The 117,748-nt window shown below is 31.4% G+C and overlaps 15 protein-coding genes and 1 pseudogene across 22 annotated transcripts; 6 read left to right on the top strand and 10 right to left on the bottom strand.

The window, feature by feature from the left end:
• Positions 1–8,019: 8,019 nt before the first annotated feature.
• Positions 8,020–9,826, bottom strand: LOC126654704 (EPIDERMAL PATTERNING FACTOR-like protein 1). The gene is made up of 2 exons (XM_050348650.2): positions 8,513–9,826; positions 8,020–8,423 (listed from the first exon to the last, which is right to left on the bottom strand). Exons 1-2 carry the CDS (start codon positions 8,639–8,641, stop codon positions 8,178–8,180), a joined length of 375 nt encoding a protein of 124 aa, XP_050204607.1. The 5' UTR covers positions 8,642–9,826; the 3' UTR covers positions 8,020–8,177.
• Positions 9,827–12,356: 2,530 nt separating this feature from the next.
• LOC126656171 (uncharacterized) lies at positions 12,357–20,613 on the bottom strand. 2 transcript variants are annotated; one of them, XR_008789453.1, is made up of 16 exons: positions 20,375–20,613; positions 20,237–20,302; positions 20,119–20,173; positions 19,890–20,035; positions 19,225–19,326; positions 18,845–18,916; positions 18,638–18,747; positions 18,459–18,540; positions 18,233–18,325; positions 17,736–17,800; positions 17,454–17,466; positions 17,291–17,371; positions 16,750–16,858; positions 16,516–16,665; positions 16,117–16,156; positions 12,357–12,679 (listed from the first exon to the last, which is right to left on the bottom strand). XR_008789453.1 is itself a non-coding variant. In XM_050350673.2 (15 exons), exons 1-14 carry the CDS (start codon positions 20,495–20,497, stop codon positions 16,547–16,549), a joined length of 1,236 nt encoding a protein of 411 aa, XP_050206630.1. In that variant the 5' UTR covers positions 20,498–20,612; the 3' UTR covers positions 12,357–12,679; positions 16,516–16,546. The 2 variants fall into 2 exon arrangements, 1 of the variants encoding a protein (XP_050206630.1); XM_050350673.2 differs by lacking the exon at positions 16,117–16,156 and having other exon boundaries at positions 20,375–20,612.
• A 2,338-nt stretch (positions 20,614–22,951) lies between these two features.
• On the top strand, positions 22,952–24,857 carry LOC126655997 (UDP-glycosyltransferase 87A1-like; annotated as a pseudogene).
• Positions 24,837–27,714, bottom strand: LOC126655998 (uncharacterized). The gene is made up of 3 exons (XM_050350428.2): positions 26,854–27,714; positions 25,828–25,938; positions 24,837–25,345 (listed from the first exon to the last, which is right to left on the bottom strand). Exons 1-3 carry the CDS (start codon positions 27,520–27,522, stop codon positions 25,151–25,153), a joined length of 975 nt encoding a protein of 324 aa, XP_050206385.1. The 5' UTR covers positions 27,523–27,714; the 3' UTR covers positions 24,837–25,150.
• A 1,734-nt stretch (positions 27,715–29,448) lies between these two features.
• Positions 29,449–35,198, bottom strand: LOC126656503 (polyadenylate-binding protein 2). Its single transcript, XM_050351084.2, has 6 exons — positions 35,028–35,198; positions 34,838–34,940; positions 34,170–34,240; positions 30,138–30,329; positions 29,886–30,016; positions 29,449–29,801 (listed from the first exon to the last, which is right to left on the bottom strand). Exons 1-6 carry the CDS (start codon positions 35,139–35,141, stop codon positions 29,753–29,755), a joined length of 660 nt encoding a protein of 219 aa, XP_050207041.1. The 5' UTR covers positions 35,142–35,198; the 3' UTR covers positions 29,449–29,752.
• A 2,762-nt stretch (positions 35,199–37,960) lies between these two features.
• LOC126656310 (ABC transporter G family member 1-like) lies at positions 37,961–43,374 on the bottom strand. The gene is made up of 8 exons (XM_050350846.2): positions 42,879–43,374; positions 41,979–42,058; positions 39,911–40,375; positions 39,722–39,808; positions 39,515–39,640; positions 38,947–39,141; positions 38,756–38,842; positions 37,961–38,680 (listed from the first exon to the last, which is right to left on the bottom strand). Exons 1-8 carry the CDS (start codon positions 43,321–43,323, stop codon positions 38,057–38,059), a joined length of 2,109 nt encoding a protein of 702 aa, XP_050206803.1. The 5' UTR covers positions 43,324–43,374; the 3' UTR covers positions 37,961–38,056.
• An 8,778-nt stretch (positions 43,375–52,152) lies between these two features.
• On the top strand, positions 52,153–54,126 carry LOC126657430 (ras-related protein Rab11D). The gene is made up of 2 exons (XM_050352114.2): positions 52,153–52,486; positions 53,487–54,126. The coding sequence occupies exons 1-2, from the start codon at positions 52,251–52,253 to the stop codon at positions 53,926–53,928; spliced, it is 678 nt and encodes a 225-aa protein (XP_050208071.1). The 5' UTR covers positions 52,153–52,250; the 3' UTR covers positions 53,929–54,126.
• A 6,911-nt stretch (positions 54,127–61,037) lies between these two features.
• LOC126655445 (uncharacterized) lies at positions 61,038–64,480 on the top strand. The gene is made up of 8 exons (XM_050349638.2): positions 61,038–61,403; positions 61,773–62,615; positions 62,834–63,217; positions 63,315–63,478; positions 63,560–63,617; positions 63,708–63,920; positions 64,022–64,159; positions 64,235–64,480. The coding sequence occupies exons 1-8, from the start codon at positions 61,038–61,040 to the stop codon at positions 64,478–64,480; spliced, it is 2,412 nt and encodes an 803-aa protein (XP_050205595.2).
• A 79-nt stretch (positions 64,481–64,559) lies between these two features.
• Positions 64,560–65,606, top strand: LOC126655446 (uncharacterized). Its single transcript, XM_050349640.2, has 3 exons — positions 64,560–64,678; positions 64,826–65,343; positions 65,422–65,606. Exons 1-3 carry the CDS (start codon positions 64,598–64,600, stop codon positions 65,588–65,590), a joined length of 768 nt encoding a protein of 255 aa, XP_050205597.2. The 5' UTR covers positions 64,560–64,597; the 3' UTR covers positions 65,591–65,606.
• Positions 65,607–66,068: 462 nt separating this feature from the next.
• LOC126655447 (uncharacterized) lies at positions 66,069–68,095 on the bottom strand. The gene is made up of 3 exons (XM_050349641.2): positions 67,504–68,095; positions 66,619–67,232; positions 66,069–66,497 (listed from the first exon to the last, which is right to left on the bottom strand). The coding sequence occupies exons 1-3, from the start codon at positions 67,928–67,930 to the stop codon at positions 66,069–66,071; spliced, it is 1,470 nt and encodes a 489-aa protein (XP_050205598.2). The 5' UTR covers positions 67,931–68,095.
• LOC130014778 (uncharacterized) lies at positions 67,975–70,429 on the bottom strand. Its single transcript, XM_056103589.1, has 3 exons — positions 70,285–70,429; positions 68,340–68,959; positions 67,975–68,028 (listed from the first exon to the last, which is right to left on the bottom strand). The coding sequence occupies exons 2-3, from the start codon at positions 68,955–68,957 to the stop codon at positions 67,975–67,977; spliced, it is 672 nt and encodes a 223-aa protein (XP_055959564.1). The 5' UTR covers positions 68,958–68,959; positions 70,285–70,429.
• A 3,680-nt stretch (positions 70,430–74,109) lies between these two features.
• On the bottom strand, positions 74,110–79,917 carry LOC126655466 (uncharacterized). Its single transcript, XM_050349669.2, has 15 exons — positions 79,554–79,917; positions 79,360–79,448; positions 78,519–78,585; positions 78,318–78,433; positions 78,038–78,104; positions 77,890–77,938; positions 77,712–77,797; positions 77,273–77,517; positions 77,092–77,147; positions 76,793–76,878; positions 76,605–76,697; positions 75,705–76,014; positions 74,974–75,545; positions 74,658–74,889; positions 74,110–74,564 (listed from the first exon to the last, which is right to left on the bottom strand). The coding sequence occupies exons 1-15, from the start codon at positions 79,746–79,748 to the stop codon at positions 74,311–74,313; spliced, it is 2,517 nt and encodes an 838-aa protein (XP_050205626.1). The 5' UTR covers positions 79,749–79,917; the 3' UTR covers positions 74,110–74,310.
• Positions 79,918–82,482: 2,565 nt separating this feature from the next.
• Positions 82,483–87,261, top strand: LOC126655840 (uncharacterized). 5 transcript variants are annotated; one of them, XM_050350164.2, is made up of 6 exons: positions 82,483–82,646; positions 82,751–83,576; positions 84,692–85,098; positions 85,477–85,546; positions 85,707–85,797; positions 86,665–87,261. In XM_050350164.2, exons 2-5 carry the CDS (start codon positions 82,798–82,800, stop codon positions 85,768–85,770), a joined length of 1,320 nt encoding a protein of 439 aa, XP_050206121.1. In that variant the 5' UTR covers positions 82,483–82,646; positions 82,751–82,797; the 3' UTR covers positions 85,771–85,797; positions 86,665–87,261. The 5 variants fall into 5 exon arrangements, with proteins under 5 accessions (XP_050206121.1, XP_050206123.1, XP_050206122.1 ...); XM_050350166.2 differs by having other exon boundaries at positions 86,727–87,261; XM_050350165.2 differs by having other exon boundaries at positions 82,767–83,576.
• A 552-nt stretch (positions 87,262–87,813) lies between these two features.
• Positions 87,814–94,648, bottom strand: LOC126655193 (DNA (cytosine-5)-methyltransferase 1-like). Its single transcript, XM_050349232.1, has 12 exons — positions 94,349–94,648; positions 92,435–93,926; positions 90,625–92,125; positions 90,301–90,465; positions 89,923–90,118; positions 89,733–89,844; positions 89,509–89,656; positions 89,226–89,423; positions 88,850–89,128; positions 88,579–88,740; positions 88,266–88,484; positions 87,814–88,174 (listed from the first exon to the last, which is right to left on the bottom strand). Exons 1-12 carry the CDS (start codon positions 94,419–94,421, stop codon positions 88,040–88,042), a joined length of 4,680 nt encoding a protein of 1,559 aa, XP_050205189.1. The 5' UTR covers positions 94,422–94,648; the 3' UTR covers positions 87,814–88,039.
• Positions 94,649–103,067: 8,419 nt separating this feature from the next.
• LOC126655215 (long chain base biosynthesis protein 1) lies at positions 103,068–112,848 on the top strand. 3 transcript variants are annotated; one of them, XM_050349273.2, is made up of 13 exons: positions 103,068–103,261; positions 103,956–104,165; positions 104,293–104,387; positions 104,927–105,018; positions 105,249–105,342; positions 105,434–105,506; positions 105,607–105,739; positions 106,256–106,430; positions 108,766–108,906; positions 108,985–109,080; positions 109,247–109,388; positions 112,114–112,241; positions 112,326–112,848. In XM_050349273.2, exons 2-13 carry the CDS (start codon positions 104,057–104,059, stop codon positions 112,500–112,502), a joined length of 1,455 nt encoding a protein of 484 aa, XP_050205230.1. In that variant the 5' UTR covers positions 103,068–103,261; positions 103,956–104,056; the 3' UTR covers positions 112,503–112,848. The 3 variants fall into 3 exon arrangements, with proteins under 3 accessions (XP_050205230.1, XP_050205231.1, XP_055962462.1); XM_050349274.2 differs by having other exon boundaries at positions 103,961–104,165; XM_056106487.1 differs by lacking the exon at positions 104,293–104,387 and having other exon boundaries at positions 103,961–104,165.
• A 200-nt stretch (positions 112,849–113,048) lies between these two features.
• Positions 113,049–114,469, bottom strand: LOC126655216 (probable carboxylesterase 18). The gene has a single exon (XM_050349276.2). It carries the CDS (start codon positions 114,313–114,315, stop codon positions 113,272–113,274), a length of 1,044 nt encoding a protein of 347 aa, XP_050205233.1. The 5' UTR covers positions 114,316–114,469; the 3' UTR covers positions 113,049–113,271.
• Positions 114,470–117,748: the final 3,279 nt, after the last annotated feature.

Genomic DNA, 117,748 nt, shown 5'->3' on the forward strand with positions numbered 1-117,748 from the left:
AACCCTAATCTTATTAATGTGTATTTAAGAAAAATCAGTCTTATTTGTTTGTGGAAAAGAAAACAAAAATATAAAAAAAAATAGTTGAGCCGTCACAGGTTTTCACCTAGGGTTTCAACATCAAATTTATTAGAACAATTATGAAAAATCATTGGCCTGAAATATACTGATAGAAAAAGAAAGGATAAGAATAAAGCTTCTAAAAGGTATTTTGTTCTTTTAAATTGATGTTATTATCTATTTATAAGTTTTATAATTAAATTATGTATTTTGAATTCACCAACCCAAATATGGAAATTTGCTTTTATTCTTTAGTATGAGTTGCCAAACATTTACCCATTTGTAATATGCTTATTAAAAAAAATGAAGAGATTTGACACTTTACATATAAGACAAATGATAAATTTTAGTTTCTAAAACTTTACTGCTGTTTACGTAAAACAATATCTATGGATAATATTTGTTGTATTTTTCATAGAATAAACTGTATATGTACCAGAAAAACCAAAAACCAAATTTAGTTGTTTTTATTTTTACTTTTCACACCTTTAGTTTGCAATCATAACTGAAAAGTTGGTTTAAGTTTAAATTAGTACTAGTGAGGTACTCTTACTTCGCTTCGGGGTTGGATCAGTTTAATTTAAAATATAAATTTAAATTCAAAAATATAGATTATATACATGCTAATTGTTTAAAAATATCATGGTCGTTTCGATATTTAAAATTGAATGTACGCACGTTTTAAGTTTATTTTAATATTAAAATTGATATTGACAGTATAAAAATTAAATTTTGTAAAATATATTAAGTGTCCACAAGTTTTGTAATTAAATAAATTAATAATATAAAAAAATTATTTAAAAGCCTTATGATGTTGTAGTAAAACATTTCAAATAATTAACAAAATATAAATGCGTTGTGCAATTCAATTATTTTTAGTTTTGTATTGTTATTAATTTTTAAACTGTAAATTTTAGATGTCTTACAGATTTAGGTTAACATAAACAAATTGATAATTAAAAAAATTAGCAAAAGATGTCAACTTGTTTTTAGCTAAATTCAATGATTCAAATTTTAAAGTTCATAAATTTGATACATTTTAAAAATTAACAATTTATTAAAAATTTGCATAGAAATTTTATTTGATGCATTATTTAAGAGGGTTTATTTTATTATAGAGATGGTCTTGACACTTTAAATTAAATCATTAATTATTATTTTTGTTTTTGTTTTTTCTATTCAAAATCTTAAATTTTGTTCAAATTATTCTTTGCATTGTTGTCAGCCGAATATCAATACCCTGTAATGTATTTCCTTTTCACCAACTGAACTAAATTAATAAGTCACATAAAAATTAAACATAACATGAGGATAAAAAAATAGTTCGTTCAATTCAATTAAGGTTGCAACTTGATGATTTTATACACGATCAATTTTATGTTTAAACATTTTACACACGATAAATTCAAAGCCAACGAACCCAAAACGTGATGAATGTTTAGAAATTCCAATCAACAAAATAACATTATTTAATTTGATATCTTGAGAAAGCATGTCGTTTTTTAGTTAAATTCACTCTATTCACCGATTTGTATCTCAAAATATTTTTATGTGCTTTTTAACCCTTTAACCTTCTTTTTATATATAGGGAAGGAGATGAGCAGCCTCCAAGCAATTTTCTTACACTGCTTCTTTAAAAAGTAAAAAAGAATTTAAATAATTTGGCATAAGAAAGAAATATTCCTTGGATGCTACATTGTTTCTTGGAAAAGTAAATTTTCTATTTAATTTAATTATGGTCAAAAATAAATTTTCCAGCTAATTTTTTAAAAAACATCTGGCACTAATTCAAGGAGTATGATGGGTCTACTGTAAATAAGAAGTCTAATATGGATTCTTTAAAATCAAGAAAAAAATATTTAACTATATAATACCCTCAAGTGTAACAACGAAAGAAAAGTTAATGATTTCCATGTGATGACATAAAATAGGAAAAAAATTCAAAATACAATGGCTTTATTGAAATTTAATAATAGAACATGGGTCTTTCTAACATTAACATGAGGAAGTTACTATAAGAGACAAAAAAATATACATTTGTTGTTAGTAATCTTGTAATAATAGGAAAGAGTTGTGTTTAAATAAAATTGAGCCTGGCTTAATATATTATTTAACCCCTGAATTTTACAACTTTATTTCATGTGACCTATAAACTAAATTTTTGTTTCATTGGACCTTTTAACTATTTTTTGTTCTATTTAACCCCTAAAATTTACCATTTTGTTCAATGCGACCTTTAAACTATTTTTTTGTTCCATTGGACCTCTTAACTATTTTTTTTCTATTTGACCCCTCAAACTATACTATTTGTTCTATTTAACCCCTCAACTAAATGTTTACCGTAATTAATATCTAAACTACTTTTTTACTCATTTAACCTCTCACACAATGTATTAATTTAAAAAAAAATATTTCCTACATTTAAACTAAAGAGCGATATATTTTATAATTTTTTTAAAAATCTATTTAAGGATTAATTGCTTTAAAATCATATATTTTAGCGTGTTTTACAATTTAAACACAAACTTAGAAGATTCGTAATTGATTTGAAAAGTTTGAAATTGCAAAAAATTAAAAGTTGGTATTAAAATTTCTAAAATTAGAAATTCAAGTTATATTTACGAATTACATTAAAATTTATAGTTCTTTTTAAACAATTAAATATTTATTTAATATTATCAAAGTATAATAAATTTGTGTATTTTATAAATATCGTTAAGCAAAAGACACAAACTCCTTTTATCATTGTTGAAATGTAAAAAAACATTTACATGTTCAAGAAGTAATATCATTTAATTATTTGATCAACTTTAATTTTTTTTATTTATTTCTACCATTTTCTTTTTAATTTATACTGTCGTAAACAATTTATGAAAATATTATTAAAATGATATATTTTTAAAAAAATCACATGTCATTGTATATAAATTAATTTATATGCTTTTAAGCATTTATTCTAAATATAATATGGTTGAAAAAGTTGTATTTTTAGGAGATTAAATGGGTAAAAATTAAAATTTAAATATGCAATAGGCAAAAAGAATAGTTAAGGGGTTAAATATAACAAAAAAATAGTTAAAAGGTCTAATGGAACACGAAATTAGTTCAAAGGTCATAAAGAACAAAATGGTAAAATTTAGGGGTTAAATAGAACAATGAAAATAGTTAAAAGGCTCAATAGAATAAAAAATTAGTTTAGAGGTCGTATGGAATAAAGTGGTAAAGTTTAGGGGTTAAATAATGTATTAAGCCCTTTATACTATGATTGTATATAAATTAATTTATATGCTTTTAAGCATTTATTCTAAATATGAAAAAGTTGTATTTTTAGGAGGTTAAATAGGTAAAAATTAAAAGTTTAAATGTGCAATAGGCAAAAAGAATAGTTAAGGGGTTAAATATAACAAATTTATATGCTTTTAAGTATTTATTCTAAATATAATATGGTTGGAAAAGTTGTATTTTTTAGGAGGTTAATTGGGTAGAAATTAAAAATTTAAATGTGCAATAGGCAAAAAGAATAGTAAGGGGTTAAATATAACCAAAAAATAGTTAAAAGGTTTAATGGAACACGAAATTAGTTTAAAGGTCATAAAGAACAAAATGGTAAAATTTAGAGGGTAAATAGAACAATGAAAATAGTTAATAGGTTCAATAGAATAAAAAATTAGTTTAGAAATCGTATGGAATAAAGTGATAAAGTTTAGGGATTAAATAATATATTAAGCCAAAAGGTTCACTTTTATACTAGATAAATAGATATTTTAATACAATACTATTTTCTTTTAGTTTAACATATTTTATTTAGTTTTCTCTTAGTAAGAAATTACACATTAAATAAGTAGTATCTTCATAATATAAAAGAAATATGAAATTGATGAGTATATAATAATATTTTAGGAGACACGCGGATAACGTAAATTGTCAAGTAGAATCCTCGAATAGTTAGTTTGTCAAGTAGAATCCTCGGATAACGTAGATTGTCAAATATAATAATATTGGTGTTTGATATATGATAAATTATATATTAGTTGATGCGTTGATTATATTTTTGCCGTATTTGTTTCGAGTGTAATATAATTGGATTGTGTGATGTTGAAATTGATGGATATTCTGGATACATGTTTGTCAGTATTTGGTTATGTTCGATGAGGCAGTTAGAGAATTAAATTTTGATATTAATTAAAGAAGTTGACAGTTGCTTACCTAGGACTGATTATATCCAATGGTTTAGAGATGCAACAATTAAATTGTGAAATGATGAGATAAAGGATGTGATCAAAGATTTGCTAGGCACTTCGGTGTCGGGATATTCTCGGAAGTATAGAATATCCTGTGCGTTTTGCTAGACACTGGGGTGGTGTCGGGATACTAATGTGTTTGGTATCTTGTGCGATATTTATTATTAATGTGATTGTGATGGTCGGCAAACCATTAGATATGATTCAGATAGGTTAAACAGGGGCCTAATTAAATAAATATAATGATTTACGATTTAATTGGTTGATTATATATGTGGGTTGTATATGAGAGTTAATGGATTTATGGTCGAATTAAATGATATTCTGTTATTTGTTTTGTTCGTTGTTGTCGTGTATATATAAATATAATTAGTTGTATTCTATTGAGTAGGCAGCTCACCCCTTGTCACCTATTTTTCAGGATATAGACTGCAGTGACTCATCCAGATTCGTGCAATCAATCAGTTCGTTCGGTTAGGTGGGCTCAACAATGTCGTCAAAGTTTAGATTTTATCTTAAATTTGAGTTTAAATTTTATACGAACAATTAAGTTTTATTTTTTTGAAATTAGCATTTAGCTTTCTGATTTTAAATTGACATTTGTAAATTTAATGAATTTGTATTATTTTGAGATCTTAAATAAATGATAAAATAAATATAATTTTTGATATTTTATTTTAATTTATGATTTTATGACTATTTTTCATATTTTTCGAGAAGGGGGCTACACTACATGTAAAATATAATTAGAGATTGTATAGGCTTTCAAGATAACCTAATAAAATCAATCAAATTTAGACATCTGGTTTTAAGTTTTGTGTATATAAGATTTCCAGACCATCCATATTTGACTATCTATTAGAAATCACCATGTTTAGATGAATGTATAGGAGTAATTTCCATTTGCCTCAAATGTTAGTCTAAATTGAGTCATATGCGAGTTTATGTGTTTACACGCTTTCAAACTTGTTTACATTTTCATTACTATACCATGTGTTCTACCATTGAATGTTAAGATGAGATAAACGAATATGTCCAGTAAATAAAACCAGTAACTGATAATCCAAGCACATGAGTATCGGGGAGGTCCACGAACCCAATCTTTTGGTACGATGCATGATAATCTTATTACCCATAAGCGAGTAAGGTTATCTAGTCGATATAAAAGGCATTTCCTAACTAAGTTAGGAGGCGAATTTATTTTTCAAAATCTTTTCAGATATGAAGTCAGCCATAAGTTTGAGCGAGCGACCCTGAACCCCACTCCGCTCACACAACTGTAAAAAATACAGCGACGTTGTGGTCGCAAATTTAAGAAAAAGAGAAGAATCACAAATCTGAGAAATAGAAAATAAAACAAAATTGAGAAGAGAGTTTGATAAAAAAATGAGAGAAAGGAAAGAAAGGCCTAATTAAGAAATATCATTTTTAAAATTAAATTAACAAACAAGGTATCGACGAAAATTATGAAAAGTTGGCTAAAATTATGGCAATTAAGTTTTAAAAGTAGAGTATTAAATAAATAGTCCCTCTAATAATAGATCAATTTTATTTTTGTTATAAATATTTATTTATTTACAAATAAATGATAGATTTATTATTAGATGACATAAAAATAGGGCATTTCAAATAACTACTTTTAAATTATGACAAAAAAATATTTTTTTATTTATCAAAATATTTTTAATAAAAAAGAAAATAAAAGAGAGGAAAATAAAATAAAAAAGAAATAAATTTTTTACTTATATTAGTATTATGAACCATGTCTCTTTAAAAATGTTCTATATTTGACAATAAATATTTTTGAATTTTATTTCAATTGGATATATACAATTGCCGTTAGAAAAATATTTTGACCTTTTTACACAAAATACTATAATTTATAAACTTAATCTCAAAACTACTGTGGTATGTTTCATTTTAGATAAATATATAAAAATGTTTTTGAGAATAACAAAAGTTATTTTTGGAAAAAAAAGTACAATTTTTTTTAAAACAAACTTTGACGTTGTATTTTTCAGAATATTTTAACTTTTTATAGGTACTTATATAAAGAGGCTAAATATTTTATAACTCATAGATATAATAATTTTTTTTATGTTTTAGCATAAAAAAGTAAATAATTTCATTGGATTATTTTTATATCTTTTAATACTATGACATAGTATATCGATATGGAAAAAAAAATTAATGTCCAAATATGAGACGTTTTAAAAAGAATGATTAAATTGAGAAAAACGTATAAATTTGGTGAATTTTTATGATAAATAATTGAAAAATAAAAAATGATTTATTTGTTAAAATTTATAAAATTAACAAACAAGAATATCCAAATTATTTTTACAAGAATATATTTCATAAAATTGTCAAAATTATGGATTTAAAAAATCATTTTACATACAAAATATTCAATTTAATCATTAAATTTATTTTTGACATAAGAATAAATTAAAATTATATTTTTTATAAGACTTAACAATTTAATGAATCCGAATTATATTTTTTTTACTTTCACTGATTTTCAGTTTTTTTTTTCATTTTAAAAATTGAATAAATAAATAAATACTTGAAGATAATAAAAGTATAAAAAATTAGATTGAGTTTATTAATTCATTAAATCTCTAAAAAAATTATGTATACTTAAATGAAAAATAAATTAAAGAACTAAATTAAAATTTAATTCTGTAAATTAAGTCATTTAACTTAGTTTACTAACATAAAAATGAATAGAATGATTAAATTGTTAACAACAATAAAAGTAAAAAACTATATTGTTTGATTTACAAACACGAAAAGAAAACTTATACATTATGGTGAACATCAAGTGTACATGAGTAATTTATTCTAGAATTAATCGAGTGTTTATCTCATGCATTGTTTGTGTCATATCATATTTACAACAAGTCAATAGGCATTTGCAATAGAAATTTTTTTTAATTTTATTATTAACTTTTTCATATAGCTAACATACCATTGATTTGTTGCATGAATAACATAGCGCAACGGTTGTATGAAATAATTTTTCGAATAAATCATATTAAATAACTAATCCTTACTCAAGTTGTTGAAGCTCCACTAACAATGTTATATCTAACACATATCTCGCATTACTTTGTGGTTAAATATTTTAATTAATTAATGTGAGCTGTCAAGAATCAATCTCTAAACCTTTCAATTATAAAGGCTCTAATAGCATGTTAAATAAACAATCCATTCAACCACTTAATGCTCTAATGGTAGTGTTATCTTAGCAAATCCAACATTGATTTTTGTTTTTGAGATAGATTCAATTTTTTTGTTTAAGTCATGAGTTGTTCTGAACGGGTTCCAACTATAAAACGACACCTTTAAACCTGCTATATTCAGACTAATTACCACTCGAACTGGATAGGTCCCTTGCGGGAGCTTGCATATATGCACACAGATCGAATCCGCGACTCCACTTAAGCTAGAAGAACATTTTTAATGAATTACATAAATTGCAAGGAATGAAAAGCTTAATTGTATTTAAATTTGAACCAAATCCATAATAGATTCAATATTATGTTAAACCAAATCCATACTACTAAGCAAAATTACTGCTTATAGAACACATTATGGCCGAATTACATAAATTGCAAGCGATGAAAAGCTTAATCGTATTTAAAATTGAACTTTGACTTATAAGAAATAAAAACAATGTTTGTCAAAGGAAAAAAAACAATGAGAAACAAGAAAATCACAGCAAAAACAAGCTAAAAGATGCAAGTCTATTATAATGTCTGTACAATGTGGAGTATGAAAGTCTAAAAGTGTACAATTATCACAAATTAAAAAGAATAGGTAATTTGTTAATCAAGAAAAAAAATACCCCAAGTGTTAATTTGTGATCATGAATTAAGGATTATAAAAAAGTCCAGCACAGTGGCACTTCCAACCCAATGGCTTATAATTAGAGTACCTATTATTATTTCCTGAAGAATGTGCGGTGCTTTGGGTTTGAACAAAAGCAGGTTGAAGCCGGGTGTGAGTCGGTATTGTAGGGAGCTGAACTGGCATGCATGGGTGGCAATTATTGCATTTATTGTGGCAACTTGGTGGTGTTGAACCTAATCTTGTTTTGTCTTCATCAAATAAAAAACCCTAAATCGAAAATAAAGAAACATCACCATTAAATAGAGAGTTAGCTAAGAAAAAAGAGAAAAGTGGAGAAGTTTGGGTGTAATTAATACCTGAGGCTGAGGGGAAGGTGTAGGAGGAAGAAGCGGGGGATTACTATTAGAGCAAGAAGCCAAGGAAGCAAGAAGAAGAAGAAGACATAATGTAATGACCAAGTTTACAAGGCAACATTTGTTAATCATTTTGGTAATATCATGTCACCATTAATTGGCAAGAAGAAGAAGAACCCACCAAGGAGAAGAGAGAGAGAGAGTGGTTGATAAGAGTAATGAGATAAGGGAGGTGGTTTTAGAGAGAGAGGAGATTGGCAGTGGGTGGCAGGCAAGTGAAAGCAACAAGACTATGGCGGAATACAAAGTGGGATAATCCACATCACCCTTTTCTCTGCTACAAATTACAATTATTCATAATATTGACGCAGGCAGCACATCTATTCATTATTAAACCCAACCCAACCCAACACTTTTGTTTCTTGGCTTCACTTTGACTACAAATTTATTAATTTCTCCATTCTCAATCTCTTACCTTCATTTCTCCTCTTCTAGTTCTATCTATATCACACAAACCTCAACATTCCATTCTTCAAAACGAAATTTATATATATATTTATGCAAAAATTATCCACCTTCCTACATTTCTAAGGAATTACTATAGTATAAATTAAAAAAACCAAAAGCAAATTCAATTCAATTGATTTAACTCATCATTTCATGATTATCATTAAATATCTTAAAATTTATTAATGATATAAACCTTATTTATTATATAAACAATTATTATTTTTTGTATCAGTTTTAAATGACCCAAATATTTTAAGACTGAAGGTCTGAAAAACTACCGACCTTTCAAATTTTTTTCAATAGCACTCTCACCTTGTAATTTTTTCAATAGCACCCTATTTTGCATTTTTGGCTTTCAATAACACTCTAAATTAAAAAAATTAGATGATTTGATTACTATAAGGATGAAAATTTTCAAAAAAACTAAATTTAAAGATGAAATCATACTTTTTTCTATTTGGACACTTTTAAACAAGTTCTTTAACTTAAAAAAAAATTCAAATAAGTCCTCGATAAATGAGTTTAATTTGATGATTTATGGTGCTATCGAAAGTCAAAAATACAAAATAGGATAAAATTGACTGTTTTACAAGGTCGGGGTGCTATTGAAAGCCAAAAATACGAAATAGGGTGCTATTGAAGAAATTACAAGGTGAGGGTGCAATTGAAATTTTTTTAAAAGGTCGGTAGTTTTTTAGACCTTAAACCATATTTTAAATCTAAATAAAATTATAGACATTTAAAACTGTATTTTCTATAATATTATACGTACAACTTAGTAATTAATAATAAAGAAGTTTGTTATAATTGATCATCATAAAATAATTCAAAATATTTTCTACATAATAATTTTTTTACATATGTTATAAACATAAAAAATTCAATTTCATGAATTCCAAGAAATACAATCTTAAGTAATACTGTTGAGATTTAAAATTTTAAACAGTTTTTAATTTTTATAAGGAAAATAGAAGTTTTATTAAAAATTATAAAGGAAACTTTTAAGTTGAATGTTTTTCAAAAAATTAATAATAATTTCAGATTTTAAACAGATCGTCAACACATGTATATTATACACGAGATGTTAAAATCTGGGATTTCAGATTTGTATTCCATGATAATATTCTTCTATAATTACAGAAATCGAATATGCTTATGTTATAATATGGGGTTTGTATTCCATAATAATATTCTATACTAATATACTTCTATAATACAAATTTCAAAAATAATAGACACCGAAGGTATCCAAACTAACACTACATTTTATTTTGGTGACCGAATTTTAATTTTTTTTGTTTTGGTTATTAAACTTTAAAATTATTTCAAAAGGCAAAAATCATGACATGCAAGCTGGATTTTATTTGACAATCATTTTTTTCATAAATAGGGTCATTTATGCATAATATCAGTTCAACGAGTTTTTTCGATTAAACTATGCAAACAGAAACAAAATTCGGCTGATAGTTAAAACTTGATAGAGTAGCTAAAAGATTTAGCTTGAAATTTAAGGGGCTGAGAAATTTTTCTGAATAAAATAGAGGGGCACATATTGTATTCGGCCAAATAGAAAAAATGTTTTTCTTTCTTTACATAACTATGATTCTGTCCTTCAGTTCTTTATTTTCAAATGAATTTCAGATTCAATTTGATCCATAGTCTAAAAAATAAAATTTATTGTTAATTTGATATGAATTTCGTAAAAAATCATGTATACGAAACACACCCTTGCATATTACAATACTGAACTGAACAAATACCCCAAAACAATAATTGAACTAGGGGTGTACAAAATTTACATAACCCACCCAAACCAACCATATGAAACCAACCCAAACCACTATATTCATTTTAATCATAAACCATTGGATTATTGAAATTTTATAACCCAACTAAAAGAGTTTCTTGGTTTATTTGGGTTTGTTTGGGTTATATATTATTTAAAGTGCATATACATTTGTTGATTGATTCACCAAGTTTTTTCAAAAAAATTATTTTTTAAATATTTTTTCTGGAAATAAATATTTTTGGAACAATATTTTAAAAAAAATCTGGGAAAATATTTTTTTCCTGGAAATAAATATTTTTTTTAAAAAAAAATTCTGAATTTTTTTTATCAAAATATATTTTTTCTGGAAAAAAAATTTTAAATTTTTTTTCTGATTTTTTTAATTATTATTTAAAAAAAAATCAGATTGAAATTTGGGTTTTAAATTTCTCATCTAAAGTGATTAAAAGCAAAAAAAAAGTAAATTAAATAACCCATATAACCCATGTTGGTTTTGAATAACTAAACTAATATAACCCAAATTATTTGGGTTATAACCCAAGATAATATTAGAAATTCAGTTTGGGTGGTTATAAGCTCATAACCCAACCAAACTGAATTTGAACACCCTTAAATTGAACCCAGCAGCAAATCTTATCGACCCAAACGGCCATCGTTTCTAAACTTTCAATAAAACTGTGCATGCAAGTCGATCCATCATCAACATGACTTGTGCTGATATCAAATCACTACATTTTATTTTACTAAGGGTGTGCACCGAAACAACCGTGCACACTAGAATCGATCGGTTTTCTGGGTGACAGAAAATCGAAGCCAAACAAAAAAAAAAGTCAGGTCGGTTCTGTCGGGTACACACACATATATATATGTTGAATTTGATTATGTAGAGAAGATGCCATCAGTCATGGTGCATCATACTATTTATTTTCATTTCTTTTAAAATAAAAAAGAAAAACAAGGAAATGCAAAGGTGTAAATTGAACCTCGCCCAAATCACAGATTAACTAACATGTTTACAACCTAAACAAATTAGAAGTCAATGACATCATAAGAAAATTGTAATATATAAATATATCTATTCAGCTATTTTGGTATTTCGGTTCTCAGACAAGAGAATCGGACCAAATAGAAATTACAACCGAATCAAATCAATTACATTGATTTGGTTGGGTTCAAAATTTAGGTTTGAATTGGTTCTTGCACACCCCTACATTTTACTCAACTTCTTCAACACATGCATTTACATTTGTGAGTAATAGAGTGATAGTAACACATTCAAGCGCACAAGTGCATTAATTTCACCATTCCATGGTAGATCATAGTCAATGCAACAAATTTTCTTATACTCCAAACAATGATATGCATTTAAAGTATTGAATTGAGGTTTGAGTATGTTGGTCAATAGAGACAGCACCATTGCTATTATGATGGTAACTAGAACCGTCTCTGCAGTCTGCAATGCTTAAATGCAAAAGACAGAAAAAAATGATAGTGTAGAGCTCAATCAACGTAAACTTTCTAATGACTACTTTAGTGAAAAATGCAGAATTAAAATCGCTGGTTTGAAAACAGCTATACTCCATTCCCCACCAAATGAAACTTATTAAGCAGTGACATTTGTTCAAAATTAGACATTACAACACGGAAAGAAGAAGAAAAATAAATGTAAAAGTGTATGCATGATAAATAAAACAGTCAGCCTGCGATAGTTTTGTGTTTACCTCTTTTTTTTTTTTATCGGAAGATGGTTTCATCTAAGATTAGAAATCGACTACGAGAGTCGATTTGTTCAGATAGAAGCATAGTCAAGCAGCTACACAGATTTGAAAGCGACACTGCATACACACAGACACACTCTCTTCTCTTTCAATCTGAAAAACCCAAAGAGAGAGACTGATTAGTAACCTTACGTAAAAGAGGTTGTAACAGAGAGAAAAGAAAAGTCTATACAGAAGTTGAACTCTTTTAGAGTTAGCTTAATCCTTTAGAGCTGCACTTAGAAAAAAGGTGCCAACTCTATAATCAGTGATCTCATGACCTACATACACACGTACAAACATCAGCCACAGCCTTTCCTTTTCTCTGCACCATCCATAACTCTCTCTTAACGTCAATTGTTATATTGGTATATATTATGTCTTATTAGTTGTAAATTAGTTCATCAAGACAATTCCAGGTTTAAATTGTTGATTTTTACACCACCAATTACTAATCCACAGCAATTGGATAAAAACATTACGTTCAAGAAGAAAAAAGATATTACAATAGTTTGATTCTTCTGGCTTATAAAGTGTTCATTGTATAGTCCTATTAGCAAAGTATTTGAAATAACAGTTACTCAATAACTGACGGAAAATCTCACCACAAGAAAAATATTTGAAAAAAATCGCTTGAAAAGCAAAACGTTGCAATAATAATTTCAAGAGCAAATGACTCTAAGGCCCCTCACGTTTGTCATAATTCACAGTTTGGTACCTCTTATTTGAAAATCAAACAATTTGGTACCTCGGTTTTGATTTTTTAAACTATAAGGCCCTTCTATTAGTTCTGTTAATAATTTGATATTTACTTTTAAACGATTTGGTACCTAAGTTTTAATTATGTAAACGATTTAGTACCTCAATTTTAATTATGTAAACAATTTGGTACCTCATTTTCAAACGATTTGATACCTCACGTTTCATTCCGTTAACGATTTGGTACCTATATTTAACAGAAAGACCTTATAGTTTATAAAATCAAAGTTAAGGTACCAAATCGTTTGATTTTCAAACAAGGGATACCAAAATGGGAATTATGACAAACGCGAGGGGTCTTAAAGTAATTTGCTCTAATTTCAATGTAGTATGGTATACTGAAAGGACCACAACAACATTTATCAGAAATAAGTAACAATTGCAGATTCAAAAGTAAATAGGATTAAAATGTAATTTGAATTGATGCCAAGAGTTGATAGTATGGTATAAATGCGCTCCTAAGAAACAGTTAAAAATGTCAAAAAAAAGGAGAAAGTACAAAGAGAGAAATCTTCAAAGAGATAATGTTTCGATACACCAAAATTGACAAGTGATGGACGACTCTACGGTGATGATGCAACTGGTAACTGCCGCAACCATCTGATAAAAAGTGGACCCCTCACCCTCATGTCCCTAATCATGTAGCTGCATGTACAAACGTCACATGCACAACAGATTGCTTAAATGTTGTCTGATGCTACTACAGTACTACTGTTACTAATTAATAGGCCTTCAAAAAAAAAATAGTCCTTTTCTTTACTGACAAATTATATCCTTATAAATTCACTTTCATTTTCTTTTTCTTTTCTTTTATAAAAAGGCAATATACATTACCAATAGACCAGTGTTTTTTTTTTTAGACAGGATACGTACCAAATGTTTTAAAAATGATAATTTATTAACTATATTTACACTATTATAATTTTTTTTATGTAATCAGGGGTATATCACAAATAAAGTTTTAAAATTGGTATTTTAAAAGCTTAAACTTTTACAAATATTTCTAAATGCTAAAGGCCAGTTTTAATTTTTTGGCCCCATCTAAACTGTAACATGTTCAATAATTCCAAACAAAATTTTTATTTTAGGACAAGGGAAAATAAATTCCGAACTAAATTTAACAATTGGGTTTTTTAAGGCCATTTCCAATCTCTCTATTTTAAAATAATTCTATATAAGCTTTTTTTTTTGGTAAATCTATCAAGAGCCTTATATTGTTTTTTGAATAACAAGCTATATTACAACAAAGCAGTAAAAACACTACTGCTAAAAAAAAGATAAAATTAGCTAAAACATTACATTAATTATTTGAATTAACACAATTTAAAAACAAAAATTATCTCGTAAATTGTCCATGTAATATTTTTATGTTATCGTCTTGTCAAATTATTTATTTAATATTTTTATGTTAATGTCTCGTAAAATTATTTATGCAATGCTTTATGTTATTGTTTCGTAAAATTCTTTATGTAATATTTTTATATTACCGTCTCGTAAAATTATTTATATAATATTATATTAATTTTAATATTTTATTATGAAAAATAAATGATTAATATATTTTTATATTATTGTGTGTAAAATTAGTTTATAATTATTTAATAATTAAATGGTAAACTATAAGTATTAAATTGTAATTTAATCAAGGCCTAATTACTTAAAAAAAAAACCCCACCTTATAACATTTTTTCGTTTATACCTTGACCTAGGAAAAAGTTCATTTGTACCCTTTTTTTGATTTTTCATTTTCGTCTCTAACCTAAACAGCTAATTTGACCTCTTTTCATTTGGAAAAATATTCAAAATGATCCTTTATATTTAGCTTATATTCTAATTAAACATTAATATTATTAATCATTTATAATATTTTCATCCTTTAATTAATTTAATTGTCAAATAATTTTAGGGTAGAGATGAAAACGAAAAATCAAAAAAAGAGTACAAATGAACTTTTTCCTAGGTGAGGGTATAAACGAAAAAATGTTACAATGTGGGGTTTTTTTTCCTAGGTGAGGGTATAAACGAAAAAAAAGTAATTAGGCCTTTAATCAAATAATATAATATTCATAAAGTGAAATGATGAAAGGGAAAACTCTTCACCATTTTTGATTTTGATGAGAGAGAGGAAGAGAGCTACTTAAATGCATTTAAGTGACTCTATTGGAGAAGGGGAGTCACCCATTCCCATTCAGGTGACTCTCATTGGAAATGGTCAAAAAGAGTGTTTATTTCATGCAATGTTGTGTCATGTCATATTATTTACAAGCCAGTGAACATTTTTTAATCATTAAAACTTCCACATTGCTAACGCACAATCGATTTGTTCCACGAATGACATGACGCAACGGTTGCATTAAATAATTTTTCCCGAAAAGAACATATTACTTTTTACACTACTACTATCATCAATACTACATCATTTTATTATTTTAATAACTTAACTCATATTTGAACTATTTTTACATGTTCATCCAAAAATTAAAAACAACTATTAATAATAAAATAATAAAAAATTAATTAAAATATATACTTTACTATATAACAATGGAAAATAACGAAATTTACTTAATCAAATCAAATAATTATTAATTTATAAAATATGCGGATTTTTACTATTCAATTTTATGTTAAGTTAAAGAAATATAATAATAAAACTATAAAATTATAGAATTACAACATTTGAATTTTTATTTTTATTTTGGTCAATAAACCAAAAAGAGACTATTTCATTGCTTGAAAAAGCTGAAAAAAACAAATTTAACAATGTTTATAAGCTTGACTTTTAACTTTACCATAATAAGCACCCTACACTGGATAGCAGACAGTCCCTATCTACAAGACCACATTAAACAAGAAAGATCATATTCCTGCACCGCATAATAATAGCTAATAGCCTGCTGACTTATAGTTACTTTCACATAAATAAAGATTAAGAAAATATAAGGTTTAAGGAGGGACTTTCTCAATTAGCCAAAATAAATATGAGAATTTGAGTTGGAAGACATTGGTTGGACTTCATACAACTAGCCGAATGGTTAAGGAGGGACGGACGTTAATGCTACAGAAGTTTTTTGGGAACTATGGCTCACAAGAAGCACTCCCATTATCTATTTTCTAATTCTGCAGAAAACTGTTTAATTCCTTAATTAAAGGTATGAAAAAACATGTCAGTAGTCAGGGGCCAACAGTACCTTTTTTTCCGGCAATCAGAATGCGCCTGTTTTAGCGGGAGGTATCCATAATTGAGTTAGAATTTAAACAACTCATTCGATGCAATTCTTCATTGACAATCACTGGCGGGATATTCCATGTTCCAAAAGGATGACCAGTGATCTTGCCACCTAACAATTAAGTTGAAAGCAAATAAGGCTGATGAAAAGTAAACTTCAAATCGTCATGCAAATTTGGATGTAAGAATATTTTACCTTCTTTAGTGGCTTCCTGGCATCTCTTCTGGTAATTTAAAGACAGTTGGGGATCTAAAGTTTTCAGCAATATGTCATACTTCTCCTCAGCCTCCGCAATACGCTTGGCCTGAATAGGAAAATATACACAAATTTATCTTTTGAAAAAAATGTCAGGTGATAGAAGGGTATCAACTCCTAAAATCAAGTCAGTTTTATGATTGAACTGATGATAGAGCATGTAAAAAGTTAGAAATGAGATGCCAAATATCCATCCTCTATCAGAGCCAGTCGATCAACAACTGATAGACATTTATGGGCCTACAACAGTTTAAAGCTTGACGCGAATAGAACACTTCTTTAGCTTTAACTCTCAAACTTGCACATGCACCCCCTCTGTTTCTATGATGCATATACAGTAAACACGCAGGAAGGCACAAACAAAGTGTAGGCAGAGGAAAGATACACCGCACGACTTGCCTAAACTTGCATATGCGGGAAATTTTTTATGTTCCAAAACAACGATACAAAATAAGTATGAGGAACTGCTTTGACTACTTACCAACATGATTGGGGCTGTTGATGGTCCATATATTCCAACAAACATGCGCAAAATATTGAAATTGTTCTCTATTACATCATCCTACAGAAGCCATTATAGTTTTAAGCAATAACATACGTAATTAATTTATTGGAACCAAGAAATTCATGATAAGTTCACTCACCTCATAGTCAAACCTACGAGCATTAGTGTCAAATTAGCATGTAGTGGAATTGATTGTGCTTGGAACATAACAAGACATTCAAAAGATAAAAGAATTTATTAGTGATTCTAAATAAACACCCGTGCTAGCTCAATTAGAGGGATGGTACATGACACTTGAGCAGAAAACGTTCAAGACTGCAATGGGATGCAATTAAAAAAACCTCATGCATTGTTGTCAAATGGTTATAGTTTCACTTGCGCACAGTTACTCTTGTTTAAAACATAAAACCAAAGCACTTACAGGTCATCAGATACTTCCACGAGAAATTCCGAGATTGATAGGAAGCCCATATGCAACTCATTCACCTTGAGAACAGCTTCAAATAAAGTCAGAAACACAATAATCATATTAACAAATATATTGACAAATCTGGAGTAAATCATAAGGAGTATTATATTGTGGATCAACTAGTATTTGGGTGGTTGTGTTTGAGCCATATGGGTATTCTTTAGAAGAACATTTGTAAACCAACAACGGAAAGGAATATTTCTATATCACGTATTCTATATTCTATACTCTATATATGGAAAGTTTATCACAAGAAATGGGGAAAATGGCTTTGATCAATGAGTAGAAAATAGACAGAAATAGCAACGCGTCATTTCTTTACTGAATATAGCATTAAAAGATGAGCAAAGGGGTTTCAAGTTGGATCTAATGAGAGCAGAAATAATTTACTTCATAAAAAGGCAAAAAATAAAATAGAAAAGAGGCTAGCATAACTATAGTCTGAATACCTTTTCTCCTCTCAACTGGTACATGAGAAGATTTAATATTCGATAATCAAAAGATTTGAGAGAAATTGCCCTCATTACATCTTCAATGGAGATCTGAGAAGCAAAATTATGATCAGCATAAGCAGAAAAAACCTAAGGAAGCCTATAGCTCACTGATAATCGAAGTAAAAATCTCGAAAGACTTCTGAGAAAATTTAGAAAAGTAGAACTTTGTGAGAACTAGTACCTCCTTGCGCCTAATGAGTGCAGTGCAAAGTTTTCTTTCCAAAGACCAGTACTCCTCTCCAAATCCGAGTTCTTCTAAAATCCTTAATCCGTCATTAAAAAATATTAGTAAAACGCATGAGACTTCAAATCGCCACCTAATCCCATAAGATGAAGGTGATAAATAATGGGAAATTATACCTCTCAGTCAGAAGGCCATGGCATTCAAGTTGAGCCACAAGTGGCCTGAATGGATCGGTTTTCAACATGTACATGCACTTCTTAATCCAGATCTCATTTCCTTCCCACATCTAGAATGGTATAATGCAGCCAAAAGAAAAATCAATAAACTCAATCATAAGATTTTTGCAGTCTGCTTAAAAGTTATCAGTATTAGAAATTTAGAACCTCATTTTCTCTTTCTACAACTCCATCTCTATTGGTTGACAAATTCACAATCTTTTCATTCAGGCTATCCATCTGCATTGAAGGGTACACTCAAGCATGAGGATATGCAATCAAATCATAAAACATTCATGACGCTTGATCTGCATCATAGTATTCCACTAAGTTACTAACATTTAGCCAAGCTTAAAATCTTCCGGAAAAAGTATAATTGATGTTTTCTTTGTGGGAGCATGTCAAAGTTCTTATAGAAGTCTCACTAAATTCAGCATACGTGTCTTTGAAGACACAACAGCAATTCAATTAACATCAATAAACAAGATGTTTTTGTATTTACAAATTAACAGAATCTGGAGAGGGGCCATAGGGCTCCTAGCAGTCACCTGATAGATATAGCTTTCTGTGAATGAAAGCACAGGTAAAAACTTGAATATTGCTTGCAGCGAGTTTATGTCCATTTTATGAAACATGAAATATGACCTGCACTGTAAATTTGACAAAACAATATCAGAATACTGCTCGTAAAATATGAAAGCGCTAAGCATATCAGACCAAAAAAAAGAGTCAAGGTCTAACATCATGTTATGATGAAATTATCAGAAATCCTGCCTTTTAGTGAGAATAAGTTTGTTATTTTTTAAAACAACAAGTTTAGGGGGGAGAACGGAAAGAATGACTGTTGCTTAAAACAATAACATGAGAGTTAATAATAAGGATCAACTGATAAGTTCCCACTCTTTCCTGCTCTTATTATTTGATAAATGCTATTCAAATCTTTTATGGGTTTGCATCATATAAACAAAAGGCAGAAAACATATACACTCAAGTGAAATTTATTATTTAGAAAGAAAAAAAATTAACATATAGATAAGGGAAGTCCACTGCATTAGCTAATTAAACTTCCAGAAAAGATTGGAGGGTGCATATGAGATTGTCCAATTAACCAAATATTATTAAGGTTGTTATTAAGAAGGATTAAATAAGAAGTATGAATGATGAAGCAATAATTGGCTTTTGTCTCAAAGTGACAAAATAGTTCATGACTTACAAAATCCTCCAATGTAGAATTAGCTCTTTGCATTGAATCCAAGCTAACGACAGCCATATCTTCGAAGTTACCAGACTCTAATTTGTTCTTACTTATTTTATTACTAAGACTTGATACAACATGTCCGCCACTAGTTTCTCCACAGCCTATGAGTTAGGGGGAAAAAAACATTACTTAAATAATTAGAATTATAAATCAAACCGCTGTATAATTAAGAAAGAAGAGGTACCAGAAAGAGTTGGATTAAATAGGAACGATGCTTCCTCAAGAAAAGAAACTGAAATCTGCAAATCAAAGAATCAAATTTATAGAAACTAAGTGAAATTAAAGCAAAACATGGACATAACCTTAGGCACGTGCTCTGTAATCAAAGTGTACTTCTCTGCAATGTCGAGATTGCCGCATGGATTTATCTGCAAGAAAAATAAATGAATGATGAAATCAATGTAAATAAAAAGAAATGGAGTGATGTTATGTGAATTAACCAAGAGAAGGACTAGAGAGGCAAGGAAGCGGTCAGAATGGGCATTGGAAGTGGAAACCACGCTCTTGGATTGCATCAACTCTAACATTCTCTCTACTTCTTCTAGCTTTCTCAGCTCTTCCATCTCTCCTTCAAACCAAATTCTTAACTTCGCATCCCCAATATTCACCTCCTTCCTACTTCCTACACCTGGGCCTCAGGGCCTGCCTCCTCTCCCGCCCACCTTGGACTCACTTCAATACTAATTGCTACTCCGTTAATCTTTTTTTGGTTAATTACTACTATCTCCCTAAATTTATATATGCACCCTTCAATTTAAATATATAATTTCCTCTAAAAAATAAAGGCTTATTCACCAAAAAATGTTGCGGCTTGAGTGAATTTTAGCCAAACCTTTAAAAAAAACACCATATTTAGCCAAACCCCGTATGTTGTGTTTCTTTTGCAGCCATTTTTGAATCAAACCGGATTTTGTGCCTACATGCAGTGACGGAACCAGGAGTGTAAATTAGGGGGGTCGGAATTTCACATTAAAATATAAAAGTACATTAAATAAAAATTTAATCAAACAAAAGTGTTAAATATGGAGTTGATAATAACAAATAACATAAAACAATTAAAATTACACTAAAAATTAGAAAGGGCAAGAGGTGGAAATAGAAAACAATTAAGTTAAAATAGAAAAAAAATTAGGTTAAAATAGAAGAAGAAAATTAGGTTAAAATAAAAAAAAAAGAAATAAGAAAGGAGGACCAGCTGCTGAAAGAATCAAACAAATTGTTTGATTCGTGTGAAATTGAAAAAGAAACAGACCTGCGGGCCATGTCTATTTCTATTTCAATTAAAAGTTCCAAACGACAAGTCAGTTTGGATGTGATCCAAACGACCTGCCGTTTGAAACAATAAAAATAAATTAAAAAAGGGGGGAATGACTCCCCTCAAGTCCAAAATTCCGTCCATTTCCCTCAAATCCACTTAGATGGATGACACGTAGCAAATGTTAATTTAATGCGATAATATTTTTATCATTTTATTTATGTGTCATCCATCTAAGTGGACTTGAGGAAAATGGAAGGCTTTTGGACTTGAGGGCATTTAAGAAAACCTAAAAAAAACAGTTGCGGCGCCGCGCTACAACTGGTTTTCATGGCAGGCAGCCCCCAGCAAATCTGTTGGGGGTCGACACAAAAAGGGACCGGTGATAGAGTAGCACCGGTCCCTTGTAATCTCTGACGAGGGAGGGTCGGCCGACCCTCTTCGACCCTCCCTCGTTCCGCCACTGCCTACATGTTATTCATGTCACTGCCAATTCAACAAAACTAGCTGACATGGCACATTTCAAATCACTAACTCAAACCTAACCAAACCAAAGATGAAATCAAATAAAACCAAATCCAACTAAATCAAATCAATTCAAAAATTATTTTTTAAAACTCATAAATATTTTAAAAAATTAATATTAACTTATTTCATTTAACAAAATGATAGGTATGTTTATAGTTTAATTTTTTTATTAAATAGATAAAAAATTGCAAAATTAAAATATTCAAAAATCACTAGCGACTTTTCCTCCAAATTTATTCCGAAATTTAATTAATATATTTTTTTTATTATAAGACGAACAAAATATATTTTTTTCCTAATATTTTCCTCAATCACCATTAATTTGCCGCCAACTCAAACTGACCGCCGAAATTTTTTTCCAGTGGTCGTCATCCGCTCCGGCCATCGCTGGAGTCTTCTCTAGCCATGGAGAAGATGAACAATTCATCTTATCTAGCCATGGAGAAGATGAAATGTTCATCTTCTCCACAGCTGGAGAAGACGCCAGCCATGGAGTCTGAAGAAAACTCCAGCCATGGCGATGGCCGAAGTGGATGGTGGCCGGAATGGGCGATGACCGGAGTAAGAGTGTTGGTAGCAGCAGCGGAAGTCGATGTCCATTTGGATAAATATTATTTTCGAGATAAATTGAAATTTAATTAAACTAAATAGAATTTTAAATTATTTTTCAAGATAAATTACGATATCTGTTGAATATTATAATTTTTATTTGTTTAGTAAAAATTTAAAATAAAATTATTAAATATGTATGAGTTTAAATAATTGATCCATTATTGATTTGAATAAGTTGGACTTGGTTTTATTTGGGTTACTACGTGGTTAATTGTGTGGTTTAATTAAATCGAGTTAGTGGTTTGAGATGTTGCCATGTCAGCTAAATTGTTGAGTTGGAATTGACATGGCTGACATGTGAGCAATAAATCCGGTTCGATTTAAAAATGGCCGAAAAAGAAGCGAAATATATAAAATTTGGTTAAATCTGGTGGTTTTGAAAGGTTTGACTATAACTGACCCAAGACGCAAAGGTTTAATATTTTTTGGTGAATAAGCCAAAAAAAGATTACGATTTTCTTCCTAATTTTAATCTTTTATATAATTTGAAGTCCCTTATTATAAGGAGTTTTAGTTAAAAAAAAATTAAAATGTGAAGAAAAAACAATAAATTTCTAAAATTTGTGAAGAACATAGTATTTTGAAAATTAAAAATATTATATATCGGAGGGAGTATTATTATTCCTGTCACCCTATCATGCGGTTCCTGTAAAAAAGAATAGACGCGATGAGACATCACTGATTCACTGGGTCTCCAAACGTACGAAGTTACTGTTATTTAGCAAGAACAAGATCAATCATATTCATAGCGATGGCAGAATCAAGAAAAGTTTCCCATCTGCTGGCTATGCCTTATCCGGGTAGAGGCCATATTAACCCCATGATGTATTTCTGCAAGCTATTAGTTTCAGCAAACTCTGGTATTCTCGTTACTTTTTTAATTACTGAAGAATGGCTTCATCATATTGGCTCCCATCCAAAACCTGCCGCCATTCGCTTCGCCACCATACCTAATGTTCTTCCGTCTGAGCATGAAAGGGGTCGTGATTTTCCTGGATTTTATGAAGCTGTTATGACAAAGATGGAAGCGCCTTTCGAGCAGGTTCTTGATCGTCTTCAACCTCCTGTCACTGCTATTATCGCTGACATTGAATTGCGGTTCGCGATCGATTTGGGCAATCGGAGAAATATTCCGGTGGCTGCTTTATGGACTATGCCGGCTACGTTCTTTTCTACTCTCTTTTATTTTCGGGTTTTTGCACAAAATCAGAATTTGCCCATCGAGTTACTAAGTAAGATTCTTTCACTACGTTGCTTTTTCAATTTAAATATCAATTTATCCCAAATTATGATGAATTAGTCCAAGTTCTTAGACAATTATCCTTTACAGTTGTTTTCCAAATTGGTGTATTTGGTATAATTAAAAAAATTAAAAAGTTAAAAGGGTCTAATTGACGAGAAAATAAATTTAGTGTTACTTGTCTTCTGTGCGCAAGTTAAGGGGACAAATCGATACTTATCATAATTTTTCTATTGGCATAATTTTCGTTCAAGTAGTACTGCAAAATAGCTATTCAATCATGTTATGTTGCTTCTGTTCAAAACAACAGAAGATATATCAGGAACTTCTTCATCAAATTTAGCAGAGCTTCGAGCAATCTTCCTCAAGACTGATTTACGGGTCTTGCAGCTTCTTCTGGAATGCATTTCAAAGGTCCATCAAGCACAATATCTTCTATTCACTTCTATATATGAGCTTGAAGCAAATGCGATTGACACTCTAAAAGAGACTTTCCTCTTTCCTGTTTATCCGATCGGACCTGCTATACCTTATTTAGAACTCATACCCAATTCGTCGGTAGCTGACAACAGTCCTGGCCATCAAAATTGGTTGGATTCTCAACCTGAAGAGTCTGTTTTGTACATTTCACTGGGAAGTTTCCTCTCTGCTTCCGCATCCCAGATGGATGAAATGGTTGCTGGCCTTCAAGATAGGTGTTCGGTATTTATGGGTGGCTCGTCGAGAAGCTACTCGGTTAAAGGAGATTTGCAGTGACAAAGGACTAGTATTGCCTTGGTGTGATCAATTGAAAGTGCTGTGCCATTCTTCTGTAGGTAGATTTCGGTCACATTGTGGGTGGAATTCAACTCTAGAAGCAGTTTTTGCTGGTGTTCCAATGCTTACTTTCCCTCTATTTTTGGATCAATACCAAAATAGCAACCAAATTGTGGAAGAATGGGGAATCGGTCGGAAGGTCCGGGGACAGATGGGAGAGGGAGAAGAAAATTTAGTGACCCGACAAGAAATCGCTCAACTAGTTCACAAATTTATGGATCTGGAAAGCAGTGAAAGGAAAGAAATGAGTAGAAGAGCTAAAGAAGTAAAAGATATATGCCATGTAGCTATTGCTAAAGGTGGATCATCTGTGGCAAATGTTGATGAATTGGTTAACAAGATTTTGCTAGGGCACAGCCGATAACTCGAACAAAACTCTAGCCTAGAAATATGTTGATTAGTATATACATTTCTGTTTGTGCATGCCTTTATGTATTTATAGCATTGAATGTATCATGAGAGTTTCTTTTAACTATTACCGAAAGAGAAACTCGAGAGCAAATTACAACCTCAACATTACAAACACATCTACTAACAATTAGTCTCAATGGTACATCGCAACACCTTTCTAATTTATTAGTCCTTTGTCGTTTTCATTTCACAAACATCAACGGCAGATCAGATCAAAAGCTGTATAATTTTACCTGGGGCTTGTACTGGTGCCGAAAAAGCCCACCTGTCGTGTGGAGAGAATAGTCGAGAAAATAGACCTTATGTGGTGGAAAAGAAAGAAGAATTCAAAGAATGTTCGAAACTTCAAAACTTTTAGGGTCTGTCATTGCCAGATCCCTTCCTTGCACCTGAAGCCTGATTTTCATGGGTTTCCAACTTTATAGCTCCCTTGGTCAAATCCGACGATTCAGTCATGTCTTGTTGTTGGCCATGTTCTTGCCTGCTTTCCCATAGCTTCCCATTCTTTGCTATCGCAAGAATCAGCTCCAGTTGTTTTTGTTGATGCTCCTACAAAGAACACTATATATAAGAAACAAACACACACAACATTTAAACTAACAAAAGACCAAAAGTTGTGAGAATCTTGTCCTGAAGTTCATGACTTATGCTAACTAAGTCAATCACAGTAGCATATACCTAATTTTATAAGTGATTTAACAAGTGGTTCTGTAGTCTATGCAAAGCATTATTTTGCATTTGCTTCTTTGGTAAAATACACTATTTATTTCTTTAATGCACCCTACCTAAACTAATTTCAGACGAACTTTCAGAATGGTTCAATTAGGAAGATACAGCCTAATCTACTACCTTTTGGACCCACTAATTAACATTGGTATCATCTTTAAACTGTAAGGCAATCTAACTGGCCTCCTACCCAGTATAGAGCAATCTCATCACTCGCTAACTATCAGACAGCAACAAGACTTTATCGGCATACAGACAAAGCAGGGAAAAACCCTGGCATGATTAAACTATTCACTTTAATTTACCTGCATCGCCAGCAAGACATTCTGAATTTCACGAAGCTCCTTTTCAAGGATATCTTCCTGCATTGCTAGTGCTCGAGTGGCTTCAGAGTTCTTTTGTGCCAAAGCTGCAGTCTTCATATAGATACAGAAAGATATTAACAAAAATTGAGAGCTTGCAAGTTGACTTGCCAAAAAGTTGCAGAAAATTCACCTACCAACTATAATTATAAAAAGAAAAACTCTATTTCCCACACAATAACCCTTTTAGGCTCTAGTCTATAATTAATAACGTTCCACGAGTTATGTTCCCAGGGATGTCAACTTATGTTCTATTGGTCAAGCATTTTATAAATAAACATCTAAACAAAAATTGAAGACTTATCTAGATTATGTTGCAATGACAACCAGTCAAAAGCTATTGCAGAGGATAAATGTGCTCTGCAGCATGCTCATTAAACTCACTTCAACTTGAAGCGGATAAATAAAGCACAAAAAAAGGTTAATTATGCACTACAAGAAAATAGTCGATGCAATAACTAGTGTCTAATAAGTAAGACTTCTAGTTTCATAGAGAAAAGATATTATACTGGTAATGACATCTAGTTAAAACAAAGAAGAAATGCAAGGACAATTAGAAAAACAAAGCTAACAAGAAACACCGATTTGGAGAGCAATCTGCTGATAAGAATGTATCCAGAACTAAATCTAGGTTTTCTTCTAGAGCAGATAAAAAATGCTACGCAATGCCAATGAACATAATATATTCCACTAAAAATCGAACAGCAATAGGAATCAAACCATAACCAAACAAATGTTCAGAGATATGATTGCCTTTTTTTTTGTTTCAAGTTAAATTTCTTAGACAAAGGAATTAATTTAAAACACGAGAATTCTATCATACAGATCGAATCCTACAATTGATTTGCACAGAATTGAGCTGAACTCTAGCTAAGGAATTATACTATGCAGTTGGCATTTCGCATACACTCGATCACTAGATTATACAAATACATAAATGCTTTAAAGAACATTAAGAAGTTAATATACCTCGGCAATGGGATCTTTTAAAGATTTCCTAGTGACCCGAAATCGTATTCCTAATTTCTCAAGCTGTCTAGACAAAACTCTAACAATAGCAACACAACTTTTCAAATCCTCCTCCAATTTCTCAATCCTCTCAATCAAATTAACACTCTCTCTACCTCCCCCAACCTTTACTTTACAAACCCTAGCCCATTGCCTTCTCCTAATCCACGCGCCTATCGCCATTCCACTCACTAACATCACTAATCCCCAAGCCACCGCTTTACTGTTACCTATCAGCGCTAACACAGTCAATTTTGAGCTCAAAACAGTACAGTTCACCGCGTAACTAACGGTAATAACCGCCGTCGATATAAAACACAGTAATTCAGTAATTGAGAGAAAATAATCGAGATTGATATCATTTTGCTGCTCTGCTTGCTGTATGTGTACTGCTTCGTCGGATGGATAGGCTTTGAGAGTGAAATTTTGGGGTCTTGGAGTGAAATTGAGAGAGTTTCGGGAGTTGCAGTGAAAATTACGAAAATGTGAAGGACTGCTAACGTGGCAAGAGATAACTGGACAGTGATGAAGTGGAGGAGGAGAGAAACTATGGGTTTTGAAGTAGCAGAAAGTGATGCGAGAAGGTGAAGCGGGGGCTGAGAAGAGATGTTGAGAGGGGAGGACTGACATTTTTCTGATTCTGGTGTTGTCGTTTTGATTAGGTTGTGGGGTGATTCGAGTCTGGACTGTTGTCGTTTTGCATGTATAGGAGGAGCATCATCGGCAGATGTAGAAGAAGAGCGATGAGTTCAATGGTTTCGTTGGCGCGCTTGGGCCTACCAGCGTATGTTATTTTAAAAACCTCTTTTTGGCTACAATGCACCACCACCAACTATAAAACACTCCTTCGGTCCTAATATAGTTGTTCGCTTGCATAATTTGTTTGTTCCAAAACTCTTATTTAATTCTAATTTAAAATAATTTTTAAATAGTTATTATTCTCGTCTAAAAATCACCCATCAGCTATATGATATTATCTGATGTTAGTATATATTGTTGTTGTTCATCAAATAAATATATATTAATAAAAATCGATCTAAATTTATAAACATCTATAATATTAATTATATTTTTTTAAATTGTGTAAAATAGTGAAAGTAAATAACTCCATTTGAACGGACGGAGTATTTAATTTTTTAGAAAAAAGATACAAACATTCTCCATTAATTTGACAGTGTCTCACATTTGACATAAATTTCGTAAGAACAAAAGATCAGCTCATCCTTTTAAGTTGGCATGAAGTATCAAAGACATCATTTATGGAAAAATTAATAAAAAAATATGAACTTTTGCATTTTCATATCATTTCCATCCATTTACAAAAAACAGTGGGTGGAAGACTTAGTAAAACCTAATTATCTTTAGTTAATCTTAATAACTGTAACTAAACCTAACTATATATAATCCACCGCAGTTGCCGCCTTACCATCTTTGTTCGTCTTCGTTTTCGTCTGTTGGCAAACGAACGTCTGCTCATCTTAGTCGAACCTAGTTAGGTTTGTTAGCTGAAGACAAGGACGAGTCTTCTACATGCACGTCAGTTTGTTGGTTCGTTGATGATGGAGAAGGTGGCAATTTGTCTCCATCTAATGTGGCGAGAAAGTGATAATTTCAAAGGTAGGTGATGAAGAAGAAAAACGATACATGTTCAAAGTTAAAAAAAGATTCTTAAAATTTTATACAAAATTTCATATTGATTTTTATTTTTTTTTAAATATAAAAAATAAATTAATATTTAAATATCATTAAGTGCCAGTTTGAGAAATGACATACTAAGGATCTTTTTAAGTTTTTTAATATACTAATTGGAGCCTGTATTTCACGTAATGGGGTGCAATTGATAGAGAGAGATTTGATTCATTTTGACAAAATTTCGGATTTGTTTAACCGATTTTACTATACATGATGTCTGATATTTCATGCCTACTTGATGGATGAATTAATCCTTTATTCAATTTTGTAGTTTGTTTATCGCGAATATTAATCTCAAAATCTATAAAATAGTGTTTTAGACATCTCGTTTAGCGGAAACAAAAACGTTGGGATGCTTATATAAATATCTCAATTAATTATTTTTGAAGACCTTAAAAACATTTTACAAAAGAAATAAAATACATGATCTATATTCTAATACAATAGTGGCTTACATAATTAAGGAAGTAAGTCTGTAATTATAGAATAAAACCATATGTCTTGGTTATCTAATATGTGTGCAATAAATTCATTATATATATTTAGGATATCATTAATAATACTTGATTTACAACGCCCTGTTTCCATCCCACAATTCAACATCTTCATGGATTAAAAAAATGGACATATTGAAATAATGAACTAAATTACCACCTGAATGCACCAATGAGAGCATTTTCCATAAACTCTTAATTAGGTCTTCAATCAAAGTTTCATGATCACATTTTTATCCCATAACAAACTAATGCTGTAATAGGATTCTTACCAGAGGTTGACGATGCATCACTCAGAATTTGAAGTGTCCATACTCGAATGTAAAATTGTCGACAGGGAGTTCATTTGTAAATTAATCAAAAGCTGAAATAGAAAATCTGAAGCTCTTCATTGTATATCCTACCTAGCCAACGGGCATAATCTATGAATATATATTTTGGTCTTCCATGTTATGTTATAAAATTACGAATGACAGCAACATAATGACGGAAACAAACCATCCGTTTATCCTCTCAACAGAGTAATTAAAAAAAATAAGGCTTATAGATGAAACCATCAGCCACATAAACAAAAATGTTTGGACTAATATATAAAATGCTAGAAAAAACTCATGTTAAATTGAAGTTTTGAATTGAATCATCCACCTCAAAAACTCCAAGTATTTAATCGTCGTCTAGTAATAGGGCATGTATCGCATTGCCCTTCTGAATCTAGGAGCTTTCCTGTATACATTTTCAAGGCAAGTCAAGATTTATAAAATTTATTATGAAGAGTCATTCCATATATAGAGTTGAGAAAAACATTACCCGTATCCATATGGGGAATAGAAATAAGGGGGTACATACGGCCTCCTAAACCGGTAAGTCCCCATGTATGAATTGAATCGTCTAGGACGATACTGCTTCATCCCAGGAACATTGGTTCTTTTGGGCAAAACCTAAAATGGTTACCATGAGAGAATGAAGTATTAGTCATAGCAAACAACCATCAAGATCTCACGACAATTTCATGCCAAGACATTTGACAAGCTTTTCCCTTCATAAAAGAACAAAAATAACCTTTAGTTGACGACCATGTAGTTCAGATTCATTTAAGTGCAAAGCCTCTTGCACCCCTTCTACCTCGAGGAATTCCACATAAGCAAAACCTTTCGGTTGGCCAAACTTGTCTGTTAGAATCGTAACCCTATTAACCGTACCACAGGATTGAAAGTGTTGCTGCACTTCTTCCGGTGTGCATGCATAATCAACCTGTATAATAAAAGTAACACATGTTTTGTTTAGCCAATTTGAATCACGAATACATATATTTACAATCTGTGAAGAGATTGTTGTAACAGAATAATTTAAATAAAAACAAAGATACATTGCAATAAACCCATTAAAACATGTCCACTGAATTGCTAATACTATGGTAATTAAGAAAAAAGATTTTTATACCAGAATTGTTATCCATAAACCCACACGCCAAATGAAATATGCTTATGCAAATAAAGGTAATGATATGGTTGGATCTTAAAATTAAAAAAAGTAGACATTTTGTGAATTATATACGCCCACGGAATTGCTGAAAATCCAAAAGCCCCCAAGTGTAACCTATCAGCGTATAGTCATACACATATCAAGATACATTTCCGCCTCAAGAAAACTTTAAGTCCCCACAAAATAACGGTCAAAATCTGCTTACCCGTGTTAATCTCTCAAAGCATCCAGAACATTTTCATTCCTAAAATCCCTCTTCCCTTCTCATCATGCATCTATGAGTTCTAACTGACATTTTCTAATTAGAGCAAATTATACATCTTCTGCACCGTATTTTTGGACAAGTTCATAATATCTACTTTTGGCTTTTATCCATCTACCAGTGAGAACATAGGCCACCTTCTGTCTTCTTTGTACACTTCTTCCCAATCCATAGACTTAACAGGCCAACTGCTGTTTAATTTGAATCTCCTTTGTACCAAAACAGCAATTGAACTACCTCGAATATGCTTTACAGATTCAGATTCTTACATTCACAAACATAACAAATCCTTAATTCAACCCATTAAAGGACCAGCTCTTCCACATAATCTGATCGTTGGTTACAGTTCTTTCCCCAAGTTGTTAAATTTTTTCATCCATTTAATATCAAATTCAAGCACTAGAGAATAGCTATGAGCTTATAGCATACAATACTAGACAACAAAGGAGTAAAGATAACATTAGTAAAATAATCTTAGCAAATACAAACACAAACTGATGTATGCGACCAAACACCCGTAACATATAACGTTTTGAAACTCTAAACTAAATGAGACTATCAGTCAGTACCTTCTCTTTTATATAATCATTCTTCTGACACAGCCCCAGTTAGAACAGGAATAGCTAGGACATATAATCTAGTTACTTGATAAATGGAACAATAGATAACAAGAAACTAATTGAGTGACTTGTGCAGAAAAATTTCCAGCCAATTTTAGAGAAAGTGCATGAACTGTTTTGACGCTTACATCTACTATGAAAAAATGCTGACCTAAACGAGTAGATGTAAAGAAGGTGGCATCTTATATTGGAAAGATTACTTCAAAAATATGTCCAGTCTTACTTTGTCCAAACTTCACAAATTTCAACATGCTTCTTTTCATAAGTTTAAATAACAAATCAGAGCATGTTTCAACCCCTAACAAGATGGGACACACTTTTAATGAGAAATCAAAAGTAATCAACAAAATGATCAAGTCAAAATGAAATGGCTACCAATTAAGTGACTTGGTGTATGTTCACTTGCAAATAATAACACTTAGTTTAGTCAAATATATCTGAAACTTTGGATAAAAATAACTTCAACAAATTATGACACTACAAAGAAGCAACAGGCTTACACCCTTCACCAGATACGCTAAATGGCCACATAATTCAGAGGCACCAACCACTACCAGCAGTGAAAATGCTCTGCAGTCTGCCGCGTATATTGCATGTCCTCGATTCACCTCTGCTCTTCCAATGGAACAACTTCTGCTGTCACAGTCATGGCTGAAGCATATCAATTTACACACTGCTCCAATCAATTCCAGCCGCCTCCAATAAGCCTTTTGCAGGCTCCCACTCGATTACAGATAAACTAAACTTTCCATTCTTCATATTGGCCTTTTTTTTTGTCGGAATTCATATTGGACTTCACTTCTACTTTTTATCTCTTCTCCATTTCTTTTTCAAATTCAAATTCTTTTTTTGTCTGAATATTCAGTTTTTTTCTATTATATTCTTTTCCTTTTTTCCCTTTTTTTTTCATTGACCCTTCCACATGTTCTTTATTTTCTTTTTTCTTTTCTTTTTTCTTATTGAAAAGCAACATATTCTTTCATTCATTATTCTTCACCATTCCTTTGTCAGGTATATGTCATTTTCTCTCATTTTCTTTCTACTACTTTCTTTTGATTTCTTTCTCACTTAAGATTCAAGACCTCTTTAATCTCTCTATACAAGAGGATTTAACACAAAAATGACATAGGCCCACCCCAAAACATAAAACAGCTATTCCATGCTAACTTACAGAGAACTTGAAGAATAAGAACCCTGCGATCATAGTGCGACATAAAGTCAAACCATGATTCTGAATCATTATTATTTCATCAACAGAAAAAAGAGACAAAAATGATGAAAGTAAAAAAAGAAAGTCTCACTGAAAAACCCAACAACTCAAAACCAAGTCCGCATCATGATGCATAAGTTGCACTATATAAATTACCAAAGTTCTGCAAGGGGTGGGGGAGAGTAGTTGGTTGGTTGTAAGGTTTCAGGGTTTAAAAAAAAAATTCAGACAACATTTCATACCTCTACATATCTTAGAACAGCTATATGTCCAGATCTCAAAGTAACAATTATTTCTTTATTGCGCCCATTTTCTATGAATAAATTTTGAAACTTCAATTTGCACGTCCATACACATACTTGGTAAATTTTCAATCGATTATTCACAAGATTTTCCAAAATAAATAAGAGAAGTTACAATATCTAATTTTGTACCTAGAGGGTGACTACCCTCTTAATTTCATTTCAAAATCTTATATTAAGATTTCATTTTCGGTCAAAAGAATATAATTATCCTTGTCTTGCAAAAGGGATTAATATTTAGTAAGATTTCAAAGTGATCAAATGGCCTTATGTAAGTTTGAACTATGTTAATATACAGACACATTAAAATTAACTAGCAAAGGCAGAATGGCACCATAGCACACTCGTCTCCATGTGAAATAGCCACTAACGGTTACCATAAATAGAAACAACATTTGGGTTATGACAGTTGCTTGATAAATGAACCAAATAGGCTTGTTATACAAAAGATTTACTCAAATCATCTTCAAAATTTACTAAACCATTTGATGCAACCACCAAAAGAAGTATCAAGTAGTTCGCAATTATGTGAGCTATCATTGATATTTTCCAGCTTTTCACATGGATTTCTAAAATCATACAGCCACATCACTCTAGAAAAGATAAAGCAGCAACATATTTGCCCTTATGAAAAAAATTCAGCATGGATAACATAATAATCAGTACACAAATCTATACTAGAGTGATAGATACCCAAATATATTTTTAAGATCAAAGTGCATCTAACCTTTGCATGTCTAGCAAAAGACAAGTAATTTATCTGTAAAATATAAATTGATGTTTTTCTGCTGCATGCAAGAGTATCTAATAAAAGAAAGAACATAATGTATGCACTAATGAGGTAAACTGATGGATGAAAGCACCAATTAACACATAATGAACAAAATTCTGAAGATAAGTGAAAAAAGGAGGGATTGGAGAGAAAATCACCCTATATGTATGATCATAAATTTACGAGGGCCTGAAGTCATGCATTAAAATGTGATATTGAATTCAAACAAAATAATTGCCTGAAAAATAAGGCTATTATTTTCCTGATGGGAAGCTATCTTGAAACAATTAAATGAACTCACAATATGATAAATAGAAACAAAGTTTGATTGATGGACAGAGAAAATTACACCATATTAAGCAATGTAAAGAGCACAGCCATGACAAAACGAGCTTGCTAGATAAAATGAATCTTATGATAAAGGACAAGGTTTTGTTTCTCACATTGCCAACAAACACGGAACGAGCATCTGTTTCCTCCTTATTTGCTTGGTTAGCAGCTGCACTTGCTGGATCTGTCAATAAAATATTACACCAAGCTAGTTAAAATCCTGAGTACAAAGATAAGATTGCTTCGTAAAGAAGAGGTATGAAAATGGAAAAATTACAAATGTTTGATAGGAAATGTATAGATAAAACAGAAGATGGGACAGGAAAAAAGGTATTTAGTCTTCTAGAACAAGATAGGAGTGTTCTGGATACAAAAGAAAATATAGTGTAGTAATTGTAAACACTAAACTTGGAAGAAAATAAAAGTGACAAGTACCCTGATTGACAACATTTACAGAACTTTCGAATCACTCAATTCAAAGGTTTAACAAATATGTATCTGCCACTAAAAATTAGAAACTTCCCCTTTATTTCATTTCAATTAACCCTACTTGATAAGGCCATTTTGTTTGAATGTGCTTAAATTAAAGGGAGTCTAAGTATTTATTCAGATACCATTGTTGCCAGACACTTTGAAACCCCTAATTAACACCATTAAAGTATCCTTGGAGCTTACTCACTCACTAAAACAAGCATTAAGAATGCATACAGCATGCATTAAACTAAAGCCAAGTGTCAATCGTTCACATTCTAATAAAATTCAAGAAAGAGTAACTAAAAACCTTGAACAGCGCCCATTTCCTTCTCAACTTTAGCTTGCATCTCGCGAAGAGCAGCAGCTTCTTCTTCCATCTCTTTTAACCTCTTTTTCATTTCATCAAGCTCCTGTCACCAATTATTAAACCGTCGATTAAGGGTTCTTTCAGTTTATCTAATGAGTACTAAACAGACTATTAAAAGAGAGCGAGAGACCTTAACGGCGTCGTCATCGGCGGCGGACATATCGATATCGGCGGCGTGAGAGTCAATGTCGCCTTCCACGTCAGGAATCTCTCCACCGTACACCTCATGCTCCTCTTCCTCCATCTCGAATGATCAGTAGGTGTTTCTAGAAGAACTAACTAAATATTCGTTTTAATACCTACTACAGAAACATCCCGTTTATATATATCAGCTAACACGCCGCGTTTTGGGCTATAAAGAACTGCTGCTAGACGTCGTCGCATAATGCGTCTTTTTTTTTGTTGCTCCTTTAGTCCTTTTTTTTTTTTTGAGAAACCTTTAGTCCTTTTCTAGATTTGGACTATTATCACTTCTCTTTAAAAAAAAGAGCAAACTACTATAAGGCTCTCATATTTAAAATAATTCACATTTTAGTTGTTTGAAAACTAAACTATTGGACCCTCGCTTTTGCTTCCGACAGTTTAGTCCCTCCATTTATTTTTAGTATTAGTGGGATAAATAAATTTTCAAACCTGAGTGACGAAATCGTTGACAAAAACAAAAATGAGGGGTGAAATCGTTGAGAAAAACAAAATTGGGGGACCATATAGTTTTGTTGACTTCGTTGGCTAACATCCAAAATGGACGGAATGACTAAATCGTTGATAAAAACAAAAATGAGGGGCTATATCATTCGATTTTTTTAAATAAGAGGGACTAAACTATAAATTATATTAAATTTGAAGGCTGTCATAGTAATTTGCTCTAAAAAATCTACTTTTGGACTATTATCTCTAATACAAAAATATTAAACATGATTTAACTAATTAATATAATAAATATATTATTAATTCTATCTGTTACTTTTTTTAATCTCAAATGAAGCTCTTCATTGTATATCCTACCCAGCCAACGGGCATAATCTATGAATATATATTTTGGTCTTCCATATTATGTTATAAAATTATGAATGACAACAACATAATTGGCATTGGAGTTATTCGGAAAAACGATCTTCATAAGGTGTCTTTTAAATTTTCAACTGTATTATTTTCAGCATGTTTGAGATCCGGGAATATTAAAACTGAAAAGCTATGAATTGAGCTCAATCAAATGGGTGTAAAAAAGTTTGTTTCAAAGGTAATGCTTTCCAAGTGTCTGCAACAATTATCACATAACTGTACTAATTGTTTGTGGCAGGGTATTTATGACGATATTTGGTATCTTCAACAATCCGTTGAATCAGTGGAATTCTGAGGCATCCCACGCAAACTCAATTTGGAGGCACACAACTAGACTAAACAAGTTTAATTAAAACTGAAGGATCATTAAGTAGACTTTTGAAATAAGGGTTACCAAACTATTAATTAATAGTATATATCAGCGACCTTAGCGTAATTTGCTCTTTATTTTTTATTTATCATGATTTATATCTGAGATTGTTGAACATGATTTTATATGTGTCTCATGATTTTATATTTAAGATCATTATATGTGATTTTCTTCTTTTATATTTATCGTCATAAAATGTATTAATCGTGTATGACCTTTTTATAAAATTTAAGCTATGTATGTTCGTGAACCTATTTATTATTATAATTTAAAATTATAGTATTTATTTATCTACTTCTATTTTAGATGTGATACATATGATTAATTAGTAAATTGAATAATAATGTGATCCGTTAATATATTATTTACAATAATAAATATTGAAAATATTAGAATTAGAAAAGGTTTTTTTAATAATTAAATTTTGTGGATAGGGTATTTGTTTGTTGGGAAATACTTACATATACCCGGTCTATGAAAAATTCATGGATCTATCCAATGAGGTGTTAGAGAAATGAGAAGAGAAAATAATTAGAAGAGAGAGAAAATTATGTTAAATTTTCTAACACCTCATTGGATAGGTGTATGGAAAATTTATGGACCGGGTCTAGATAAGAATTTCCCTTGTTCATGTATGGAAGCGTTTCCTCACTAACACATTTTTATATATATTATTGATTATAGATATATTGTAGATATCTATACTATATATAAAAGCACGGATGGGGGGGACATGCAAATTTACTAAATAATCCTTTTCAGTTTACTACTAAATAAAGGTTTTATAGTCATTAACTAATTAGTTATTTAATTAATCACTATTATAATTAAAGTCCTAATTAGAATAGGTAGCTAAATTATCTCCAATTTAATTTTTAGTATGTAAACAATAACTAAATTGTCTCCAAATTAGTAGGAATACTTATCTTTTAGTTTGATTGAACAACAAAATTAAAATACTGTATTTGATCAATATATTATTATTTAAATTTCTATTTTATATTTTTAAAGATATTATTGATAAAATTAAGTTAATTATCTAATTATGGGTATTATAAAACCAAAAGAAGAATAAATTCAGTAAAACATTTAATAACCGAATATATTATATTTACTTTTGCTATTAATTTTAAATAAAAAATTAATATAATTATAATAAATTTACTAATTTTAAATATATTATTAATAAAATTAAGTTAATTATTTAATTATGATTATTATAAAACCAAAAGAAGAATAAATTCAGTAAAACATTTAATAACTGAATATATTATATTTATTTTTACTATTAATTCTAAATAAAAAATTAATATAATTATAATAAATTTATTAATATATTCATTGAGAAATTACGTTACGAGCCACGTGCATAGCACGTAATGCGAAACTAGTATATATATATATATAGTAAATCTTTTTTGTTACATAAATTAAACGCATGTTATTTGATTGATTTAATACAACCAGGACACATTTTATTCTATTAATCATTTTTATACTTATATAGAATTTTAAAAAAAATATTACACATCAAAAAGTAATTATATTATTTATTCTTATTTTACATACTACAACTAAGATTTCACCAAACATATAATACATGTCCGTTATTAACTATCTACATAAACAACTAAATCAAACAAGCTCCTTTTATTCATCAAAAACAAAAAAGCTGTCGTCAACTGAAATTGACCCATTACTTATAAACCTATTCGATACCTTGCATCTCAAGGATGAACAGCCATGGCAGCATTGATAATAGGCTTAACCTTTTCAACAAGTTTTATAATACCCAAAAACATAATACGATATAGAACCACCATACCAAATAATATAGCAAGATCAATCCATTTAGAATAACCCATTTCCACTTGCCAAAAACTTTGTAAAATTTCTTCACCACTAATTCTACTTGGTCCTCCACTATTATTAGAAAATTCTAGTCCTTCAAATTCATTCTTGTAAAATCCTTGATTTGCATACTTATGGAATGCAATATAGTACATTGGATACCTCCAAAATGGCTTCGGAAGATCGTCCGGTAACCGGAAGAACCCTCCGTTTAACATCATCACTCCTTGTATTCCAGCGCCGGTTATAATACCCATTAAGAAATCGGGTACTAGACTTGCAACGATCATCATTAGGCTTTCGACGAGCATCATTGTGACAAAGAGTACTAGCGCGAAGTAGATGAAGTGTTCGAAGCTCTTTTGCAGGCCGACTAGGTAATAAGCGATTGCTCCAGGAAGGAGGGAAATTAGTAGTAGGTATGGTATGGAAGAAATCGTGTTTCCGATGACAAATGCAGCCACACCATAGTGCCCGTTTAGTCTTTCTCGTCCGAATATCTGATTTTATCATGGGTGGATAAGTTAGTATTAATTTCAGGCTCAATTTCAAACAATATGTAAAAATTAACCAACCTTCATATCTTCAACAAAAGAAGGAAATCCTCCAATAGCCATGAAAGTTAAGAATGCAGCCACGAACATGAGCATTGAACCTCTGGCCTGAAAATTTGCAAACGAGCAAACAATCGGTTTGATTGAAAAAAACCAATGGTTTGACTAAAACCTTAATCAAACTACTCAATTTTATAGTGTTATATACATACCTGAATAGATCCAAAGGTTAAGCCAATGTCATGAAAGATGGTGCCTACACATAAACATAATGCAATATAGATGGCAAGGCGAAGCCAGTAATAGCCCAAGTCACGATACATGTTCACAAACGATCTCTTCGTTAGCACGATACTCTGCGTTATGAAGCTTGCCTGGCTTCCTCTCTTCTCTAGATTGTCTCCCTTCTTCAAAACCAACAAGCCATATATAAAAATCTCCCTCTTCAATATAAGATACATTCATTAAGGAGAAAACTAACAATTTTGTGAGTTACAATCCTAAATAGTATACTTCAATTTGCTACAAGTAATACCAAAAAGTTAATTTTTATATCAAACAAATTGGTGAAATATACTACTACGTTAGTTGCCATCTTATGTAACACCATATATAGCAGTATATTCTAAGAATATGCTATACTGCCACTGAAAAATATTTTAATTGGAAGTAAAATTAAATTTTTGATGCTACTTTGACAGGAATTAAAATTTTGATATCAGATTGAAAAATAAGATAAAAGTTTGGATCCATCCATACTTGTAACCAAAGCAAGTATACCTTGTCACCAATATTAGCTACTTGCTTTTGAACATGCTGGCAAATCTCCGACGACTGGTAAGACTTGACAAGAAAATTGATAGCTTCCTCAGTTTTAACGGTACCTCCAAGCCCTTGTTCAATGTCCTGAAATAATCATGAAACAAAAAAGACATTAGTTCATTCTAAATCAAAGTTCTTATTTATTCCAAATGAAAAGTTATTTACCACATCAAAGTCCTTGTTTATGGTCCTGAGATAGTGATCAGATGGGTTCCTCAGAGTAGGGCAAGGGAAGCCATTTGAAGAAAAAAACTGAAACACAAATGAAAATTCCACATGTTAATGCTCTAACTTCTCAAAATATAAAATTGAAATTTAGGGCGAAGCTAATAACACTAATCCATGTGAAATCACCTGTTCTGCCATCGAAACAGGACCAAAATAAACGGTTCTGCCAGAAGAAAGCAAGCAAAGATTCTGAAACAACTGGAAAACCTCACTGCTAGGCTGATGAATGGATGCAACGACGGTCCGACCATCTTGCTTAGCCAACTTAGCAATTCGGTTCATAACATGAAAAGAAGCAGCACTGTCAATTCCGCTGGTAGGCTCGTCAAGAAACAAAAGCTTAGGCCGAGTTAGGATTTCAATGCAAATGCTAACTCGTCGTTTTTGTCCGCCGCTAAGGCCCTTTTTACTCCATCCTCCGATTCTTGTATTTGCACAATCTTGTAAACCCATTTCTTTAATTGTCTTCTCTGCTCTTTCTTTCTTTTGGGAGGCTGACATGGAGTCTGGAAGTTGAAGCATTGCTGAATAGCTTACAGCTTCACTTACTGTTAATGTTGTCATTAGGATGTCATCTTGAGTCACGTACGCCTATAAATTACAAATAAATTATTCTTTTTATTACAAAATTTACTCTTAATGATATTCAACTTTATCTCAACCAATAAAAAATTGCAAAATAATTCAGATTAATTTTAGCGACAATACGAATTTTAAAACTACCACCAACTTTCATGTTTTTGCAAATTGGAACACCGATCTTTTTTTCTTTCGTTGTAGGAATGTTGATGTGGCTGCCGGAACAATGTATATTATGATATCCACATCACCGTTTGTTCACCGGAAAATAGTTCGGTGTTTTCATTTGCCAAAATATAAAAGTTGTTGAATAGTTTTTCAAATTTTAAATTTTTTGTTGTAATTGCACTGCACTCAAGTTTGTGACTTAGTTTGCATTTAATCCTAAAAAATGATATTTATAATAAGATTTGATTTGAGATTTCCATAAATTCTCATAAAATCAAAATACTATCATTTATATTGTTCGTTAATTAGCTATAAGGAAAATAATTATTAATTTCAAAAAGCAGGTGAAATTTTCAAAATACATATTAATGATATTTAGAATATCTAAATAATTAAATTAACGGTGTAGCAAAAAGTTATCAAATATTAACAAATTTAACCACTATTTTTTTATGAACAAAGGATTAATTTCACCCCTAAAAAGTATCAAAAAAGTTCAAATCTGAAAAATAGGATCACTTATACTCTGAACTTGTGTATTTCGGCTCAAAAACACTCTTCCCCACTCTCAACTCAAAAAGTGAAGTACACTCTCTGGTTTTAGATAGTGGTTTTCTTTTCAAGTGGCTTTAACAAAATAAGAGATTAAAATGGTGTTTAAAATTTCCAATTTTTTTAAGTTAACATATAAAACTTTTAAATTAACATATAAAATTTTCAAATTAATTATTTAATTTAAAACTTTATTTATTTTATTAATAATATTTAAAATATAAGAACTTTATAGTATTGTTTACATTTTTTTTAAATTCATATTTAAAAAAAAATTGTTTTCCGTGCTCCCCAACTGAGAGACAGCCTCCTCGTTTTTTCGAGGAGCTTCTGCTCCTCATCAGAAAATTGGGGAGCTGCTGCTCCTCGGAAAAACGAGGAGCAGCACCTCCAAAAAATTAAAAAAATATTTTTTGGATAAAAATTCAAAAGGTCCCTCATTTATTTAATGGTAGATTATAATTAAATAGTGGTTAAATATGATTAATTAGTGTTAGATTATAATTAATTAGTGTAAAATATGATTAATTTAAATCTCACTCTTCAATTAAGGTGCCACGTTAGCAAAGGAGCCTTTTTGAGCCGGTTTACACAAGTTCAGGATATAAGTAATCTGATTTTCCGATTTTGGACTTTTTTGATACTTTGATGCAAGTTCGGAGGTGAAAGTGATCCTTTATTCATTTTTTTTTTATTGCTGTGCTGCAAACCAAGCTTTATTTATTTATGTAGGACAAATTAACTGACAAAGGGATTAATCGACTAAAACATAAATTAATGGACTAAACCGTAAAATTTAATTATGATATATATTTGTCAATTGAATTACGAAATCATTTTGCAATTTTAAATTGGGCAGATGTATAAATAATATTTCACTAATTTATGGACTTACTGATGTTCCGAAGGCAAGTGTTTCCTTGCGACCATTAATGAGGATTTGGCCAGTTTGCTGTGTATTCGAGCTTAATCTCCCTGCAATTTCACAACCTCTTGCTTATAACATTATTTAATTCTACACAGAAAACTCTTACTTACTATAATAACTTCTGACACTTAATTAACTTGATTTTTGCTACTGTTTATAAATACTTTTTCAAAAAGGAGATTTCTTCTAAAATACACGAGAACATATATTTGTACACGTTAATGTTACCTATATCACGTGAATATTGCCCGGTGAACATACCGTTTGAGTTATATTTTACTGGTACGCGAGTAACGGCGTATCCATCCCTTTAAACCGATCTTCAGCCGCTGAGGAGGCAAACACTCCCGAAATATTTCTTATTTTTTAAAAAATCATTATTAAATTTTTATATTTGTACAATTAGTCTTTCCACGAGCAATGATTACACTCTGATATGAAAACGATAAATCAAGATTGAAAACATAGAAAGAGATATACTCCCTCCATTCTGAAATAGTTGTCGCTTTAGGGAGTTTTTTTATTCCATAATACTTCTCACTTTAGAATATCAAGAAAGCATTTATTGTTATTTTTCCACATATATCCCTCATTAATTCATTGAAAAAAAATACAAAAATACAAATAAAGAGTCATACTAATTAATGTTAACAAGTTTTAAGAAGGGCTAATTTAGTAAAAATACTTATAATTTTAGACATATTTATTGATTTCTTAATTTGTGTGAAAATAGCTAAAACGACAATTATTTCAAAATGGAGGGAGAGGCAAGTAAGTGGACATTTAAATATGTGGTCACCTAACTATTGTATTTTATTCATTAATTCAATTTTTAATACTGAAATACATGCAAGTAGTAATGATTACCTGCTAATGCGTCTAAAAGAGTCGACTTCCCACATCCTGAAGGACCCATAATTGCAAGCATTTTCCCTGGCTCAGCGTACCCATTTAACCCTTCCAAGATCGGCCGGCGGCCGCCATTTTTTCTGTCCGGCACTGTAACCCACAAGTCTTTCCATGTCAAGAAAATACCATCACAGGTGTTGTTGTTACCTTCATCGTCATCTTTCTCCGGAAACTGATCATTCTTGAGTACTGGGGCTTGCATTTCAATGTTCTTAAAAAGAAATGGCGGATGATCAGCGCCGCCGGTAGCTGAAAATCCAGAGCTAAATGGAAATATTGTGGATATTGATTTGTCATCTTCCTCGTGCGAAGCTATGCTTTGGTTCTCTATTTCTTCTTGCTGGAGTGGTCTGCTTGGGCTTGGATTGGGTGACCATCTCGGGACATTGATGGTAGAATCCATGGTTTAGCATACGAGGAAGTTGGTTAATTTTATGATGAAATGAGTACTAGGTTTTTGGCCCTTAAATAAACTAACAATCGATTTGACTTTTGAGCAAATTTTCAAATTAGTACACAAACTCTGTCCGCTTGTGTCATTCCAAGAAACATCCATACACGCCGAATGAATTAAAATTGATTACTCTCAAAATTATAGATAAAGAGATAGATAGGACTATAATTTATACTAAAGACTAAAATTATTGGCTACATAAAAGACTAACTTATCATTTTTCGATGCATATATCTATATGATTAAAATACTAAAATTTAGTTATTTAATTATAAAAAAAATTGCTAATATATCATTTTATCCGGATAAATTATATTCCTTTATCGCTACTCTACTTTTAACTAGATGAAATTTCAGCTTATTTTAAAAAATTATTTTTAATATAAAAATAAACTATATTTTTATAGAGCTATAGCTTAATGAATAATACAACTTATATTTATATTTATATTTATATTGATTTAGATTTTTTACATTTTAAAATTTTAAAAATGCTAAAAAAACTTATTTTGAAAAAAAAAACATAAAAGAATATATTAAAATAAATTCATATGAAATCATAAATCCCATTAAAGTATAATTTTAATCTTTACTTCTATTAAAAAAAATTAAAGACTAAAATAAAATTTAATTTTATAATTTAAGTCATTTATTTTAATCAACTAATAACATTGAAAATGAACAAAAATATTAAAATATTAACAAAAATGTAAATAAAGGACCACATTGGTTGAATTTAAATAAAGTGGAAAAAATTGTAAATTATAGAGAATATTAAAGACGTCAGAGTAATTTATTTTGTATTAAAGCGAGTAGAATCGGAATGCTTTCCAAAGATATTAGATCTTATTTTACACGAATATGAAACTAATAGACAAGAGGATATTTGTAAAAAGACCTAATTATTTAAAAATCACCCACATTAATACTTTTTTTTTGTTCATATCCAAACGTAAGAAAAAAAAATGTTTTTATGTTTTTTTGAATTTTCGTGTCTCGCCCCAAATAGTTAAATAGACTTCTTTTTATTTGGAAAAAAGGTTTAAAACAATCTTTTATTTTTTGCCTATAGTCTAATTAAACATCAATGTTATTAATTTTAAAAGACACCTTCTTCTTCAAAATAATTCAATAAAAAATAATTTTTTATTTAATTTGTATTAATTATCAAATATATTTTAAAATCAAGAACCATAAAAATATTTTTTTAAATAATTAACAGATCCGTCAACGTCGTCCTCCTCCAATTATCAAAAACAAAAAACATCCTTATTCATTTTTTTACTGACCAAATACGCCTATATTGTACATGATCTTTTTCTTCCCTTTCATTTCTAGCTAATTTTCAGCTTTAAAGTTTTACAACTTTTTTTATTATTTTAACTTTAATCTTTAAATTTTATTATTTTAAAACGGTATTAAAAAGTTAAAAAATTTACAAATAATGATTGTGCTACGCTATTTGAATAATTGATTGTCAAGTTGTTTATAGTATTAATATATTTAATAATTAAAAATATCGTAATTTCAGAATTTACAATATTAAAATATTTAATTTTTTACTCCGAAACCCTACATACATTATAATTCATAATTTGATATCATTTATTTGAAAATTCTATTTAATTACTCATCGTTTTCAATTGCATTAACAATCACAAGTTTTTATTGATTCCATTAATAATTTGGTGTTCATTTTTAAATGATTCGCTATTTTAATTTTAATTCTATTAATAATTTGGTACAAATAAAAACATCAAATTATTTATAAGATTAAAAGTAAAGGATCATTAAATAAAATTTTCAAAAATATATATATTAAATGTGAAATCTGAGGCGTTATATATTTAGCTCTTAATAATACTGCCGTCTAGCCTGTTAAGCGTCAATGCGCCGCATTATTAATTCTCTTGTTTCCTACTAACTGTCCTTCTTCTTCTTCTTTTTTTTAAAAAGAAAAACAGAATAAGGGTCAACTTCCTCCTAAGCTTGTATCAACAGGTTAAATTGATAGTTTTAGACTTTTTATGTATACATCCACAACTTGTATATTGAAAAGTCAATTATGTCAAGACAAATTTTGATGATATTTGCATTTCAAAGTCATACAATTAGAAACTAATATTTAATTTAATTTCTTTGAAACTAGGTGTTATTCTCTTTATTTTGATAGATGATACTATTGTCAAACAGAATTTATTTAACAAAATTATCTCTATTATTAATAAAAAAATATACAGACTAAAAAAGGATAATTTTAATAAAATAAATATACTACAATTATAAATTATTGCTCTAACAGTAACATTATCCTATTTTAGTTATATATTCATTACTATCTTCTAGATAATTCCTATGCCGAATCTATCGCTATTAGTTTATTTTCATACTATATAAAAGCGACATAAGTTGCTACTTATTCTTAACCGGACTCTTTTCATCTATGATAGAACCGACGATAAAACAATTGTATCTATTAATTACTATAACTAAAATAATAAAAAGGAATTTTGACAGTTTGATCTATCAACTTTATAAATACTAATAATTATATCCAAAAATAAAAAATAAAAGAATATAATGACTCTGCTTTATAACAATAAAATACAATTCAGTATCTTATATTATTTTATAATAATTTAGTCTATATTCTAAAAAAAGTTATAATTTTTATATCATTTTTTTTAATATATAGTAGCATATTAATCTTCATAAAAATAGATATATGATTTTATGATTTTTGTTTCTTCACTTGTGGACTACATAATATATAAAATTAAATTAAATTAGTAAAATCTATTTTATTTTATCAATTAAATCGTTAATTTATTTAATTTAATATTTAAATATAATCATTCGAACTCACAAAATTCATAAAATAAAATTATCAATATTATTTTTAATAATGTTCTATCATAATTATTAATAAATAAAACTATTTTACAAAATACAATCAACAGTTAAATTTCAAGAGTTAAACATTGTTGTTTGTCAAACTATACTAATTTTCATCCATGATGAAAATTAATAGCGAATAGACAATACCAAAGTAATAAAAAAAAGAGTAGTAGTTGTTAACACATTTTCTAACCGGAATTAAAAGATAAAAAAACATGAACAAAAATCAATTTTATCGAGTTACTAAAAAAGAATACAATCTCTATGAGAATAATTTTGCACATGTAAAAATTAAGTAATTGAACATTTTAAAAATTATTATAAATCAAGGAGTTATGAAACTTGTTTTAAAATCCGTTACAAAATCTCACTCGATCCAGTGAAAAGGATAGTGGATTTTTCAACGATGATGAACATGGCGTATGAAGATTCGTATTTTAAAATTAAATTTAGCGTAATCATTTGAAGAGAATTGTATGAAGCTTCTTTGTTGCCTTTTATTTTCATTGTTCTGACGACTTAAAATTTTATTTTTGAGGTGAAGACACTCTTATTTATAGCAATATAAAAAAAATGCATTTATTGACATATTTTTATATATTTGTAAACATTATTCTCTTCCTATTCATAAAAAAATAAATTAATCTCCTCCTATTTAATATAAAATATACTCATCAAAATGGTTTATTTAATATTACTCCGGAAAATGGTTTATAAAAATGTACTCATCAAAATGGAGTATTTAAATTTAATTTAGTGATTAATTTTGATTTAATTTATTTAATATTTCAATAATAGAAATTAAATTTCTCACCTTTTCAAAACCTTTTTCTAAGAAATTGTAATTTTTACTTTTAGCAAGGAATTTTTGGATACTTTTACTTTTGAGGATTTATCCAACTCTCTTTTAAGAATAATGAATAGTATACCTTTATAAATAGAGAGCTCTAATGTACTTTTTATATATTTTGTTTTCAACTGAACTCCATATGTCTGTTTGGTTCAGCTGTTTCTTATAGCTGGTAGCTGGTAGCTGTTGCTAATAGCTGTTAGATGTTGGCTGATAGCTGATAGACCATATGTGTTTGGTGAGATTTGATTAATTGTTGCTGTTTATTTGTAAAATGACCGTAAAGGGCATAATTTTTGTTTTTATTTATTAAACCATAAATATATTACTTTATATAATATTTAATAAAAATACTAATAATTATTTTTATATAAAAAGCCAATATTTAGTTTAATTTAGATTTTTTTTGATAAATTTATGATTTATTTAAAAAGAATATTAAATCATAGTTGTTTTAATATAAATAAAATAATTTTATATAATTTATAAATGATTAGAGTATTTAAAAATAATTTAAATAATTTTATGTATTAAAAAATGGTATATTATAATGGGGGTAATTTTGTCAAAATAATTAAAAATGTTGAAACAGCTATCAGCTGTTGGCAAAAAGTTCCAAAACGGAGTTTTTCAAACAGCAGCTGTTAGAGGTTCAAAAAGCTCCAAAATACTCTTAAGAAAATCTCACCAAACACTTTTATGGAGCTTTCGGAAAAGTAAAAGCTAAAAGCTCCACCGAAAAGGTGAACCAAACACCTACTAAACTAGGCCTAATATCTTAAAAGAATTTCGACCATTTCCTTTTCGATTCTACCCTAACATTGAAAAAATATTAATTTTATCATATTTCGTATTTTTTATGTATAAATTGTACTCTGAAATATCAAATTGACGTCTTTTTCAATTGAAAAAGATTCAAGAACGTTCTCCATGTCTAGAATATATCAATTATATGTTTCAAAATTTATTTAGATTTAGTTAAATTAATTAAAAAATTTAATTAATTTTAATTTAATTATAATTTTTAGTTAGTTTTTAGAAATAAAAGGGCAGAAGGTACAAAAAAACCCTCGACTTTTTTTCAAAAGTACAAATCAGCCCTTTTATTTTTTTTGGGCACAATTAAACCCTCGTGTTTTTAAAATTGAATAATTAAACCTTTATTGTTTTAAAATCGAACAAATAAACCCTTTTAGTTTATTTTTGGGTCACTTACCCCCTCAAATATTCGGTAAATATTTTAAACGTTAAAATTATTTTTGAACTTTTTTCCTATATGATTATGAGAGACATGTCAGCCATTAACGAGTGTTTCTAATGATGCTGGATGAAAGGGGTTTTTTGTTCGATTTGAAAACAAAGAGGGCTTAATTATACCCTAAAAGAGTAAAAGGGCTGATTTGTACTTTTGTGAAAACTACGAGGGCTTTTTTGTACCTTTGGCCAAATAAAAGATTTATTTGAACTTTTTTGAATGGAAATGAATTTTATTTTATTTTTAAACTTAATTAATTGAATGATTTCATCATTTCAATAAAAAATGATAAAAATTAAAAAATTAAGATACAATTAAAATGATATAGTACAAAATAGAATAAAATTGGCCAATTTTTAACGTTAAAATAGGATTGAAAAGGGCTTAAAAGGTCGGAATTTTTTTAAGACATTAGGCGTATTAAAATATTAGGAGCATTACAAAAGCTATTTCTCTATTGTAATTATATATGCATGACCTTTAGGGCCGTTTGGTTCAAGGTTGGGAATGAAAATCGGAATGGGAATCGGAATGAGAAGGAATGGAAATGAGAATGATTGTTTTCATTTTTTGTTTGGTTCAAAATTAGTATGAGAATGGGAATGAGAAAAGTTTAATAAAAAAATTATTTATTATTTATTAAAAATACTTTTTTTTTTATTTTTTAAATATTTTTTATATAAAAAATAAAATTTTAACAAAAAGATTTTAATTTTTTTTTAAAAAAGTTAAAAAAATATTTTTAAAAAATAAATAAAATTTAAAAATATTTTAAAAAATTAAAATATTATTTTAAAAAGATTAAAAAAATTATTTTGGAAAAATTAAAAAATTAATTTTTATAAAAAAAAATTAAAGATTTAAAAAATTATTTAAAAAAAATAAAAAAAAAGTTTAAATATTTAAAAAATAATTATTATTTTAAGTATGTTTTTTAAAATAAATATTTAAAAATAGTTTTTTTAATAATTATATATTATTATTTATTATTAAAATATTTTGTCAAATTTTGACTCTCAAAACTCTATTCTTATGGGATAAGGAGGGAATGGGTTATTTCCATTGAAGGGGTAATCACATTTGCATTTTCTAGTATAATTTAACAAAATAAACACAAATAATGGGATTAATTTCCATTTTCATTTTTTTTTTTGGCAAACTAAACGGTTCCTTAGTATGTGATGCGCCTTGAATTTGATCGAGCAATTAATTAAGTTTGATTTTGTAGATAAGTCTTGAATAATGCCATCTAGATTTGACCATTTTATTTTCAAATTGAAGCCTATTTCATGCAAGCACACAAATTCCATGCTTTGGAAATTGTATGCTTTGAAAATAACTCAGTGGCTTCATAGTTCTTATCTGCATTGTTACCACAATACTAAAGTTAATATGCTTTGAAATCCTGGCCCCTTCTATTTTCGTACTAGATTTGTATTAATTGTTCCTCACGTAATTTCGTAATATAGTTTGTCAATTTATATATTATTTTTTTTTTAATAAATAATAGATATATTAGCTCACCCATAAAAAAATAGAAGACAAAAAAAGCTACAAAATCGGGATTATCGGAAAAAATAATAATGCTTATTTTTCAACATTTTACTTTATTATTTATTTTTTATTTTTTTACCATTATATTCCTGCACTTAACATATATGACATATTTAAATTTTAAATTTTAATTTTTTTTATTCGTTGACTTTATTTGAATTTTAACTTATTTAGTTGTTGATGTTTTTCGCCAGTTTTAATATCAACACAAAATAAACAACATTTAATAAATGAACTAATTTAAAATTTTAATTTTTTTTACACTTATTTTAATTTTTTATTATTATTTCAATTTAATTTTAATTTTTTTATTTTATTTCACGTACAATGTAGTCTTTTTCGTTAATGCTAAAATCACCTAAATATCAATATAACATCAGCACATAATCAACATTATAGCATGAATAATTATACAACATAACCATTACGCCATGTTATTCGTGCAACAAACGCGTTAGCCACGTGGGAAATTGAATGATAAAAAAAATTAAAAGATTCTCTATCGCAAATGCTCATTGACTTGATGTAAAAATGATGTGGCGCAACAGTTGCATGGGATAAACATTATTATAATATTATAATAATTTAACATCATTATTATATTTTTTATTAATACTAAAATAAACAAACTATCAACCAAAAATCAACACAATATTAACACTGTAACATTACAATAATTTAACATGATTATTTGTCTTCTTCCTCAATGCTAACATATCATTATTCAGTCTCAGTTTAATTTTTACTTTTTTAGTTTATTTCACGAACAATAATATTTTAATTGTTAATGTTTAAAATCAAAAAAATATCAACTGATTATCAACACAATATCAATATAAAATCAACATAAAATCAACAACACTATAATATTACAATAATTCATCAATCTACTATCATCAAAAAATCGTGCTGCTGAACAAAAAAATACAAAAATACAACCAAATACAGTAAAAATGCAGAAATAACAGATTTTTATTTCATAAAATCATAATATTATTTTATATAATATGAAAAGATAATGTTTATACATGTTTAATGATGAAAAATTATTGTTATATAAAAAAATTACAGATCTAAAATGAAAAAACGAAACGATGAACTTCGAATCTGATGAAATCAAAATAGAAAACGGCGACAATGACAACGAGCGAAGAAAATGACTTTGACGGCAAGCCAAAGGTGGAACGGCGGAGGCGGAGCGCGGAGAACAGAAATGAAGATGCCGCCTATTGGATTGAATGTAAAGGGCTGATATTGGAGAAGAAGAATAAAAAGTTATGTGAAAGGTGAATTGTGAGAAAGAGGAAAGAGAAATATAAAGAGAGAGAACAATTGAAATTATGAGGATTTGTTTGAAATGAGGGTATATATAGTACTATATAAAAGAAAAAAATATTCGTGTACTGTATTTTAGAGATACAAAATTAATAGCGGTGTAAAAGTAAAAAAATTAAAAAAGTTGGTTAGTTGGATAAAAAGCCTAAAAAAAATGCAATTGAATAAAAAGTTTTAGTTCAAATTAGTTAATTAAAATACAAATTGAATATTTTAATTGATGCTATTTAACTGCAGTTAAAAAGTGAGCTGATATTTTTAACTTATAAACTTCTTTCGAACTTACTTGTCTTCAGTAGGGGTGAGCATCGGTCGGTTCGGTTCGATTCGGTTGGAATTTTTATCGGTTTTTCGGTTTGGAAAATTCTCAAACCGAACCGAACCGAACTTTTAGTTTGGAGGTGAAAAAACCGAACTGAACCAAACCGAAAATTTTGGTTCGGTACGGTTTGGTTCGGTTAAAACCGAATTTCACTATTTTTTATTTTTCAAAAAAAATTTATATTAAAATTAATAGAAATATTAAATACTTAGAGTATAATAAACTTTCGGTCTGTTCGGTTTTCAAAAAACCAAAACAAACCGAACACCAAACTTTACCTACAGTAGAAACCGAACCAAACCGTTTTCACCAAAAAACCAAACCAAACATCAAAATTCGGTTCGGTTTTTCAATTTGGTTCGGTTCTTACTCACAACTAGTCTTCAGTAACAAACAACAGTAAGCAGACAGCTCACCCGAGACACCAGGGCTTCTCCATTTTTTCTTTTTGAAATAAGTCAACCCACCAGCCAATCACTACTCGCCACATCATCAAAAGCAAACGTGGCAACCCCACAACACCTTCTCTTTCCTCATCACACAAACGACGTCGGAGCTTCATAATTGATCGATTAAATCTCGGGATTTGGCTTGCAGTTCACACTTGACTTCACACAGGGAAGAGAGAAGACGATCAAACGACGAGTAGTTTAGAATCGGAAATGGCGAGTGGCGGAGGAGGATACGGAGATGCGAACCAGAAGATAGATTATGTGTTTAAAGTGGTGCTGATTGGAGACTCAGCAGTTGGAAAATCGCAAATACTGGCAAGATTTGCAAGAAATGAGTTCAGTTTGGATTCAAAGGCTACTATAGGAGTTGAGTTTCAGACTCGGACTCTGCTTATCGAGCATAAGAGTGTCAAAGCTCAGATCTGGGATACTGCTGGACAAGAACGGTACTCTCTACTTACTTCTACTCTTTTTAGTTTATTGTTAATCTCTGGTTTTAGTATTAATTTGAAGTAACTTACAGGATTGATTAATTTCATGCAATTCAGTTGTATTTGGAAATATTTTTAATGCTCCAGTGCAGTTTTTTAAGTTAATAGTTAATGATTCTCTTATTCATTTTGTAATTAAGCTTTTAGGTTCGTTTTAGTTTAACTAGAGGTCTCGATTTTGAATACTGACGAGTTTTAACTATGGAGAAGTTTGCCGCTGATGTGATTCTGCTAATCTGCACTGTTATGCAGATCTGATATCCGATGGTTAAATTAAACAGAGGGAATTAAAGTAGGAAACAATCACCTTAATTATTTTTTAAGATTGTGCTTTTTGTCATTTGATTAAGATCCAAATCGAGCGATTTGGAAATTAAATGTATGATCGCTGTTTTCCAGTTTCAAATTTACTACTGGTGACATTGTTGTTGCGGCAATTAAGCATTTTAAGATTTGTAATGGACTTGTCTAGCAATTTTTAATTTTGTGAAACAAGTAGAGAGATTTATAATAAGTAAAAAGTTATTGGTCTTCTATAATTACTGTTTTTTTAACCGTGTTTTGTCCTTCTGTTTGTTTTATTTCTTCAACAATTATTAGACTTGTTGAAGAAATTTAATGGGAAATATCTTTTGTTTGTTAACCGAAATAAACAGCATATCTTTTATGGTTGTTACATGTTTTTTTATTATGATTATGACATCTTTTGTTTGCATCGCCATATATCTGTCAACATAGCTAGGTATCATCAATATCATTGACCCCCATTTTGGGACCAGAAAGAATTAATTCTGTCTACTCGAGAATCTGTATAGGAGAAACGAGAATGACTGCGTCTTTATATTTGAATTTTGTTTCTTAAATCACGAGAATTATATATTTTTCCTTATTTTTCCTTACGTATGTTCATGGAGATGGTATGAATTATTAAGTGCACTTGTGGTTTGATGAGCAGATATAGAGCAGTTACAAGCGCATATTATAGAGGTGCCGTTGGAGCAATGCTGGTGTATGACATCACCAAACGCCAAACTTTTGATCACATACCGCGTTGGCTGGAAGAGCTGCGTAGCCACGCTGATAAAAACATAGTTATCATTCTGATTGGTAACAAAAGCGATCTTGAGAACCAGCGCGTAGTCCCAACTGAGGATGCCAAAGAATTTGCTCAAAAGGAAGGGTTGTTCTTCTTAGAGACTTCCGCGTTGGAATCTACTAATGTTGAGTCGGCATTCATGACTGTGTTGACAGAGATCTTTCACATTGTTAACAGGAAGACCCTGGCTGCTGGTGAAAATCAAAACGGACAACCTGCTTCCTTGGCAGGCAAGAAAATTATCGTTCCGGGCCCTGCACAAGTGATTCCAGAGAAAAGCAAGTGTTGTAGCTCTTTGTAAGTTCATTAGACCACGGGCTCCATAAATGTGTGTTCTTCTCTTTTGGCGTTATACTAGCTGCAATTTTTTGAAGGTGTGATGTGTTTTATTGTAAATTTTCCATTGGCTTAGTTTAGTTTGCAAAGGCAGATAATTCATGAATCTGAATTGCTTATCAAACTCGTTCATTATTATATTGAAAGGTAGAAGTTTCGAACCCCTTCTTGTATCAAATACAACGAGCATTTTTTAGCAAAGTTTTACTGCGTAATTAGGCTTTGGAAACTTGTTACTTTGCATGCTTGTTTTGAGAATTGAGATGGCAATATCAAATCGAATGACCAACCAAACTGATTTATACATACATTATTAAATAAGAATTAGAAGATTCAGTTTAATACTTTCTTGGTTTCAATATAATTGTCAACTTTACCATTTTTACACAATTTAAGAGAATACAATTAATATATAAATAATTTTATCTTTTTATTAAATTTATTATACTTTTTTCAGATATCATGTTTAATTCACTTTTTTCATAGTGGATTTTAAATATAGATAATATAAAAAAGAATGATTTACTAAAAATTAGCAAATATTTTAGGAAAAAAAAAACAGGAAAGTGCACATCATATTGGAATGGAGTATAAAACAGTTCTAGTCAATTTAATCTATACTATCTATCTATATCTATATCTATCTATACTATATATAAAAGCACGGATGGGGGGGGGAAGGCAAATTTACGGAATAGTCCTTTTTAACCTATTACTAAATAAAGGCATTATGGTCATTAGTTAATTGATTATTTAATTAATTAATAAAAATATATTATAAGTAGAGTCCTAATTAAAACACAATTATTTGATATATTGGCTAATACAAATCTCTCTTCCTAAAATATTTGCTGAGACTGATTTTTTTTAAGGAAAGAACAAAAACTAAACACTTACCTATTTAAGTATTGGAGTTGGACTAGAATAGGAAATTGATTTGGATAAATATTGGAAACCGATTTTCGCACTCCAAAATTGATGCCTGCACTCCATAATTTCTTAAGATAGACCATAATATCCTTAAATTCTTATTCCTTTTCTCTCCATTTGATGTACTCTCCCGATATATTCATTGCAATTGATTTGGTACAATTTGACAAAATATATATTTTACCTCTTGTACTTAATTTATTTTGGGTAAATACCTCTTGTACTTAATTACTTTCAATTTTAGAACATATATATATAAAAAAGTAAATCTCTTCATAAAATAGATATCGATTATATTTTAAAATATTTACACTAAATGCCTATAGTTTTAATATATATACATCTACATCCTTTTATTTTATTTATGATCAAATAAATTTTTTATCTAATTTTTTTTTATTAGTATTATCTTAAATATTGTTGAATTAATTTTGACTAGCTTCATTTTCAAAATAAAATATTTGGTCCAACAATAATTATAATTTATTTTATATGTTCATATTTTTTATGAAATCAGTGTAAAATTTATTTTAAAACTAAAATTTATATATATATATATATATATATATATATATACATATATATATATATATATATACATATATATATATATATATATACATATATATATATATATATATATATATATATATATATAAACAATAAAATTTACCATATATTATTATAGTTAAAAACATAAACATATTATTAAAAAACATATATCTACAAATTAAATAAGGTTAATTATTTAAAATTTGTAATTTTTTAAAACGAAATCAATGTAATTGAAGTTTTACCACACTAAAATTGTATTTCAACATTTTTGTTTTATACGTTATTATCAATATGTTATTAATATCATATTAATAAATTTCATTATTGAATGAGTGATATATATTATAATAAAATAATTATATGAATAATATTAAAATTAATTGAATTCATTTTGAAAGCCATGATTTAAATAAATCAAATAGGGAGACTTACTTTTGGTAAAATAAGTTACAATTGTTCCTTCTTTGTATTATAAGAGTTTTAAAAAATTTAAAAAATGAAGTTTATTCGCATTAATTAGGCGTTTATTTTTTGTTATAGAACTTACTTTTTGCGGAAATAAAATTGTAGAGATAACTTTCAATATCTTTTAATTAAACTCACCGAATAGCCAAACAAACTCAATTGTTTAAAGAATGGACAATTAACTTCAACAATTATGGTAAAAAAAATATTTTAGTATTAGTACTTAAATTTCAATTTCTCCAAATTTTGTAGAAAAAAATGAGAATTTTCCGTAATAATTCTGATTAACATAAGATACTAATAAAGATCTTATGATATATTAAAAGAAGTGGAGTAGAAAGAAGATGATACAAATTGAAATAGAAAGAAATGGAGCAGAAGAGAGGGAGAAGAAATATGAGGGTGGAAAATATTTAGTATACATCTACCGGAAAAAATAGTGAATATGAAGCTTCATGGGCATTATGGACGGGTTAAGAAATTTTGGAATGTAGAAATTAATTTGTGGAGTGCAAAAATCGCTACCCTAAATATTTAAAGACCAATGGAAACCCTGACAATTTAAAAACTAATTGAAAAGAGTTTTAGCCATTCAGAATGTTTTTCGCATTTTTATTCAACAAAACAATACTTTGACTTTTAGATTAATTATAGTAGAGTAAATAACATGGATTAAGGGGAAAAGAGTTTTAAAGACAATTGTATCAAAAAATAATAATTTGACGAAAATAAATAATTACTTTATTGATATATTTGTTTTGAATGTATAAAATTAGTTAAAATAATAGTTTATAACCATACGATCTAAATTATAAAGAGATGATTTTAAAGTCAATTCAATTGCCTAATTTTTCAATTATTATATATATTCTGCTTAGTAGAGTTTTTTTTTCTTTTTAAATTTAATGTTAAGAAATGTAAAATAATAACAAAGAAAACATAAAAGAATGCAATAGTGCACATATAATTCAAATTCAAGTAAAAATTAATTATGATAAATGTTTAATAAATAAATTTAAAGATATTAGTTGTAATATGATAAAAGTAATAATAAATTAATATTATTTTATTTTTTCAAATAAAATATTTTTTATCTTAAAAGTAAATTAAAAATGATATTAATAATAATATTATATGGTGATTATCAAATACTTTTTTTAATCACTAATTACTAGAAATTATATTATTATTGTCATATCACATTACGAGCCACGTGCATAGCACGTAAAGCAATACTAGTTTTATAATAAAAAAATCATTTCATGTTTGTATAAAATGAACCAACTCAAATCAAATTAACTAAATCTAATTGAACTATTTTAGATCTTAATAAATTAAATTTGATTTGATTAAATTTTGTAATCGGCATGTACTTTATCTGTTTACTCTGCCTGTTATTTTCACCGAATAAAATCCAGAAAATGTCATAGAATCCCCCAAAATCTAAAAAATTTATGTTAGTGACTCATAATTTTTTTTAAGCAGAAATCTCCCTTTATTAAAAACAACTTTCTCTCTCTACCCTTTTTTAATTAACCTTTTCATTTTGACCTTGTGGTGTATTTTAGCTATTGTGTTTCTATTACACTTAATTATCTTCCCCCAATTACTCTTCTTTTCCTTAGCTGTACAACCGGTTTCAATCGTGGATCTTCATCTGTCAAGATAGCAGTGAGCAGGACAGAGAAAATGGGATGGACACGCTCTACACAGTGGCGCCGGTGACATAGAATTCAATTTGCCGTCAGAGAGTCGCCTTCCTCGCAATGTTGTTCTACCCAGTGAATCAACACAGATTTTCAATTCATTGGCATCATATGATCTTCTTACCCTAAACCAAAGCTAATTCCTCCTTTTCTTTGTTTGACCAGTGATTGATTGCTAGTTGCAATTAGTGGCAATATAAGTGTAAAAACATCAATTGAGAATTATTGAACAGTAGTCAATTGAGAATTATGTTAAATTTTATTATAGTAGTGTGTTAGTCAATTGATTTGTTTCAGAAAATAGTTTATATGTAATAAATATTTATATTAATATGGAATTGATGAATTTAGTGGGTTGTTAGTTTGATGTTATACCAATTGCTATTGGCCATGGTGTAGGTGAATGTCACGACCCGAATTCCACCCTAATCCAAGTCACGACCGGCGCTAGGGAATGGGAATGGTTGTTCCGAAACCCGTAGCAAGCCTAGAACCTCTAGAAATTTTTCGCAAATATTATTAAAAGATCGCACCTCGCGTGCGATCCGTTTTCAGAAAATATTGTTAAAACTTTTCCGTTTAACGCAAACACATTTCTGAAATTATACATATAAGCGAAATCTGGTTTTCAGAAGTACTAGTTGGATAACCTCGTTATCTCAATCCTCGCTTCCTTCTGAAAACCTGGCGTATAAGCATTGGAAAACCAGGGACTTATCTTTCGCTTGCCTTAACACATAGGCAGCCCGTTCCCAACCACACGCCACTTGTTAATATGTTTAATAAAATAATGCGGACACCTCTGCGTCTCGCAACGGTGGTATTAAACAGATTAAAATACACAGCGGACCGGTTACACGTAGCCGGCGTATATAAAACATACTGTTTTTGACCCCCACAAAAACACACGAGGCCGACTCGGTTACTAGACACAATATGCCACTAAGCAGCCACCCAAAAGGTATACACACGTGCACTAGATCCTATCAGAGTATCTACAAACAGAGGACTAGTGGCACAGCTGCTGACATATTACACTTATACTATTGCAGCATACTATGAGTACAAAATTCTATGTATATTACCAAAGAAGAGCTTTCCTGAAGAAGGGATGTGGAAGCTCGACTGACCTCAAACCTCGTTTCCTGAAAATGGGGAAACAACAATGGGGTCAGAAATATAAATATTTCTGAGTGAGTAAACAGTTTACAGATAAATACCAAAATTGCATTATATATATAAAACAGTTATATATATAAAATATTACCAATGCGTCGATCCATATGAAACCCTAGTCCACAATTGTCCTAATAGACACACTCTTAACACAAGCTTATAGACAACAGAATAAAGACCGTGACCCGAGTCACTGCCGTCCAATTCTGTATCTCTGGTACCTGGACCGTAATCATGAAACTGCCATCGCGGTTTTACCCGCGACCGTAACTGTATTACTGTCGTCTCAGGATTTACCCGTGAAGTCAGGGCATCTACTTTCCCAATGACTTACACGACAGACATACCTCTATAACTCGACAGAATTACATCTAGAAATCGGTGTTGGTGATCACGCAACCCTATTGCCGCCCAATAGGTAGCTCGTTTCAATGGACCTCTCTTGGCTAGTTTATACTACTGCGATTTATGGATTTAAAATAATTGAATACTGATATTCAAAAGTAAACACGTAAACTCACAGTACTGCTAAGTAACTACTTAGCCCTGCCGTATGTGTGACAGACTCCCTGGAGTCATGGTCTGACTGCTGGACAGCTAGTCGGATCAAACATACAAAACACACAAGACAACACATCAATACTTGTTTCCAATATAAATATCTAGGTTCCGAAACCTAGGTTTAGGCTAACATGTAACACTTAACACATATGGTCTCGTTCTTTTTTTAAAATTATTTAAACTGTTTTCATCTCAAGAAAACATTTAAACTTTACTCTAGAAGTCATTTTAGGTATAACAATACCTAATTAAAATCATTTAATAGTATAGACTTGATTGCCAAAACAATTCATAGTCGTATACGAATTATTTAGCAACATCGTTTGCTAAATCTTTTAAACTGGTTAAACGTCGACTTTAACTCTTTTAAAGTCTTTTTTAAACGTTTAACTTTACTTTTAAAATCTCATTTTAAAAGTCTTTAGACTTAGGTTTAAAAATATTTATTTAAATATTTTAGTTTCGGTCAGACAACACATCGAGTTACTAGGCGAAAACATTTCAGAATCGCCCCTCGAAAGTCCGCCGAAAAAGTCCGGAAAAGTCCCTACGCACACGTCCCGCTAAGTCACTGTGCGTCCGCACGTGACTGGCTGTGCGTTCGCACAGTTGACTAGCTGTGCGTTCGCACAGCTAGTGCTGTGCGGGCGCACATCCACTGCTGTGCGTTCGCACAGCAGGCCAGCCCCGGGAAAAATCGATCCCCGGGCCATTCCGACGTGCTATTGAATTTCAAAACGCTGAAAAAACGCTATTTTAACATCCTAGTTCATATGTACACAATCCAATCACAATTTGAACGTATATTTCAATCGTTCGATACGGTAACCGTTTATAAACGAATATATATTCGAAATATATCGAAATATATTAAAATAAATATTTAATACGGATTTAGTACCTCGATTACTTGAGTAATCGTCGAAGAAACGGAGTTAGAATCGAGAAACGGACGAAACGGATCGAAACTCAATTTCGCCGTCGCCACTGTGAGCAAGCTGCTCATTTCTTTTCTTTCACTTGAAAGAATGGGCTCTGATGCCCTAATTTACATATGAAATGTTATATATATAATGTTGGCTAAAATATTCTTGAGGAATTTGCACAAAATACTCCCTTTATGTATTTATTTGTTTGAAATACCTCAATTTTGAATCTTTATGTTTTTACCCCTATTCTGTATTGTTTTTGTGCCTACCTCAATTAAGGCTTTTTTTTATTTGTGAAAATACTCCAATTTGAAATATTTGGCACACTTTCTCTCTTTCCCTCTTTTTTCTCTCTTTCCTTTTCTGATTTCTTTCTCTCTCTTGCGGTTTCTTCTCCAATTTGAAAATATTCGCGACGGTTTCCTTTCTCCCACTCTCTCACAGTTCCTTTCTCCCACTCCGTGACGGTTTCTTCTTCCCTATCCATTCCTTGACGGTTTTCTGCGATCGTTCCTATAAATTGCTCGTTATTTCAACCATCCATTGCTACTGCCATTAATTCTAGGTATTTTCTTATTTTTTCTATTTTTGTTTGCATGTTGTGTATTCTATTTCGGTTTCATGTATTCTTGTTTTTGATTTTGATTTTATATTGTTTTATGTATTATGTTCTTAATTCTATGTATTTTCTGATTTTTCTAATTGGAGTTTGCATGTTTTCTATTCTGTTTTTTATTATTAGATTTTCAAAAATGGTTAATACAAGGTCTGATGATGATATTGATAAGAGCTTAAATGAGATTGCGGCTCATGCGAAGAAGCCTCAAACTCCTGTTGTTAAGCCTGTTAGCAAGGAAAAACAAAAACGAACTCTGAAATCTCCTTGTAAAAAAGCTGGTGTTAAGTCTCCTGTAAAGAAAAAACAGAAAATTAATGTTCAATCTGCTTCTGCTTCAGTGAAGAAGGTTAAAAATGTTACTGGTAAGAAGAATGTTAAGGTTGTTTCTGAAGAATCTGATAATGAACCTTATTCAGATACTGAAAAAAATGTTCGTCATAGAAGACCAAATCGAAGACGCTTATTTGCTCATAAAGATGTTCCTTCAAGTAATAATAAGGTAACTAACTGTTTTTATTATGATATTTCTTATTTTTCTATGTTGATATTATGGTTTTAAATTATAATTAGGTGATTTTAAAACTGTTTGATATTATATGAATATGTTTGCAACTATATGAAACTGTTTGCAACTGTATTAATCTGATTTAGCAACTGTTTGAAATTGTCCTAAAAACAGGATAACCTGTATCAGCAATTATTTGAAACTGTTTGCAACTGTATTAATCTGATTTAGCAACTGTTTGAAACTGTTTTAATTTGTAATTGAAATGTTTTATCAACCTTAAATGATATAATTGCTATTTATGTATTGTTATTTATTATAATGTATATTGTTTTTTAATTATGCTTTGTTGTTAATTTTCAGAATTTTGACTTTGTGGTTGATCCAAGGAAGCACTTTTTTGGAAAAGTCAATGTTCCATATTCATTTTCTGTTTGTGCAAATATTAGGAGAATTCTGTCGAAGGATCAGTTTGTCAAGCTTAAGGATAGTTGCTTTGGTATTTTTTTTGATTTTGATAGCGCTCTTATGCAACATCAGTTGATACATTCTTTGATGTTAAGGGAGGTTTATTTTTCAGATGATAAAGAGTTGTGGTTTGATATTTGTAGTAGGAAAATGAGATTTAGTATGTATGAGTTTGTTATTCTTACTGGATTGCGTTGTTTCGGGGATGAATCTGATTATGCTGAATTCTGCCATTCTAGTAGTTTTTGTGATAAATATTTCAAAGATGAATCTAAGGTTAGTAGAAAAGTTATTGAGAAAAAGTTTATGTCTCGTTGTTGGGAAAATGATAATGAGGACGCTGTGAAGTTTGCTAAGATATATTTGATTCAGTGTCTTCTATTATCTACTCATTCTGAAACTAGAGTTGAGATGAAGCTTGTACATTTGATTGACTGTGAGAGATTTGATGAATTTCCTTGGGGCAGATATATCTTTGAAAAAACAGTAGGTGCTTTAAAGCATAAGCTAGTTGGTGTGAGTTCAGAGGATTACCAAAACAACGGTTATTTTTACAGATTAAGCGGATTTCCGTATATTATTCAGATATGGTTTTATGAGTGCTTGGTTCGTGTACCCGACTTTCTTGTCAAGTTAACCAAATCTGAAGCGTCTCCTCGTATGCTACGTTGGAAACCAAATGACGTATCGGACTTAAAGGATGTGGACTACAAACTTTTCAAAGATAGCATGATGAAGGTAATTATTCTGATATCATATTCATTTTATTTTAAATATATGTGGTCTTTGTATACTTTATAAAGCTTTTAATTAGTAGTTGCAATAACAGTTGCAAAGGGTTGCAATAACAGTTGCAAAGGGTTGCAGTAATAGTTGCAAAGGGTTGTAAACTGTTTCATTTTGTATTTATCTGATTTAAACTTCTATTTTTTATAATTGGTTGTTTGTTATTTTAGGTTTCAATGAAGAACATAGAAGCTACTGAAGATGAAGTATCGGGTTTAGATTTTGGTGGGTTAGGTCCTCAACCTGATGAGAATGAATTAGGTTTTAACGACTCAGTTGCTGCCGAAAATGTTATGGGTGAGGAGAATGTCGATGGGGGTGGTGGTGTTCCTGTTCATAATCTTGTGCAGTCATTATGTTCAAAGTTTTTTAAGGACTTTAAAGCTGATATTGTTCGCGATTTGAAGGCGTATGTGGACAGTAAATTTGAAGTTTTAAAGAAAGATATTTCATCGCTTGAGAAAAGAGTTGATTTAATTGAAAATTTAAAGTTTCAAACGGAGGATGATGAGAAGACTGAATCTGATGATGATACGATATTTGTGTTGAAAAAGGTATATTTTATACTTTTAGTTATATTTTCATTTTATTTTTTTATGAATATTGATTTTTTTACTGATTTTTTTTCATTTATTTATTTATTTTTTAAAGAAAAATGATACAAAAGAGCATGTTGAAGTTACTGAATTTAATAAGGAAGCTGATATTCAAGATGATGTACAAATCGAGAAGAACTCTCGTGATGGTTTAGCTGATATGAGCAATGAGAAGGTAAATTTTATATTTAATACTTTTATAAACTGTTGTATTCATTTGTATTCATTTATATAAACTGTTTTAAACTATTTTTTTTTTTGTTTTTAGCATGACAATGATGAAACTACTCATGATGCTAGTGATCTTAATTTCCCTAGTACTTACGAGAAAGAAATTGATTCTATTACTCATGAGATGGTAAGAATTTATATACCTTGTCGGTGCATTTTATTATTGTTTTAAAAAAATGTTTTAAACATTTTTATTTTTATTTTTGATTTATGCAAGATTAATGATCAAAGTGAAGGTGTTGGTGATGTAAATGAGAGTACGGTTGCTGTTGTTCTAGAAAAAGTTAATGATCAAACTGATGTTATCGGTGTTGAAAATGAGAGTACTATTGATGAGGCTCTAGAAAAAGAGAATGTTCAAACTGATTCTCTTGGTGTTGTTAATGAGAGTACTGTTGATGTGGCTATAGAAAAAGTGAATGTTCTAGAGGTACAATAGTTATTCTTAACTTTTTTTAAACAGTTATAATTTATTATATCTACTGTTATATACTCTTATAAACTATTTTATTTTGTTTGTTCTATTCTAAGGGCGATAATGCGTCGGAAAAACCTCTTCCCGCTACATCTTCTTTTTTGGAAAATCTTGATGGAAAGTACATTGATGCTATTGTAACTGCAGCTGAATTACAAAATTTAGTTGATACAGCAACATATGTACCTACAAAGGTATGTTCTTTAACTTTTTCTTTGAATATGCCAATATTTATTTTATTAACTTATTATTTTGTTTAAATTTTGCAGGTTACAAAATATCAACGCAAGAGAAAGGTTAATCCTTCAAGAGTGCTGAAATCTCCATTCAAATGTTTTGATACACCTGAAAAAATTAAGAATATGGGCAATGTATTTAGAGATCATTGTCCACTAACTGTTGAAAATGTTGGAGAGAAGCATAATCTTGATTGGGAGGCGGAGTTTTACAATTGGGTAGAGATTGACATCGTTGATTTGCCGACTAAGAACGTAAAGGGAAAAAAGAAAAGGTAATCTACTATTATTACTATTATATTTTTAATTTTATTTTATTTAACAATTTTTAATATTTATTATTATGTTTACAGCAATGAATTGTATAAATTGAAATCAAGAAAGTTGGTTCCAACTATGTCTCTTGGTGGCGAATGCGTTTCAAAGAAGGATTTCTTTTACAAACTCTCTGAAAGTGGTTGCTATTTGGAGTCTGATGTAAGTATTTTTAATTAATTTGAAACTGTATTTTATTTTTATATACTATTATAAACTGTTATATTCTCTAATAGATTATCTTATAAACTGTTATAACTATTTTAGACATTTTTTATGCTATTAATTTTCTGTTTGTTTTTTTCATAGCATATTGATATTCTCTTTGGATATTTGCGGAAGAAATGTTCTATATTACGGAATGGCTATACTGTCCTTGGCATCGCCTTTGACGCATTTGTTCAAGCAACATATAAATCTTTGTTGGAGGGCAAGGAAATAGGGGATTGGATGTACCATGACACTATGTTTAATATAATTCTAGGAGAGGAAGGATATTATCCAATCGCTTGGTGTGATAAGAAGAACGTTATTTTTGCTATTCATTTAAAGGTTGATGGAAAGGAGCAAGATCATTTTATTCTGGCGAGAATGGACTTTGACCACCGTTGCTTCTACGTTTACAATTCCTTATCCTCTGATTTCTACAATTGTATTGCTATGTCAGTGGTGCGCGGTTATGCAACAGTTTTGCCTTTTTTCCTAGACGAGGTTGGATTTTATGAACGGAATGATATTGATTTTAATTCTGAAGCTTATGTCGGTAAGGGGCGTACTGAACCTTTTCGTGTTGCTCTTGTTGTGAACATGCCTCAACAAAGTAAAGGGTATGTTTCTTAACTGTTTTCATTTTCATTATTTAACAATTATGTTTTCTTATTTATTTTTATTTTTTCATTTTTTAGAGATTGTGGAGTTTTCATCACAACTTTTGCTGAATATCTTATCGAAGGACGAGATATTAGTGCTGATTTTGTGAAGATTGAAAATATTGATGTTTACCGGAGAAGATATGCTACAAATTTATACATGTATGGTTTGTGGAAGAATATTAGTGGTTATGTGTCTGAGTAGTTCATTTTAGAATACTCTGGTTGCTATTGTTTTGTTTGTTGAACTATTGTTTTTAGTTTTATATGACAATATGTAATTTTCATATTTTTGTATTGTTTGACTTTGTATCTTTCTATCTGTTATTACATTTGACTATTCTAGTGGAAGTTGTTTTTTGTAAACCGTATGCAACTGTTATATAAACATTTATATTTCATTTTAAACTGACTTATATACTATTGCAAACTGTATATAATAGTTTATAAAGATTTTTCATTTTGATTTGTTCCATAAAGTCTTATATGTTTTTGAAACGATTTGAAACTGTTTTATATACTGTTATATACAGTTTGCAACTGATCTAAAAATTATTATATATAAAGAGACGGATTGTAACTTTTTTCAATGCTATTATGTAAATTGTCTTACAATGAATTCAATAAGAAAAAAATTATTTATAACTGTTCAAAAATATTAAAAAATACAAACAAGAATTGTATCAATTTTTTGGAGGATTTCTACATGTCTTCTTATTATGACCATATTTTTCACATCTTCCACATCTGTTTTTGTTTGACTTTTCAGTTGGTCCTTTGATCCTTTGTTTTCTTGGTCTACCTGCTTTAACCTTCCCCTTTGGTGTTAGAACAACTTGATTTTTTATTTCTATTGGAATATCCCATGATTCTTCATTTGCAATTGGATAGACTATGTCTTCATAAGCAGCTAGCATTTCGTTCTTTGTGTAATACTTTGAGCAGTATTTATAAGGATCCTGATGCCTGTCATTAAAAACAGCTAAAGCATGTATGCACGGTATCATATCCAATTGAAACCTTTTGCATGTACAAGTTCTTTCCATAATATTGACTGTGTTTGTTTTGTCACCATTACTAACTTTGAATATTTCATCACTTGTTTGCTCCACCTACAAAGAAAAGTAAAAAAATTATAATTTACACTGTTTGAAACTGTAATAGAAATTGTTATAAAATCCGTTTGATAAGGTTAGAAACTCTTTGCAACGTTTATAACTGGTAATAACTAACCTCTAGTTTAATGCAGTTTATGAAGCTCTCCCTCAAACTTTCTTCATGTTTAGGCATCAGTGTTGTAATTGTACATCTTGCCAAATGTCTGTTTTTATAACTCCATCTCTGAGTTAAGCTTCTCAAGTATTCAAATAACATTGAGACAGGTAGCTCTCTTGCTTTGTTGATGGCGGCATTCAATGATTCAGCTGTGTTTGATGTCATGATATTGAATCTATTATGGACTGATTTTGATAATGCCCATTTTTCATATCCCACATCTTCAAGATATGGTTTTACTCGACTGTCCAAAGCATCCATTTCTGCAATTTGGTAGTTAAATTCTGTTTCTGTGTAGGCCTTAGCAGCAGCTAGAAATATGTCCTTTATTTCCTTTTGCTTTCTTCTAAATTTTACCTTCAAATTGTTAAGCAAATGGAAAATACATACCCCATGTTTAACTTCTTCACCATACACATCTGTTATTGCATTTTTTATGCTTTCATGTCGGTCTGAAATTATGCACATTCCTTCTCTCACACCGTAAACTTCCATCATACTTTCAAAAAACCAATTCCATGAATTGTTATTCTCAGAGTCTGTCACTGCATAGGCAAGAGGGAAAATTTTTCCTGTATACAATATAAAATTAATTAATATATTAACTTTATAAAATACAAAATAATCATAAATATGTTGAAAGAATATATAATTGAAACGGTTTGCAACGGTTTTATACTATAGGTGATACAGTTGTAAACTGTATTAAAGACTATTAAAAATAAAAAAAACTTATATGAAACGGTTTGCAATAGTTTTTTACTTTATCTGCAACTGTTGTAAACTGTATTTAAGAATGTTTCATAATCAAAAAATATATATTCAAAAAATTTAAAATCTTACCAGCTGAATCATGGGTCGAAGCCGCAAGTAGTGTTCCACCATATGGACCTTTTAAGAATGTTCCATCCACTACAACAATAGGCATGCAATGTTTCCATCCTTTTATTGATGCATTGAGTGCCATGAATGCATATAGAAAAGCAGAATCTTCATCAGTTTCTAATTTTACATAGGATCCGGGGTTTGTTGTTTTTACCATGTGTAAATAACTTGGAAGTTGCGCAAATGATTCTTTTGGTGTTCCTCTTATTAGATCAATAGCTTTTCCTCTACATCTCCAAGCTCTCCAATAGTCCATATCAACACTGTAGTCATTTTTCATGTCTCGCCTAATGTCATTTGGTGTATAAATCGTCTTCACATCAATGAACTTATGTTTTATAATATTTGCAATGACGGTTGAACTAGCTTGACATTGACTGCCCATTCTCTTTTCCAAACGGCAAGTATGAATATCAACAAATTTGCGGATCACAAATGCTTTTGTGTAACCAATCTTTGAAGCGTATAGATTCCATTGACATTCTTCATCAACACATTTTAACCTGTATTGCCTTGTGCATGATCTGATTACCTGTTATAAACCATGTTGTACACCATTAGAAACTGTATAGGAAACGAACTTTTAAACTGTATGCATGTGTTGTAAACGGTTGAATACAGTTTAGGAAGTACAAAACAATTGAAACTGTTATATAAACACTTCGAAACTATATTTGAAAATGTACTACACGGTTATAAACTAAAAAGGATATTGATTTATAAACTGTTAGAAACTGTTGTAAACTGTTAAAGAAACAGTAGTAATAAAAAGTAATCTAATAAATTATATGTACCTTGAATTGAAAATGTTTTGATAGTGCATAGAGGCTTATTTCACTCTTCAATGAATTTTTATCCCTATACTTTTTCCCAATTTCTATATCCCTTGAACCTTGAACAAATTCTTGGAAGTCTTCCTCAAGATATGTCTCTCCAATATCAGATAAAAGATTTGCATATTCAATCATATTCATGCTATTCTCTGATGTCTCTCTTAATGCTGAAGATTCTCCTTCCATAGACAACATGTTATTTTGTAAAACCAATTCCATGTTATCTTGGTTTACAGTTGCATTTGATGTCTCACTAGAATAGACTCTTTTCCTCTTTTTCTCTAATGTTACACATATTCTATATTTTGTAATGTCATTATCTTTTCTCTTAAGCTCTTTGTAGAATGTAAGACCTGCATCATCTTCAATACTTATTGGAGGACAATCATCACTGATTTTGTACTTAATAACTAATTTATTTTGTTTAAGCTGAATCTTCATTTCAGTAGAGATTATATCAACAAGATTTGTGAAGTTACAATTCTTTGGTAATATGATTCCAGATACTCTATAATTTGAATAAGATGAATTATCTTCCCATGAGCCATCATATTGTAATAAAATCTGTAAATCTTCCATTCCTGAAGTAAAAATTAAAGTAGTAAATAATTTAGATACTGTTATAAACTGTACTATACTTTATTTTATATAATTATAAACTGTTTTGTTTAGTTTTTAAATTATTGCAACTGTTATCAACTATTGTAAACACAAATTAAAATAAAACAGAAAATGTATGAATCTGATAATATAAAAAAATTAAAATAATTAGAAAATCAAAATTATACTGATTAAAACTAATGTCAACTATTGTAAACACCTGTAAACTTACATTTAAACTAATGTTAAACAATATATCAACTAACATTTAAACTAATGTCAATCAACATTTAAACTAATGTCAACATTTAAACCTACAATAGATATATTTTCATGTAAAATAAGATTTAAACTAATGTCAACTATTGTAAACACATGTAAATGACATATGCAACTGCTTTAAACATTAAAATATAGAAAAATATTTGATATAAAAATAAATTTTATTTAGAAATTAGGTTTATACACATTGAAACTGTTATAATTTATTTGATACTCTTAGAAACTGTACTATACTTTATTTTATATAATTATAAACTGTTTTATTTAATTATTAGATTATTGCACCTGTTATCAACTATTGTATGAATCTGATAACATAAAAAAATCTATGAATCTGATAACATAAAAAAAATCTAAATAATTAGAAAATCTAAATTATACTGATTAAAACTAATGTCAACTATTGTAAACACATGTAAACTTACATTTAAACTAATGTTAAACAATATATCAACTAACATTTAAACTAATGTCAATCAACATTTAAACTAATTTCAACATTTAAACCTACAATAGATATATTTCATGTAAAATAAGATTTAAACTAATGTCAACTGTTGTCAACAAATGTAAATGACATATGCAACTGCTTTAAACTTTAAAATAATTAAAAATATTTGATATAAAATTAAATTTTATTCAAAATTTAGGTTTATACACATTGAAACTGTTATAATTCATTTGATACTATTAGAAACTGTACTATACTTTATTTTATATAATAATAAACTGTTTTGTTTAGTTTTTACCGTTTGCAACAGATCTATACGTTTTTAATTTAGATCAGTTTTAATGAAACATATCATTGAAGCTGTTACCAACTGTTGTAAAAACATATAAACTAAAATAGAAATTATATGAATACGATAATATAAAAAACGATAAAAAAATAAACGAATGAAACAGTTTTCAACTGTAATATAAATTTTATTACGTTTTAAATTAGATAAAATGTTCGAAAAATCTCTGAAACCTAATTAAACATACTAAAACTGTAAAACAATTCGATTGAACAAATTTTTACCGTTTTTTGCTGAATTCGCAGTTATTGATGATCGTAATGAATGAAGTTGAATAATGTAGCAGTATATCGAGTAAATCTGACAGAATATTGAAGAGAGAATTCGTGATTTTGAGATCTGGAAAAGAGAAGAAAAGATGAGCTGAAAGTTTTGAGGAGGAAGAAGAAGTTTGTTACAATGAAAACACGTGGAGTATTATTTAGGTATAAAAACAAATAAATCAGGGTATAAAAGTAATTGGTTGACGCGGTTAGGTATGAAAGTTAAGTCCACAAATTGCGGTAGGTATTTGCTATTATTTTACTTATTTATGTAATTCCCTAATTTTCTCAATATTCTTTAGTACTAGCTCAATCATGCACTTTAAACCAACTTCTAAACTAGTCGTCTGTAGCTCAAACGGAAACGACTTCCGAGTTTCGTGAAAATTTACCCAAAAATCCTATAAAATATAAAAAGAATAAAAATATAATTTTTATTCTTATCCGACTTATATTTTATCTTTAATAAATCTCTGAAGATTTATTAGGTCCAAATCAGTCCCACTTGATTAAACTTTCTACGTCCAAATTTCATAAAATTTTGACGGTAACTTCGTCAAATTATTTCGCGAATAATAACACCAAAATTATTCACTCGGAACTTATAAATTATTTTATTTTAATTTGGACTAACGAATAATACCTAATTAGTTTATAACTAAAACTAATTAAAGTAAAAGTTTAAGGATTAAAGAAATCATTTTTCATTTCTTCTCCCCCACTCTTAACCGCCTCTCACTTTCTCTTATCCTTCTTATTTTTTGTTAATAATATATATATATATATATATATATATATATATATATATATATATATATATATATATATATATCTTAACTTATATTCGTTAATAACACGTCGAGACTTCCGAGTTTCGACATTTTAATTTCGGGGTTTTATCCGAAATATTAAACTCTCCAATTAGAGTGGTATATTGATATATTAATTATCAATATATTTTTATCTTACGACTTCAGTCGTATTTTCTTTTCTATTAGTCCCGTTCATATCCCTTTATTAAAATTTAAATACCCGATTTAAATTTTAAACTTCTATTATTACGATATAATTTTAGGGATACTTATAAATTAAATTTTACGCTTAAATTTAATTTATATATTCCCGGCTAATAAAACCTTTACACGTGGCTTATAAGAATACGGGGTATTACAGTGAATTAGCTGGGCAACAATAGCTCAAGAGTTTGAGCATATGCTTTTTTCTTTTGGAATTAGGAAATGGTGATTATATTAGTAAGCTCTCTATTTTACTTCAGCATTTTTATTTGTACCTCCGTTAAGATGGTTAAAACAAGTTCTGTTTAATTTATAAATTGTGAAAGACCAATAATACTAAAAGTTATTGCCTTCGAAATTTTTGTTTTATTTTTTTCGTCATTTTTTTTGTGGGTTTATGACCATTTTTTTTCTTTTAATATTTATAATATCTATTATTTTTTAATTGGTCAGTTTTGTATTTTGTTCTTTTTTTAATATAGTTTTATATTTACTGATGTATTCTCTATGACATTTTATATTGAGAGATTTTTAAAATTTAACGTAATCACAAATTGAATATCCCTTTTAAGTGAAATATATTGACAGTCTATAAAACCGAAAATCAACCTAATGTGAACCGGATGTGAACCTATATCAACTGAACTATTTTAATTCTGTTTTTGATAAAATTTATCTTGCTACTTTTTACAATTTTAAATAAAATTTTATATAAAGAGAATTTTGAAGTTTAGTGTAATCACAAATTGAATATCTCTTTTAAGTGAAATATATTTGACAGTTTATAAAACCGAAAATCAACCTGATGTTAACATGATGTGAACCCATATCAACTGAACTATCTTAATTCAATTTTAAATAAAATTTATCTTACTACCCTTTACAATTTTAAATGACATTTTATATAAAGAGAATTTTGAAATTTAGTATAATATACAAATTGAATATTTCTTCTAAGTGTATTATATTTGATAGTTTATAAAACCGAAAATCAACCTGACGTGTTGACCTAATATGAGCCTATATCAACTAAATTATCTTTATTTATTTATTTTATAAAATTTGTCTTACCGCTCTTTACAATTTTAACTAACATTTTATATAAATAAAATTTTATACAAATTGAATATATCTTTTAAGTGAAATGTATTTGATAGTCTATAAAACCAAAAATCAACCTGATGTGAACTCGATATGAGCCTATACAACTGAACTACCTTAATTCATTTTTTAAAAAAAAAATTGTCTTACTACTATTTACAATCTTATTTGATATTTTATATAAAGAGATTTTTTTAGATATATTCTATTATAAGAATTGAATAATTGTTTTTAAGTGAAATATCATTGACAGTCTATAAAACTGAAAAGCAACCTGATGTGAATCGTATGTGAATCTAAAATAATACCACATACTGAGCTTTTTGCTACAGTTCTTATGAACTTATTGAACCAAATTTAATTTAGAATAAATTTAAGTAAATTGAATGTAAATTTTGTTTGTCCAACTGGACTTGAAAAAAAGGATATCAAAATTAAATTTATTAGAAATAAACTGAGCATAAAGTTACGATAACCTAATGTAAACCAAATGTTTATGCCTCCATACAATCACAACAACCCATTGTTAAAAACACTCTTTAATAAACCATATTAGGATTAATAAAATCACAACAACCCATTGTTAAAAACACTCTTTAATAAACCATATTAGGATTAATAATATTAGATAGTCCTAAATGAAACTACCACTTACACTTCTTACTATCAGATAAAAAAATATGTAGTCAAGACTAACATGCTTATCAAGAACAGTTTCACACATATCAAATTGGTCCCCTTAATTAGCAAAAACAATGCAAATCAAACCAGGATAAAAAAAAGATATTCTTGCAAGCAAACATTCTTCAAATTTCATCCTTTTTAAATTCAAAATTGTATAAACTGTAGAAAAAGATGGAGATTTTTCACATTTCCAAAACCTATCTTTTGAAACAGTCAACAATCGGTACTGATAAAAATGATGATGTTGACGGCGACGGCGGCAGAGACCGATGAAGATAAAAATGGTGAATTTGAATCAACTTTTACTGCTTTATTTCAACCAACAGGTAAATTGCTCTTCTTGGTACAACGTCAATCTGCTGAAAATCGAATGGATCGCACAACGTTCAAGTTTCCTGCAATATATTACAGCATTTTTCTTTCTTTTAATTTCATATATAAATTCCCACAACTCTCGTCAACGAAAACCACAAATCAACAACCTTGTTTCTTTTTATATCAAGTTTTTACAATCTCTTTTACTTAGATAACAACATTAAAGTAACAAGATAAAATCCACCATAACTAATTTTTGCTGCAACCATTTTCCAATGTAGTGTTCAAATTCAAAAACCTTATTAATGTATTGAAACTAAAAAGAGAAAAAGAATTAATCCAAAGTTTGATTGAGGAGATTACCTAGAACATTGAGCAACAGTGGAATTGGCGAGAGGATAGATCAAATGAATGAGAGCAACGCCATGTAAATCTCCTCTTTTTGAATTTGAATCCGAAGACGATGATCTGTTTCCAGCTTATGTCATGCGTTTTATCATATAAGGGGCAGACTGGTCATATTTAAGCATAAAATTAACTTATTTTGAGGTTTGAGTGATTTGTGCAAATTTTATTTTTCTTTTGAGTGATTATTGCCAAAAACAAATCTCTGAGGTAAAAATAATAGACAGATGTTGTTTTAGGAGATTTGTGTAAAAAACCCAAAAAATTCAGCTGAATAATTTACTTACTCGTCATTAAATGCAGGCTATGTATGCAATAGTACAGCAAAAATGTTAAGGCCATTTCCAAAAACAGAAACACTGTAAAATTTTAAGCTGTGGAAGTGTCTAAAAGCCATTATCAGCTAGCCAGTAGCCATATGCAAGTAATTAGTGCACAAGATCAAAATTTGCATCAACTAAAGAATCTAATTTGTGGCTTGTTTAGCACTCTCCGATTCCTCAACCTTTTCAACTCCGTTCATACTGTCCTGCACTTCACCTGCCTCAACTTTATCTTCTCGAGTCGCCTTTTCACCGTCCATCCTTACAGAAAGTCTTTCTAGCAATTCTTGGCAGTCAATTGCTGTAACCATCACATTCAAACTGGACCGACCCTTCCAACAGCCAATGGCTATTGTTGAAGCATCCACGTGAATAGGATCAGACAAATTCTTGCCATCTGAGACCAAAACTCAAGAGAATCAGAAAAGAAAATAATAAAAGAGAGAGAGTTGCACTTTTAAATCCTGATTAGAAATAACATTTTACGCACCTCTCAAAACTATCACACAGCAACCAGTCTGCAGCTTTGATGCTTTTTCCCCAGACTCGGCATCAACAAAGTCTGTGTATTTTACAAACTTATACTGCAAAAGATGCTTGAAATCTACTGGAGAGATGCATAGAATCTGTTTGGTCAAGTGCGGAAGAATCACTGGCAATCCTTCAGATGATATGCGGAATGAACATGGTGCAGATGTACCTTCTCTTGATGTTTGTCGTTCCTTTCGAAGAAGAAATAAGGCAGAGTTAGTTATTCATCAAAAGATGACTGCCTCCAAGTAAATGTCAAAGACGGATATACTTACAAACATCTTCAAGCCGACTGAAGCAATCTTAAGTTGCTGGCCTACACGGAGATTAAGTTCTAGAACATCCTTCACTGATTTCGAAACATAGTAAATTCTCTTCACATGGTTATTATCAATGTTTCTCGAAATTAAGTGACCATCTAACGGAAGTGATTCATCAATTCCGTAGAATGCCTTTATGCTATTTATAATGGCTTCATCTTTGAAGAATAGAACAGGATCCACTCCTTTCCATTTGCCTTGAATTTGCAACTTTCTCTTCCCTGCAGGCTTGCTAGGTAGAGGCTCCTCATTAACTTCTTCAGCTTTCTCTGATTCATTTTCGCCACATGTTTTATCTGGTTCATTCTCTATCAACTCAGCTTCTGAAGCTACTTCAATAGATCCTTGCAAATCAGTATCTATTAACTCAGCTTCTGAAGGTACTTCAGCAGATCTTTGCAAAGCAGCATCTTCAGAATTTAGCTCCATCCCATTATTAACTTCAGAAACCTCATCTGATGACTTCTGCTGTGAGTCCTGTTTTTTATTTAACAAGTTTCCTCGCCGACTGGGCTTTTCAGGAATGACTGCAAAGGAAGCATGAATTAGGTACTATACCATATATGTACGGCATGGAATCAATACCATGATCTGCAAGTCCCATATATATATAGTAGCGAGTGAATTAACTGCTTATATTGCTAACAATAGTATGATACCTTAACATAAAAGGAAAAAAGAATTACATGGCAAAGGAGAGAGCTTGTGAAAGATAGCAATGAAAAAGGCCCCACTGTTCTGATCATGAGGCACTATCCTCATGCAACGTTCTAGCGGGAGATCAGAAACTTCCTCATTTGAGTCCTCCATTGAAGCCATAGGATCCTCCATTGGCTCATCTTCTGAAGTTTTATCATCACCATTTTCATGCTTACAGTCACTCTCTTCTGGGGCAACATAGCTTTTACCAGAAGGAAACATACTGGGGAGAATCCCATATCTACGGTATTTAGAAACATCTTTGTGGGAGGACAGCCAAATACCCTTATCACGCACCTGTTTGCTCAAAAATTAAAGAAGATATACAACCATGCATGAATCAGAAAGCAGAATGCTAAAGGGGAACAGAAATGCTAGTGTTTTCTCCGAGTCCCAAATTTCTCACACAAGTGCTATTAGATTTAAGTACCAATGTACTGGATTGACATGGTTTTCAAAGATATATTCCCTATTCAATCCAATAGTTTCAAGGTATTAAACAATATGCTATGTCAGTATCTCAAGAAGTGTGTATCATATCCCAAATGGATCTATGCCAGAAAGGATTCAGCAAATGCATGCAGAAAAGCTGAATCCTTTCTGGCCTAAACCGTAAACCCTGACATTCAGATCATTGTCCATTTTTCCTTCAGCTCTTTTCTTCCAAAAGGCGCGCCTCGGGCACTAGGATCCTTTGCGCCTCAGCGCCTTTCGCCTTTAATAACTATGGATTACATTTAATTTATTAATATATGTGTATGGAAAACATTATGCCAAACTATGTTGCATTAAATATCCTTAGAAAACTCTGCTAAACAAAAATCTTTAGCATATATTGCAGTTAGGATGTCAATCTTCACAATAAATAGTCGGAGTAAGTAATAAACCTTCCATTTTCTTAGACCTGGGCGACGAACAAGTAGAGGACAATCATTGGAGACATCAACTAGTTCAACAGACTCTCCACACTTCCGTAAAATCTAAGAAAATTGCCATAGGTGCCAAAATAAAGCAAATTTAGTTTAAAAACAATTAAGTAACAAGCTTGATGGGTGAATTTTAAAAAACAAATTACCTCAGCAACAACAGCCTCATTTTCAACTGGATTCATTGAACAAGTCGAGTAAACCATTCTTCCACCAACCTTAAGCAAGGTTAAGCCTAAAAAAATAAATATATTAAATTGTAAGTCAGATATGCTTCAACTTGAAAACACTCCATCCCAGAAATTGATGCAAAGATAATTATGACCGGAGCAATGCGGATTAGAACAAGATAATTCTTTTAAGTTGGATATAAATGCAAACAAATTTACATCCCTCACTAATTTGAGTAGACAGATTATAAAAGTATATCATCAACGCATTAGTTTACCTCGCATTGCTATCTGAATTTGTAGGATATGGAGTCCATTGCCCATCCCTGAATTCCTGAAAATTAGGAAAGAAATTACTTATTCCACTCTAAAGGCAATATAGAATAGAAATTGATATCACAAAACTGGAGATACTTTTAATAGGCAAACTGGGGAAAGATCAAGGGAAAAATCACTAACCATTTCCTCCATAGATCAGGGGCCTTGCGAAGTGTCCCATCTCCACTGCAGGGAACATCACACAAGATGCGATCAAAAAGAAGTTGACTAATAGGAGGCTCAAAATCATTTTCAGAAACTTTAACACGGCAGCCTGGGAAATGTTGGGCTTCGTTATTTGTGACTATCAAGTTTGCAGTGCACATTCTTTTTGTCTGATGGATCAGTAGATTACATCTTTGGACATCAAGGTCATTAGCTACAACCTAAAAGACAACAAAGAGCAACGATGAGTAGTTTTATGTAAGAGCAGGGGATGAGAAACGACAATGCTATAAAACTGCAAAGGAGATATGAGAACAAATTGAAGAATATGCAATAGGAAATTGCACAGCAACTTGATTTTTTTTTTACTGAGTAGCCATAGAGGGGAAAGAGAAGTAATAGACAAGAAACAAACCATTCCATCAGGCAGTGACTTTGATTTGGTTGATTGATATATAATCTCCAACAACTGGAAAGTTTTCGAACCTGGTGCAGCACACACTGGAGAGAAGAGCAAAATGCTTAACATAGGAAAAAGTATGAGGTAGGAGAAGTAAGAATGAAAAAAGCATTATGCACCGTAAGTTACTCACTGTCAAGTACAAAATGATCTGGACGAACATCCAAAAATAGAGGAGGTACCTGCATTAAATTGAGTGAACAACACTTGAAAATGTTAAAACATTTAAGCCTTCAAGAAAACAAAATAGAATATCATTAATAAAATTAAGAATTGCCCACCATGCTCACAGCCTCCTGTCTAGTGATGTTTCCAATTTCATTTTCCAGCTTCAGGAACTCGTGAAACCTAATACATTTTATGAGAACTGTCAATTGCAATAATTGGAAAGAACAAAAATAGAAAAAATTAACCAAAAGAGTGTTATATTAGGGAAGCAGCCAAGAAAGTCTCAAGTCAGCAACATTAGTTAAGCACAGGCACTCTTATGCATAAACAAATGATCTCTGCAACACAAAAGGCCATAATTGGTACTCTGCAATTGCATGTTGCACGATTTACCTCTCAAGCGTTTGGTTCTTCCTTAGTTGCATTCGAGAAAAATTAGATTGCCAAGCAAGATTATCAGGATACCAAGGCAATGGTCTGACAGGATCTACTTCACTACCATCAGTAACCTACAGAAAAGAGGAAAGAGGAAGTGACATCTAATAACCAACTATAGGCACCATAATCACATATAACACAAAACTATAAACTTACCTCAGCTTGAAGAGACTTCCTAAAGTCATTCTCTAACTGCATTCTAATATCTGCACTGAACTGGCTACTGTAAAAGAGAAGGAAAGAGAAAATTTGTAAGGTAGTATACAGTGGCTTACAACAAATACAATCCTAATCCTTAAATAAATAAAACTATTATTAATTCGTTTATAGTGTCGGGGTCAAAGACTACCCTATAGCCTGTTCATTTGTTGAGCTTCATCAATTTGTAAAAATTAAAGTGAAAAAAAGATCAACGAAATGCCTATAGTTACTCTTCAGCAGAGCTTATTGCTTATTTCCCACCAAAGCTGCTTATTTTACTCTGTAGTCTAAAAAATATCAATCTTTGTATAATTATCTTCCCATCTAAAAATTTATATCCATATTTTGCACGAGTGCCATGGTTTCCAAGATTCCAATTTTCTCATTGAGAAGTCGAGCACTGTAGCTTTAAAGATTTTATGCCATGCAAATCTCTCCTTTAGCATGTTACGGCTTATTGCTGCAAGAACATGCTAGATGACAGTTGCACTACCAACTTTCAAATCAGTCCCATAAAACCAAACCAATGCCATAAAAAAAAGATGACCAGCAATTTTCTCGATGTTGCAGGGTGACTTTATCTTGAGGACAGGACATAACATTGGCAGGACAGTTTCTTTTGTTTCGAATGATTAAGTTAATAAAAGAATTGGAGTGTGGCAATTATGGACTCCCGAAACATGGCAAATGACTTAAAATTTGAAATGGAATTCTGGCATTAGTTAAATAGATGCAATGTACATCATTTTAATCAAATTAAAACATGAAAAAACAGCACAAATGATGATTAAATAACCTGGAATTGATTCTGAAAGCAGATGGTAATGGCTTTCGAAGAACTTCAACAAAAGTGTCCCATTCTTCGGGTGATACAATCCCTTGCTCCTAATAACAACAAAAAGGAATCAAACCCATCAATCATTTTTTGTAAGTCATAAAACCTAGCAATCATTTCAACTAAAAAGGCAGCAAAAGCAAGCTTAATGGTACCTTGTAGTATTCTTCAAAGGCCAAGTTTTGAGTAGCAAAGGGCTGCCAAGTAGGATTATCGCCGGCGTTGTTGGTGTTGGAATCCGCGGCGGACGAGTCTGATTTGGGGCGTTTCCAAACGTTATCACGCCCATCTCTGAAGTGCTTTCTTTGAGTTCGGGACCTGTGGTTTCCTCTTCCTCTTCCGCCTCCCATTTTTACTATTCAAGTACCGTCGCCGCTGTTGGGAGCCGCCGTAGCTTCGGCCCTTTCTTTGTTTAAAGCAGCGGTGTATATCTGGGCTCCTGCAACTTCGTTTTTTTACTGTGCTTGGTTCTTGCTAGGTTTTTTAGCTGCCTCTTTTCCTTTCTTCGATAAAATATCACTTAAATCTGCAGTTTCATCCCTTAATCAATATAAACGTTTAACTCTAATCCTCATCTTTTGAAGTGTTTCAATTTTGCCACTCAATTTTTTAACGGGGCTAGTTTCTTGCAACTTTTTCTTTTAAAAATATTATTTGTTTTAGGCAAAATTTATCCCGAGATCCTGTATTTTATCTGTTTTGTTTAGCAAGTCCTTACTGGAGACTCGCTGTTTAGATTTTTCTATTTGTCCAATTTCGATTTGCACGCTCTTTTGTTGAAAATGAAAGAAAAAAAATTTGCACATTGAGAAATTAAAACTGAATGGCTCAATGGCCGACCAAAACGAACACAACATTTGAGCTATAAAGAGTAACTCGAATCTCATACTATTTTATAAATCGGACCAACTGAGACATCAAGCTCGACCCAATGATTGTCAAAGAAGCATAGCTCAGGCAGCACACGGGCCTAACAAACTTTTGGGGACTACATAAATTTTCCTGATACATGAGGAGAATGTTCCCTACGCAATGCGCATCTAAAAAACCGCTCTAAACATAGCAGAACAAGCCACCTCAGCATAACATAAAAGTGGGGAACAAAAGAAGATAAAGAAAAAACAGCAACAAGCTTTGCACAAATGAAGTTATAAAAGTCATCTTATGTGCAAACCCTAAATTAATTATTCTTTTTCACTTAATTTATACTTTTTATTTTCTCTTCTTCTTCTTTTCCTACTGAAACTTACTTGATCTTCGGTGCTCACATCGGGTGAATCCTCGTCGATGCTCGACTTCTACTTTTTGGTGCTCAGGTACCCCTGGAACTCGGTGCTCGTTGGTGATTTATCAATCATGAAAGATAATTTTTTGGGATAGTTCTAGACTAAGTATTAGGGGTGGGCAAAAAAACCGGTCAAACCGATTAACCGAACCGAAACCGGAAACCCGAACCGGAAAATATGGTTAACCGGTCCAACGGTTTAGGTTTAGGTTTTGATTTTTAGTTTTCATGTTTAATGGTTTAGGTTTAGGTTTTGGATTTCTAAAAACCGTGGTTAATCGGTTAACCGGTTTATATATATTCATATATTTTTAATAATTAATAAGATATATTTTATGATCTGTAAAATAATATGAATTTTATAATATACACAATAAAATCTAATTATAAAAATATATTGACATATATTTTATTTAGAAATATTTATATATTTTAGGAGAATTTATATATGAAAATATTTTAAAAGAAATTTGTTTTCCTTATTAAAATATTTACTTAATAGAAATAGGAATATTTAAGTATATAAATAGTAGAAAGTGGACGTGAACAACACCACAAACAATTCAAAAAATACAAACCTAACTTTAATATTACTCATAAATTATTTATAAATAATAATAATTTTAAATATTTGCATTGATTTAACTATTCATAAGATAGTTTAGATTTATATTTTTAATATAATTTGAATTTCTATAGTTTTTTTTTGTTTGCTAAAAAAACAAATAGAATTAAAATTTTATCTTTTTGTCTTTAATTTTTCTAATGGTTATATGGTTAAAAACCGTAAAACCGAAAAACCGAACCGTTTTTTATGGTTAACCGATTTACCGGTTAACCGTTTAAAATTTTAGGTTTAGGTTTTTAATTTTAAAAACCGTATTACAATGGACCGGTTTACAAATTGCCCTCATGGACCGGTTAACCGGTCCATGCCCACCCCTACTAAGTATTAAGATACTATTTGAATTGTTTGAATTAAAGAATTTTATTAAATCTATGAATTTTAAATTTGTACAATGTAAAATTTACGAATTTATAAACTATATTGTTTGAATTGAACTTTAAATTCATAAATTTATAAAGGTATTTTTATAACATAAAAAATTTGGTGCAATTTAAAAATAATAACCACTTTTTAGGAAAAAAAATGATACGAAAATTTTAGAAGATGAGAAATTTTAGAATTTCATGGTGCTCATCTCATCTATAATGCTTAAGGAATAATCCATTTGCAGATCCTTAAACTATACCTGTTTTATTCATCCGGTCCTTAAACTATTTTTTGTCCTTATATGGTCCTTCAACTTAGCAAAAAATCATTTTCGAGTTCTTGATTGACAAAAACGACGCCGTTTAGGGTAACAAATTGCATTTTCAAAAATAACAAAATAACGTCGTTTTTATCATTTAGGGACTTGAAAATGATTTTCCGCTAAGTTAAAGGACCAGATAAGAACAAAAAATAGTTTAAGGACTGAATGAACAAAACAGGTATAGTTCAGTGACCTAAAAGCGGATTATTCCAATGGTTAATACATATTTATTTTGATTAAGCTATCAAAATTAATTTGATATAATATAATAAAAATTTGAAATCCACCATTAACATAGCTTACATTATATTAAATTATTAAATAAAATAATTAAATATTATATCGTATTAATTTGATAAAATATAGAAATTAAATTTTAAAATAAACTACTATTTGTATTAATAAAATATAAAAATTAATAGTATATTACGCTCTTTAAATACCATTAGTCATAAAATTCTATAAATTAAAACTTTAATTAATTTTAATGATGCGTGAAGAGAAAATAGTTGACTTTTGTCTCCTTGTCGTCCCTGGAGAAAAGAATTGAAATTGAGGGATATGAAGTCAAAAAAACTGAAATTTGTGGATTTGCATCGGATCTTGCCTTTGGATGGATTAACGCCTTGCCGGAATAGCAAATTCAGGTATGTCTTCTTCTTCTTTTCAAATTTATTGTTCCTAATTGCTGTCTGTTTTTTATTTTCTTATTGCGTTCTATTCTGTTAATATATTTGTGCAATTATATAAGTGGTGGTTGTGCAAAGCCAGAGGAGCTGTAGTTAGTGTTGCGGAAACATGAGCAGGGACCGGAGCAGCCCTAATGCCAAAAGCTTGCCGGCGGCAAGAGGTAAGTCCCAAGGTTGGGCTGCGTTTGACCTGAAGCAGCGTCAGAAACAACAGCCTCAGCAGCAAGTTGCTGACAGTCTTCCCAATGGGAATAGTATTAATAATGACCCATTTCCACCCCTACCAACAGCTGCTCTCCGTCGCTGTGCTGTAAATAATAATAGTAATGCTAGCAGTAATGCTGATAACAATGTTGCTGGTTCGAGTTCTGGTTCGAGAACCTTATCATCTGTATTCCCACCTTCTGTACAGTTTCCACCTATGTCACATAATGATCTTGTCCTTAATCAACTTAAACAACTCCACTCCGGGGCCGACGATACTTTGATTCAGGACGTCTTGTACTCTGTCGATAATGATACTGAAAAGGCCTCGTCTTTCTTAAAACAGATACTTTCTGCCCACAACAGTTCCAATTATTTATCATCCAATTCCTCTCATTCTCTATCCCGTAAATCAGAAAACAAAAATGAGGGTGAGAGTGAGACTCCTTCATTTGAAAACAATTCAGACATTGCTGCAGATATTGGGGATCTCAGCTCTACCCTTGAGCATGCTCTCAAAGACAATCACAAACATTTGGAGGATGTGCATTCTGATGCGGCAGCTGCTGCTGCTGCCAACATGAACTTTATTCTGGGACACTTGAAATCCATTCCTGTTGAGCCCGAGTGGGAAGAACATGATCTTTACTTGATTCACCGTAGAGATGCCTTCAAGATGATGAGGTTTTTTTTCAACTTTATTTGCATTTTTGTGTATGTCTTGCATATCTGAATCCATTATTACACGTTATAAATACTTTGCATCTATATTACCCTGTTCTATTTTCCCGCCTTCCATTCATTAGTTCAAGTTTTTAAATTACACGCTCCAGTTTTCTGGTACAAGTAGCATAGGCTGAAGACAGTTGAGAGTTTTGTGTACAGTGTTTTCTTCTTTAATTTTGTACTTGATATTTTTATTTACAATGAAGATATGTTAGGTACATCTGTAAGGCTATGCCGTCTAGATATGAAGATCATATGCTCAATTACTTGGTGGAAACCTTGTGCACCTGGAAGGCCTTTTCATGAAGTAAATTACATAATGATGTGATCATCATATCTTGTGTCGGTCAGTGCTCATATGATCATACCATAAAGGCCTTAGTTTTAGATTTGAAATAGTTGGGCAGTTTCTTCCTTTATTGTGATCCTTTTTTTAACTTCTTTTACTGACTCTTAGTATAGGATGTCTGAGGTTGATAGATCTTTTTCAAAAAAATATTGGCAATCCACTTTGCCTGCAAATATAACTTTAAATTTGGTTTTGATAATAATTGTGATTACCACCTAAAATATAACTATCGTCACAGACTAGTGAGAAAATGATTGTCAATGCAACTATTGATGTGACTATCCTATATTATATGCAAGATCCAACAAAAATTAGGTTTCACATCAAAAAGTATTATAGGATTGCAGTTTTTTTCTCCCGCACAGCATGAGAAAACCAAGTGATACAATGGCTTGGTAATCTAAAGGAAATTTTGACAAATTTTGCAGCAAGCTGCAGTGATATTTTGTCAATTGAGATATGCCAGCATGCCAACTTTTCTTTTTGTCTCAGCAGTTGACTGTTCCTTTGGCGTCAGTTATTTTCCAGGACTTCACTTTTTGCTTAGAATCTGTTTTTTTTCCTCCTTTTTGCTGAATTAGGGACACCTTGGTTGCCTTAGTTAGCATAGGATCTATCAATATAGAAAGGCAGCATATTTTTCTTCAATTATTTACAATGCTTTTTTGGTTAATGATAATTAGATATTAGTGCGTTAACAATTCCCGTATTGTCTATCTGCCAGATTAGCATCTCGACATTCCAAGGCAGCTACTAATGCCTTTATGATAGGTGACCATTTTTCTGCCCAACAGGAGTCACTGAAGGCTCGTAAAGAATGGTTGTGTGCAGAGAGACTCAACACTGAGGCAGCTAAGAATATTTTAAGTTTAAGAAACAGTGAAAATAATCTTTGGAAATTAGACCTACACGGTCTTCATGCAGCAGAGGCAGTTCAAGCCCTGCAAGAACATCTGAAAAAGATTGAGACCCAACTTCCAATGAAGCGGCTAGAATCTCCAAGTATGCTTGAGAAAAAAATTGGGATTGTATCTTCATCAGTTGAGCCCTTCGGTAGCATGGGTACAGAAAAATCGGAACTGCAACGTATGGGATATATGCAGAGGCCAGCATCATTACAAGTCATTACGGGTATTTTTTTATCAATGAATGTTGTTGTGCATGCATGAGTTTTTGTTTTATTTGCCATGAGATAGGAGTATGCATAATACATTGGAAGCAATTATAAATGAGCTCATTTGGACTATACCACTCAATTACAAGTGCACTTGTAATACAAATATAAAGAAGTCAAATCAAATTACATTCAAAGTAACTAATCAAATAACATGGAGAAATTACCCATCTTTCTACCGAATTTCAAGACCTCTTTATCTTTGGGCCTCCATATTAACCATTAGACCAAGACCTCTTTAATTCAGTGACAATTTTTCATATGAAAATTCATTGTAATGGTTGGGTTACATGGTTTTCACCTTCATGTGCTCTCTTTTTTTTTTGGCCTTATAGGTGTAGGCAAGCACAGTCGGGGTCAAGCTGCACTACCAACAGCTGTGAAAAGTTTTCTCGATGAGAACAAGTAAAATATTTTAGTCTCCCATTTTTATTTGTCTTTTTGGGTGCCTAACTAAATTCGTCAACTGACGAACACACTGCCATGATTTTTGATATTTCTTTTGCGGCCAAAGAAAGAAATGGCACTCCTGTATGCTTTACTAATCAGCAACATTATCTCACAGATATCACTTCGATGAGACAAGGCCAGGTGTTATTAATGTCTTCCTCAAATTTCGTCATAGGTAAATGGTCGCTTCACTAGAATTTTACGAGGTGAGTATCGCATCTTTGCATCTTGAGTCGCGGTTATTTTGTTTTGTTTATTTGATTATATCATGAATCTAGGCACCACCATACGAGTGCAATCAGTTAGGATGATATTGTTTGGTATGATCAAATGTATTTATCTATGTTGTTAAACTAACTGGGATTTATACTTGAGAGCGCAATCTTACTTGGCTAATACTCCTCTATTTCCTTGTGTCATTTTACGAAGGTTATTTTCATAAAAGGGAATTGTTGACAGATGTAGAGGAATGCACATAGAACATTTGGAAAGAGTATAGGCAAACCCCAATTTTTTGGTCCTTATACTATATGTGTTTAGTTTATCTGGTCCGTTTAATTTTTCTAATCCATGTACAATTAATTTTCAATCTAATTAGTCCTTCCGTTTGGTGCTTGAAGCCAAACGCTGTCAATGGCGGTCAACTTCTTTAAAGGCAGCCATCTAGGAAAGTTAAACATAATACACATGTATAAAACAATACTTTCATGAGCTGTTGACCATTAGTTGTTGACCATGACCATAAATCGATAATGGAGAAGCTCTTGACGATTAGCTGCAGCTTTAGATTTCTTAAGTAACCATGAAAATTTCCATGTCCATCATAATCACCACTCCCATCTCTCGATCGTGTTCTTGATCAACAAGTACGGTTTTTGGGCTTACTTCTAACACTTATGTTCTTGGGATATAAACTAGTAGCCATAGAATCTATTATAGTGTCACTATATGATAAAGTATTATTAGGACACTTATATATGAGTTGATTAGTTTAGATTTTAGATTAATTAGCTTACATTTAGATTTATTTTATGCTTTATTTATTTTCTTTGTAGCTTTTATGTTTTGATTAGGAATTATGGGACCGAAAGAGAGAAATTTGTAATTGGCCTATAACATATCAACATTGCTTCAGATGTTGGAATCATCCGACTCCAGAGCCCACGGTTAGAAGACTTCAAGCCTACAAATTTCATGAAGGCATCAAGTCCAGAATGTGTTTTTCAATAATTCAAAATTATGTTGCAAAACAGCAACAGAATTTGAAAATTGTTGGAGATACAATCAGCCACATAGTTTGTTGAGATTACTCCCAGATAGTCTCTAACTACCTAGTGGTTGAACGATGAAATTACATAGAAAATACTGAGAATTCTCAACGATTGCTACGATTTTAAAGACGGTGAAATTGATGGATTAGGATGGTGCCCCCGTCACTGAACCTATGAAATTGTTTTCAGCAGAAGGGGACGAGGATTCTGGCCCTAGTCATATGGCGTATGTAGCTGCATGAGTTGTGTTGTTCTTGGATTATATGTATCAGTTGACTATGTAAGATTAGTTATTATTTTTTAAACTTGAATTGTCTTTTAGTGTTTTTAAATTCATATGCAATTGAATTGTTGACATTGTATTTGTATTGAGTTTGTTGCATATTGTTGTTTGCTTAATGGAGTTGCATCACGTAACTTACATGTACATAAGAAATAAAAAGAAACTGATATTGAATATATTTTTCAAGAATAAAACAACTAAGTAGTAATATGTAAGTTATCTTTTATATGCACATTATAGCGGCTACCACCCCTATTCTAACAGTCAAATTTAAAAGTTGGAGATATTAGGTGAAACTTCAACTATAATTTCATTATTATCTCTAACATGAAGTACCAATAAGATAAAAACATTTCACTTGAATACTATGAACTATGAAGAATGGATTCAATTCAAACCAAAGCTAGCAAAGTAGATAGCCATTTGATTTGAAATGTTTTTTTGGATATTGGATTCATCATCAATGAATGAAGATTCATATGATGCATCCTCATTGAGCATAAAATAGCCAGCATGCATGTTATTAATAATAATCAAGACACTAATCCGAACACATTCTTTGAAACAACAAAACAAAAAAGAAACTCGATACAGATAAATCAACCCGGATATAATGCTACAATAGTCTTAGTGGGATGTTTACTTAATAAGATTAGCATAGATTAAAATACTGCAGAAATTATCACTTTTTTAAATACAATAGAGGAAATACACCTAGTTAGCAGTGACACATTGGAAGGACGATTTATAATTATAATCAAAGGTTTTTCATCAAATCGACCTGAAAAAACAAGAATTTCAAGATGAATGATTGTTACACAGTAATTGGAAAAACTGCAGCTATTTAGGCTTTCAATCCAATGCTTCCTTAAGTTTAATTTTGACAAAATGCAGCTATTTAGGCTTTCGCTCCAATGCTTCCTTAAGTTTAATTCCCAAGGCGTGTGCCAACGGGGGAGGGACAGCATTTCCAATTTGGCGGTGCTTGTGTTGGATGTTACCTGAAAACTTGTAGCTATCCGGAAATCCCTGGATAACAACATCAAATACAACACATTTAACAGTTATTTCCAGGAGACCTATCAGCTGTGCAATTTAGGCAATTCATTCAGAAACTTACTTGAGATCGTGCACATTCGCGAACTGTGAGAATCCTGTCCTGGTCAGGATGAAAGCACATCCCCACCTTACCCATAGGTTGAGGATCTGTTATTGAAGTCGGAAAGTTCCCTTCCCAATCCAACCTTCCAAATAGTCCCTTCCACTGATTATGCCTCTTTGCTGTGTTTGGCAGACACCACGGAATCAAATCAACCAATTGACCAGTAGATAATTTTACCTGCACAATACCATATTTTACAAAACTCCGTTATTCACTTTAAAAATTACAACATTCACAGCATCAATATTTCAACCAAATTCTATACTTGTACCTTTTCATCAGGAAGGTCACGCCAATCAGCACCTGGTCGCTTAGGTATCTTCTTACACCTAATCAGATTCAGCTCATTCATTTCTTTTGATATATGGTCTGTCAAGGTAACTGTGTCCCCCCGACTTTTCTTTTGAAACCACGAAACAGGATCATTTTTATTCTGCACGGCAAAAGGATCATTTTATACAGCACATGAAAATGATTAAAGAAAGGTGATATGCATGATATGCAGCCCTAAGAGGCTTCCAGTAACATTTTGCCTTGCATACCTCCAAAGTTGTTGTTGAGGCACCATTTCCAACAGCAGGTAGATCACCAATGGTATCTCTGACAGTTATTGCACGGAAAGGGGCTCCACTAGCAGTACTTCGAACAGCAGCGTAATGTGAATTTCCTGATAATGCGATTTTTAGCTCTGGAGCAGCAAAGACATGCATTGGCTCAGGCCACTCTGGAAGTATCTCTTCAGGGGAGGCTGCCCATATGAATGCTCGTTTTCGTGACTGAGAAACTCCATATGCTCCAGCTTCCAGTATACCAAACCTCACCTAACATTCACAGTTGCACAGACGATAAATTACAATAATTAACGTGTTAATGATATGACAGATAAAAGTAAACGATTTTACTTCAAGTGAAATCTACCTGATAACCCATCTCAAGGAGGGAAGCAACAGCTAAACGGAATGTCTGTCCTTTATTGAAAGACACAAAGTTCCTCACATTCTCTAACAGGAAAAATTTCGGCCGGAAGTAGTCAGCAAACGATAAGAATGCTAAGATCATCTCACATTGAACTTTACTCCAAGTACTTTGATTGAATCTGTTCATTCCCGAGAAACCCTGTAAAGAAAGGTGACTTTAGTCTTTGCAATCCACATAGACCATAAGGTTGAATTGGATGTAAACAAGGCCAGTTTGGACATACTTGACATGGAGGACCTCCATTGATGAAATCTACTTGTCCTGGCAATGGCAAATCATTGATTATCTTCTCATCTAGTTTTGCTGCCAATTCTATAGCTTCAGATGTTGCAATACAGTCATCTGCATCTCCACATTTCTCCATTACAGCCCTGCAATACATACAACGAGTTGTCAACCGAACTTTAGATGATGACAGGCATATAATTTCACAGGAACATTACTTACCTAAGAATTACATTGCAATTATTAATAAACACTAATGACTCCGGATGATTAAGCTTGAATGCTTCTCCAGCAGGCTCTTCATACTCAATAGCCCACTTGGTTGATGAGACACCTGCGATGTTGGAAACAGCAAGATGAGATAAAACATAGATTAATGCATTGACAAAATTTATTAGATGAAGATTATCACCAGCCTGCCGCAATCCCTCTGACAAGCCACCACAGCCAGAAAAAATATCCAATGTGGCTAAGAGTCCCCGTTGAATTGTTTCTCTCTCAATTTCCACTTCAACCTCCCCCTCTTTGCACTTACCCTTCCTCTTCTTAGAAGCAGCATCGTTTGCCTGAGTCCCGGTTGAGTATCTCAATTTGATATTAGCCGGCAGCTGCTCACAAGAGAAATTGGAATATTAATTACAGCCAGCAGAGGATATTTTTTTGCAGCATAAAATGGTCGAGGAAAATTACTTGCAGGTTTGAATAACTTAAATTAGATTACTCTCTAATCAGTAAATCAAAGAGTTCACACATGGTTGTATTATATAATAAAGAAAACATAAGAAATTACCTGCTTGACAGACCCTTTAGAAGGGTCATAAAAATGCTCACAAAAGAAAATATGATCAAAAATTGCAGCAGCATTACGTGTTGAAATATCAGTTCTCTTTCTGACTTCACATTTCCCTTCAATAGTTTCAACATACAGAAGGTGTGTTTCTTCACTGTAGTATACCTGAAATTTTAAGCCAGAAATTCTAAGCCACCTGAAGTAGTGGAATAACAAAGTCTATACACGTAATCTATAAAACAATCCAAGTACAATCAAAAACAAAGGCAAGCAAGCTAAAATCTCTAGTTAGATACACAGTAAAAATCTTTATAGGTGCTTTACCTCCCGAATATCAGAACAATACGCCTTCTCCGAAGAGATGTCCTCTGGTCTAAAAAATCTGCGAACCTTGACCTGGGTAGATGTTGCTTTAGCCTGTTTTGGTTCCTTTGAGACAACAATCTCCAGCAACTGGCACACAACATAAGCTTTCAAGCCTACATTTCTTCCACCCTTGTATGTTTCAGCATCCCTTTCTGAGGTAAAGTGATAAGGACTTACATAGAAAAAATCATTAAGACCATACTCAGTTCCCATGTATACAAATCCAGTCCTAGATGAATTCACTTTGAAACCGTTCTTTATCATTTCAGCCTCCTTAATTTTGCAAGAGTGGCAGACCCCAGAACCAAGCCCCAGAGAATCAAATGGAAGACTGAAAAATGCACCTCTCTCTGGCCAATACAAACTTTTACAGTAGTACTCTACTGGTAGTCCATTCTTTTTCCTCTCTTCCGCTCTAGCTCTATCAATTTTTTCTGCATTAGCATTATTTTTCCTGTGCTGATGTCCCCATGGTATTTTCCGAACTTCTATGACAATTTCCTGTTGGACATTTGCCAATTCATAATCCAAGCACTCGTTTGTCAAGAAAACTTCTCTCTCATTGGCAGCATTATTCAGAACTGTATCTGATCCACGCAACATCATTCTCCCATGAAACATTTTGCTTCCTTCTGATGTCTCAAACATGTACTCTACAAAATAAATGGCAGGAAATTCATCTGATTCATGAGCGTCAATAAGGATAGTAGCCCCCACTGTGATAACCTCTCCACGAACAATGGCTCGTTTATAAATAGCTTCACCGGAACTTGTTTTTCCGACAGGACTTTCATCCCACTGTACTTCATCCTTTGTGTATGATTTAGTTCGTGATGGCATTGCGCAAGGTACTTTTGTTTTCTTCAAAACCAATGGCTTCTCCTCTTCAACGTCGTCGTCATTTTCCTCTTGCTCTTCAACCTCATCTTCTTCTTTTGCCTCACAGTTAGTTTCCTCTTTCAGACCCTCTGGCGAATAATTGGAGTAATATTCGCCCCAAATTCTGTTAACCAGTTTTGTTGTTGTTGCCTGCATAGCCTTCCTCTTGGAGATCACAGGAGCCATTGCTGCTCGTGGATTTAAATTGGGCTGATTCGCCTGCAAAATTTGTTTTTTGTGCACTATCCATTTGGTATGGTGTCTCTCCTCCATCTTACTGGTTAGACCATCCACAAATGCACATTTCTTAATATTTTCATCTGGATATTCAGCAAAAAGCTGCAGTATTATCTGGCCATGCACAACCACGTATCTCTTAACAGCTTCCGGATCAGAAGATATATAACCATGATCATCCTTCTTGAACTCGGACAATTTTCTAATTATATCAGTAAAAGAAAGCTTTGATACCCGACTTTGCTCTTTTAACAATGTAATGATACTTCGAGCAAGCTTTGCTGTTTTCAGCACAGGCTTATACCATGAAGAATATTGCTTCGAAGGCTTTCCAAGCCTATACCTAAAGATTAAAAAGATAAAGTATAAATATCCACTGGCATTCATACATTTCATTATTACTACATTAGAATCTACATCGAACCACTCCAAACTCATGTTTTCAGGAAAATCAACTGATATTTCTCCTATCACATTCTAGTCTCCTGCAATTAGCTTGCAACAGTTTACTCACAGCTATTTTTTTTGGCACAATTCTTAATTTAAAGAAACATTGACTAGAGGAAATAGACATTTAAAAGAATTAACAAAAAAATATAAAAAGGCAGGTTGTGTTTTGCTGCTCAATTGTATATCAGAAAATTCAACATACCAGGCCATGTCTGTTCGGATAGATATGAAAACCATAGAAGATCCAAACTCAATCATCCACTCCTTTATTGAACTCAAAAAAATTGGCAACCCAACATCATCTTGCGTCCCTGAACCTCCTGAAGAAGACTGATGAGGATCATCATCAAGACAGAATCCACTTCCATCATCTTCTGTCATACTTCCTGACCCAAAGATGGTGACATCTATATCTTCACATGGTTTCATGGGAAGAAGCTCCAAGGATATTAACCTAGAGTCAGAGTTATAAAGTGACCAGTTATGCAGCATTCTTTTAGGAAGATCATCAGGATCCACCAACATATGCTCTTCAGTATCGATAGCTATATATTCATCAGTTTCTTCATCAGAATGCTTGTAAAATGCAGGCAACGGGTAGTCATTAGCAATTTCATCTTCATTGATCTTGATGTAGATTGCATTTGATGAAGAAGCTGAAACATGGTTTTTCTTTTGCTTCTTTGCATTTTGCCAATACTCTTCTTCTTGCAGGAGCCTTGCTAACTTTGCATCTTCATCTTCATTAGCTGCAGTTTCTGACATGGGTTTGTTCATATTTGACACTTTTTCTTCAGATGCTTCATAAATCACCAAGTTCCCATTGTTGGTTGCTGCTTTTGCCATTACAAAGTTTGTATGCTTTTTACTCTTGTCTTTCAAGGCAAGGAGCGCAGGCAGATCTTTAAATTTCTGATCATTCTTTGACGTCTCATCTAAGCCTTCTAGTTGTTTATAAATGAATTCACCCTGAGAAAAGATAAAATCCTTGATGGATGCTGCACCAGAAAAACACTTGCTCCCACTCATTGATCGAACAACTCCTGCAAGCAACTCATCTAGAGTGAGGTCAGGATTTCCTCCGGATGATTTCGACAATTTTTTGTACACCTCTATACAAGCACGAGCCTTTTCAAAAAACCGATCATAAAACTTTTTGTAGTTATTTGCAGGTTTAAGGCAATCATAATCAGCAAGATCTGTTGTAAGCCATATAACTGGAGAGCCATCTTCGTAACCAGAAATATCCCATCCTTCTACCCTTCCGAAACCCTCACAGCGAACACGCTTTTCGCTTTCCTTGTCAAGACCTTCGTTATGGGGCAGTATAACACCTGAGATAAACATACTATCAACTTCAATCATCTCAAGAGGTTGTGGGGTGCCATTCTCATCATGAACAACAAATTCAGTCAGTCTCCGGTTAGGACGACCATCATCTGCTTCATGTGTCAGATGAATAGCTACAACCTCTTCCTCGGCAAATTGGTCTCTCTTTGTTTCAAGAACAGACAACTTTTCAGACAATTTTACAGACTTCTCCTTAAAATCTGAGCATGCAGCAGCCCGCTTAGGCCTTTTCGCAGGTTCTTCAGTTTTCTGAGAGGAACTTCGCTTCTTTTCTTTTTTATTGTTTGTTCGTTCCTCCTTTGTTTTAGAACCCAAAGGTTTTGCTTTACCTTTGTTCTTCTTTCCTGTTTCAAATAGCAAGACATGTAAGCTAAGTTTGTATTTGGAGCAACATAATAGATCTGAGACTACACATTACAAAAATGTTCAGTCATAGACATCTGAATTATGCAGTGGAGCAAACGAGGGTAAAATTATAAACAATACTTTGGGTTAAGAAAATTTGTGCAAATGGCCGAATTAAGAAAAAAAAAAGAGCCTGCATTAAAGCATATGATATTAAGATTCGAACGCGCATGCATATTTTTCCAATTGGCTTCCAGTGTAGCACTAATTTATGAGGCTAAAACATTGATATTGAGGAAAGGTTAGGGCGATTAGATACATTTTAAGCAAGGAAAAATGTAGTAATAAATTAATTTGCGATTGAATTAGATTTGATATAAACAAACATGAAATTAAAAAAAATTAAATTAAATTTGCTCACCAGATGCCGAATCGGAATGCTTCTCAACGGAAGCGTCGGAGACTGATGAGTTCAATAGCGATGCAGATCCCATTTGAAAAGTAATGAAAATAAACCCTACAATTACAGAGCTGCTTGGCTCACTATCTATGAAACCCAATCTCTGCTCATAGAGTCAATGAGTTTGTTCAAAAAATGAACCTCGGATCATATTAAAGAGAAGTTTAGCTTCACGTAGCGGGAAAATTAAACATTTTGGCGCCCATTTCTTTTTTTGTGAAAAGAAAAATCCCTCCAAGACTTGAATTTTTCGCCTTTTTAACTTTTTTCCAGTGATATAGATAAATTATGTATAAACTAGGCAAAACGCATAATTGAATCTCTATATTTGTCCTTTTTTTTACCACTAGAATCATCTAATGATATTGAATTCTTACACGTTTAATTTTGCAGATATAAGATCATTTAAGAAAATATGTATTTTATATCAGTATTTTAAAAACCGAACTAATAAAATTATTGGTTTAATCAATTAAATAAGTTATATTTAAAAATAATTTTTAGATGCTAAACTTGTTTTTTGGTTTTATGGTAATCCGGGCCTAACAGTTGGCCGATCTTCGGTTCAATTAACCGATTCGATTTTTAAAACACTACTTCAAACACCGAGTGTAAAGTTGTTTTCATGTTTCAAATTTATCAAAATTCAGTCCATGTATTTGTTAATATTTCGGTTTGAATTGACAATTAACACTTTCAGGACGGAAGGATCCAACATTTAAAAATGTAAAAATTAGTGCTGACAAATAAAAATAAACAAAAATCAATATAAAGAACATACTACCTAGGTAGCACGGAAACGGAAACGGGAAACGGAAACGATACGAAACGGACACGGGGAAACGAAAGTTTTCAAAATGAAGGACACGAAACGTGGGGGAAACGTGCAAATAACAAAAATGTAGGGATATATTTATAAAAATATTATCTAAATATTTATGATAATTAACAAAATAATTAATTTTAATATACTGAATATTTAAAATTTTATAAATATATAAAAAAATATAATATAATTCAACACAAATAAGTATATTTGATGTATTGTGGGCAATGCGAATGTAAAATTTATAGTAACTAGTTAGATTTTTTTATTTGTGGGTAATAATTTTAATTTTTTTACAAATTTTTAATTTTTATTATTTACGGAAACGGCCCGAAACGTTCCGTACGGGTGTCCAAGAGTTTCCGGTTTCCGAAACGGGAAACGCAACTTTGTCGAAGTTTCTGTGCTTCTTAGCATACTACATATGTAAGTGAGTTGGTAAGGCACATGTGAGTTGATAATGCGCTCTCTTGCCTCAAGTGAGATCGTAAGTTTAAGCTCTATTTATGTATGCATTTATTTTAAACTGCAGTTGGAGTTTTTTCCTCTTATAAAATACCTGCTTAGATCGAGTGAGAATTAATCTACATATAAAAATTTTAAAAATATTATCATGTAGTTGAAATGCATTCACACATCTCATTTTACCAAAAAAAAAAAAATAGAACAAATACATGATTTATTTATTTTTCGAACATTAGACATATTGATAGAATTAAATGATTACACCCGAATATTGAATTACATTGTAGATCAAAAATATAAAAATAGAAACAATTGAATCATATAATTGATCTACGATAAGAAACGAAATAGAAATATAAATTTAAAGATACAAATTTGACATGTAACTAAAAATAGGATGAATTCAATCATTAAAAATCCTCTGACACTAATCGCACCCTTATAACTTCTATTAACAACAAGTTCCGCTGGTAAGATACTTTAAACCAGGATATGAAAACTTTAAATTTTCAAGAACGTGAAACTAAAACTCGAATACGCTGAAAAGTCTTGGACGAACCAAAAATCTACACAAACAAAACAGAAAAGGAATAAAACACCCGAAAATAATTTATAATATCATGCATTGCAACATTTTTTTATAATATAAAGTGAGTTGAATTAATTTGTATCTTTAAATATAAATCCTGAAAAAACACGCAGATCTCCAAAAAAACAGAGCAATTTATTCAAAAAACAACACAAACATAGATAGAAACGAACTAAACGACAATAATTTTCGTCTAAAAAGCCAAAAACCACCGTCTTCTACACTCGATATCAAAAAAAAATCGAACTACCGCTCGCGTCCTCTCTCTTTAAATGTAGAACAAAAGTAGGGCACGAAACCAGTTTACCCATAACAAGCAGATGAATTTAACCATCTATTATACATACGGACTAATTCATAATATAGACCTTGAGTTGAAATTTTAATTTATCAAATTATGAACACCTCACTAGAGCATTTTTTTTTAATATTATTCCAAATAAAATAACTAATATTTTCAGAAAAATAATAGAGCATTGCAATATTTTCATATACTATACTAGTTTCGCATTACGTGCTACGCACGCGACTCGTAACATGATTCGTAAAATTACATATTAATCAAAATTCATTATAATTATTATTAATGTATTATGTTTACAAGGCCTAGGAATTTACATTGGTTAATTCGGTTCAGTTCAGTTTGACTAAAACTAAAACCGATGGTATCAAATTGTCTATATACTAAAAACTAAATTGCTGCTTTTTATTATCAAATTTGAATAATTACTCGATATATTTCGGTTCAGTGTGATATTTTGTGTTGGTCCTTTCAAACAGCCTTCAAATTAGAACAATAAAATCTGAAATCTAATTAAATATGAACAAATCCACAATAAAACTATTAAATACAAATAGCCAATTATAAGTATATATACAGCTCTGAATGTATTTACACCCCTCCTCTCTCCTAATACAAATTCCATTTTCCAAATATGCAAATGAATTCATAACTTGTAGTATTGTATTAATATTACACAAATATATGCAAAATTATAAACAAGTTGCGTAACTAATTTGAAATAGTAAAATATAACTCAATTGATTTCAAAGGATCCCATAATTCACAATGTTATTGATTAATTGCCTTGCACTGCATATCAACAGAAATAGAAAACTCTATATTATAGTAAAGGAAAGAAGTACGAATGTATGGGCTCGAAAACTCAATTACATAAAAAATTTATGGGTTAATTGCAAATTAATACACAAACTTTACCCCAATTTGCAATTACAACACGAACTTTAAAACTTGGCAAATTGGTACACCGATTTTCATTTTTTGGCGAATTGATACACCGAACTGGAAAAACACTAACGTGGACATTGTCATATACAGCCACGTGTTGTTGTATGATTGGTCGGTGTACAAATTTGCCAAAAAAATGAAAGTTGGTGTATTAAATTGCCAAGTTTCGAAGTTCGTGTTGTAATTGCAAATTAGGGTAAAGTTCGTGTATTAATTTGCAATTAACCCAAAATTTATTGTACAAAGATTATAAATTACAAAAAAACAATTAGATAAGTTAAAAAGGGCTCATAGTATAAGTTATCCTTTCACTTGTAACGCGAACAGGTAATATGGTGTCTCAAAAAAGGTTAATACTTCGTATCACTGGCTATAGACATTATATAATATGACAGTGGTAGAAGTTTCATCGTTTCCCAGGGCTTTAAAAAGATAAAATTAAGTTTGAAAACAGGTGAAATTAAAATAAGAAGTTTGCAAAATAACTTGAAATAATTTCATTTAACATATAAAAGTTACAAAAATGTACAAGTATTAAGAGTTAGGAAATCATATTTGTAAAGAAAGACAGTCTTTAATGCTTCCACCGGCATTGTTAGGGACAAGGACATTCAGATGTTTTGGCTTCCACCAGATTGAAACACATGGTAAACATCAATACACCATATATATTTCCAAGAGACAGAAAAAAACATATTTTTTGTTTCATTATGCAAGAGGACCAACATTAGGCGACTCTACATGAAAAAATTATATTTTTAAGGCAAAAAATAAAGATCAAGTTTGAAATAAAAACAAAAAGACAAGGACATAAGAGCATAATATTGCTCTAACTTTTCCAGCTCAACAGTGAATTCTTCAACCAACAGAGGAGCATTTAATGCTCTTAACTAATCTCGTATACATGTCAGAGCTTCCACCAACTTAGGAGTTAAATAACTCATGAAGAAATCAAGTATTATCCACTGAAGCCGCAATGGAAGTTTGAACAACAAGAATATCGTTGACAAGTCTGGATAAGATTGAAAATCTTTAAGCATTTTGCTTCCATCACGTTAACAGTTCCAACTTATCTCCATCTTCTATAATGTCCTCACTAAAGTACACTTCAAGCTCACTCTTTTGACAACTCAAAGTTTCCACTTCCCTTTTATATTGCTTGAATCTTGTTTTCATTACTAATGGAGGCTCTCTAGCACCATCAACGGACATATGAAGAGGGACTAAGGCATAAGTAATGCCTCCTTTAAGTTGAGTCAAGTGATTACCATTGCTTCCACCAGTTTTACAAGAACACTTGTACTTATTATATAATAAGTTAGCTCATTGACAACGCAGCAAGCAAAGTCATTCCATTCACATCACCAAACATGGTAGTCAAAGAATACTCCATACCCTCTAACCTAGAGGTAGGATCAAATACAAGTAAAAAAAAACAAGCTTATTCATTTTACCATGATCACCCTAATGCTTATCAAATTTCAATTATATTTTCTCACCCAACAACTTAACATCAGAATCCTTGCTAACAATCATATCAGATAAAACCATATTCATGCAACATATTTTTGAAAATGCATGTCAAAGGTCACACACAATGAACCAAATTTACGCAATGTGACCATATAAAAGAAACACAAGTAATCATCAAACTTCCTAACAACCTCCCAGTCAACAGAATCGGGTATATTATCATTTTAATCAGTCCTATAAGACGACTCGTCGTCATCATACTTTTCAAATGCCTTCTTAAACAAACAAGCAGTTGTAAGCATCAAATAGGCTGGGTTCTAACGGGTAGCCACATCAAGACATAAACATTTTTTAGTTTCAATGCCAACAAAGCCTATAGCTTCCTTAAATTTTCTCAATCTAACATGACTGTTTCTAATATACTTTGCCCGTTCAATGACTTTTTTTAACAAAAACATTCAAATTTGTAAGACCATTAGTAACAACCGAATTGAGAATATGGGCAATGCATCTCATATGTAAAAACTTCCCATGAGCAACCTCATTGCCCCGTTGATTCAAGTTTTTCCTAAAGCCATCCACTACAGTATCATTATTACTAACATTATCTATTATTATCATAAATACATTTTTCAGTCCTTATTCAAGCAAGCAGTTTTCTAAAGACTTACTAATGTATTTACCCTCATGACCAATGACAAGCATAAAATAGATGATCCACGTATGCAATTTCCAAACATCATTAAGCCAGTGACAAGTCATACACATATAATTAATTCTTTGTAGGCTAGTCCATATATTAGTTTGCTAATCCTTTAACTATGATTCTTTAGAAAAGATTTTAATTTCAACCTCTCTTACACAAACAATTTACAACAATCTACAGTTCTAGTCCATCTAGAGGGTATTTTTAACCAAGAACATGCATAATTCATTAGTCTTTTAAATCATAAATCATCAACAAATCTAAATGACAATTCATCCACTATAATTGATACTGTTCAAACTTCTGAGGCCACCTGATCAGTATTTCCTACACAAGTAATAACGTAAGCTCAAAAGACCTCAGGTTGGTGTTGCCTGAAAGCGACTCTTATGCTTATGTCATAATGGTTTTTTGGTAAGTAAATGAGTGAATAAGTATTTGAGTCTAGTGTGCATGATTACCTTCTCAAGTCTCAGTGGTCTTCTATTTATAGGGTGTTCTTTACCAGTTATTAACTGGAAAATCGTGGGTATAGGCCACATTTTATGGTGGCTCTCGGGCCACGTCCTCCGACTATCCCCGGTGGTGGGATAGTGGAGGTGTAGGCGATGTTATCAGAGTGTTCTCATGTCTGGGCGATCCTTTCAGAGTGTTGTCGCCGAATTCTAATCAGGGCGCTCTCAAGGCATTCTGGGGCGATGCCTTGGCGATCATGCGTGCGATCTTTGATCGAGGCGCTCTCAATGTATCGTGGGCGAGTCTAGTTTATCTAGGCGATGCCTGGAGCCCGATCATTTCTAGATCGGTATCAATAATCATGTAAGTTAATACTTGTCTAAAAGTTTTTTGACTAATAGTCCATGCTCCCATCACATTCACATTGTTATCATCAACATTAGTACGAACAACAGGTTGCAAAGTTAACATAACATGCCTTACTTGCTTATGTGGATTTTTTTAGACATATAATCATATGTGCTTTTAGTGTGAATGTTCCATTAATTTTACTATTACACTAGTAAATCCCAGCACAAAACTGACACTTAGCACTAATCATTTTATTTGATTTATCAAACACACGATCAAAATGATCCCAAACAAGAGATTTTTTTTTCATTGGCTTCATCTTTCCGATTTGTGTGGGATTTCCCTCATTTGCCTGATCAAGCACATGTTGGGAAACCATTGAGCCCTCAATCAAAGCAGCAAATATAACATGAGCATTAGGACTAGGAGCAATATTGCTTCTAGTCCCAACATCTACCGCTGTTGCCATATGTAAATCAAACACAAAGCATCAGTTCATGATCACACAAAAAAACATTATTAACAAAATTAAATTATACTAACAAAGTATAAATTACTATGAAATTTAAAAACTCAAACATGATGATTTATTAGAGGCAAACTGAGTTTAGTACTTCAAGCCCAAGCTTCCACCACAAATAGTTAGATCAAGCGACCACCATAAATAGAAAGATCAAGCTTCTACCATAAATAAATGAAAGAGAATGTATGGATGAACCAGTAATAACAATATTCAGAGAACATATCTACTTGAAACTAAAAAATCGTTATTAAAAAGTTACCCTAGTGTATCTGTTGTCAACAAATGTAATGTAATATCGCTCAATACTCGTATCCACGAGATTAAGTACGACACAAAACATGCAAACATCAAATACATATGCAAAATTATATAGATAACAGAAGCAAGAAACCAATTTTTAAATAAAACCCGGTATTTAAAAACATTCACCGATGATTATATTTAAATGTTTATTAACAAATTGTTAATAATGACTAAAAAACAATATAACATCATCTCGGGGCTTAAGCGAAGCTAGAACTTGTAGAATACGAGAGTAGGCAAGAATAAGCCATTAATCGTGTGTTTGATTGAGTGAGGCTCAATGAGTGAAATGGAATTAGGGTTCGAGAGAAGAAAGCGAGAGGGAGAGTTTTTAAGAAAGAATCGAAGAGAGAGGCGACAAGTTTTAAAAAATTAAAGTTTTATAAAATGTTTTATATACCATACACAAGATACACAGTTTTGTTTAGGGCTAACTTGCACATGGTGAAGCTCTAGAAGCTTCCTACGCGTGTGTGAAGCCATATGCAAAACAACGCCGTTTTATTATTCAGTTTTCCAGTTAAATTAATGGCTCTCGTACCATAGCCAAACCAAATGTCAAACACAATTATTGGTGTTTCATGTGTTGTTAGAGACGAGGGTGGTTGTTTACTTCAAGCAATGTGTGCTAATTATACAGGTCTCTCTTTAGCCAGAGTTGTCGAGCTTATTGCTATCAAAGAAGCCCTGAGCTGTCTAAGGGGAAATTAGAATGTAATTCTCGAGTCCGACGTGTTGGATGTTATTTCAGACCTCAGACTGCCATTAAAAGCCGTGATTGATCCTCTTATTGATGAGTGTAACTCTCTAATGAAGCAATTTAGTAACTTTCGTTTTAGTTTTGTAAGACGGTCTGCGATTGGAGATGCGCATATGTTAGCGCAAGCTTCCCGTTCTATGTCAGGCTAGCAGGAATGGTTTCATAACTTTCCGGCTTTTCTTACGCCTGTAGTTGCTTCCGATTTGGCTTAATAAACATGGCTTTACTTCAAAAAAAAAACGGCGTCGTTTTATCAAAAATACTAAATCAAACACATTAATTCATTTTTCGACCAATTTAGTTTCTACACACCCCCATTAAGGCATTATTCCATTTTTTTTAACTTTTAGCCCATTTTCAATTTTACTAAGACATTATAAAATCGCTGATTGTACACAAATTTTGTAGGTTTATATTTCATCCGCAAGCACCAAATCGATATATTTTTTACTTGAAAAAATTAAAATCCAAATTTCATATTTTAACATATATTATAAATAGCATTAATGTTATAATTAGAAAAACTATTTTCCTCATAAATTAAAAAAATAATAATAACTTTTTATTCAATAGGCCAAATAATAAAAAAAAGGCCAAATTTTTCATGAAAGTTTCACAAAAGTCAAAACCTTTTAATTTTATCCAATTTGTCATGAAACACATGATTTCGTTTCAATAATATCCAATTATGTAATTTTGCTCATGTGTCACCTAAGTGGCGCTAATGTGGCAATGCCACAAATCAGCGCCATATAAGCAAAATTGTGTAGTTGGACATAATTGAAACAAAATCATGCCAAATGTTTAACACGTTACGAAAATGGATTTTTTTATTATTGTTTTTAATTTCTTATTAGGAAATTTAATACTGAAAAGATATTCTTTTTAAAGACCAACTAGATAAAAAACTAAAAATATAAGGACTTTACAATGGATTTTGCCTTATTTTAACTAAAAGTCTAAAATCACACGTTTTTGGCTTAAACTACACAGTTTTGATAAAGAACGCCTTCATCTGAACACAAACTGAAAACACGAAACAGATCAATCGTCTCTTCCTTGCCGCTGCTTCAGTGTCCATTTCCGCCCCCTGCCGCCGCTGCCGCCTGCGTTTTTTCCGTCCGCATCCGCTGATTCTTATCTTCTATAGCTTCCGCTTCTGCTGGTTGGGAGGTAATCAAAATATCTTTTACTTATCAGTCTTAATCTATCTAGAGAATGAGAAATGATGAAAGCTTTCACCTCAATTCAGTCTCTAGAGAATTCATGTCAGTTCCAAGATAGTTTGTATACTAAATCTGTACTCTTATCATTTGTTCACACTAATCCTGATTTTTTTGCAAGATATGGTTTTCGATTTGTATTTATTATTATGAAAATTATAAGTCTCAGCATGTTCATGTGTAATTTTTTGGTTATTAGTTATCCAATCTTAATAATTTGGAATATTCCTTTTCTTTCAACTGTTTTTTTCAAACAAACAAATCATTCCTAATCTTTCGGCCATGAATTCTAAGGATTTGAAATTTACTTTATTTTATACAGCCACTTAATTAGATCCGTGTCTGTGTTATTTGGCCTTGGTGCCTAATCAGTCAATGATAACAACCCAAGTTTAGCAACTTCTTCTCTTCATTTTTACCAAAATTTATTGTTTTATTTCTCTTGTTTTAGTATTCTTAATTTTTAATTTTTCTAGTTTAAGACTTTAAGATCTAGTTATTGTTCGAGATTTTGATATGATTCCAAGTTTCTATTCTAGAATCTTAGGATGTAATGTAATCCATCCAAGCATATCAAGCACTGCAACTATTTCTTTTACAATTTTATTGTTATTATTATTTGTTGATTCTATAAATGAATGCAGGACAGGGATTTGAATGCTGAATTGCTGATACTTGAAGACGTCATATGATAATAACATAATACACATTCTTGATGAAATAATATATCCACATTGAGGAGCAAATGGAATCGATTTTCATTTCAAACATTATTAATTCTACATTTGGGTGGGTGAAGGTGGCTCTGGATGCTCCCTCTGCTCGAGCTGTCGTTTTTGGAGTTCATATTGGAGGTACACTAACTTTCTTTTCTATACTATGTTATATATTATTTTACTACTTTTATCTTTCTTTATTCATCTCCTACTTATGTTACTTAAGATCTTTTATCCTTTTATTTGTATATCTGTTATTTCAAAGGACATCTTTTCGTTGAGGGTCTTCTTCTAGTGGTCATTCTTTTTCTCCTTTCACAAAAGAGTTACAAGCCTCCTAAACGCCCATTAACAAAGAAGGTATGATTTATCCTTCTTTCTAATTTTCATTCCTTTTTTCTTAAATAGTAATTTCTCCATTTGCGTGCTTGTTATCTTTCTTACTTCTATGTTATTAGCCTACATAGACATCTATTAGGTGCGTTATTTCTAAGCTACTTCCAAGGCCTATCACATAATGTTAATACAACTCTTTTCATTGCCAAATCCTTTTAATCACAATCTCCATTTCTGTAAAAAAACTGCAAGTACTTCTCCACCACCTTTTTTTTCTTTCATGGTTGTATGATTCTTCAGTTTTCAGCGCTAAGTGCGCCTTTTTGTTACAATCTCTATCAAGCTTCATGCTGGTTAAAGATTTTTTTCTAAGGCATTCCAATCCCTCTATTTTCTCTCTATCATTTTGCTCTAATTCCTTGATATAGTTTTTGGGTAAGAAAACCCTCTTTATTGTAAAGCTACTTTTGTTTGCCCAATGCTGCAGTCTAGCCCTGGAACCTTTATCATCTTGTGCAATTATTTAAATTTAAACTGCTTAAAGTATTCATATTTTTCTGTAGGAAATAGATGAATTATGTCACGAATGGGTTCCAGAACCCCTCATCCCTCCTATTACGGAAGAGATGCAATACGACCCCCCCGTTTTGGAGAGGTAAATGTTTTTCTGTCACATCTATTTTGTACTTTATTCTCTATTACTCTTCTCAAAACTCATAACTTTAAAATGCTATCAAATATTGGCCTTCTTATGCGGCAACCTTGCATAATGATCTTTGTAGTGAAGACAAATAATGTAGCATTTCTATGGGTTTGATGATTCATAGAAATAGCTGAATGATTTTTTTTTCTGCTCTAGGTTTCTCATTTTAACTTTCTGTACAGTGCTGCAGGGCCACATACTATAATCAATGGCAAAGAAGTTGTGAACTTTGCTTCAGCCAACTATCTTGGACTAATAGGTCATGAGAAATTACTTGTGAGAAAATTCGATCCTAAATAACCTTTTCCCCTCCTAAGGTAGTGGTTTTCATTAAATAGAGTTCTAATACACAGTAGTTTTATCTCAGGAGTCGTGCACCTCCGCATTGGAAAAATACGGTGTTGGTTCTTGTGGTCCACGTGGATTCTACGGAACAATTGGTAGGATTCGGTTTTGAATATCTTCCCACATGAAGAAGATTTAGTGTTTATATGTTTTTGAATCTAAAACTCGTAACATTCTACATGTTTCTTTTCTCAGATGTCCACCTTGATTGTGAGGCCAGAATAGCTAAGTTCTTGGGGACTCCTGATTCAATTCTGTATTCTTACGGACTTTCTACCATGTTTAGTGCAATACCATGTTTCTGCAAAAGAGGAGATATCATAGTTGTGTGAGTTGATTTATCCTCAACTATTCTAATGATCATTCACAAATAGCGGTCTACCGTCTACCATAAAAAATGAACAAAGATTCTCCCCCTTTTATTTTAGTCAACATAGTGGGTGTTTGCATGATATAGGAAATGTATCATATTTGTAAGTGATTTTTGCTATTCACTTTAAAATATTATCGCTTAACATATCGATGATCTTTGTTTTTAATGTTTTTCTTTATTATTTATGCTAGTCAAGAGGAATTAGGTAATTAAACATGATAAGTAGCGATACTTGCATCCTGAAAAATCTCTCATGTTTTTCAACTGTATGTGGCACTTCTAATGCTTTTGGTGTTATCAACCTTCGTTTTTCAAATTCTATTTGCATGTTTTTGGAACTGTTTTTAATTTTTTAATTTTTTTTATAACAGCTATGTGAATTCCTTGAAGGACTGTGGCTCTATATTTAAGATTCTAACTTCTTGCATGGATCATAAGAACACACATAACTTTGTATTTTCAATCTTCCAGTGATGAGGGAGTCCACTGGGGAATACAAAACGGCCTTCATCTTTCTAGAAGCACCATTGTGTATTTTAAGCATAATGACATGGAATCATTACGAAATACTTTGGAGAAAATAACTGCAGAGAATAAGAGTGCTAAGCAATTGCGTCGCTACATCATAGTTGAAGCAGTATATCAGGTACTACTCTTCCTAGCATCTGAGAGCTCAACTGCTTCAGCAATGATATTGAGTCATGTTTTTTTTAATTTGCATACACTTGTTTTTTTCCGTTATGAGAGCAGAATGGGGCATTTTTTTTACTAGTATCAGCACATGCTCCTGTCATTCGCTGTAACACTGAGCTACTATCTTTCATCATGGAGATGCGTTTTTGAGAAACCCTGATATTTATAGTATGCATCCAAATAACTAAAAGTACAACATGAGTCAAATAAGTGCAATATGGTTCAATATGTATATAAAAAGCATGAACTTTCTGAATAAGCATCTGCTTCACAATCTCATTTTGAAATTTTGATAATCTAATTTGGCAAACTTGTGCAATCAGGATCTGTTCATAGAAAGTTATCCTGGTAAAATGTTTAATATTGCATGATAGAGTATTAATTGGTAGAAAGTTATCCTTACCTAAGTAGAATTACCCATTTAGTATTTCACATAGAAATGCAGCTTTGTGGTTTCTATTTGTGTACACCTATCTTAGTATTTTTCCATACTGTTGCTGTTTTATATTCATGGTTGTGATTTAAATGCCCAGCACTCTATCTTCTTACTATTGAGATCATCTATTTAGCATTCTGCTTCTCAGTTATTCTTTGAATATACTGAGATACAATACTATTTCGGCACCGAGTGGAGACTGATACATGTGTGTCTGAATGAACCACGATGCAATTGCAATTCAATTAAGCCTAGTCCTCTATCCCACATCTTTATGCTGAGCTATTCTCTTGGTAAAATTTGAGTTGAAATGAATTCATGAATATCAATATGCCTATCACATCTCATGTTACTATAAAAAAAGTGGGGCATGGGTGTAAGAATGAAGTCAAAGGTCATGTATGATTGATGAATGGTTTAGGTTTATCTTTCACATCTCTTTATGTGGTTTAGGTTTGTTGATAATACCTGAGAAATATGGATAGATGCCATTAGAGTAAGAGGGACTATGATGCGTTCTCACACCAAAAACAATTTAACTAACCCAAAAGAACTTCTACGCCTTAGAGGCTACAATGAGAACAAAAACATAAAATTTCTAGTCGTTAACTAATTAGGCCTGTCATTTTGAAAACTTTATGACCGTAGAGAATTTCTAAATTATGTTGAATTGCGAATCTCTTATATATATTTTTTTAAACAGAAAATCTGAATTAAAATTAAGAATTAAGGTTCTAAATTTATTTCTTTGACTGTTTCACTTTCATTGGAACTCGCAGAAAATTCAACAATTGAAGTTGAAAAATAATTCTATCCTCACATTTCAGAGAAGGCAATAAGAAAATTTTGAACCGTAAACTCTCTTTTCTATTTATGAAATCAACAGTTTGCATTGCAGATATGATTTTGAACTCGAGTAATATTACATTTCGGAGGAAGTAATGGAGAACATGCTTGTGAAGATATCAGAGTATTGACATTTGCGTGTTGATTAGAGTGGGAGAAGCAAGTTGGTTAGCTAGCTTTGTGATAGATTCTTTTTTTTGGTTAATCTGAAAGCAAAGTAAAGGGCAGAGAGTCCACAGAGCACTCCTAGCCAAAATGGTCTATTACTGGGTAAACAGTGTGCAAGTGTAACACTAGGAAATTTTTGATCTATAGATTTGAACTGGTTAGCTTTCTTGACAACTTGGGGTTGAGCATTGTTGTTTTTCATGCTGTAATAGCACAATCTTTATAGGTATAATAAAAAAACTTTATAGGTATAATAAGTCTCTGTAATCAGGAAGTTTTTTTCTTGTTTTACATTCTAAATATGGAAGAAAAAAGACAACAATGAAGATCATAAAGAAGACAGCAGGAAGGCGGAAGTTGGCTCTAATAGCAACTGATACAGAGCCTATGTTCTCAGCCCAGAAATAACTTTATGAACCCAAAAGATTTTTATGTTATAGAAGCTGCCACCTTTATATCTATTAGTTCTAACATCAATGATCCTAATTAAATACCCGTCCTAATTAATTTTTACAAGAAAATCCTGATTTAAAATTAAGAAGTAATTCTCTAGATCAAGTCTTCCTTGTCTGCTTCACATTGTCCTAGGATGATGGCTCATATTTGTTTTACCTTAGATTAATGGAATGCTGAGTTGGATCATGGTGAATGAAATAATTGGCCTGCTTAAGTTATATACAATTATAGAGATATACTTCTTTTTGGTTCATTTTACTATGGTTTTGATGCCACTTATAAATCATCATGTTATGCCATGATATGCAAGTTTTTTTCAATTTTATTTTATGTAACCTTGCTTGACTGAGGTTTTTTTTTTCTCGTTATTTAAATTCATCAGAATTCTGGCCAAATTGCTCCATTAGACGAGATCATCAGGTTGAAGGAGAAATACCGCTTCCGTGTTCTGTTGGATGAGAGCAATTCATTTGGTGTGCTTGGCAGGCTTGGAAAAGGTCTAACAGAATACTATGGGGTTCCAGTATGTCCTAGAACTGTGACTTTCTTGATTCTTGGTAATAGTACAAACTCTCTAATTTATTGAGGCATGAATTTGCAGGTTGAGAAGATTGATATTATAACTGCAGCTATGGGGCATGCATTAGCCACTGAAGGAGGATTCTGCACTGGAAGTGCTAGAGTCATTGATCACCAAGTATGGGACATACATATTTAGCAATTTAACCATTTTATTGAAAGTTGGATACTCTTAACTTCTTAAATTTTTTATCTCTGATAAATTAGTGGGAGTAAATGGAATTATAACATTTTCTTCCTTTCCTACTCTTAATTGCTAATGCAGTCTTTCCTAATTGTTCCAGCGATTAAGCAGCTCTGGATATGTTTTTTCTGCTTCTCTGCCTCCATATCTTGCAAGTGCTGCAATTACTGCAATTGACCTCCTGGAGGATAATCCTGCTCTAATTAACAATCTGAAAGAAAACATTGCTATATTATGGAAAGGTCGGTTCTATTTTCATTACCATTTTTCTATCAGATTTATAGTTCCTTTTCTGTTCCTTGATTTGTTTGTGGGATTGGATTAGGTTTCTGCCCAAATTGTTGTGCTGCACTTTTTTTCTTTAAGACAAAAAGGGGTGCCAGCTATCTTATTGTACGCTTTGAAACACGAACATTAACAACTATTTAGCTTATGAAGTATACTAACGTGTCCACTATGAAATAATTTATTGAGTTTAATTTGGAAGAAGTGGTGTACTGAAGTAACAACACGAATTGCATTGAACAAAAACAAGAACTTTATACAAATCACTCTAATATCGGAACATACCACAATTTTTTAACACACTCTCACGCTATATTGCACACTTTCTCACAGTTTTTTTACCCTTTCTTTTAGTTTACCCACTATTGCACACATTTCATAATTCCCACTAGCCTTATTTATAGGTCGATATGTTTCTAGAATTTAGTAAAACTATGACATATTGAGATAATTTTAGATTTAATAATAATCTTAATTGTTTTTAGAATATTTTAACTTTTACTCAGTAAATTTGGTAGATTCTAGATAAAGAGAATTCTAGAGTTCTAGAGTAGGAGGTGATTCTTTAACACTCCCCCTGAGCACCGGCTTTTAATGGCTAGGCTCCTAATCACTCTTTGCTTCAAATTTTATCTTCTTTGTACCTATTATTCATCGTGAGTTGTCGTATTCTTTTCGTGCTTTTCCAATATTGTTTCTCTGGTCCATAATATTTGTCACATTTGAGAAATTGTTTTGGTCCATAATATTTGTTACTTTAGTATATCAAGAGAGCATTAATTGCTATTTTTCCAAGTTTGCCCCCATTTAATTTATTAAAAGAATACAACAATACAAATAAATATAGTAGTCATAAATGTTAACAAATTTCAAGATAGGGATAACTTAGTAAAAGTGCCTATAAATTAGTACATATTAATTACTTTCTTAATTCTAGTGTCAGCCAAATGCGACAAATATTATGGACCTGCGGGGGTACTTATCATCTTGACCCAATTGCTTTGCCGATTTAACTTTTGATGAAAATATCATTGTTGCACCACAAACTCTTGAAGGTTAGAAAACAAAATTATATTTTATGATGTAAAATCCTGGATAATATGATTGTTTACCAAGTGCTTAGCAGCTATACCTACAAGTGAAATAAGTCCTAGAATTTATTTGTTACTATGGTTGTTGATGTCTTTTAAGGATGTTAGAATGCTTTTGGTTGCACAATCTTCCTTTTTTTTACTCTTAATCTCTTTAACATCTTGTAAAGTTTATGAAACTAAAAATGTGAAGCTTTGGCCATTATCTGTTGTGTTTGTGGAAGTGGTTTTCTGAGAATGGATGAGAGACGAGGGGGTCAGGGTGGGGCTTTGGTGCTAAGGGCTATCAGAAATGACTACATTCTTTTTTGTGAAAATGAAACTTGCTCTCTTCTTTGTAATCCAGCGTCTTTGTACTCTCGTCCACAAAAGCATTTGCTAATGAAGGTGCTCTCTTCTCTACTTTTAGACATAGGATAGAGGCTCACTCTGAATCCAAAGGATGCACCAAAGGGGAAAGACGTAGTAGACAAAGGATACCTTGTCAGTAGGTCTTTATGTCTCTCAAAGGACCGACAATCCGAGTTCAGACGGCCCTCCGAAAACCACTATTAGGGAATAAGCGGGAGGGACATATGTCGTAGTTCCACAACTCAGAGTTCTAATGTTGGGATTGGTCGAAGAGGTGGTGGTTGGGCCTGTCCACCCTATTTGTTCCATGATCTGTGTGTCTACTGGAGCTACCCACTTCGACCAATACCAATTAGCCAAGATTTTGACTAGATATGAAATCACTAGTGCTCGATCTAGTGGTATTTTTATGGGGATTTTATCTACCCGATCAATTTGATTAGTTACTCGCCATCTATTTTGATCTCTTAATGCCTTTTTTTTTTCTTCTCATCGGAGTTATTTCAAAAAGACTTGCCGTGATAAGGAAGAAGGGGAGCAAACCCCAAAATTTTCTTGAACACTTTTATTTGGCAATTTTACTGTTTGCGCATTATTACCAGTGAACCATTCTAGTCGATTAGTTTTAGGTTTTAGCTGGACTGCATTATTTTCTTTGAGATATGTCTTAATCATCTTTATCTTTAAGAGTGGAAATTGGGAATGTTTGATAGTCATCCATAATCACGAGTCAGTCTACAAGCAATATGATTTGATTTTTGAACTAATGGAAAGTATGGAACTGCAATCATGCATCAGCTTGAGAAACTATGGCTGTGATTCTATCATCTATCCTTGAAGGCTGTCCTATCCGAGACTCGAGTATATTAATTATAGCAGTGAAGAAAGTTATATTTTCCTTTTCTTTTCTTCTGCATTTTATAGATAAATAAATTAGACCTCACGGGTTTATGTCAAATTAATAAATAAAATGAGTTTTTGACTTTCCTTTTGGTCTGTAAAATATGTATTATTATAATGATATTATGAACACTTGAAATATCCTGTATTATATGAGAGTTTAAAGCTAGAAGACCACGTTCATTGTGGGGAGCTCCCTGGGTCCATAATCCTAATTTTGAATGACTGATAAATTTTACTATTGGATTTTTTTTTCCGACTTGTATTATTATTTGATTTATTCGTGATTGAGACATTATTCTTTGCACTCAAATTTTGGGTTCTGCATTTGCAACTGCAGGGTTGTCCAACCTACATGGACTCTCTATAGCAAGCAATCCAGAATCCCCGATTGTTTTTCTGAGACTAGAGAAAAGCACAGGTTCTTTGAAAGGTGACATAAAGATACTTGAAGATATTGCTGACCGCGTAAGTGATAAATTCTCCTCAGTGTGATTCTGTCTTGGGTGCTTAATGACGTACTGAATGTGTTTTATGGTTATGATTTTGCAGGCATTGAAGGAAGACTCTGTATTTGTAGTAGTTTCCAAAAGATCAACACTAGATAAATGCCGTTTGCCCATAGGAATCAAATTGTTTGTTTCGGCTGCCCATTCCAAAGATGATATGCTGAAGGCGTGTGAATCTTTGCAGAGAGTTTCAGCATTGGTGCAGAGGAGTAATAATTGATTGTTGCGTGTCAGCACATTTCATGTCAATGGAACTTCTAGATCTTTCTTCGTCGGCCTAACATTTTTGAAGGAACGAATTTGAGTAGGGGAGGCCTGCCGATGTTCCTTCATAGGTAAAGGGAATTATTTCCCAATTCTTGTTCATTTTGTAATGGACAAAATCATGAAAATCGTATCATTGTTGATGAAAAAGTATGAGTTAAATTTTATCTGTGGATGGTTGTAGTTTATGATGCACGTAGACTTTGAGAAAGCTGTTTTCCCTGTCACGGATTATCATTTCTCTTATCCAATGTAATAATGTAATCATATGATCAAATTTGATAGAAGTTTAATTGTTTGGACGATTGTGTTTTTATGCTAATCAGACTTGAAGTTACCATTCAATCAAAGTAGGAGTTGCACATTATTTGGAATTAGAGAGTTAGTTTATACAAGTGATTTAGAAAATGAGTCTATATTCGATATTTTATAAACGAGTCAGGGAGTTGGCCTGTAGTCATTTTGTTATGAGCGAGTCTATAATTTACTTAATAGAGGCGGATTAAGAAAGCCGATACCGGACCTTTTGTAGGTAATTTAGATATTTGACCTATAGTCGAGTTGTGAAAGCGGGAGAGCTTAGGTAATATCAGAGCAGTAACTTGAATGACTACATTTACTGAAGAGCTAGGACCCTATGAATGGAAGCTGTTAAATGCATTGATTGAGCTGTCGGCATTTATCCAATAATTATAATTATAATTATAATTATATAGCAGTAGGAGTTACAACTTGCAGTGTTGAGACAAGACTCGAACAACGAAATCCTTGACCTGAGCCATTAACTGGGAGGACTCCGGCAACTCCGGGAAGATGTAAAAGGCATGAAACATGTTAGGGTAGTCGATAAGAGTGGCGTCTTTTCCGGATCGCTTCAGCCATTCATAGTACCTCCTCTGCCAATCCTGCAACGGGTCCAACCCACTCACAACCACCAGCGTTGCCGGATAACTCAGCTCCGATATATCCTCCGCGTTGGGCCCGCTCACGTTCGCCGCATAATGGTCTCTATTCTCACCTGCTGGCAGAAACACCTTCCAACACCAGTCGCTTCGGGGAACCGAGACCAACATAGACCCGGTTTCACTGAATGTGGTCTCCGATTGGGTTCTCTCTTCCCCTCCGAAAAAGGGCTGTATCGATATTAATCCAATAATCTTTGCCACGAGAAAGGATGATTGGCTCCTGCATGCCCTAACCGCCACGTGGTGAGCCAAATTAGCGCCTGCACTGTCTCCGGCGAGGAAGCATCTCGATAAATCCGCATTCGGAGGCAACACCGATGATTCCGTACTAGCGTCCTGGTCCAGGAATTTGAGGACATCAAAGCCGTCGTCGTATTGGCAAGGGAAGCGGTATTCTGGGGTGAGTCGATACTCCACGGACACCACGACGGCGGGGATCCTGCGTGCGAGTCTCCTGCAAACGATGTCGTATGATTTGGTTGCGGCGCTCAGAAATGAAAAGCCTCCTCCGTGGAAGAATATCACCACCGGGAGAGGTTGATCAGGTGCGTCTGTAGGGGTGTACACGCGGAACCACAAATTGCGGGAGCTATCGACTACGGTGTCGGCGGAGATGACTGAACGGATTGGTATGGTTGGGGAAGGGGGTGATCTTAAATCAAAGAAGCTCAGAAGGCGACGGTTGATGGTTCCGTCGGCTCGACGGGCTGCGTCGGACATCGTGGAGATGAGTGAGACGACGAGGCGTGTCCTCCATGGAATCGCCGCTGTGGTTGGTGGCTCATTACTGTTGTTGGGTTCCATTGCGGTGGAAGGAGAAGCTTAGAAAGACGAGGGGGTAGTTTTATCTGTTGAGGTGGGTGGGTGCTAATTGATTACTTTTGCATGGATTTTGGTATGGATTTGCGTAAATATGGGTCACGCAATAGATACGTTAGATTTGAGCTGATTCAGCAATAATTGGATATTACTTCAATTTCCCGTTTATGATACTTCAATGGCTTAATAAATAGTTTGACCCCTAAATTTATACCCTTTTATCCATCTAACCCCTAAACTTAACGTCTCACCTATTGAACCTCTAAACTTGTTAAACAATCCGATTTGACCCCTGAACTTAATAAATACGTAAATATTGAACCCCTTCATGTCCACCTGTTACTTGAAACATTCGAGAAGAAATTGTGTACGGAAGGGTTCAATATTTACGTATCTATCAAGTTCAGGGGTCAAATCGGATTATTTAACAAGTTCAGAGGTTCGATAGGTGAGACGTTTAGTTTAGGGGTCAGATGGATAAAAAGGTACAAGTTCAGGGGTCAAACTATATATTCAGCCATACTTCAATATTTACCCGCCAGACATTAAATGTTATAGTTGCAATAATGTGTGGTAGGTGCAATTACATGATATCAATAATGCATCATTATCGTCCTTCTCTCATAGTCATATCATCATCAAATTATGATGGTGGCTTTTCCTCACAACATTTTGTTCCCCTTTTAATACCTAACATTTGAGTCAAAATTACCTTCAAAAAATACTTTAAAATTATCAAACTCTTTAATTTTAAAAATTTGACAATATATAGTTTGAATCACATAGTATCCACTTGACTCTTAGGGGCCGTTTGGTTAAAGGTTGGGAATGAGAATCGGAATGAGAAGGATTGGGAATGAGAATGATTGTTTTCATTTTTTGTTTGGTTCAAAATTAGTGTAGGAATGAGAATGGATAAAGTTTAATAAACAAATTATTTATTATTTATTAAAAATATTTTTTTATATTTTTTTATATAAAAAAATAAAAGTATTTTAAAAAAAATTAACAATTATTTTAAAAAAAAGTAAAAAAATACTTTTGAAAAAAAAAATTATTTTCGAAAAAATTAAAAAAAACATTTTAAAAAAATTAAATACTTTTAAAAAAATTAAAAAATTGTTTTTTTTTTAAAATATTAATTGTTTTTTTATTATTTTAAATATATTTTTTAAAATAAATATTTAAAAAGAATTTTTTTAATAATTATATATTTATTATTTATTATTAAAATATTTTGTAAAATGTTGATTCCCATTCCTAAAGATTCATTCCCATGGGGTAAGGGGGGAATGAGTGATTCCCATTGAGGGGTAATCACATTCTCATTCCCTAATACATTTTGACAAAATAAACACAAACAATGGGAATCATTCCTGATGGAGTCTGCCTTCTGAACCGGTGAGTGAACCTGCAAAACAGGGTAGAAGCTAACCGGACGGTGGTTGTCCGATTAACTCTCCGATGCTAAAGTCAGTTTAGAGCTTTGAGCAGCGTTTTGAGTATATGAATGTAATTGTGATTCTAGGCATACCTCGTGCTCCTTTTATAGTAGTCGAATATACCTAGTAGAGTTGTATTAGGCAGGTGAATCCTACTTTGTAGGGATTCGGCAGTATCGTAGAGATTCTCCTGATTTGTCGGGATCTACCTTAATCTGATAAGAATCCTATTTAGGAACGTCTTCCTAAATAGTCTTATCTTCCTAAAGTAGAGCTTATCCTTCCATATGTAGTGTTTGTGTCCTAATAGGACAATATTTCCATACTTAGTCGTTTACCCGAATCCCGGACCTGACGCGCTCTCGGCGGATCATGTGGGATTCGGTCTTTATTAGTGTGTTACCGAATCTTAGAGATTCGGCATCTCCTTCATATCTTTCGGTCTTCAGGGGGAGTCCGGTGTCGCCTGAGAGTGGATCTCCTGCAACTCGGCTCCATTATACTTTCAGTAGGATTCGGTATCCATCAATTCCCATTCTCATTCTCCCCTTTTTGTGGCGAACCAAACAGCCCCTTAAATTACAACAAATCTTGATATCGGAGCTAAGACCAGACTATAACAGATTTGGGTCTCGATGCCGGGACCAGATTATGATGGGTTTTGACCTTGGTGCCGAGACTGGGTCATGATAGATTAGGCTTTAACACACAAATTATAATAGAGGAATTTGCACAAAATACTCCCTTTATATATTTATTTATTTTAAATACCTCAATTTTGAATTTTTATGTTTTTACTCCTATTCTGTATTGTTTTTATGCCTACCTCAATTAAGGCTTTTTTTTATTTGTAAAAATACCTCATTATGACAGCTATACATATTTTCTTCTTTTTCTCTTTTTCTCTTTCCTCTTCTTCTCTCTTCGTCTTCTTCCTCCTCTTCTTCTTCTTCTTCTTTCTTTCTTTTTCTGTGATTTTGTTCTTCTCCTTTTATTCCTTTTAATGGCATTTCTTAACAAATTCAATCTAATTTTTTATTTTTCATCCAATAACTCTGATATATAACACAAACTATAACGAAGCAAATAAGAAATCACCGATGAAAAAATTATCCGTATTCGTCTCAAAAAAATTGACCGTTCTGCAATCGTCATTGTTGTATCGTCTTATTCTGGATCTTCTTCTTATTCTTTCTATTTTTTTATCTGTTAATTTTTATTAACAATATTGTTCATATGTCTGAAACTGTATGAAACTGTGTTTTTCAACTATTTTAGATAAATGTTGCAAATTATGTATTTGAAGTTGTTTGAAACCTTTATGTCTTTAAAAATGGCTGAAAAGTATGTTTTCAAATCGTTTTAAACTCTTTTATAAATTGTCTTTGAAAAATAGTTATATTTGCCACTGCCAACGCCATGTCCTCTTATTCTACATCTTCTTCTTCCTCTTTCTATTTTTTTATGTATTAATTTTTATTGATAATTTTTATTCATACGTTTGAAACTATTGTAAACCGTTTGAAACTGTTTTTAAAAATCGTTTTAAATTGTTTGTTTGAAACCTTTATAAACCGTTAAAAACTTTGTAAACTATTTTAAACTGTTTTTATAACTAATTTAATTTTTTTATGAAATGTTTGAAACTGCTTTTAGAATCCGTTTGAAACTGATTGAAACCTTTGTAAACTGATTGAAACTTTTATAAACTGTTTTTTGAAATTTTTATAAGCTGTTTGAAAATTTTTTTTAACTGTCAGAAACTTTTATAAACTGTTTGAAATATTTTTAAATTGTTTGAAACTGTTTTTAGATAAAGGTTGCAAATTGTGTTTTATAAAACTGTTTGAAACCTTTACAAACAATTTGAAACCTTTATAAATTGTTTGAAGCTTTTTTTTTGAAACTGATTAAAACGCTTATAAACTGTTTGAAACCATTGTATAATGTTTTAAAATGATAATAACTATGTGTTA

This window comes from Mercurialis annua, linkage group LG7 (assembly GCF_937616625.2).
Source record: "Mercurialis annua linkage group LG7, ddMerAnnu1.2, whole genome shotgun sequence".
Classification (NCBI taxonomy): domain Eukaryota; kingdom Viridiplantae; phylum Streptophyta; class Magnoliopsida; order Malpighiales; family Euphorbiaceae; genus Mercurialis; species Mercurialis annua.

Coding starts and splice junctions, on each gene's coding strand:
- LOC126654704 (XM_050348650.2), bottom strand. CDS start 8,641: ATGATTAACAAATGTTGCCTTGTAAACTTGGTCATTACATTATGTCTT. Junction 8,424..8,512: donor CACCTTCCCCTCAGCCTCAG/GTATTAATTACA, acceptor TTTTCGATTTAG/GGTTTTTTATTTGATGAAGA.
- LOC126656171 (XM_050350673.2), bottom strand. CDS start 20,497: ATGGAAGAGCTGAGAAAGCTAGAAGAAGTAGAGAGAATGTTAGAGTTG. Junction 20,303..20,374: donor CCTCTCTAGTCCTTCTCTTG/GTTAATTCACAT, acceptor TTTTTCTTGCAG/ATAAATCCATGCGGCAATCT. Junction 18,917..19,224: donor CAGAAAGCTATATCTATCAG/GTGACTGCTAGG, acceptor CCTTCAATGCAG/ATGGATAGCCTGAATGAAAA.
- LOC126655998 (XM_050350428.2), bottom strand. CDS start 27,522: ATGTCAGTCCTCCCCTCTCAACATCTCTTCTCAGCCCCCGCTTCACCT. Junction 25,939..26,853: donor TAAAAGATCCCATTGCCGAG/GTATATTAACTT, acceptor ATCTATATGAAG/ACTGCAGCTTTGGCACAAAA. Junction 25,346..25,827: donor ATGTCTTGCTGGCGATGCAG/GTAAATTAAAGT, acceptor TGTTCTTTGTAG/GAGCATCAACAAAAACAACT.
- LOC126656503 (XM_050351084.2), bottom strand. CDS start 35,141: ATGGAGGAAGAGGAGCATGAGGTGTACGGTGGAGAGATTCCTGACGTG. Junction 34,241..34,837: donor GGAAATGGGCGCTGTTCAAG/GTTTTTAGTTAC, acceptor TTTTATTGACAG/ATCCAGCAAGTGCAGCTGCT. Junction 30,017..30,137: donor TACATGGTCGTCAACTAAAG/GTTATTTTTGTT, acceptor TAACCATTTTAG/GTTTTGCCCAAAAGAACCAA.
- LOC126656310 (XM_050350846.2), bottom strand. CDS start 43,323: ATGGATTCTACCATCAATGTCCCGAGATGGTCACCCAATCCAAGCCCA. Junction 42,059..42,878: donor TCTTTTAGACGCATTAGCAG/GTAATCATTACT, acceptor GTGAAATTGCAG/GGAGATTAAGCTCGAATACA. Junction 39,142..39,514: donor TAGCTAATATTGGTGACAAG/GTATACTTGCTT, acceptor TTGGTTTTGAAG/AAGGGAGACAATCTAGAGAA.
- LOC126657430 (XM_050352114.2), top strand. CDS start 52,251: ATGGCGAGTGGCGGAGGAGGATACGGAGATGCGAACCAGAAGATAGAT. Junction 52,487..53,486: donor GATACTGCTGGACAAGAACG/GTACTCTCTACT, acceptor TTTGATGAGCAG/ATATAGAGCAGTTACAAGCG.
- LOC126655445 (XM_050349638.2), top strand. CDS start 61,038: ATGGTTAATACAAGGTCTGATGATGATATTGATAAGAGCTTAAATGAG. Junction 63,218..63,314: donor CGATATTTGTGTTGAAAAAG/GTATATTTTATA, acceptor TATTTTTTAAAG/AAAAATGATACAAAAGAGCA. Junction 63,618..63,707: donor ATTCTATTACTCATGAGATG/GTAAGAATTTAT, acceptor GATTTATGCAAG/ATTAATGATCAAAGTGAAGG.
- LOC126655446 (XM_050349640.2), top strand. CDS start 64,598: ATGTCTCTTGGTGGCGAATGCGTTTCAAAGAAGGATTTCTTTTACAAA. Junction 64,679..64,825: donor GTTGCTATTTGGAGTCTGAT/GTAAGTATTTTT, acceptor TTTTTTTCATAG/CATATTGATATTCTCTTTGG. Junction 65,344..65,421: donor ATGCCTCAACAAAGTAAAGG/GTATGTTTCTTA, acceptor TTCATTTTTTAG/AGATTGTGGAGTTTTCATCA.
- LOC126655447 (XM_050349641.2), bottom strand. CDS start 67,930: ATGGGCAGTCAATGTCAAGCTAGTTCAACCGTCATTGCAAATATTATA. Junction 67,233..67,503: donor TTCGACCCATGATTCAGCTG/GTAAGATTTTAA, acceptor TATTGTATACAG/GAAAAATTTTCCCTCTTGCC. Junction 66,498..66,618: donor TAAACTGCATTAAACTAGAG/GTTAGTTATTAC, acceptor TTTTCTTTGTAG/GTGGAGCAAACAAGTGATGA.
- LOC130014778 (XM_056103589.1), bottom strand. CDS start 68,957: ATGGAAGATTTACAGATTTTATTACAATATGATGGCTCATGGGAAGAT. Junction 68,029..68,339: donor CAAAACATTTTCAATTCAAG/GTACATATAATT, acceptor GTGTTGATGAAG/AATGTCAATGGAATCTATAC.
- LOC126655466 (XM_050349669.2), bottom strand. CDS start 79,748: ATGGGAGGCGGAAGAGGAAGAGGAAACCACAGGTCCCGAACTCAAAGA. Junction 77,798..77,889: donor AGATCATTTTGTACTTGACA/GTGAGTAACTTA, acceptor TCTTCTCTCCAG/TGTGTGCTGCACCAGGTTCG. Junction 76,879..77,091: donor AATTCAGATAGCAATGCGAG/GTAAACTAATGC, acceptor TTATTTTTTTAG/GCTTAACCTTGCTTAAGGTT.
- LOC126655840 (XM_050350164.2), top strand. CDS start 82,798: ATGAGCAGGGACCGGAGCAGCCCTAATGCCAAAAGCTTGCCGGCGGCA. Junction 83,577..84,691: donor GATGCCTTCAAGATGATGAG/GTTTTTTTTCAA, acceptor TCTATCTGCCAG/ATTAGCATCTCGACATTCCA. Junction 85,099..85,476: donor ATCATTACAAGTCATTACGG/GTATTTTTTTAT, acceptor TTGGCCTTATAG/GTGTAGGCAAGCACAGTCGG.
- LOC126655193 (XM_050349232.1), bottom strand. CDS start 94,421: ATGGGATCTGCATCGCTATTGAACTCATCAGTCTCCGACGCTTCCGTT. Junction 89,657..89,732: donor AATTGCAATGTAATTCTTAG/GTAAGTAATGTT, acceptor TATGTATTGCAG/GGCTGTAATGGAGAAATGTG. Junction 88,175..88,265: donor GCGAATGTGCACGATCTCAA/GTAAGTTTCTGA, acceptor GTTGTTATCCAG/GGATTTCCGGATAGCTACAA.
- LOC126655215 (XM_050349273.2), top strand. CDS start 104,057: ATGGAATCGATTTTCATTTCAAACATTATTAATTCTACATTTGGGTGG. Junction 105,740..106,255: donor AGAGGAGATATCATAGTTGT/GTGAGTTGATTT, acceptor TCAATCTTCCAG/TGATGAGGGAGTCCACTGGG. Junction 109,081..109,246: donor CTAGAGTCATTGATCACCAA/GTATGGGACATA, acceptor TAATTGTTCCAG/CGATTAAGCAGCTCTGGATA.
- LOC126655216 (XM_050349276.2), bottom strand. CDS start 114,315: ATGGAACCCAACAACAGTAATGAGCCACCAACCACAGCGGCGATTCCA.